Source organism: Budorcas taxicolor, chromosome 2, assembly GCF_023091745.1.
Source record: "Budorcas taxicolor isolate Tak-1 chromosome 2, Takin1.1, whole genome shotgun sequence".
Taxonomy (NCBI): domain Eukaryota; kingdom Metazoa; phylum Chordata; class Mammalia; order Artiodactyla; family Bovidae; genus Budorcas; species Budorcas taxicolor.
Genome location: NC_068911.1, coordinates 16,436,266 through 16,558,161, shown reverse-complemented (window position 1 = coordinate 16,558,161; position 121,896 = coordinate 16,436,266). Strand labels below are relative to the sequence as shown.

Genomic DNA, 121,896 nt, shown 5'->3' with positions numbered 1-121,896 from the left:
GATGGGGTCCCACAAAAACACTTCTCACCAGGCTTTATCAGCATGTTTCCAGCTTACTTTTTCCCCTCAGGGGTTGGGAGTCTTATGACATCGGCTGGGATTCTAAGACCTTTGCTCCAGCCACCCCTGACCTTTTCTGCTTCTCAACTATGTCCAGGGAGTTCACTCCTGAGGGTCTCTGTATTTGCCTGTGGCTCTTTCTGGAACTGTCCCCCCTCACACCTGCTCATGGCCGCTTCTTCTGAGTTTCAGCTCAGTATCACCTCCTCAGAGAAGCCCTCCATGACGACTTACCTCCTCACACCCTGCCTGCTCTAGCAGTACTGCCACCACCTCTGTGAGGCCACCCCCTCTATCTCCTTTAAGAGCTTCTATGGCGCTTTGCTCGAAGCTCTTCTCTTGTCAAATGCACGGGGCCGGGAGGCGGCGAACTGTTTCCAATCCCCTGCCTCTCTGGGCCAGTGTTCCCTTTATGCCCACGAAGCGCTCTGAGAGCAGAAACACGCGGCAGGGACGACGCTTTCCTCAACAGGCAGGTGGCCAAGAGCCTCTTACTTCGTGACCCCAAAGTGGCGACCAAAGGGCACGTTGCGTGGCACCCGACTCAGCCACAGCCTAACCCAACGGTCCCAGGCTACTACGCATGCTCCGCACTCCAGGCCACGCGAAGTCGGGGGCGGGGCCGTGACGCGCCTGCGCAGGTGCTCGCCCGGCTTCCGGGAGGTACCGGCGCGATGGGACAGAAGGCCAGTGTCGCTGAGTAGCGGCGGCGTAGGGGCGTGCGGGCCAGCGGTCCGGTCCGAGGGCTCAGGTCTCGGTCTCTGGAGCAGCCAGGGGGCGCGAAGAGAACCTAGGGTCGCTGCCCGCCGCCACCACCAGGCATGTCCGCCGAGGCCTCGGGCCCGGCGGCGGCCGAGGCGCCGTCCCTGGAGGTCGCTAAGCCCTCGGGTCTCGAGCCTGGCTCCGCCGCCTACGGTCTCAAGCCACTAACCACGAATAGCAAGTACGTGAAGCTGAACGTGGGCGGCTCGTTGCACTACACCACGCTGCGCACCCTCACCGGACAGGACACCAAGCTCAAGGCCATGTTCAGCGGCCGCGCGGAGGTGCTCACTGACGCCGGAGGTACGCGGGCTGCCCTTGCTTACTCTCCTGCATCCCTCCAGATCCCGCCTCCCTTTTCCCTAGTCTGTCGTCGCCTAGTCTTCTCATGCCCCTTTGCTCCTACCGTCCAATCAGCTCGTTCTTACCTCCTCCGCGCCCACATCCGATCTCATCTCCCCTTTCTCATTCATTATCTCCCTCCTCCCCCGGTCTTTACCCCCAGCAGTAGTAACCAACATACATGGACCACCCGCCACCCCCCGCCCTTCCAGCTACTCTGCCGGGCGCAGTGGTAAGTGATTAAACATGTCAGCTGAGAATGTTCATTACTGCGTCCCACCGACACTCCCACCCTTCACCCCTCAGCTCAAAAGACTTGGGAACCCGCCATACTGGCAACAGCATCCTTCCAGGCAATTTTCATCAGTTTCTTCCACTTGCCGAGCCTTTTGTTCCGCTCTCTTCCTCAGCGCTGCCAACAACCATCCCGGAGTGTTAGAGGATTTTGTCTGTCTCTGTTCCTCTAACGCAGGTCCCTGTACACTCTAGGAATCTATCTATACAGACTGTAGAAGGAGGGGGCTGCTTTTGCTTTGCCAGGGACGCCAGAATGGAGAGTGGACAGTTCTCCTCACCAGGTGAACCTTACCCTCTGGAAGTGTTGCATTCAGCTCCGTCCCCCATATGCCCAAGTGGAACTTTAAAGTTTGATGGGGGGAGGGGGAGGTGATTCAGAAGGGGTTAAGAATTATGAAAGCCGGCAAATAAAAATTGGGGAGGTATCGCTCAGCCTTCATATGCCTGAAGGTGAATAATTTTTTTTTTATTGAACAAGTATTTGTAAAATGCCAGTTAGTGTTAGAAATAGTTTGGTAAACAAATCTGGTAAGATATGTTTTCCAGAGTTTTGCTTTTTTTCTCTGTGTGTGTGGGGTGGGGCGGGTAGGGGGACAATAAACAAACACAAAAAATGAGAGCAAAGCATGTGATTTCAGATAGTAATAAGTTCTGTGAAATTTATAAAGTAGTGAACTGGTGGGTGCGGTAGACATTCTTAATAGGGTGGTCAGAGTTAGCACAAGAGGTTAGGAGTTTATTGATAAGGTTATCTGTAGGTACTTTCTCATGATGAAAACCTTCACAGTGTAGACCAGACTTGGGAGGGAATTAATTCTCTGTGGCTGGATGTGTTTTAAAAATAAATAAATAAAAGGCCCATGGGAGAACTCACTGGAGATGTTTTAAAGGGATTTTCTTGGATATGGCAGAGGCCTGAGACAGATTGGTATTCAGATTTGTGGCTTTGGAATCCTTTTTTCATAAATATAGTAGTTCTGTGGCCTTCAGCAAAGCCATCCTTTTCTCCTGCCTCTCCCCACCCCACCAGGTTGGGTGCTGATTGACCGGAGTGGCCGCCATTTTGGTACAATCCTCAACTACCTGCGGGACGGGTCTGTGCCACTGCCTGAGAGCACCAGAGAACTGGGGGAGCTGCTGGGCGAAGCCCGCTACTACCTGGTGCAGGGACTGATTGAGGACTGCCAGCTGGCACTGCAGGTGAGCATCCCTTCCCCACCTCCTGAGTCCCACCCTGATGCCCATGTCCCTGGGAGAGCTGCCCAAGCAGTTAGCTGTTAAGATACTAAAGAAAAACAAAAGGAAATATGGCGCAGTGACTGGAATGTTGCCTCTGGCCTGACTCTGACTGGCTGTGACCCCAGCAATTTCGGGGGTCCTCTGCATTTCTGCTATCCCACCACCACCTCATGCCAAGACTGCTGCTTTGTTTGAATGACTTCTTTTCTCTGCATCTTGCTGTTTCTACCCAGCCAGTCGAACTGTTACACTGCCACCGCAATAATGATCCTTAAACACAATCCCAATTTATTCTCTCCTTTGCTCAGCAATCCCAAGTAATGCCCTTGTCTCACTAAGTTAAAAAAAAAAATTCTAAATCTAAATTATGATATAATGACCTCCATGATCTGGTCCTAACCTGGGAGGCAGCATTCCATCACTCCCATGGCTTTAAGTAACTTTTTTTTCTAGCAATGAAATACTGTAGAAGCAGCCCCTCCTGATAAAACAGGGTTGGCGGTTCCAGAGCCCCATCTGCTGGGCTTCTCTTCTGGGGATCTCTTAGAATTCTAAGGAAAAGAGGTTGGAAAGGACAGCCAGGAGATATGGGTTAATGTCACCTCCCCTACTGCTGACTGAGTGACCTTGAGTGAGTCAATTCCTACCTCTGGCATTCTGTTCTCATGTTCCAGAAGATAAGGAAATGAGAAAAATATGTGCGATGTAGTGAGTTTCACAGAATCTTTTATTCTGTTCTATTTTTACAATGTTAAAAGTGTCCTTTCTTTTATGATATGATATTAGTAGCTTATAAGAGTTTCTTTTTTGATGCCCTTTATATATTAAAAAGTGGCAACTATGAACAACTTTTTGTTGTCTTGGGGAATACTTATTAGTCCTTGAAATCCAAAAATATAAAATTCCTTTGGGCAATAGCTGTGTTTGTTTTTCAAGTTTTTTGACTGCACCTCATAGAGAAAAATGCATTTTTATATTCATCTTTATATAACCAAGGGCTTCCCAGGTGGCTCAGCTGGTAAAGAATCCACCTGCAATGCAGGAGACCTGGGTTCAATCCCTGGGTTGGGAAGATCCCTGGAGAAGGGAAAGGCTACCCACTCCAGCATTCTGGCCTGGAGAATCCCATGGACTATATAGTCCATGGGGTCGCAAAGAGTCGGACATGACTGAGTGACTTTCACTCACTTAAGTAACTGAAGTAAGAGTTCTATAAAATGATACTTTTAGTGAAATAGACTCTGATAAGTTTTCTTTCTTTCTAATGCTATTTGCGACCCATTAAATTTATTTCATGGCCATTATGGGTTACCACTTGCAGTTGAAAAAACATTAAACTAGATGACTTTGGAAGTGCATTCCTGTTTGGTAGCTTTACATGTATCTAATGTTATCTCATATCCACTGTGGTTAGGATCTGTTACCTCCTTGTACATTTGTTTGACAAAAGGAAACATGAGGGAACCTGGGGATATATCCAGGGTCAAAGAACTGTTTAACCAACAGAGCTCCAAGACAACCCCAGTTTATCTGACTCCCAAGTACAGTACTTTTTCTTCTGTGCTCCAGCTGCCTTCTTTCAAAGTTTTCTCAAGGCTGTTCCATCCCCAGCCCACTCAGCTAGAATATGTGTGTGTGTTTAGAGGTTTGGGGTTTTGTTTTTAAGATTCAGGTTCAGAGTATTGAGTTCATCATACTTCTCAGTGTGCACTTAAACATCTTTAGTCTCTGCAGATCTTTTCACTTTTCATTTTCCCTTCATTACTGATCCCCTGCCCACTTCCCTTGTCCTCATAAGTACCCCTCCAGTTCTAACGTTTCAATATGTTTGCTTGGATTATGTTTGTACCCTTGAAAACCTATAAAGTGTTGCTTTGTATACATAAGCATTTAAGATTTCCGTAAATGGCTTTGAGCTGTGGATTGTGTGTTCTGTTTCTGAATTCAGCACTTTTTCCAAGTTCCGTTCATGCTGCTGTACATACATTTAGTTCTTTGCTTCTAACTGCTGCACAGGAATCTGATGTGCATTCGTAATATTTTGTTTATACATTGCTCTGAGGTTGGAGACCTAGATTGCCTCCTGCTTCCTGCCCCCACAGACGATGCCACAATGAGCATCTTTGTACCTGTGCCCTCGTGGGTCCTGGACCAATGTTTCGCATGATTGTAGCTGGGATTGGAATTGCTGGGCCACAGGACACATACAGATGAATTTCAGCAAGTATCATCTGATTACTCTCCCGAATGGCTGTAGCACATTATATTGTTGATGAGCAGTGCATAAGGAATCCCATTTCTACATATCTTCAACAGCTCATGGCATCACCCAGCATTCTAATTTTGTCCATCTGATTGGTATAGAGTGATCTAATTTTAATATGCATGCTTCTGATTAAGTAGATTAAGCATCTTTTCATGTAGTCACACTAGCGTTTTTGGTTTCCCCTTCTGTGAGTTGCCAAGTCTTATTCTTTACCAAATTTTCTATTGAGTTTCCTTTTTCTTGTTACTTTGCTGGAGATTCTTACATAGTTTAGTTCCTAGAGAGAATTAAGCCCTATTATTCTAGGGCATATACTTTACATAATAAATTAACTTCTCCTGTGCATATAGAATGGTACTATTTATCTGACATTTTCAGAAGAGTTGAGAAAATAGTTACTCAGATTATTTGCTGGGTTTTGATATTCAATAAGGAACCCCAGTTGAGAAAGTCTGTTTCAGATAATAATTTCTGGTCAGTTTTCTATGTTGCCAATCATTTCACTTAGAATGTCATCTATCTGTGATGTCTGTTGTCGAACAGAAATTGTTGATTTTTTAAAAAATTATACATAACCATTTATTATTTTTAAAGCATATATAAGTATTGTAGAAATTCAGAAAACACAGATGAAAAAAAAAATAAAAGCAGCAAATACTCTTCCAGGTCTTTTCCTGTGTGAGTGTGTTTGTCAAAATATGATTATGGTGTATGTACTGCTTTGTAATCTGCTTTTTTTGTTTGTTAATAATTGCCATCTTTCCATGTCAGTGAAATTTTATCTAACATCAAGGGCATGTACAAATTTCTCCATTTGTTCCAGAAATGTCTGTCATAGCTGGTTCACATCTAAACCAATCCAGTCTAGATCCTTGCATTACATCTGGTTATTATGTTATTTTTCCAACCCAAAGCAGTTCTTTTCTCATAATACTGACCACCAGTTGTCCTGCACAATGACCTACTTTCCAGATTTGCCTGATTTGGTTTGTTAACCCTTATCCTATCTTGAGTTTCTCTAAACTAGATGGTAGATTGAAAGGCTTGATATGAAAAATTTTGATTAGAAAACATTTTAAGTAATGTTGTATATTTCATACTGTGTTACATAAAGACGTATAGTATTGTTAGTATAACCCATCATTACTGATGCTCAGAATTGGCCACTAGATTCAGGTGGTGATGGTTTGATCCTTCATTGTAGTTCCATTCCTTTGTTGCGAACTATAAAGTAATGCAGGTACTTTATGAATGGCAGTTATCTATCAACCACACAATTGTTAATTCTCACCAGAATCAATAATTTCATTAGTGTTGTAGAATAATTATAATTCATTCAACATTACATGGGATTATTTATAAAATGCTTTTCATTGTCAACTGGAGAGACTCTTGAGTTTAATATATTCAAATTCCTCTTTTTTTTTTTTCCCCACAAGATCCTTGTAGGATCTTAAGTTTATTCTGTATTTTTTATTAGCTTTATAGTTTTATCTTTTGTATATGGAATTCACTGTAGTAATGTGAATTATGAAGGGATTTAACTTTTTTGTCCTCCGTGGACCGGACAGTGCCATCTACTACACAATCTGTGGTAGCCAGTGTCCGAGAGAGCCACCAGCAATTTTTTTTGCCTATTGCTTTTATTCAGGTTCTTGTTCAGTCCCTTCCCACACTGGATAGGGCTGACCTGTGTAACCAGTTGGAGATTGCAGAGGTGATAGTGTGTGACTTCTAAAGCTAGGTCTTAAAAGACATATCAGCTTCTGCCTCTCTCAGATCACTCACTGTGGGGAAGCCAGATGCCTTGTGAGCATATTCAAGCAGCCCTAGGCAGACATCCACTTGGTGAGGAATTGAAGCCTCCTGCTCATGGCCAGCATGAACTCTCAGCCAAATGGGTGAACTATCCCAGAATTGGATCCTCTAAGCCCATTCAAGTTTTTAGATAACTACAACCCTGGTCAACAGTGGACTCAAACTTTACGAGAGACCCTGGGCCAGGACCACCTAACTAAGCCGAGCTCAAGTTCCCAACCCACAGAAACTGTGAGATAGATAATAAATGTTTATTGTTTTAAGCCGCTAAATTTGTACTAATTTATTACCTAGTAACAGATAACAGATTGTGGTATCTGGAATGCAATTCTGCCAAAACAAAACCTAAAATGTGGGAGTGGCTTTAGAACTGCAGAGTGGGCAGAAATTGGAAGGACTTTGAGAAAACTATTAAGAAAAGCCTAAAAAGCTTTAGAGTATTCATAGAAGTCTGATGACCTTTGAGGAGGCTGCAGTGTGGAATGTGTTTCCTGGAAAGTGGTGGAAAGGGGATCCTTGTTATGTAGTGGCAGAAGTAGCAACACTGTCTCTGATGGTAATATATTAATAGAAAGTAGAAAACATTCCTAATGAACTGGGTGATCTAACAAAGAAATTTCCAGACAATGTTAGGTGCCACAGGTTTCTTATTGCTTATACTAAAACAAAAGAAAAGAGGGTAAGCAAAAGGAAATTGAACACAAAGGAGCCAGTAATTTGGCACAGGGGGTGGGGAGTGGTGCTTGAACATTCCCAGCCTTTCAAATAACAACTGATGTTAAAATTAACAAATGGCTTCCTGGCAAAGAAAAAATACAGGGCATTCTCAATATGATATTGTCTTAAGATGAAGCCATCACTTCATGGGAAATAAATGGGGAAACAGTGTCAGACTTTATTTTTGGGGGCTCCAAAATCATGCAGATGGTGATTGCAGCCATGAAATTAAAAGACGCTTACTCCTTGGAAGAAAAGTTACGACCTACCTAGATAGCATATTCAAAAGCAGAGACATTACTTTGCCAACAAAGGTCCATCTAGTCAAGGCCATGGTTTTTCCAGTAGTCATGTATGGATTTAAGAGTTGGACTGTGAAGAAAGCTGAGCACCGAAGAATTGATGCTTTTGAACTGTGGTGTTGGAGAAGACTCTTGAGAGTCCCTTGGACTGCAAGGAGATCCAACCAGTCCATTCTGAAGGAGATTAGCCCTGGGATTTCTTTGGAAGGAATGATGCTAAAGCTGAAACTCCAGTACTTTGGCCACCTCATGCAAAGAGTTGACTCATTGGAAAAGACTCTGATGCTGGGAGGTATTGGGGGCAGGAGGAGAAGGGGACTACAGAGGATGAGATGGCTGGATGGCATCACCAACTTGATGGATTTAAGTTTGAGCGAACTCTGGGAGTTGATGATGGACAGGGAGGCCTGGTGTGCTGTGATTCATGGGGTCGCAAAGAGTCAGACATGACTGAGCGACTGAACTGAACTGAACTGAACTGAAAGATGAAGCTAAGGATGCGATTGTAAAATTCTTTGTTAAAAGACCTCAGAATATCCAAGAAGATGCCTCAGAATCATTCATTCAAATGATAGCTCTTCTAAGAAGCTTAAAGCTATTGTCAGGCAGCAGTCTCAGCATAAGCTCAAAGTAGAGAAGAGCTCATCTCACAAAGCTGTTGTGGGTGTGGTTTTTGTCTAATGAACTGAACCCTGGACTCACAGTTCAGTTCAGTCACTCAGTCGTGTCCGACTCTTTGTGACCCCATGGACTGCAGCACACCAGGCTGTCCTGTCCATCACCAACTCCAGGAGCTTGCTCAAACTCAAGTCCATCGAGTTGGTGATGTCATCAGGTCATCTCATCCTCTGTTGTCCCCTTCTCCTCCTGCCTTCAATCTTTCCCAGCATCAGGGTCTTTTCCAATGAGTCATAAGACATCCATTAAGTTTTTAAGGGAATTATATTGGCAGAAACACTGCCAGCTTAGACTTAAAGGGACAGAGACAATACAAGAGGAAAAGAAACCTTTGGACTTCCAAAAGTTGTATGGGCAAAAAGCAGGCTAAAGAAACTATAGAGCTGCACTGAAATGATCACAACATTGTTAATTGCCTATACTCCAATATACAAGAAAAAGTTAAAAAAAAATTAACTATGGAGCTGCAAGCATGGATTATCTTTCATGGAAAAGGAAGGATGATTCAGGTCAGAGCCAAGAGCTGTAACGAAGAATCACCAACTTCTGTGCATCAGCACTGTAATGGAATGGGACTTTGGGGCAATCTTAGGAAGAGGTGGTGAGTATGTTTTGCATATGGGAGGGATTTGAATCTATGGGGGCCAAAAGATGGATTGTGGAGTCATCCTCCAAGGCAATCCTCAGTGATTCTTATTCCCTAGCATTCATTCCCTTGTGTTGTTCCCTTCCACATTGAATAGGGCTAACAAAACTATATCATAAAAGACTGTGAGGGGACTTCTCTGGTGACCCAGTGGTTAAGAATCCGCCTTGGATTGCAGGGAACACAGTTTCAATCCCTGGTCAGGGAACTAAGATCCCACATGCTCCAGGGCAACTCCTGAACCCGAGTGTCACAGCTCCTGAGCCTGTGTGCCAGAATGAAAGATCCCACGTGCTGCAACTAAGACCAATGCAGCCAGATAAATAAATATTAAAAAAAAAAAAAAAGGCCTCTACTTTGCTCTCTTTTGGATTATTTGCTCTGGAGAAGCCAGCAGCCATATTGTGAGGACACTCAAGTAACCCATCACAGAGGTCCGAATGACAGGGATCAAATATTTCCTGCCAGTAGCCAGCAGGAACTTGCCAGCCATATGAATAAGCTTTGTGAAAAACAAATCCTCCAGATGAAGACAGCCTCAGATTACTGCAACCCCAGCTGACTTGACAGTAACCTCATGAGAGACCCCGTGCCAAAAGCATTCAGCTAAGCCATTCCTGAATTCCTGACCCACAGAAATGGATAATAAGTATTTGTTGTTGTTTTAAGCTGTTTGGTTTTGGAGCAATGTTACACAGCAATAACTAATACACACTTGCCCTCACTGATTTGTGATGTGCTCTCTGTAAATGTCAGTTTTCATTTTATATATATATAGATATATCAGTCTGTTTCCAAGTTCTCTATTGTATTTCATTTTTTGTTTGTTTCCACACAAGACCTACACTGTTTTCATTATTGTGGCTTTGTAAGATATTTTAATATCTGGGAGGGTCAATCTCCTCTTTCTTGATTGTTCTTCCATGTTAATTTTAGTAGAAGTCTTAGGTGTTTCTAAAAAAAAAAAAATTCTGGAATTTGTATTAGAATCGCACACCTAGTTTTTAGGTTGGGGGAGGTGAGAGGGGTTTTGGCATGAAGATTCTCAAAGGCAGAGAAGAGAAAAGAAACCTCTGTGTCTGGCTCTAATTCTCCCTCCAACCTCCCACCCAGCCCAGTTCATTCATTCAACAGATATTTATTGAGCATCTACTGTGTACTAGGTATTTATTCTCTAGACAGAGACTATGAGCAAATATACCAAAAAATGAGAAAATGTGAGGACCTGAGTGCCATGAAGAAAGTGAATGGAGAGTGTGAAAAGGAAGAAGTAGAGGGGGCTAATTAGCCAGGGAGCCCAGGGAGGAGGACTGGTACCCTCCTAGGGGCACTAGTCGCATTGATACCTGAATGGCATGAAGGGGCCAGCCACGCAGACAGCTGCGTGCTGGCCATTGCTGGAAGTGGCAGCAGCAAAGGGGGGTACAAACTGGATGCAGAAAGGAGCAAGCGGGGCTCAGCCCGGCAGGCGGGGGAGAGTGGCAGAGCCGAGGTCAGAGGGCTCACACGTGGACCCTGAGGAGTCTGGATTTCTTCCCCAGTAGCAACAAGCAGTGTTGGAAGGCTCTTAGGGGAGCGAGTGACCTTTGGTTGTGCTGTTAATCACCTTCCGCTTCTTCTCCAGCAAAAAAGGGAGAACGTGTCCCCGCTGTGCCTCATCCCCACGGTGACATCTCCCCGGGAGGAGCAGCAGCTCCTGGCCAGCACCTCCAAGGTGAGGCCCCTGAGCCCTGTAGGGTGGAGGCTGGGCGCCTGTCCTGGCCGCCTGACCCCCACCCTTCTCCACCCTCTTTTCCCCAACAGCCCGTGGTGAAGCTCCTGCACAACCGCAGTAACAACAAGTACTCCTACACCAGGTGACCCCCTCGGAGGTGGGGAAGTGCAGTGGGTGGAACCCTGGGCTCCAGCATAACCCACGGGGAGGGTTATGGCCACACAGGGTATGGAAAGAATCCTGCCTGGATGCAAATTCCAGCTCTGCCACTTATCCCCTGGGGACTTTGGAGAGGTCATTTTCACTTGTGAGCTTCAGGTTTTGGGTTGGTTGTGGTTTTTTTTTTTTTGAGCTTCAGTTTTATCAGTGAACTAGGGTCCCAGTGAGGATTAGATGATAATGAGTAGCATTTCCTAAGTGCTTGCTTTGTAAGAGGCATGGCTCTAAGCGCTTTATATACATTTACTCACAGGAACCTCAAAGTCGTTGGAAGTAGTTATTGTTGTGATCTCCATTTTACAGATGAGGCCATTGAGGGAGCAAGAGGTGAAGTAATTTGCTCAGTGTCAGTTAAAAGGGGGTGGAGCGAGAATGTCTGGTGAGGCCGCTTGCCTCCGGAACCTGCACGGGCAGATCCCACTGCTGTGCTGGAACTTGCTGAACAAATGCTGCTTCCTTCCCAAGGCCTGCTGGGCACCAACCTCCTAGGCAGGACCAGAGTGCTGGCTCTCAGGGCCCCTAAAGCTGAGGTAAGGGGGGTGGGTTGCAGAACAGAGGGAAGGAAGCCCGTCGTGCTGAGGCCTCCTGGCCCCCCTGGTCCTCAGCACTTCAGATGACAACCTACTTAAGAACATCGAGCTGTTTGACAAACTGGCCCTGCGCTTCCACGGGCGGCTGCTTTTCCTCAAGGATGTTCTGGGGGACGAGATCTGCTGCTGGTCTTTCTACGGGCAGGGCCGCAAAATCGCCGAGGTGTGCTGCACCTCCATTGTCTATGCCACGGAGAAGAAGCAGACCAAGGTCAGATGGGATTCGGGGCCTGGTCAGGGAGGGCTGTGGTGGTGGGCAGGATCAGCACCCTGGACAGAGGCAACTCATCCAGTCAGGCCTGGGAATTCCAACAGTGGGAGTCAGGAGCTGGAGTTTCAAGTTTTGGGGGTCATATTTCTGTAACCTTGGGTAAGTCATCTTAACTTTCTGTGGGTCTCTGCTTCTCTATCTGTGAAAGGAGGGTGTTGGATTAGAATGGGATTCTTAATGTAGGCCAGTTGAGTTTCAAGGCTATCTTGAAAGAATATGTGGTTTGGGGTTTTGTGTGTGCATTCTTCTGTATAGAAGGACCGTACCTGTCATTAGACTTTCAGAAGGATCTAATGACCCAGAGTAGGTTCTTAAAACTTCAAGTATTTGGAACACACTGAGATTGTAGGCCTTGAGTTATTTCCATGGCAACCATCATCAGAGACTTTCTAAGCACTGCAAGAGGCTTGAAACCAAGGTAAATGAGATGCTGAGTGAAAAACAAGCCCTCTGTCATGACATCTGTCCCTGAAGATCTTATCACCCTGGTCCCTCTGACCTTGACAAGAAGGGTGTGCCTCAGATACACAGATCTTGGAAGTCTCTAAGCACCCAGTGCTATTTCACACCTCACGGCCTTTGCACACACCATTCCCTCTTAGGATTATATTTCCTCATTCCTGTCTGCTTGTGAACTTGTGCTTAATCTTTAAGACCTAAGCCAAGCATCACTTTCTTTGGGACAACTTAGCCCAAGAATTTTCAAGACAACCACCCCAGAAAAGTTGGTCCTACCCGCCTCGCAGCTAAAGACAGCATTGATTGTAGTCTGCTGGGGATGGGACTGTGGAGGGTGTTTACTTCAACAGCAAGGGGTTAGCTTCTTGAGAACAGAGCTATATCTTTTTTTCCCCTATCTCTCTAGCACTAGCCAGGCTTTTATCACACTACAGAAGCTAGGAAACATTTATTGAATGCATGAATGAATGAATAACCCAGTTTCCAAGTAGCTTCCTCTGTAGTTGGGAAGACAGGAAGATAAACCAGTAATGAGAATGCAGCTCATTAAAGTTTTGTTGTTTATATCTCTCCAAGTCACACAAAGGGAACCCTTAACTACCTCTTCTTCCCTTTCTACTCTTCTTCACTCTGCCTCATTGCTTGGCCTTGCTGCTGATCTAAAGATACACTAAGCACACTCCTGCCCCAGAATTCTTATACTTGCTGTTCTCTTCTCAGACTGATCTCTAGTTCTCCGTCTGGTTCCTTCCCTCCCTTCCTTTGGCTGTTGGTCAAATGTCACTTCAGTGAGGCCTTCTCTGAGCTCTGTCTTTAAAGTGGTAACATTCCTCCCCTTTTCCTGCTATAACTTTTCCAAAGCATTTATCATCATCTGACATTTTATATCTTATTACATGCATGTCTGGGTCCTCATCCTAGAATGTAAACTTCCTGCGGACAGGAAGTTTGCCTGTTTTATTCACAGCTATATTCCCCAGTGCCTCGAATAATGCCTGGTACTGTGCAGTCACTCAGTAAATATTTGTCAAATGAAAAAAAAAAACAACCAAGAGACCTAGCAACAAAGGACAAAGCAAATAACTCTGCCTGACTTCAGAGCTGGACTTCACAGCATAAGCATGACTTTGCTGAGTAAAGACATTGCAAAGAGGACAGTCCAGGCTCGAGGAACCTGTGACTGTAGAGGCTAGGCGACTGCACAGGCTAGGAGGCCTGCCAATGCAAGAGCAGCCTGGGGGAGGGGATGGCTGTATAGTCGGGCCAGAAGGAGGGACCTGGGGGTTGCTGGCCTTTGCAGGTGGAATTCCCAGAAGCCCGGATCTTTGAGGAGACCCTGAACATCCTGATCTACGAGACTCCCCGAGGCCCAGACCCAGCCCTCCTGGAGGCCACAGGGGGTGCAGCTGGAGGTGGTGGGGCCAGCCGAGGGGAGGAGGAGGAGAACCGAGAGCACCGTGTCCGCAGGATCCACGTCCGGCGCCACATCACCCACGATGAGCGTCCTCACGGCCAACAGATTGTCTTCAAGGACTGAATTTTGCCCTGAATTTTCCTCTAGCCACTGGGACCCAAGTCCCTCTCTCTTTTCCTCCTCCCCTTCCCAGATCTTTGCCCCGGCTTTGCTGGCCAAGTCGTGGGTCTCCCTTCCGTCCCTTCATCACATGGTACAGTTCACTTTGGCCCTTTTCCATCTATTCCCGCCTCATTGCTAACCACACGGTACATTCCAGCCCCTCCCCTCAGAGGCCTTCAGAAGGCCTACGTTCCATCCTTCATCCCCATCCTTGTCCTGCCCTCTCCCCTCACCAGCTGGTTTAGAAGGATTTAGAATTACCTTTCTCTTTTTTTAGTACATCTTAACACGCCAAAGTGTCAAGCCAGCCCGTAATAACACCCACCGCGTTCTGAGCCACCTCCTCACCATTGCGCAGGCTTGTTTGCTCCCTCCTCCTTCCCACCACTCTCCCTACTTCCTTAATACTAGGCTGACCTGGGCCTGCACCAGCTCAGCATCTTCCCAATTTGTTTCATATTATTTATTATTTTAATTTTCTATTAAATTATTGGAATAAAGTCGAGTTGAGGGTCTGGTGCTGGCTCCCGGGGAAATGGCTTGTTTAGGGAGAGACCTGGATAACAGACCTTTGCCCCCAGCCTTTCCCTGGGCTGGTAGCTGGGAAGAAAGTAGTCAGGAGAGGATTTAAAATCTATATTTCAGCCAGTTCCCACCCTCAGCCCCACCCCACCCCCTGCAGTGGAGAGGCCGTCTTGGCTAGCACTCAAGCCATCCCTGAGTGCAGCCTCTCTCCAGCCCGGATGTCTGAAAGGAACATCTTCCTTCAAGGGTCTGGTGCGAAGACAAAGTCGAGAGCCTGGCGTTCGGCCCCAGCCACATTGGGATGCCAGAGGTCCACGATGAAGACCACTCGAGGCCCATCTTCGGGAGAGCCTAGGGCACGTGGGGTGGAGACAGCAGAGCAGCTGATATTAAGTACTTACAGGCCAGAGCACTTACCAAATACTCTCTAAGTGCCAGTCACTGTTCTAATCCCTTATATGTATTAGCTGTTAATCATCAAAACTAGGAGATAGTACCATAAGCATTCCCGTTTTATGCAAAGTAACTGAGGCACAAAGAGGTTAAGTAACTTGCCTGAGATCATACTTCTAGTAAGTGCCAGAGGGAGGACAGGAAACCAGGTGGTCAGGTCGAGGGTCTGGTGCCACGAACCACTTGGCTGTGCACCTACATTAGCTTATTTAATCCTTACAGTCACTTGACAAAGAAGGGGGTTGCCCTGTTTTCCAGGTGATTGGAGAAATCATGTGACTTGTTTAAGGTCATGCAACTGGGAAATAGTGGTGTAGGACAGGAAGCCAGCTGGGTCCAATTCTGTAGCCTCTATAGTCTAATCCCCTTCACTCTTCAGTCCCTCATCCCTCCTGGCAGAATGGGAGCCCCATTACCATTATGAGCCACTGTGTATAGGAAGGAGTCATCCACCAGAAGACAGTGTCCCTCAGCCCAGCACTGGGGCTCTCCCCCGACCACCAGCTCACAACCAGGGGGAATCTTCAGGCCTGTAGAAAGAGATGCAGACCTCCAAATTCCTGCCTCCGTTGAAGAGGCCCACCCCTCTGAGTCAAAAAACAGAATCTGAGAATTTTACAAGCCAGGTTCTATGGTTTTATGACCACCTGAGGCAAAGAGCTGACTCACTGGAAAAGACCCTGATGCTGGGAAAGATTAAAGGCAAAAGGAGAAGGGGGTAGCAGAGGATGAGATGGATAAATAGCATCACTGGCTCAATGGACATGAATCTGAGCAAACTCTGGGAGATAGTGAGAGACAGGGGAGCCTGGCAGGCTGTAGTCTGGGGTCGCAGGGTCGGACATGACTTAGCAACTGGACAACACAACAACAAATGGTGTTCCCTAGCTCTCTAGAAAGTGACCCATGTAAAATTACAATACAGTAGTGGATGAGAGGAAATGCTAGGAGATGGGAAACACAGTGCAAAGCGCAATCTGTTCTGTTTCAGAGAAAAGGGAAGGGTTTCTAAAGGAACCAGCCTCCCTTCGTTAGCTTCTGTCAGTTTAACTCAAGAACCCTCTCTTGTGTTAGGTCCTCTCTCCCCAAAAAGTATAAAGCAAAGGGCTCCATCCTGCCGAAGACCACACAGTGGGGTGCAGAAAACTGAGGAGCCAACTCAAGTAATGGGGAATAGGAGGACATCCCGGAGGAGGTGTGACATTTGAAAGTGTGAATTGAGAAGGCTAATTAGGAGTTTTCCAGGAGGAGGTAAAGGGGGAAAGACATCCTAGGTTAACAGCATGCGTGTGGCATCTGCCAGGACCAGCCAGAAGGCCTTCATAATTTAGGGCATGGTGGAAAGGAAGGGAAAGAAGGGAACAGGTGGGAGAAGAGAGAAAAGAGCTGAACTTGATCCAGGCTCTTCAAAGCCAGTGTGCTTTAAAGTATAGAACACATTCAACTGGTAGCACAGGAGTAGGCAAAACGAGGTCATAGCATTAAATAACTTATCAATCAGAAAATGAGGGATTGGTTTTTTTTCCTCATTTTCTTTCAACCTTTAAAACACTGAAAAGAAAATCTCAGTTTGATGCTACCATAACTTTAACACCCCTACTAACATTGCTGCTTTTTATTTTTTTTTATTTTGGACTGCACCATGTGGCTTGTAGAATCTTAGTTCCTTGACCAGGGATCAAAACCAGGCCCTCAGCAATGAAAATACAAAGTCCCTGGTGGCTCAGTGGTAAAGATTCTGCCTACCAATGCAGGAGACGTGAGTTTTACCCCTGGGTCAGACGTGGGTTTTACCCCTGGGTTTTATTCCCTGGAGAAGGAAACGGCAACCCACTCCAGTATTCTTGCCTGGGAAACCCCATTGACAGAAGAGCCTGGCAGGCTACAGTCCACGAGGTCGCAAAAGAGTCGGACACAACTTAGCAACATTTACAACCACTAGACTGCTGAGGAATTCCCAACATTGCTCCTTTTTAAAGGAGGAGAATGTAGGCTTCAGTCTCAGACTAGAAGATTTTGCTAGAAGTTTTCAAGCTTTTTTTTTTAAAGTTTAAACTTGTCTTTTGAATAACTTCTATTTAGGGCAAATAATAACTGATCATCATTGTTCTATACAGATGCCTTCTAATAAGTAAAACATGAGGGGGAGTCAATATGAAGAAACAGGACAGGTGGTAAATGACTGTGGGAACCTTGTGAAGATGGCTTTCTGATCATTGAAACTCAAATGCTGCTGTAGGCAATAGGGAGTCATGGAAGATTTCTGAGAAGAAAGGCATGATCAGAATCACAGTGTAGAAAGCTATGATGGCAAAGGAGAGAGTCTGGAGGGGAAATCGTGGAGGCAAGGAGGTGGTCTGTAAGCAGCATCCACTTACCCAGATGACATCTGACGCGGGCATTAGTGGGCCCACAGCGGCCATCAAGCCGGGCGCCAGGCAGGAGGACGGAGAAGCCAGCATTGCCGAAGGTGTTGGCACTCATAAAGCTTCGCAGCCCCCTCAGTGCCCGATAGGCCCCTGGGCACCGGCGGCAGTTGCTGGGTTGGCAGCGGCCTGCTTGGTATAGCAGGAGCTGGTAGCACCCAGGGGCCAGGGGTGGGGACCAGCCCCGAGGCGGAGGAGTCGTCCCTGAGAAGTCCCAGCTCACAGCCCCAAAGTCCCGCAGGATAGCTGGGAAGCTGCTCTCCAGGAGCTCCACATCGTGCCTCTGGGCCTCCCGGGGCACGAAGGGGGAAGAGGGCAAGTCTGGCAGGAAAAGCAGGCCTGGGCGCTGGATGCCCAGGACCCCTGGCCCTCCCCCTGGGCTGGGGGCACCCTGAGCTGCCCGCCTCACCCTACCCATCCCTGCCCAAGAGTAGCGCCTGGCATAGGCCCGAAGGCGACGGCTCATTAGGCCTTCCGTCCTGGGTCCTTCTCTGGACTCTCCAGAGCGGCCTGGACTTGGCCTGCCCGCTTCAGAGCACCCTCCAGGCCTACCACCAACAGCCCCAGCCCGACTTCCAGCCCCCAGGGCCTGCATGTCTTGGGAGCCCAGGCGGTAGCAATACCAGAGGAAAAGGGAAGTGAGGGCTCCAAGGAGCAGGGTAAGGGCAGAAGAGGCCAGAGGCAATGGCCATGCAGGCATGATGGGCAGGGAGGCCCTGGCCAAGAGGCCTGGGCCATCCTTCAGACCCCAGTTCCCCTGTCCCCCCAGTTCTCCACCGGTTCCCTCCATGGCTGCTCCCTGGCTACCCCCTGTGCTGCTTCCTCGCCACATTCCTACTCTTGATTCTCTGTCCTTCTGAGGTCCTGTTGCCACCGTGTACCTTCTCCTTTCTCCCTCCCTTCCTGTACCTCTAACCCTTCTTTCCAACTCTCTTCTTTCTATTTTGCCTCTCTCCTCTTCTTTCTCCTTCCGGCAGTTTCCTCTCTCCCGTCAGTCTCTCCTGTCTCCCCTACTCCTTTCCTCTCCCCTCCTCCACCACCGCCCCCACCCCACCTCTTTTCGCTCTCTCTTTTCCTCCCCCTGCCCGCTGCCCTTCCAGCTTCCCCAGACAGCACTTCCTACCCCCACTTGGACCCGCAGCCCCGGGAAGGGAACGCAGTCAGCCGTCCTCTGCAGCGACTTCTCTCTCTTTCCTTCCCCTTGTCTCCTGCCTGCCCTCGCTTCTCATTCGACCCAACCCACGGCTTCTCTCTCTCTCTCCCGCTACCCCCTCCCCACCTCTCTCCTACTCGTTCCTTTCTTGGCTCCCACTCACCCTGACGTCACCCCTCCCCACAGTCCTCTCAGCTTGGCGACCCCCGCCCTCGCCCAGTGGCAACCGCAACTCAGGCGGGTTGGGGTCGAGGGGCTGGTGGGGGGGGGGGTCCGTCTCCAGATTTGCCTCCCCCGGCCCCTACGGGCCGCCACGTGCGGCGCCGGGGGCACAGCGCCAACCTCCAGCGCCCCGCAATGCGAAAAGAAAGGGCGGGGCCTGAGAGGGGTGTGGCAAGCTAAGGGGCGGGGCGAGGGCGAGGACTGATCGACAAGGCAGGCGCTCGCGGTCTGCGGACAGGGATGCTGCGGCCTGTCGATGGGTCAGCCGATCTCCAGACCAGTCGGCCTGTTACTCCACCTCCCCCTTCGCCTTCACGAGAGCCAGCCCCCGGCGGGAGCCAGATTAATACTGAAGGTGGCCGCAGCCAATCGCCCGCCGCGCCGCGGGCCAGGCCAGCTCGGGCGGGGCCGAGAAGAGCTGTCCTTTCTGGTGGTGCTGAAAAGGGCGTTCCGGAGGCCTAGTGTGAGGAGATCAGGAGAAAAAAGAAAAAAAAATCAAAGTTGAAGCCGCCAGACAGCTGGCTGGGGTGTGTTGTACGTTGGGGGGGGGGGGGGGGTGTCTCCCCTCCCCAGGTCCCAGCCTGTCACCCCTTAGACTTCTCACAAACGTAGGAACCTGTCATTCTTCTGGAGGAAGGGAAAGCCCATTCCACATGAGCTCCTCTGAAAGGGTCTGGAAGTAAGCCGGGGGCATACTGGGAGGCTGAGCAAGCGCGAATCCAGCTACGCTGCCCCACTGGGCACCCCAGGAAGAGAAGATTCAGCTTTCAAATATGCTGGAATGGTTGGGGGAGGAGGTATAATTACTGCTGGGACCAGAGTTTCTTTCGCTTCCCCTAGGGGCCGCGGGAGTGAGGATTACGACCCTGGCTCATGTGGTCCCTCCTTCCTCCATCTGCACTTCCTCCTCCTCCCTCCCCCCACCGCCCCCAAATAAATCCCAGGCCCCTCCCTTCGCCCGTCCCCAGGATCTGACGTGGGCTCGACACCTTTCTCAGCTTCTCCCTCCCGCAGCTTCAGTGCCCGAGCCTCAGCTCTCCAGGTTCTGCAACCCCTTCTCCTCCCCTCCTCACCAAGCCCCACTAGAGCACAGTAGGGACCCTCCCTATTTTCGACCCCACCTTCCTTAGGTCCCCGGGACCTGTTTTGCCTCGACCCACTCCCCCAGCTTAGAATCCAGCCAACCCGGGGGACCCAGGCGCCTGAGCCAGAGGGTAACCCAGGCGACCAGGCTCCTTCGCCCTTCTCGGCCCCACCCCCTGCAGCCGGAGCCGCGCCCCCTCTCCCACACACTCGACAGCAGAGGACAGAAGAGATTGGGCAAAGAGGGGTGGGCTCCAGGCGACCCCACTACCTAGTTCTACCTCTCCATCCCAAAGGGCAGAAAAATTGTCTCCCTTACTAACTGCTAGTAGGGGGTAAAAATTAACAAGAAAGATAAAAGGAGACGGAGGAAAGGTGACAGCTAGATTATTTAGGAGAGTCGCAGAGGAGAGAAATTGGTGTGAGTCGCCATGGGGACTCCCAGGGCCCAGCATCCGCCGCCTCTCCAGCTGCTGTTCCTGTTTCTGCTGAGCTGTCCCTGGATTCAGGGTAAGGACATGGGTGCGTGGCGGTGGGCCCCCGGGAATGTCCCCCTGGGGGGGGGGGGGTTCTATACCTCTCTTTCTCAGAACATCCTGCGTCTTCTGAGCTCCTGGGGGAGGGGAGGGGCACAGCTGACGGACCTAGAAAGCCAGGGCTTTCTGGCTTGCACCTGGAGCCCCTACCCTCATATACTGAGGAGTTGGGAAACGAATGAGGGGAGCTTTTAGCAGCGTCTCAGGTGTTAAATCCAGGAAGAAGGGCTGGGGAAGTTGCGGGTGGGGGGGGGGGGGCAATCTGCGGAGGCGGCAGAAACAGGCAGGGTACCTGGGTGGGAGATGAATGTGATGGGAGAGATGCCAGGCACTGCACACACAAACATTCTTGGACGTATGGACAAAGACAGATGAACAGAGGCAGTGCTCAGAGGCCAGATATTTACTCCCCCACTCTGACCCTCCAGCCAGACTCCAGTGAAGGGGGCAGAGACTGCAGAGAATGAGAGGGAAGGGGAGGGGGGGTAGCGCGGGGAGAGAGAGAACCACACTGCAGACAGAAACCCAGAGAGAAAGCTAAGCACTGCAGAAGCAAGGGCTGGGAGGTGCTGCCAGGCCCTCCGCAGAGCCCTGGGGTTGCGGGGAGCACCTCTGAGGGAAAAATGAAGGTAGCAACCCGCCGCTTCTCTGCCCTGCTGGCGCTGTCCAAGGTGCTTACTGAGGGCCCACACGGCCTAAGCGAAAAGGGAGAAAGAAAGGGCTAGGAGGTATAATGGGCAGCGGGGAGCCCCTCCTCCAGTCGTGGCTCTCAGCCCAGTCTGGGACCCTCCAAGCTCCTGCTGGCCCAGCTGACTGGGGAGGAAGAGCTCTGGAAAAGATCTTTCTGGAGAAGGAAGGCGTGTGGGGCAGTGGAAGAGCTCAGATGATTTCATCTCCTAGGTCTGCCCCTGAAGGAGGAGGAGGCATTGCCGGAACCTGGAAGTGAGACCCCCACAGTAGCCTCTGAGGCCTTGGCGGAGCTGCTCCATGGGGCCCTGCTGAGGAAGGGCCCAGAGATTGGATACCTGCCGGGTGAGGCCCCCAGAGTTGCAGAAGCTGAGAGGCAGAGGGAGGGACATTAACTCAGGGAGATGGGCAACCAGGCCAGTAAAATACAGAGAGAGACAGAGAGATGGTTCGAGAGAATCAAAACTGGACGTAGACAGAGAGCCAGAATGATCAAGAAACAGAGCCAGACGGAAAAGCAGACAATCAAAGAGAAAGACAGATGGAAACTCAGAGAACCAGAATCAGAGATAGAGTGGGGGGGGGGGGGGAGGGACAGAAAGAGAGAGAAAAGCAAGGATTAGTAGATTTAGAATCATGAAATCAGAAAGGGGTAAGAATGTTAAACAGAGATCAAGAGTTCTAGAGAGTGCAAAAGAAAAAGACAGAGGAACAAGAAAGGGGCAACCAGGAGAGGGAGCCAGATCTGAATGCAGAGACAGATGATCGATGAGACTGTCAGAGTGGAAGGGCCGGGACACAGAGAGGAAAAAGGGTGGAGGGCAGGCTGTGGAAAGCTTGAGAGGCGGTGGGAAGCTGGGGTGGGGAAGGGAGAGGTGGGGGATCTGTGCCTTGTGGGAGAAGTCTTTTGGTCTCAGTGGGGAACTCTCAGTTTCCCTGAGCCCTGCTCCCCAACCAAGGCCCACCAATTTGCTCCTCCTTTTCCCTGATTTCCCTTGCCCTGTCCCAGGATCTGATCCAGACCCCACACTAGCAACCCCTCCAGTCGGCCAGACTATTATTGCAGCACCCTTTCTGCCTCGGGCCACTGAGCCGGGCACAGGGCCTCTGACAACCGCCGTAACCCCTAAAGGGGGTAGGGGGGCAGGCCCCACCGCGCCAGAGCTGCTGACCCCGCCCCCAGGAACCACAGCCCCGCCCCTTCCCGGTCCCGCCTCTCCAGGCCCACCCTTGGGGCCCGAGGGAGGAGAAGAGGAGACCACGACCACCATTATCACCACGACAACTGTCACCACAACAGTGACCAGCCCAGGTGAGACGATTGACGGGGGATATGGGAGAGGAGCAGGGCGTGGATGGGGGAGAGGCTGCTGCATATGTGTGGAAGAAGGGATCCAGATAGGAGAGAGTCTTCTGCTTAAGAGTAATCATAAAGGCTAGCATTGATCTATGCTTACTATGTACCAGCGCCGTTCTAGGTTTTTATCTATTATGACAGTTGCGGAAGGGAGTTCTGGGCGCCAGTGGGAGAGTAAGCATTGGATTAAGTTATGAAGGCTGCTGGGGAGATGATGGATGGGGACCCCCGGAGTTGCTTGGCTGGGAGGGCACGAATGCAGAGATTCTCTCAGTCCCATCGCTTCTGCCTCTTTAGTTCTGTGTAATAACAACATCTCCGAAGGCGAAGGGCACGTTGAATCCCCAGATTTAGGGAGCGCAGCCAGCCGCACCTTGGGGCTCCTGGACTGCACGTACAGTATACATGTCTACCCTGGCTACGGCATTGAGATCCAGGTAACTGCATTAAGCATCTTATTGTGAAACCTCCTAACCCTTTCCTCTGGGCCCAAGGGTGTGCGCAGGTTTGGTCTAAGAACCAGAGAACTTGTTTTCTCCGATGAGCCTGGTTTCTGAGGCTCTCACAAACTCCCCTAGAGTTCTACAACTTGGCCAGTGTCACTGTGCTGTTACATACAGGGAAAAGGGTGGGGGGCTTAGGGGGTTACCACCCTGGCTGACTTGCCCTGGCGGGTCTGAATCTGGCTTCTTTAGGTGCAGATGCTGAACCTGTCTCGGGAGGAGGAACTTCTGGTGCTGGCTGGTGGGGGGTCTCCAGGTCTGGCCCCCCGACTCCTGGCTAACTCCTCTATGCTGGGTGAAGGACAGGTCCTTCGGAGTCCCACCAACCGGCTGCTCCTGCACTTTCAGAGCCCACGGGTCCCCAGGGGTACTGGCTTCAGGATCCACTATCAGGGTGAGGAGTTCGGGGTCCTGGTGGAAAGGCAGGGGCCACACTGGGCTCAGGGGACATCTCATAGGCCTGCTAACCTCAGGGTGATGTCAAAGCCTTTTCCTCTTGACTAGGATGGTGAGGGGCAGAATCCTAAGAGGAGACCTTCTTATTGTTTAGTTGCTAAATCATGTCTGACTCTTTTGTGATTCCATGGACTATAGCTTGCCAGGCTCCTCTGTCCATGGGACTTTCCGGGCAAGAATACTGAAGTGGGTTGCCATTTCCTCCTCCAGAGGATCTTCCTGATGCTGAGATCAAACCCACATCTCCTGCATTGACAGGAGCATTCTTTACCAGGAGCCACCAGGGAAGCCCCAGAGGAGACCTATACACACTTATCTCACACGCAGATCTGTGTCTGGGTATGCACCCATCCAAGGGACAGTTCGTCTATTCCCTCAACAAATCTTTATCCAGAGCCCACTTCATACTGGCCCTGGGTTATCCTTGAGGAGAAGACTAAACAAGCCAAATGTAAAGGTAACTCAGAATCTAGGTAGGGAGATGGGCAAATAATCAAGAGGATTATAATCCAGTGAGATATGGACCCCAATCCCTATGATGGAAGGACAATGGGCAAAATGTCAAAGGGACCTACATTTCCTCTGTAAGGAATATAGGAACACCTCCTTGGAGGAGGTGATGACTAAGTTGACACCTGAAATGAGTTAACTAGGGAAAGGGTGGGAGGGACAGAAAGAGAAAGGCAGATGTCTAGATGGATCAAAAAATATATCCCAAGACCCAGAGAGAAGTAAAAAAAGTTGTGACACTCCACCCAGAGGAGTTGAGGTCACTCAGCTTGGAATATAGAATTGTCCTGTGTGACCTGGGGTGAGTTACTTAACCTTTCTGGACTGCATCATCTTAACTGAAAAATGAGGATGATGATGCTTACCTCATCACATTATTAGGAAGGTCAGATGAATCCATACAAGTGGTTAAAACTCTCTGGTGCCCAGCGAGGGCTCAAAAAGTTGATCATTGCTATTACAGGAAAAGCCCAGGAAGTGGTAGGGAAATAGGCGAAAAGACTAGACTGGGAGGTAGGTCAGATTTCGATCACAAAAGGCCTTACTAGCTTCAGTGAGGAGTTCTCAGACTACATTATCCTTACAGGGGAGGAGGAGCCACTTCGAAATGTTTTAAGCAAGATAGTGACAGCCTCAGATTTGTGACCTGAAAAGATCCTGCTGACTTCCGGGGAAGCAGGCAGGAAAGAGGGGATGTGTTTGCGCATGCTTGCATTCTCTAGCGCCCGCCCACAGACAGCCTACACACACGTGTTCATCCATATTTGCCTGTGTGTATGGAAACCTTCCCACGATGCAAGTGCATGTTCTAGCATACATGTGTGCATGAGGCCAGGGGCCCAGCCCATGATCCTTTTCTGGACATTGCTGCCATCTCCAAAGTCCCTTCCTCGGCTCAGAAACAGAGAGGGAATTGTGTCCCTTCATGTCATCTCATGGCTTTGCTGCCCCCTTGTGAGCTCGGCAGACCCTGGATCCCTTGTGACTTAATCCAGGACACAGGGAACCATTATCCCTTCCTCACACCCTCTCCTGCGCTCTTTCTTCTGGACCTGCCCCACGGGGTCAGGTGTGCAAGGTGGAGTTAGCAAACCTACCTGTAGAGAGACCAGTGAGTCGGGGTACATGTAGTTGGTGGTCAGGGGCTGGTTGTTGGGGAGCAAGAGCAGGCCTTGAGGGCCCAGGGCTGAGGGCTAGGCCTCAGATATTGCAAAATGGCTCCCCACTGGCTCCTTTAAGCAGCCACATCCCTAGTGCATTGAAAATAGGACTCGTTAGGCTAAATGGAACATCTGGGGAAGCAGGGCTACTGTGTAAACGGGCCTTCATGACCTGCCTCAGTCTTCCTTGTTCTGCAGCTTCTCCTGGCCCCCTTGGGACTGATGCCTTGTTTAAGCCCTTGCCAGTCTCCACTAACTGGGCCTTCTGATCCACAGAGTCCCCATTAGCTTCTCTGGATGGTAAAAGGCTCCATCACCCCTCACCCCAGGGCCAACCATCCTCCCTTTCTCACAGCAGCCCTGGGGGTGGCCTTTGTCAACTTTGTCTCCGGGAGGAAGACAAAGCCTCAAAGCTTACAAGGATGGTTTGGCCACTAGCAAATGCATTGCAAAGTCAGAAGTCAGATCCCCAAGTCCCTGACCCCCAGCCATTTATTAATTGAGGCTGAGGGGCAAGTGATTAGCATTTTCTGAGGACTTTCTAGTTCCAGGTGTTTATTTTTTGGTGTGTTTATTTTCTTTAAGGCCAATCCTCAATGATAGGAATTGTTATTGTCATCTGCAGACGGAAGGCCCAAGAGGCAAAGTCACGTGTTTGAGACCATACAGCAAATAAGTTGTGCAGCTGGAATTGGAGCTTAGGTGTGCCCATCTCTAAATTCAGTGCTCTTTGCACTGCTCCACATTGACTCTTGGTAGCATCAATTGATCAGCAAGAGTAGGTTTTTAGGAGACAAAATAAAAATGGTTTGGTTCAGTCTCACAGTAGCAATAGGCAGGCATTAATGTGACGATAAAATTATGCATGTGGATTCTGTATAGACCAAAAAAAAAAAAACAAAACTAACTTTATTGAAAAGGGGAGTAAGGGGGTCAGGAAAACTTCCTGGAGGAGGTGGTACTTCAGTTATTCCTTGAGAGATGAGGAAAAGTAAGACGAGAGCCTTGCAGGTAGAGGAAATTATGTGAAAAATACATGGAACTGGGACACAAAACTATATCGTGGGCTAGACCCAGTTGTGGAAGGGGCTTTCAGAAAGCCCCTTCAATCTAAAGTTTTCAAGCTTGAGTCTGTCGGTCATAGGGAGCCATCACAGAAGCTAAAGTTTATTGAAATCACAGTGTTTGGGTTGTTGGTTGTTTTCTTTTTTTTTTTTGCAGGGGGTTGGGGATGTGTTTTGTTTTGGCCACTGTGTGACTTGCAGGATCCCCTACCAAGTACTGAACCCTGGCCCAGCAGTGAAATTGCCAAGCCCTAAGGATGCTGAAAGCTTGGCTTCTCTGTACACCAGTCCTGAATTGAATCTCAGAGACAGAGTTTGGAGTGATGTAGAAAAGAAGAGCTTTGTTACTTTGCTAGGCAAAGGGGTCCAGAGCTGGCCAATGACCTCAAAATAATGTGTCCCAACTTAGAGAAAGTAATGAGAAGTTTTATAGTAATTGTTCAAAGGGGGAGTGATCAGCTCGTGAATATTCTTCTGATGGGTTGGTGGTGAGATCAGTAGAAGTCAGCATCATCAACCTTCAAGTCCAACTGGTCTGGGGTCTATAAACTTGTGGGCAGCACACCATCGTTAATTTTTGTTAGCTTCTCCCACCTGGCAGGGGTTTCAGTATCTACAAAATAGCTCAAAGATATTGTTGTGCATATCTATTGATGGGGAAATAGGACCGTGTCCCAAGGGTGCACTATTGTTTTTCTTTTTTTTAAAGAAAATACTTATTCATTTGGCTGCTCTGGGTTTAAGTAATAGTTCTAGCACTGGGGATCTTTGTTGCCACATATGGGATCTAGTTCCCTGACTAGGGATTGAACCCGGGCCCCCTGCATTGGAAGATCAGAGTCTTGGCCACTGGACCACGAGGGAAGTCCCACTATTGTTTCTCTTGACTCTGGTCTCAGCATCCCCTCCCTTCCCTAATTAATAGCTGCTAGAATCTGCCCATTAGAACTGAGGGAAGGTCATAGAGGCTGAATGAAGGCTGTTTCCTATAACCAAAGAAATGGGGGACACAGAAAGACTTTGTGCTCAGAAGCCCCACAGGGCCCTGCTCAGTGTCACTAACCACTGGACCACCAGGAAATGCTCAGATCCTATGATCTACAAGGTCGTATTTGTGTCGATCTTAGTAGACCATGAACTCCTGAAGGCAAGGCTTTAGTCTGTTTCACCTCTGGCCTTCGGACCCAGCCAAGGAAATGCTTGTTGAATTTTGAAACACAGAGAGACTAGGGTCTCTAACAGAACCACTCGGGACTGGAGAGTCAGAAAAAGCAAATGCCTAGACAAGCTGGACCCTCTGTTAACCACAGCCTGCCCCTCCTACAAGATACAGCTTTGAGGTATTTCCTCCAGGAAGCACCCCTGCCAGCTGTTTAAAATCACTACACTTTATTTTATTTATTTATTTGGCTGTGTCAGGTGTTAATTGCTGCAGCACATGTGATTCTCACTGACTCATACAGGACATTTTGTTGCAGTATACAGGCTCTCTAGCTGCAGTGGCGTGTAGGATCTTAGTTCCCTGACCAGGGATGGAACCAGCTTCCCCTGCATTGCAAGACAGATTCTTAACCACTAGACCACCAGGGAAGTCCCCAGGAAGGCCTTCTTGATGAGCTCTGCTTAACCAGACATACAGAGCTCTGTCAGGATCAAGTTCAGCGTCCATCATTGATTACCAATGCACTTTCTGTTTATTTGTTTTATCTCATATGACTGCAAGAATTTCAGGAGGCTTTCAAAAAAAGACCACAAGCAATAAAATTAAATAGAATAAGTAAGAAAAAATTGGCACCAGGTAATGCTTATTAAATTTGAAAAAAAAAAATGTGGATGGAAATTCCCTGGTGGTCCAGTGGTTAGGACTCTGTGCTGTGTCTGCTGAGGGCCTGGGTTCAATCCCTAGCTGGGGAATTAAGATCCTACAGGCTGAGTAGCACGACTGGAAAAAAAGAACGTGGATGGATAAGCCACTGTTACTGGGAGGAAGTCTCACTCCATCTGGTTCTGAGCTTCCCAGCAGCCAGTGCAAAAAGAGAGATTCCAGAGTTCTCACAACAGGAAAGAAAACAAACCAGTTGCTTAGGGAAAGCAGAGCTTTCCCTAGCACTTTACTTTCTGTGGAAGACTTACTCAGAGGGTGCTGAGTATTAGAGTCTTTAATGGCAAAATACTTTCTAAAGGAGCTCATTGTGACTCCTTTGGATGAGAGCTGAGGATATAATACCACAGAGCACCCCAGTGGAAGGAAGTCTGGGGGTGTGAAGAGGAGAAAATGATATGAGCCACTTAATAACTCGGAGCCTCAATTTCTACATCTGGAAAGTGGGTCACAGCCTGCCTCCTCAAAAGTGCTGCATGAACTCGTTTTGGAAGCTGAGCGGGCTCTGCAAATACCATGTGTTATTATTAGAACTGGATGGGGTTCAGAGTGGTCTACTGATTTGCCTGAGGTCACACAGCCAATGAGTGCTAGCTAGGGTCCAGAACTTCTTTGAGTCTCAGGTTATCATCTCATCTGTAAAATGGGGGCCTGAGGGGGTAGACTACAAAGATTAGGGGACACCAGGGGTGTGGAAATTACCTCCTTGTGAGAAAATGTGTCCATGTAAGGACTCCAGTATGAAGCCAGTGTGTGCCCCTGGAGGTGGGGGGTAGAAAGAGGGGAGGAAGTGCTGGGGGGCCAGTGAGAGAGAGTGGCATGGGAAACTGAGGTCTTCTCCTTCTCTGCCTGATCCAGCCTACCTCTTGAGCTGCGGCTTCCCTCCCCAGCCAGCCCATGGGGACGTGAGTGTGACAGACCTTCACCCTGGAGGCACTGCTGCTTTCCACTGTGATTCGGGCTACCAGCTGCAGGGAGAGGAGACCCTCGTCTGCCTCAATGGCACCCGGCCAGCCTGGAGCAGTGAGCCCCCCAGCTGCGTGGGTGAGTCTCCTGCTCCTCCCCGTCCCAGGAGCCCCGCTGGAGGGGCCTGTCTTTGGGGATCTCTATCTTTGGGGAGCGCCCATCTTGAAGGGGTTTTTTTATCCTGAAGACTCCCTATCCTAGGGTCTCCCTCTGGAGCTCTTCACCCTAAGGGTCTCCATCCTTGGTATCTCCATTCTTGGAGGGTCTCCATCTGGAGAAATCCCATCTGGAGGGTTCCTAGGTCTTAGTTCCCTGACTAGGGATTGAACCCATGCCCCTAGCAGTGGAAGCATGGAGTCCTAACCACTGGGCTGCCAGGGAATTCTTGGAGGGTCCCCACGTGGGGAGTCATCATTCTAGAAGTCCCTGTTTTCGATAACCCTCATCCTAGAGGAAATTGCTTTTGGGGTCTGTATCTTGAGGGTCTCTATACTGGAGAGCCTTCATCCTGGGGGCCTATCCTGAGTATTCGCCATCCGAGAGCTTCAGTTTTGGGGCACGTGCATGTGCGTGTGTACTAAGTTGCTTCAGTCGTGTCCGACTCTTTGCTTCCCTATGGACTGTAGCCTGCCTGGCTCCTCTGTCCATGGGATTCTCCAGGCAAGAATACTGGAGTGGGTTGCTGTGCCCCTCCTCCTTGATGGGGATCGTCCCCACCAAGGGATTGAACCTGCATCTCTTACATCTCCTGCATTGACAGGCGGGTTTTTTTTTTTCTTTACCACTAGTGCCACCGGGAGGGAATCCGTCATAACTCCCCACCCCAGGGTGTCCACATTTGGGGAGTGTCCATCCTGGGGGTGGGGTGTCCATCCTGGGGTCTTTCTATTCCAGAGCTGGTTCCTTACCTGGGTAGTGGCATGGAAAAGGTCCTGGGGTGAGCCTGTAGGGCAGAGGTCATCCCAAGGCCAGGGCCCAGGCAGAGGTGTGGGCGCAACAGCTCTGAAGATGGGACAAGGACAAGTCACCTTAACCTGCTGCCCCTCTGCCCACAGCATCCTGTGGGGGCACCATCCACAATGCTACTCTTGGCCGCATCGTGTCCCCTGAGCCCGGGGGAGCTGCAGGACCCAACCTCACCTGCCGCTGGGTCATTGAAGCAGCCGAGGGACGCCGGCTGCACCTGCACTTCGAGAGAGTCTCGCTGGATGAGGACAATGACCGGTGAGGGTCTGAGCCTTGGGTCAGAGGTTCCCACTTCAAGGAAATAGGAAGGCTACCGCAGGGAGGCCGGCAGACTAGGGGCATCCCAGTTGGGATCTATGTTAAATGGAGGTCAGTCCTTCCCCTATCTTAGGCAGTGTAGCTGTGCAAACTGAGACAATCACTTAACCTCTCTGTGCCTCATTTTCATCATCTGTAGAATGGAGATAATAGTAGCTCCCTCTTAATGTTTCTGTGAGGACAAATGAATTAAAAATACGTAAAATTCTTAGAGTGACCAGCACACTGTAAGCACTCTAAATGTGTTTACCATCATCATCATTATCCTCACTCTTTATCTAATAAACTGGTACCCCAGGTCTGTCACTAGCTGCTATGTGATGCTGGACAGGTTACTTACCCTTTCTGTGCCTCAGTTTTCTCATTGATGAAATGAGGAATAATAATAGTATCTGACTTGAGGGTTCTTGTGCGAATTCAATGAGATAAAATGTGTACAGGCTTAGAGGAGTCCATGGCATATAGTTAATATTTGAAAGCAATAGCTATGAAATTAAGTTAGAGCAGGCAAGAGGTGAAGCAGCTTCCTAGGGGAAGCCAAGCTCCTGACCACCTCTGTCCATCCCAGGCTGATGGTACGCTCAGGGGGCAGTCCCCTCTCACCAGTGATCTATGACTCGGACATGGATGATGTCCCAGAGCGGGGTCTCATCAGTGACGCCCAATCCCTCTATGTGGAGCTGCTTTCAGAGACACCTGCCAATCCCCTGCTGCTAAGCCTCCGATTTGAAGGTAACAGCCTTCCCCCTGGGGCCCCAACTCCCCCACTTTCCCTTCCTCCTGATCCCCGGGCATGGTCACAAGCACATATTCCATCTCTGCTCATCTCCATGTTTGGATTCCTAAAAACTGACTTGCCTCCCGATCCCCAAGTGACAAAGATTCCGTCTAATTTCCTGAGGTGGCCTTTCTGCTTAAGCTTCAGGTATGGCTGGATCCAGGTACAGCTGGTCTCAGGTACACAGCCAAGAGGCCAATTGCTTTCATCTCTCCTTTCTTTCCTCTCGGCTGGGCTTCATTCTTAGGCAGACTCTCAGCCTGTGTACCTAGCAGTTCCAGATTTACAGACCACCAGCTTTAGTAACTCCATCAAAAAGAGAGGAAGCATACCACTTTTCTAAGAGCTTCAGCAAAGATGCCAGGAAAGGCTTTCAATGTCCTGGCTTAGGTCAGATGTCTATGCCTGAGCCAGTCACTGTCAGGTGGTATAATGATTGGCAGATCCACGTCACACGTCCATTCCTAGTTGGGCCCAGCTGAACCTCATGCACTGGAAGTGGGGAGGGCATGAGACCCAAAATGAAAATAGGAGTGCTCTTAACAGAGGAAGGAAGACTGGATGCCAGACAGGTAGAAGCAGGGAGGTCAGTGATCATAGGAGGAGTCATTTGAACTAGGACTTACAGGATAGAGACAACTTTAAAAGACAAAGATTGGAAATGAGCATCTCAGATAAAAGAACAGTGTGAGCAACAGTAGAGAGGTAGAGAAAAGCCTGATTATCTGGGATACAGAGAGTTTCACTGTGTCTCAGGCGGAAGATTTATGCAAACAGTAGCAGGAAAGAGACAAAGAAAGTGAAATGTACAGAGATGAAAGGGGGTCATTTCTGATATGAATCAAAGGAGAAAGGGAATTGGCACTGTGCCCTGATGGGTGCATAGGATTTGGACATCACACCTTACTAGGTTAAGTAACAGTGAAATAGAACAGTGGATCTGATAAATAAATTGCATATTAGATTCTGAGACTGCAAAGAGAGTTTCTAGGTCTGAGGCCTGCCTGCACAATTGTGGGTCACTATTGCTCCATGGGCTTCAGACTGTTTCTGTATCATAGGCACCTGAATCTTACCTGAGTCTTTGCAGCTAAGATATGATCAGATGGGTTAAAAACTAAAATGCTCTGCAAATGTTCATTTTCACTGCCTTAGCCTAAAGTTAAATAAGTAGCTTTTTGTGTTTGCCTCACTTGGGATTGCAGCCTCAGTATGGATTATCAGGGATGATCAGAAGTCAACTGTTATTTTTGCGGAGTGAGCACACCTACATGAGCCAAGTCTCCAAAGGCACCCTTTCCCCCTCAGTCCATTGCAGCTTCCATAGCCAGGCATCTCTGGCTGGGAATCAAGGAGTGGCTTAAGAAGGTCTGGTTCCGCCACTGCCCCAACCTGTGACATGGGACAAATGGCTTTTTGACTATGGACCTGGTGTCTTCATCTATAGAACAGAGGCTGGGACTTGATTGGTCTCAGCTTCTGTCTAGAGGCCAAGGAGCTAACATAAACGTGCCTATGAGGAACGTTAAGGTTTAGGGGAAACTGGAGAGTGAAAGCTAAACCCAAGGGCATTCGATTTTAAATAACACACTGGGGGGCCAAACCACACTGGAATTCAGCCCAGTTCCCCAGTCTGAGATCCCTAGAGGCCTGTCCTATTATGTGTGTGTGTGTGTGTGTGTGTATTTTTAAAAAGTATTTATTTATTGGCTACATGGCATGTGGGATCTTAGTTCCCTAACCAGGGATTGAACCTGCACCCCTTGCATTGGATGCACAGAGTTTTAACCACCAGACTGCCAGGGAAGTCCCTGTCCTAATGTTTACTTCCTGTGACTGACTCCTCTCTAGCCTTTGAGGAAGATCGCTGCTTCGCCCCCTTCCTGGCACATGGCAACGTCACCACCACGGACCCTGAGTACCGCCCAGGGGCACTGGCCACCTTCTCGTGCCTCCCAGGATATGCCCTGGAGCCCCCTGGCCCCCCCAATGTCATCGAATGTGTGGATCCTACAGAACCCCACTGGAATGACACGGAGCCAGCGTGCAAGGGTGAGCCCTCCACCACCCTAGACTTCCTTCAGTCCACAGGCTACCTCCTGAGCTGGGGAACCTAGGAAGGCCATCAGAAAGGAGAACCTAGTAAACTCAGGCCTTGGATCAATCCCTGTCCTTTTCAGAGGCTCAGCTCAGTTTTCTTAGCTAAGTAGTTGGTGGGCTTGTTACAGAATTCAGGGATCATAACACAAATATCTTCAAGAGCTACGGCTGGAGTTGGGCTGGGTCAGAGATTGGGTGGTGATGCATCGGCTGGTGAGTGGGCGGGGTGAGTTAAGAGTGGGGCTGGGGATTGGACACAACAGGACTAAGCATGGCAAGAATCAGACGGGTAATAGATAATAGAAGTCCGGGAGGAGGTATGGTGCACAGAGTTAGGAGTGGTGAGAATGGTGGTGAAATGGAGACTGCATGCCCACCTGATCCTGAATCTGACACCATTTCTCCCTTAGCCATGTGTGGAGGGGAGCTGTCAGAGCCAGCTGGTGTGGTGCTCTCTCCGGATTGGCCCCAGAGCTATAGCCCTGGCCAAGACTGTGTGTGGGGTCTGCATGTCCAGGAAGAGAAACGCATCTTGCTCCAAGTTGAGATGTACGTTTGGGTACCACAGAGGGTGCGATGGGTGTGGGCTCAGCCAAGTGTGGTATGACAATGCACTGCCCTGCTTTCTCAGCCCAGCTGTCTTGAGCTTTTTCACATGAGTCAGTGGATATATGCTCAGATTTAAAAGGTGTATAAGGATTCAGGATGGGGGTGTGGGACATCAAGTAGACCTAGGGACAAATCATGTATTGTTGGAAAACCTTGGAGAAGCAAATGGGGGTAATGCAGCCTTCCTCAGGGGCTACTGTGAAAAGGGGACTCTGGCCTGGAGTCTCACTGTTTGACTGTTTCCAAGGCCACCTGTGGAGTGATTTCAGGGGACCCAGGCCCAACTGTTGCATCAGCAGCAGCACACAAGATGAACATAGGTGTGGGGGAAATCCAGTGAGCTCATTTGATGTGAGGTGGTCATGTGCCTGGACAAAACTAGAGAGGGCATAGCTCAAAAAGCAAGTACTCAGGGGGAGCCTAGACTTGGGCGGGGTGGTAATGAGCATGGCCTGTGGTTGGTCAGAGTTGGAGTTGAGCCTGACCAATCACAGGCTTTTGGAGTAGAGCATCACCTGGTGATAGAGAAGGGACCGGGGAGTAGAAGGCGTTAGCAGTGAGCAGGGTTGGGTACTGGGAAGCAGAAATCGGGAGAAACCAATGGAACCTGGAGCGGCTAGCATGGAGAAGCCCATTATTGAGCCAAACCTGAGGCATAGGATAGGCAACTGGAGAGTAAGTAAGGTTAGTAACGAACCGAGTTAGGATTGGGCAGAACTGGACGGGAGGGGCTGATCATAACCCATCCCCCACTCTGCAGCTTGAATGTGCGCGAAGGGGATATGCTGACGCTGTTCGATGGGGACGGTCCAAGTGCACGAGTCCTGGCCCAGCTGAGAGGGCCTCAACCGCGCCGCCGCCTCCTCTCCTCTGGGTCCGACCTCACGCTGCAGTTCCAGGCACCGCCCGGACCCCCCAACCCGGGCCTGGGCCAGGGTTTCGTGTTGCACTTCAAAGGTACGAAGGCCCAGGGTCCCGAGATGGGCAGGGGTCCCGCAAGTCAGAGAGGCCCCCGAAGCTGGAAGGGCACCCTGAGTCTCAGGACAGCCTCCAAACTCGCTGTCTGTCCCCTGCAGAAGTCCCGAGGAACGACACGTGCCCCGAGCTGCCGCCTCCGGAGTGGGGCTGGAGGACGGCCTCCCACGGGGACCTGATCCGGGGCACTGTGCTTACTTATCAATGCGAGCCTGGTTATGAGCTGCTCGGCTCCGACATTCTCACCTGCCAATGGGACCTGTCCTGGAGCGCAGCGCCGCCCGCCTGCCAAAAAAGTGAGCCCGGGCCCCGCCCCTGCCACTCATGGCCCCGCCCCTGCCCGCCTGTGTTTCGCTGCTCGGCTTGGGCCCCGCCCAACCCCTCTGCTCCCTGCTTCGTCCCATCTTGTCCCCGCCCCTGTTTTGCCTGGGCTTCACCCCTTCGCTCTAGGTCTTGCCCAGATCTTCTTCAGGCCCTGACCATATGTCCCCTGGGTATACCAGTTCTCTGCTCCTCGGTGTCCCAAAACTGTCATCTCTGCTCCCCAGTCTCAACTTCCCACGGCTACATCCCTCCGTCTTGCGCTGTCCTGGGTCACACCCTGGTCCTCTGGGACCTGCCTTATCTTTTCGTGGCCGCGCCCCCACAGTCTCTTAACCCCGTCTCTGCCCCGTCTGAGTTCCACCCCTTACCTGGCCCGCCCTATCATCTCTTTTCTTGTTCTAGGCCCTTCTCCAGTCTCTCAGTCCCCAACCCTTGACATTATGGGGAGCCATCTTGCTGGGGCCTAAGCTCGTCAGAGAACTTGGTTAATTTTAATGCAGTCAATAAAGTGCCGTGCTGGGTTGGGGCTGGGGTTGTACAGAGAGGTCAGGAACCCTACCTACGGAGACAGAGCTTACAGTCTGGGAGAGGGACAGATACTTAACTCAAGATATTACAGTGCTAAGTGCTGGGTGACTTCATGCAAGGTACTTAACATCTCTGAGTTTTTTCATCCGTGAAGTAGGAATAGGATGTTGTGAAAAGCAAATGAAAGGTTTTCACATTAGTACCTGGTGATAGTAAACAGTAAGTACTAGCTGCTATAAGTATGAAGGGCTGTGGGAAGAGGGGGGTTCATTACTCCACAGATAGGGCTGGAGATTTCACAGAGGAGGCGACATTTAAAGGAGCTGGGAGTGTTCATCTTTTAGAATTGAAAAGAGGGGTGGCATCTTGTCACTTTCACCAAATTTTGGGTCACCAGGATATGGGGCTATAGGTCTTTCATCTGGAACCTAGGAGGAACAGTGGGACCAGTGAGGATAAGTTTCAGGAAGCCAGATTTCGACTGGACACTGTCAACTAGGAAAACTTTCTAGTTGACACAGGTCCCCTTTCCTGGAAGGATTCACAGGATGTCTAATCCAGAAACCAGATAGGATGGGGCAGGGACAGGAAGAGATGAGAGCAGGGCCCAGAGGGGATAGGGCCTGGCCCAGCTGCCCAAGTCTAAGGAGAGGACCTGCCCCAGGCCTCACACTGACCCTTCAGCTTCAGGTCTCTGAAACTCAGCCCAATGCTCCATGGCTGTGACCCTGAACAGTTCCAGCTCTGCCACTTTCTGATTGAGTTACCATAGGCCAGTCATTTGACTGCCTTGAACTCTGAGCCCCAAGGGAGATGACAGTGACCTTGATCCCTCATCAGGGTATATGATATTGTGTTTGTAAAACATCTAGCAGGGTGCCTTGCACAGGTCTGTATATAGGAAATGGCTTTGCCTGGGACTCTTTCATAGCATGTCTGTGAACAGATGCCCACAGGGGCCAGGCAGGCAACATAAGTGAGCAGACTGGGCTGAGAATGAGGGAAGCAGGAAGGCTGGGCCCCTCTTCTGCTGAAGATTTGCCAGGCAGAGCTGACACAGCAGGTATTTAGCTGGTTTGCTCTGGCTAAGTGGTTCACTATTTCAAATTTCACCCTGGGATGGGGGCCCAGGTTGCCCCACACAGTCGGTCTTCTGGAAGAAAAGTGTCAGCCCCGCTCAGTCATGTCTGACTCTTTGCGATCCCATGGACATTAGCCCACCAGGCTCCTCTGACCATGGAATTCTCCAGGCAATACTGGGAAACCTGATATGTAAAATGCATTGAATTTTTAAAGTTTTCCCAATTCCTGCTCTCTTCATTCTGAGGAAGGAGTGGGAGGTGGTGGGGGGTGGGGGGTCTGCCCCAAGGAGATGGCCTATGGCTCAGGGCTTCCCCAGCTCTCAGCTTCTGGGAGATCTTTTAAGGCCGCGGTTCCCCTTGACTTTGCCCTCTTGTCAACAGTCATGACTTGTGCAGACCCGGGTGAGATCACCAATGGGCACCGCACCACCTCTGATGCTGGCTTCCCGGTTGGCTCCCATGTCCAGTACCGCTGTCTGCCCGGGTACAGCCTGGAGGGGGCGGCCGTGCTCACCTGCTACAGCCGGGACACGGGCACGCCCAAGTGGAGCGACCGGGTCCCCAAGTGCGCCTGTGAGTCTGGGGACACCCTGGGACAGGTGGCTGGGTGGCCTGCTCACAGTGCAGCTGGTCCATGGCTGACCTCTTCCCCGCAGTGAAGTACGAGCCGTGCCTGAACCCTGGGGTGCCAGAGAATGGCTACCAGACACTATACAAGCATCACTACCAGGCTGGCGAGTCTCTGCGCTTCTTCTGCTATGAGGGCTTTGAGCTCATCGGCGAGGTCACCATCACCTGTGTGCCCGGCCACCCCTCCCAGTGGACCAGCCAGCCTCCACTCTGCAAAGGTGCCTGGGCATGCAGGGCAGGAAGGGGCTTAGCGGTGTCTGGGATGTGACAGGGCAGGGAAAGTCAGGTAGCACACTTGAGACTGCTGAGTTTTTCCTGTTCACCTCCCATGGGCTCTCATCCTCAGAGGTAGATCCACAAGCCCTGGCGAAGTTCAAGGTCATGGACTCATCCTAAGGGAAGTAGGACAGGGGGCTTTGGTTTGGCAGTCCCTTGCCCTCTGGACTGGTCTCAGTTTCCTTATTTTTGACAAATTCTACAGACCTGGTGGGTTTAGACTCCCCAGGGGTCTGGACAAGGAGGACCAAGGCCCTGCCCCCGAGGGAAGGATCAAGCTTAGGTTGAGCAGAGGGCAGAGAAACCAGGCTGTCCAACCCAGCCCCACCGGGCTCCCGGCCCTCTCCGCAGCCTCCTTCCCTCCCTGGCTCAGACCCCGTCCCCTCCCCCTCCTCTCCCTGCAGTGGCCTTTGAGGAGCTCCTGGACAACCGAAAACTGGAAGGTCAGTGAGGGCACAGTGGAGACCCAGGCCTGGCTGAGCTGGGAGGGCAAGGCAGAGGCCGGGGGCAGGAGGCCAGATCCCCGGCGGGGTGAGGGCCCAGGGGTTCAAGGCCCAGGGCAGGAGGCTGGGAGAGCCCAGGGTGGGCTGAGCGCCAGCTCACTGGCCTCTCCTCCTCTCTCCAGTGACCCAGACCACTGACCCGTCACGGCAGCTAGAGGGTGGGAACCTCGCCTTGGCCATTCTGCTGCCCCTGGGCTTGGTCATCGTCCTCGGGAGTGGTGTTTACATATACTACACCAAGTAAGTACCCGACTCGGGGAGCTGCTGGCCAGGGCAGACGTCCTGCCTGCCTGGCACAGAAGCCTGGGTGAGGGGGGGTTGGGGGCTCACTTCTCGATAAGCCCCTCTATCTCCTTCCTTTCCCAGGCTACAGGGAAAATCCCTCTTCGGCTTCTCGGGCTCCCATTCCTACAGCCCCATCACGGTGGAGTCAGACTTCAGCAATCCACTGTATGAAGCTGGGGTGAGCCTGTCTGCTATCCTAGAGTGCCCCATCCCTCTGCTCCCCCAGGACCCTATAAGCTTCTCTCAAGGTCTCTGTAATATCAGTCTTGGGAACTGCAAACTCAGCTGCCTACAAAGGCCACATCAGTGAACAAAGCAAGTCAGTGGATCAATAGGGAGTGGTGGGGACTGTGGCTAATCGGAAAACTTGTACTCCATCCAGTTTGTGGTGGAATTGTTGTTCAGTTGCCAAGTCGTGTCTGACTCTGTGACCCCACAGTCTGCAGCTCACCAGGCTTCCCTGTCCTTCACCATCTCCTGGAGTTTGCCCAAGTTCATGTCCATTGAATCAGTGATGCCACCCAGCCATCTCATCCTCTGGTGGAAACCTAAGCTCAATTGCCAGATCTTCCAATTGTCCAAGAAGATCTAAAAATTTCCAATTTTTATGTGATTTTAAGATACTGTAGAGTGAACCAAACATATCCATTGGCCAGATTCGGCCCCATTCACATCCCATGGCTGCCAAACTCCCAGTGATCAATGTTATTTGAAAAACACAGTCTTGGATGTCCCTGGAAGTCCAGTAGTAAAGACTCTATCATTTGATAGACAATGTCTTTTGCTACTTAAAGGCAAATTTTTCTTATACAAGGGGTATTTAAATCAGTTAATTTATTTGGTATTCGACCAAAGAAAAGCCATTTGCTCCTGTGCTGGAAGAAAACAGGCTGTGTTGATCTACATCTGAGACCACACCATTCTATATTTAACAGGCAATTTAAGGGAATTTCAAGGGTAAATTTAGTACCAAGGGACTGAGAATTTGGCTCCAGCGTGAACTGGAACTCCACACTTCTAATGCAGGGGCCATGGTTCAATCCCTGGTCGGGGAACTAAGACCCTGCACTCTATGGCCAAAAAACAACAAACAAACACACATACACACAGAGTCTTTCCCCTTCCTTGTGGATACCTATTTTGCTGTCTCATCCACCTCCATCCCACTCCAGCAGCTGATACATCTCTCTGTTTCCAGGATACACGCGAGTATGAAGTATCCATCTGAACACCAAGACAAAGGCTGCAGGACGCCCTTCCTCTCCTCATTCTGGGCAGGAAGGAGCACAGGACCTGGTCTCTGGCTTCCTTCCTCCCTGCTGTGTAAATAGTCTCCTGGTCCCACAAGGGGGCTTTGATGGCCCTGGGGACCCTACAGTAAATAAACCAGCATCCTGTGCCCAAAGCCTCCTCTTCTCAGTTGCCAAACAAGGGGCCTGCCCCACCAACTCTACCTGCTTTTGGACCCTGGGAAGGGAACTCTGTCCTGGCTGCAACTGCTGGGGTGCCTCCAGCCCAGGGCACCCCACAGGGACTATACCCAAGAGCTCTGCTATTCCCTTGCCCAGGAAGACTCTGTCCTTCCCAGTTGCTCTGGCCCTGGCCTAACCTCTAACCCTAGAGGGTCAGAAGAAGAGGGATGAAGCGGAGAGCTAGGACAAGACCCCTACCCCTTTCCTGCCATGTCCCCTCCCCATGGTGTCCCCGCCTTTGCTTCTGGATTTTTGGTTTTGAGCAATAAACAGAAAATCACCATTTGTAACTGGGCTGGTGGGGTGTGGGAAGGTGGGTCACAGAGCACTGGAGATGGCAATACTGGTCTCTCTGGAGAGAGGGCTGGGGAGAGAGGAGCAATTTGCGGAAAAGATGGCAGTTTCAGTTTGCAAACAGGGCAGTGTTGAGGCTGGCCTGGCTTTAGGCTCAGCCTCTGGAGGATCAGCTGGGTCCCCTCCTGGCCTCAGCTATCTCTCTACTGGGCGTGGCATTTCCAGGCTCTTCAGGATGGGCCATAGCTGGCAGTAGGTGCTTCTCATCTCTCACTGTTTGCATGCATGCATGCTTGCTAAATTGTTTCAGTTGTGTCCGATTCTTTGCGACCCTATGGATGGTAGTCCGCCAGGCTCCTCTGTCCATGGGATTCTCCAGGTAAGAATACTGGAGTGGCTTGCCGTGCCCTCCTCCAGAGGATCTTCCCTACCCAGGGATTGAACCTGTGTCCCTTACCTCTCCTGCGTTGGCAGGTGGGTTCTTTACCACTAGCGCCACCTGGGAAGCCCACCTCTTACTGTCTGACAGGTGGAAAACAGTGCTCAATTTGTTTCACAGCCAGTTGCCCTAAAAGTCAGCCCCTTCTTGAGAATTCTTGTAATAAACCCCAGTGTACCGTTCTTTTTTCCCCCAATCGTCTTGGCATTTTAAGCATATCTGCTGTTACGTGTATACCAAGTATTAGATTTGCTGCCTTTCCTAAACAATGAGCTTGTTTTGTATCCCATGGGTGTCCTTTTCTTTACTATTGGGCATTATAGGGAATTTATAACCAGTTTGTCTTAAAGTCTTTCTCCAAATCAACTGAATTTTCCTTAATTAAAATTTTATAACTAAATATAATGAAACATTTTTAGAACACTCAAAAGAGGACTGAATTTTAGGAGAACCTGAAGCAAACTGACCTTGATAAATGCTTAAGTTTGGGGCATTTATTCTGGGCCAGGCATTGTGACGAGCACTATGCATACAATTATGTTTTTAACTCTCACAAGGTCCTTGTGAGGCAGGGACAATTATTTCCATTTTTCAGACAAGGAAACAGGGGCTTGGAGATGTGAACTGACAGGAAATTCCTCAGGAGGCACCAAAAAGTGGCCAGACTGAGATTTAAATGCAAATTTCACAAAGCCTCCAGCACTGCCTTCCACCATGATGTGTTCCAAAGCCAGGAGGCTCCAAAGCGCAGAGGAGAGACCTCAACACTGACGCTGGTGGCAGGGACAGAGTCTCTCAGACGTCACAGGCCTAGCTAGACCTTACGATGCTGGAGTCTGGCTGGAAGGATGGATCTGAACATTTGAACTCATCTCTGCCAACAGGCTGATGGATATTAATAGGTGGATAACTGCCTGAATTAAAGCCATTCCCATAATATGGAATATGCCATTCCAATAATATGCCCACACATCTGGCAAAAGGGGGCAGGGGTGCTCCTTTCACATCACCCCACAGAAGTCACACGAGAGCACTGCCCAGGTTGAGAGGAGGGGAGGATCTCTGTCTCTTTATTAAAGCTTTTCATTGCTGGGGGTGTCCTTGCCAGTTGAGGGTGGCAAGGTGTGTGATGGTTCCGGAACACTTTGGAGGCTTCAGGGGTGATGTTGCTAACGACCAGGAATGCCCCCCGAACCGAACTGTTGAATGAGCAGTGAAAGAGGAGCTTTGACATGTTGCAGAGAGACAGAGTGAGGGGAGGGCAAGAGAGGCCAAGAGCAGCACCAAAGTTGGGATCATTCTCCAGACGTCAAGTTGCTAGGGAGAGCTCCCTAGAAAAGAATACGAGTCTTGATTTTGGATCCAAGGCTCATGTCTTTTTATTCTTCCATCCTTCCCCTATCCACCCAATCCCTACCCTCAATCATTTATCAACCCACCATTTCCCACCTACCCATTTATCATCCACCCACCATTCTCTTTCCATCCATCCACCCATCCATCCACTGATCCATCCATTCCATCCATCCATCCACCCACAGATCTATCCATCATTCCCCATTCATAATAGACACTCAATAAACATTTGCTTAGTTCCTTCTCTGCCTTCTTCATTAACCCCTCTCTTCTCCGCCAACCTCTTGTAGAGATTCTCCAGGGCTCCATCCTCAGTGCCCTTGTCTTTCTCACTTTGCACAAACCCTTCCACCCCCACTTCCAGGGCAACTGCACACTCTTCAATTGCCAACCCTCTCCTACATCAGATCTCTAGCACCAGCCCAGACCTCACGAGTGAGCTTTGAAGCTGCATTTCCAACTGTCTACAGGGTATTTCCACCTAGAGTTCCCAGGGGCCCCTCAAACACAATCTGTCCAAAGGTGGCAACATGCCTGCCATGCCCAGGAAGAATGAGAAGGCTGGCAAGACTGGGAAAAGGCGAGCAGTCATGGGCAATGAGGTCAGACAGACAGTAGGGTTGGGGAAGAGAGAGATCACGTAGGCCTTTGTAAGCCATTGAAGGCCTTTGGCTTTGACTCTGAAATGGAGACCTACTGTAGAGTTTTGGGCAGGAGCATAGCATCATCAGACTTAGGTTTCCCAAGTCAGAAAACCAGGAGCCCTCTGATTCCTTCCTTTTTCCCCTACCATTTTTAATCAATTACCAAACTCATTCTTCCTGGTCTTTATTACTCATATTTACCCTTTCTCTCATCTCTGTTATTACTGTGAATATTCAGGACCTACTCATCTCTAGTTTGGTCTCCAATTCCTAATTGGCCTTCCAGCCTCTCATCTTGCCCTTTCCAGCCAGTTCACTCTCTCCACTGACCACCAGTGTGATGGATATAAAATTCCAACTTCCCTGCTCAACACTCTTCAATGACTCCTCACCTGTAGAAAACATCCCTGGATCTTAATAAAACACACATAAAGTCCCTTGATGAGTCCCTGGGTACCATGCTGGCACAGTCCAGCAGGAAAACTGCTTCCGGTCCTATTGCCTCCTCTGCCCTAAAGGACCCACACAGAGGGACTTCCCTGGTGGTCCAGTGGCTAAGACTCTGTGCTCCCAATTCAGGGGGCCCTGACCAGGTTCAATACCTGATCAGCAAACTAGATCTCACATGCCGCAACTAAGACTTGGTGCAGCCAAAAAATAAATTAATTTCAACAAAAAGGAATACACACTTATACCCATGGTCATCCTCCTGAGACTCACCTCTGTGCCTTTATTCATACAAGTCCTACCACTTGGAATACCCCGACCACCTCATTTTTCCCTAGAAATTTCTTTCTTTCAGTGTCACCTCCTCCAGGAAGCTCCATGATTCTTTTCCTTCCTGTCCCAACTGCAGCTGTGAGCAAGTTCTCTTCTCTCTGTTTCCATTTCTGTCATGGGCACTTAACCATATTTGTTGTAATTGGCCATTTACTTGCCTGGCCCCACACTAAACTATGAACTTTTCAAGGGCAGAGACTATGTCATTCATTTGAGTCCCAAGTTCCTAAAACAGGGACTGTATATCATGTGAACTCTAACTGTATGGTTATTCTGAATGGCCTTGGACCCAGCGCATACCTTCTTGCGAGGGGATGGCAGGAGATGTGCCTTTGTGCAGGTACGGTTTCTGTCGGAGCTACAGATGGCGGAAGGGAAAGGAGAGAGGTGAGAACTCAAGCCAAGGATTGGAGCAGAACAGAACAGGACTATGTGGTGTAAAATCCCCCTACCCTGCTGGGATGTTGTCAAACCCTGGCTCTCTCCTCTACAGGCTCCTCATCTTTCTCCCAGGACAAAGGGGCATCTCCTGTGAAGCCTCACTCACCGGGTATCAGTGCCTCGGGTCTTGGTGAAGAACACTGGAAATAGAGGCCCCAGTCAGAGAAAGTACTGTCCCCATAGCCAGAAAGAGATGTGGCTAGTGAGGAAGGGGCTAAGGAGATTCATGGTCAGGGGTGGGGTATGGGGACTGGGTTAGGGGTTGGGGAGGCGCTGTGTGGTCCCAGGGCTGCTGTGAGATGGGGGAGCTGGGGAAAGACTCCTGGAGAGGTCAGCTGCGGGTGGGTTGGGGGGCTCAGGGACTGGAACTGGGGGTATGAGTGGGTCTCTGGACACAGGGATCCTCAGGTGGGGAGTCACCATGTTTGGATATCTGAGTCCCTCGGTCTTGTGTCTGTTTTTCCTTGATGGGCACAGGATTCATGTGGTAGGCAGCAACAAACAAGGCCTCGTCAGTGAGTTCCGTGCTGATCTGTGTCAGGAATTCCTCAGAGCGAGAAACCTTCTGGAAAAGGCAAAGTTGGGGTGGGGGTGGGGGGTTCAGCCTCAGAGTTCCCACATGGAAGTGCAAGGTCTGGAGGTTTCCAGGCTGGGGGCTCTGGGCTCAGGGTTGAGGCCAGAGTCTGAAGGCTGGCAGTCTCAGTGTCCTCAGCCTGAGCACGCTCCAGCTCACTTCACCCCGACCCCAAAAAGCCCTCTCCAGTGCTCACCAGATTGCAGCCCAGTGAGGTTGCAGGGGTTGTGGGTTGGGATGGCCGGCTGCCCTTTTTCTCCTCATTCCTGGCAAGAGTGGATGACATTCCCCTGGGGACAGTGGGAGCCCGAGTTAGGCTGCAAAACCAGCTCACTTCTCCCAACCCCAACCCACCACCATTCCCCGGGGCCTTGGAGAACTGTGTCAGCTCTCTCTCTGAAATAAAAAGAAAAGGGGCGGGGGGAGAGAAAAAGTTGCTTTAAATCTTCCTAGGGGAGGGAGGAGGTGGGACGCTCATAACATCCACCTCTCCTACCCCACCCCTTCCTTCTCCCAGAAGGGGCCCTCTCTTTCCTGCTTCCCACCCAAGGCCCTTCCCAAGACAAGGCAGCCCACTTGCCGCCGCCAACCTGGCAGATGTGTCGAAATCTTGGGCTACTCGGCAGGAGGGGAGACGGAGAGGTCTAACGAGCCCTTTTACGGGCCGTGGGGACGGGGGATTTGGGAGTTGGGGAGGAAGGCTGGAAAGAGGGGAACCCGGGAAGGCGCCGTTGCTATAAAAACCTTGGCGTCTGAGGACGTTCCGCAGCCCCGTTGCCAGGAAATTAAGGATTCTAGAACCAAATGGGGGAGGGCATTTTCCCAGCTGGTCGCATTCGCTTCCCCGGCTTCTCCACCCTCTCTGGGTTCCTCCTTGCGGGCACCGACCCCAGTGCCAGTGGCTTGAGAAACTTGGGAAGATCACGGACGGTGGACCTTGGCACCTAATCCTCCCACCACTAGGGGCAGGCGAGAAACAACCCCTCCCCAGGCCGCCTTCCAGCCTCTCTGGCCGTCATCTCTTTGCTTGGAGCTTTCGACAGCAAATGAGGGCCGAGAGAGGGGGCGGGGAAGGGAAAATGTGGGCTGTACCAAATAACTATGCCTTTTGGGGGTGCAAAGACTCTGGATGGCGGGATCTTTTTGCCATTATGTCCAGGAGTAATATCCTCCGCAGAAAAGAAAGTAGAGACATTTACCTAGACCTCGTTCTCTTTTGATCTCTCCTTTTAAGTTCCTTCCTTATCTCAGCGTCGATGATTCTTTGCCCCCTCTCCTCCCTCTGTACTTTGGTACGAATCGATGGAAAGGGGCGGAGGGAAGAAAAGGAAAAGGAAGCGGCAGATCTTAAAGGGGACGCAGCCATTTCTTAAGTCTCGTTCCTTTCTCTAATTTTGCAAGGACAAACGCAGAAAAGTAGGTTCCGGAAGCTGAGCGCAGCTGAAGCAGCAGGGGCCGCAACTGTAGGCGGGAGCTCCCGCGAGGCAGGCGGAGGCCAGCGTCTGCCCATAGGAAGGGCGGGGTGTGCGCGCCCCCTGCTCCCGGCGCACCGCTGGGTCGGCCCATGCTCCGGCCGGCAGCGAGCTTGAACATCTGGGACCCGGCAGGGACCTGCACGCAGTGGGCGTGGCTGATGCGCCGGGCTGGAGAGTGAATCTGCACCTGGGCTGGGACAGAGTTGGCACCTCCAGTTAAGGCCCAGAGCGGCCAGGGGACCTCCGCGATGGCAAGCGAAAATATCTTCCTGTTTGTGCCTAACCTCATCGGTGAGTGCTACCCGCGGCTCCGGGCGGAACGGGAGGGTCAGCGGCCTTGGGCAGGCTCCCAGATCTGCCCTGTCTCACCCTGTCTCAATTCCAAGGTTATGCTCGGATTCTCTTCGCCATCATTTCTTTCTACTTCATGCCCTGCTGCCCCCTCACGGCCTCCTCCTTTTACCTGCTCAGCGGACTTCTGGACGCTTTGGATGGACACGCTGCTCGAGTCCTTAATCAAGGTGACAGTCATCTCTTCCAGCCAGCCCCACAACCCTCGGCCCCTTTTTCCTGCTGCCTCAGGACCTCGGGGTGGGCGGGTACTCGGGAATCCCAGGGCTCTGTTATTCCCGTCTCTGTAGAAGGCAGTCTAGAATGACCTGGTTTTGGAGCAGAAGGGATTGAAGCTCCCTGTTGAAAACGAGCGCGACTGGGCATGGCAGTGGCAGTGCTAGAGGCTTTTCTGAATAAAAAGCCATTCAACAGGTTATTGGGCATCTGCTGTGTGCCAGACACAAGCGATCAGCATTCCAGAAGGCATGTTTAGAGGGAGGATGGAGAAGGAAGGGAGATAGTTTCTGGAGGGTTGACCTCATTTTTTATAATCCGTTCTTTAGACCCACCTCTAAGACTTGCCTAAGACTTCAGAGCTTCTTGTCTTGAGACCTGGACCTTTGATTATGGATTGATGAGTTATAGAGCTAGCTAGCTTTCTCACGCCTTTCTACAATGTTGTCTCCAGGCTACCAGGCTTCCCCATTTTATGGTATGGTGACCTTTGCCCTTTGGCCTTTAAACTCCAGCCAGAGCAGTCTGCTTACCTCTCCCCCCAGTGGATGGTGGGCATTTTCACTCTTAGACTCTGCATCAGAGTGATACACCAAATATGGCCCCTGTCACAGCTCCACTGTCCCCTGACAGCCCCTTCCCACCATTTTTCTCAGGGACCCGGTTTGGGGCCATGCTGGACATGCTGACAGACCGGTGCTCCACGATGTGTCTGCTGGTCAACCTGGCCCTGCTGTACCCTCGCGCCACCCTTCTGTTCCAGCTCAGCATGAGCTTGGATGTGGCCAGCCACTGGCTGCACCTCCACAGGTCTGCAATTCTGGGGATATGGACTGGTGGAAGAAGACGCTACATGGGGAGGGATGAGACCTTCTCGGGGTATCTTCAGGCTTCTAGGGAGGTCTCCTTTTTAGCTGTGCTTTGTTAAGGGAGTCTGGCGAATCTTCTCTGACTCAGCATCCTATTTTACAGTTGGCTCAGTAATCTTTAAAACTCTTTTGAGGATTCCAAAGAGATAACATCCCTTTGGAAAGGGGATGGGGCTTTTGAGTCCTGATTTTGCTTCCTCTAGCTACCCAGCTAGACTGTGACTTCTGGCCCAATGGTCCTCAGCTGTGCCCCAGCCCCCACTCTGTTCAGCAGAGGCAATCCCAGTACTTATGTAATGGGGGTTGCATTGAGGATTCGGTGGGCATTCCTGGTGACGCACGCTCATGGATTCCCCCTCTACTTTCTCCCTAAGTTCTGTGGTCCGAGGCAGTGAAAGTCACAAGATGATCGACCTGTCTGGAAACCCCGTGCTTCGCATCTACTACACCTCCAGAGTGAGCCTTTGCCGCCCCTCCCTATTCGCTTAGGGCAAGTCCTGGCCCCAGCCCTGGGCCCAGGGCAGGATTGGTAGGGAGGGTGTGTGTGAACTGCTCAGGCAGCAGGTGTGCACAGGAGGGAGGAACTGAGTGGCTTGAGGGGTGAGGGAAGGAGGAAGAAGCCAGAGAGGTCTGCAGAACCAACTCTCTAAAGGCCTTAGGCCGTAAGCAGGAGTGTAGTCTTCCTCCTGGGTGGGCTGGACCATGTTAGTACCTCCAGGTAGGACAAGGAGAGTGAGAATGGCGGCATTGCCGGGTAAGACTATCTTCCTGTTTGTGCGTATCCTTATGGTGAGTGCTGCCCGTGGCTCCAAGCTGAAGGGGAGGGTGAGGAGCCTTGGGCAGACTGATCTGCCCTGTTCCCCACATCTTCTCCACACCACCCTGCACCCCTCTTTCCCAGTTCCTGGTCCCCTGGCCCTTAGTTGGAGGATGGGAGCCACTGCCCTGCCCTCCTGCTCAAGCAGCCTTTTTGCCGTTTGTTTAGCCTGCTCTGTTCACCCTGTGTGCTGGAAACGAGCTCTTCTATTGCCTCCTCTACCTGTTTAATTTCTCCGAGGGACCTTCAGGTAGGAGACGAGGGACTGGGCAGGAGGAGGGGAGGGGGTCTGGCCTGCCCGGGGAGACAAGACCCCTGCCTCACCTGCATCCTATTTTCTCTGGATCACCCTTGATCCCTTCCCACAGTTGGCTCGGTGGGTCTTTTCCGAATGGGCCTCTGGATCACTGCCCCTATCGCCCTGCTCAAGTCTCTCATCAGCGTTATCCACCTGATCACAGCTGCCCGCAACATGGCTGCCCTGGACGCGGCAGATCGGGCCAAGAGGAAGTGACCCTGGAACCTCCAGCCCCTGGCTGCCCACCTGCCCTGGGAGTCTCACTGTGCCACGCGGCTCCCCAGTCTCTTCCTAGGAGGAGGGCCCAGGCTCACATCTTTCCAATTGTGTCATCCAAACTGCTGGGAACGGGGGGTGGGCATCCTCTTTGGTGATATGACGTTCTCCGTAATCCTGGGGACCTTCCACCCCCATAATTGCCAAGGGCCTGGACTTCAAATCAGGAAGGATGCTCAGGAGGCCCCACCCACATGGGCAGTGCTTCAGGAGCCCCAAGAGAGCTGGCTGAGGACTGGGCATTGTCACACCTGTTGGCTCAGCCCTGGGATCTGGCTTGGCTTGAGATCTTAGGGATATGAGTAAGGGAGGTGGGATAGGGGCCAGGGTTCCCAAGAGGAAGGGATTCAGACCTCTGCCCCTGGCTGGAGGAAGCCTGTGGGTACCGTGGCTAGGAGAAAAGGGCCGTCAAGATTCCCATTCCAATCTCCTCTGTCCTGGCTCTGAAGGCCTTGATAATAAAGGAGGGGATGTCACTGTTCTGGAGTTGGTTTCCTTGGAGATACTCTTGGAGCAGGGCCTGGGTTGAGGGGAGAGGTTGGGGGAAAAATGATCCATCTGGATACTAGTTTACTAGCTGGCTCCTTCCTGTCGCTCCTCAGTGACCTCAGAGCCCCTCCCTGCCACCCAAGCTCACTCCGTGCCCCCTGCCTGCTTGCTTTATTTTCTTCACAGCACCTGTCACTGGCTGTCTACAGTTACTTGTGTACCTGATATTTTCTACACTCACTAAAAAGTAAACTCCGCAAGGGCACAGACTTTTCTTATTCTTTCTCTGTCCCAACAAAGAAGATTATTCTTGACCTGGCATATCATAGCCGCTTAGTAAAGACTCATGAATAGATGGGTTGGTTTCTGAGAGCGTGGTTCTTGGACCACTTATGGGGTATTTCTGGAAAATTCAGCTTCTTGGACTCTGCACCAGACCTCCAGAGTTGGGAATTAAGGGATAGGCCAAGAAGTCTGGGATTGTAATAAACCCCAGCTGATTGATTCTTTTCTCCAATTACATTGAGAATCACTGACCCTTCTTAAACATTTTGTGGGTACCTACCAATAGGAGATATTGTTCTGGGCATCTATCCCTAACAGCTTACCCCGTCATCTGAACAGAAAGCTGCCTGGCATCAGCTTTGAAAAGAAAGACTATATTGAGCCAGATACCATATGCCAGATCCTGTACTGGGGATTCTTTGCAGATATAACTTATTTTACCCTTATAAGAGCTTAACCAAGAGGGGCTCATGTCTGTTATTGTTGCTCAGTCGTGTCTGACTCTGTGACCCCATGGACTGCAGCACACCAGGCTTCCCTGTCCATTAGCAACTCCCGGAGATTGGTCAAACTCATGTCCATTGAGTTGCTGATGCCGTCCGACCATTCTCATCCTTTGTTGCCCCCTTCTCATGCCTTCAATCTTTCCTAGCGTCAGGGTCTTTTCCAATGAATCAGCTCTTCACATCAGGTGGCCAAAGGATTGGAGCTTCAGCATCCGTCCTTCCAGTGAATATTCAGGGTTGGTTTTCTTTAGGATTGACTGGTTGGATCTCCTTGCTCTTCAAGGGATTCTCAAATGTCTTTTCCAGCACCACAGTTCAAAAGCATCAATTCTCTGGCACTCAGCCTTCTTTGTGATCCAACACTCACATCCATACGTGACTACTGGAGAAACAATACCTTTGACTATATGGACCTTTGTCAGCAAAGAGGCCCTCATGTCTGAGGGCTAACATTTATCAGATGTGTATTGAGCCTCAACTCCTGCTCTAGGCTCAGGGGATTCAGTGAGAAGGCCACTGACTACCCAGGGAAGAGATGATGCCATTCGGAGGGTGCTTATTGAAGGGTGGGGGTAGAATGTGGTGTGGCGCTTTGGGTATCTTAAGAAGAATGCTGGTAATAGTAATTGGGGACGGAAGGGTTAATGCAGAGGTGGATTGAGTCTCAACTGACTGAGTTGGGAGGCGACCTGAGAGCACCCTGGGCAGTTGCCAAAGGGAAATGGAAGCAGGTCGATGTGGCTGGAACACTGAATGCTGGCTGGGCGTTGGAGGCTGGACAGCTGATGAAAGGTAGGGCAGAAGCCAGCATCAGCCTGATGAACCCAAGGGAGCTTTTGGACTTCACCGTGAGGGCCACATGGAGGTGCTGTAGGAATCTTTCAAAATATAGGTACATTATTCATAGGCAAAAATAGTAAGTTTGCACACATTACCAAAGGATGACGAAGTCTTCCTGCCACTTGAAGCTCCCAGTTCTCCCCGGAGGCAACCACTGGTATTCATTGCTCATGTATCTAAATGAATTCTTCACATGTACCCGTTTTCTGTATTTTAAAATTCAGTTTGTATATTTGCTGGTCTGCTAATGAAAGCCAGCGGGACCTTGTGGGGCTCCTGGGTAAAAATCCTCTCTGTGTGCCCCATTTCTTGTTTGTAGGAAATAGGCTTCCTTCAGCCTCCTTGACCTTCCCTGAATTCCAAAGGGCAGGTTCAAACAGTTGCTAATCAGAGAAAAGAAGGGGTTGCAGAAATAAGGGAGGAGCAGTTTTGGATCTGACTGTGACTCAGATCATAAGTGCCTTACTGCAAAATTCAGGCTTAAATTGAAGAAGGTACGGAAAACCACTAGGCCATTCAGGTATGACCTAAATCAAATCTCATGATTATACAGTGGCGGTGACAAATAGATTCAAGGGGTTAGATCTGGTAGACAAGAGTACCTGAAGAACTATGGGCAGGGGTATATAACACTACAGGAAGTGGTGGTCAAAACCATCCCCAAGAAAAAGAAATGTAAGAAGGCAAAATAGTCTGAGGAGGCCTGACAAATAGCTGAGAAAAGAAGGGAAGCTAAAGGCAAAGGAGAAAGGGAAAGATACACCTAACTGAACGCAGAGTTCCAGAGAATAGCAAGGAGAAATGAGAAAGCCTTCATAAGTGAACAATGGAAAGAAACAGAGGAAAATAGAATGGGAAAGACTAGAGCTCTCTTCAGGAAAATTAGAAAACAAAAGAAAATTAGAGATACCAAGGGAACATTTCATGCAAAGATGGGCATAATAAAGGACAGAAAAGGCAAGTACCTAACAGAAGCAGAAGAGATTAAGAAGAGATGGCAAGAGTACACGGAAGAACTGTACAAGAAAGGTCTTAATGACCCGGATAGTCACAATGGTGTGATCACTCATCTAGAGCCAGACATTCTGGAGTGCGAAGTCAAATGGGCCTTAGGAAGCATTACTACGAACAAAGCTAGTGGAGGTGATGAAATTCCAGCTGAGCTATTTCAAATCTTAAAAGATAATTCTGTTAAAGTACTGCACTCAATATGCCAGCAAATTTGGAAAACTCAGCAGCGGCCACTGGACTGGAAAATTTCAGTTTTCATATCAATCCCAAAGAAGGGCAATGCCAAAAAATGTTCAAACTATTTGAACAATGGCACAATTGCACTCATCTCACACTCTAGCAAAGTAATGCTCAAAATTCTCCAAGCTAGGCTTCAACAGTACATGAATTGAGAACTTCCAGATGTACAAGCTGGATTTAGAAAAGGCAGAGGAAACCCAGATCAAATTACCAACATCCATTGGATCATAGAAAAAACAAGGGAATTCCAGAAAAACATCTGCTTCATTGACTACGCTAAAGTCTTTGACTGTGTGGATCACAACAAACTGGAAAATTCTTAAAGAGATGGGAATACCAGACCACCTTACCTGCTTCCTGAGACACCTGTATGCTGGAGAAGAAGCAATAGTTAGAACCAGACATGGAACAATGGATGGTTCTAAATTGAGAAAGGATTATGTCAATGCTGTATATTGTCAGCCTGCTTATTTAATTTATATGCAGGGTACATCATGTGAAATGCCGGGCTGGATGAATCAAGAGGGAATCACGATTGCTGGGAGAAATATCAGCAACCTCAGACATGCAGATGATACCACTCTAATGGCAGAAAGCAAAGAGGACCTAAAGAGCCTTTTGAGGGTGAAAGAAGAGAGTAAAAAAGCTGGCTTAAAACTCAGCATTCAAAAAATCAAGATCATGACATCCAGTCCTATCAGGGCAAATAGATTTGGAAAAAGTGGAACAGTGACAGATTTCATTTTCTTGGGCTCCAAAATCACTGCAGATGGTGACTGCAGCCACAAAACTAAAAGATGCTTGCTCCTTGGAAGAAAAGCTATGACAAACCTAGACAGAGTATTAAAAAGCAGAGACATCACTTTGCTGATGAAGGTCTACATAGTCAAAGCTATGGTATTTCCAGTAGTCATGTACAGATGTTAGAGTTGGACTGTAAAGAAAGCTGAGCACCAAAGAATTGATACTTGTGAACTTTGGTGCTAGAGAAGACTCGTAAGAGTCCCTTGGACAGCAAGGAGGTCCAACCAGTCAATCCTAAAGGGAATCAACCCTGAATATTCACTGGAAGGACTGATGCTGAAGCTGAAGCTCCAGTACTTTGGCCACCTGATGTGAAGAGCTGATTTATTGGAAAAGATCCTGAAGCTGGGAAAGATTGAGGGCAGGAGGAAAAGGGAGCGACAGAGGATGAGATGGTTGGATGGCATCATTGACTCAATGAACATGCATTTGCACAAACTCCAGGAGATAGTGAAGGACAGGGAAGCCTGGTGTGCTGCAGTCCATGGGGTTGCAGAGTTGGTCATGACTAAGCAACTGAACAACAAGTACAGCTTTGGGGCTTGGTCCTGGTTCCTTCTCAAGGAATATACATAACAATATCTTTGAGGTCTTCTGCAGAACCAAGGCCCCCACTCAGGTGGAGGATGGTGACTTCCGGCTGGAGCTCAGCCCTGTTACCTCACTACCAACCAATCAGAAGGAAGTCACACACCTTGCAGTCCTCACCCCACATTTTGCCTGTTAAAACCTCCCCTCAAACCGCTGGGGAGTTTTGAGCAGGAGCCACCAAACGTTCTCCTCGCATGACTTCTTAATAAACCTTTTCATGCTCCAAACTACAACGTTTCAGTTTATTTGACCTCACTATGCATCAGGTACACACATTACCATTTCACCTCACATCTGCACTCTTCTGTGTACTAAACGATACAATAAGCCCATTTTCCATAGAGGAAATCTAGGTCCTGAGAGGAGTCCATCCTAGTTGGCTTGGTTCCAGAGCTGGCGCCGTTAACCTTTACCACACTGCAGTCCACGTCAGCAGTCTTCTTTTTTTTTTTTTTCAGCAGTCTTCTCAACGGTGGCAAGGAATTCCATGGTTTATTTAAGTAGTTCCTGCCACCTCAAACAGTGTTTGACTCACCTGAGCCCTCTAATTGGGGTCACCTGTAGGATGAACATTGAAGGACTTTAAGCTGGTTGATGGCAGGGACTGATTTGTACTTGAGGAAGAGAGTGGTTCACAAGCTGAGCAGCCCCTCCAACTGCAGGCGTTCCCCTGTTAGCCTGCTCCCAGGCAGGTGGGAGGCTGAGCAGTGGTCCTTCATCCTTTATCCTTCATGAGTCAGCTTGATGCCGAAAGCTCAGCTGCTCTGTACACCAGTCTGGAATCGAATCTCAGAGACAGAGTACGGGGTGAAGTAGAAAAGGAGAGCATTATTGCTTTGCCAGACAAAGGGGGCCAGAGCAGGCTGATGCCCTCAAAACCATGTGTCTCCCCTTGGGGAAGAAAGAAGTGTTATAGAAATTATTCAAAGGGGGCGTGATCAGCTCCTGGGCATTCTTGGGATGGGTTGGTGGTGAGATTAGTAGGAGTCAGCATCATCACCCTTCAGGTCCAACTGGTCTGGGGTCTACATACTTGTGGGCCGCATACCGTTGTTAATTGCTCTTTACTTCTTCCTCCTGGAGGGGTTTTCAGTATCTGCAAAATAGCTTAAAGATATTGTTGTGTGTATCTGTCGATGGGGAAACAGGAGCCTACCCCAAGGCTGCTCTCTCTTTCTTTTTATGCAATATTATGTATCTGTTTTTGGCTGTGCTGGGTCTTCGTTGCTGCACTGGTATTTCTCTAGTTGCAGTGAGCAGGGGCTACTCTCTGGCTGCGTGCGTGGGCTTCTCATTGCATTGGCTCCTCCTGTGGGCCATGGGCTCTAGAGCACAGGCTCAGTAGTTGCGGCGCATGGGATTAGTTGCTCCGAGGCATGTCGCATCCTCCAGAATCAGGGATCAAACCTGTGTCTTCTGCACTGGCAGGAAGATTCTTTACCACTGAGCCACCAGGGAAGTCCCCCAAGTCTGCTCCTGACTCTTTCTTTCTGATCTCACATCCTCTCTTGAACCTGCCCACTGGAACTCAGGGAAGGTTATGGAGGCTGCTTCCTATAGTCAAAGAAATGGGGGATATGAAAAGGCTTTGTGTCCAGGAGCCCCACAGAGCCCTGCATGGTATTAGGATCTCCCTTCCGACCAGATGGAGTCCTCCAACCACTCACTCCGGCCCCACAGCTCTGACTGGTTCCTTGGCTCTTTGGCCCTAACCATTTATACAGACATCAGACATCTCTATTCATGTAAACTAAGCAAGTGTACTACGGTGTTTGTTGCTCAGTATGTCCAACTCTTTGCCACCCCCATGGGACTGTAGTCCACCAGACTCCTCTGTCCATGGAATTCTCCAGGCAAGAATACTGGAGTGGGTTGCCATTTCCTCCTCCAGGGGATCTTCCCAATCTGGGGATCAAACCCAGGTCTCTTGCATTGCAGGCAGATTCTTTTCCATCTGAGCCACCAGGAAATTCAGCAAAGTGGGATCTAAAAAAGAAAGGTGGGCACGAGAGTGTGGGTATCTTTCTGTCAAGTAGAATGTGTCCATGAGGAAGCAGCACAGAAGACTCTGAATCCCTTCCCCTGTTGGGGCTGGGAGCAGCTTGCTGCCTTTGGTCCCATATCCAGTGACTGGACAGGGCCCAGGAGGAAACTTCAGGATCGTCCTGTGTCCTGGAGGATGAGGGTAGGGAACGTCAAGGCTGAATTTGACCAGTGGAGTCACATCATATGTTGTTATGGTCAACTGAAGAATTTACGTTGAGACCTAATGACTGATGTGATGGCGTTTGAAGGTGGGGCCTTCAGGAAGAGATGAGGTTATGAGTCCTCACATGCTGGCTCTGAATCAAAAAGAGGTTTTTGTTTTTGTTTTTGTTTTTTTACCAGATCAGTGCTGGTGACTTGATTTTGGACTTCCAACCTCTGGAACTCTGAGAAAGAAATTTCTATTGTTTCTAAGCCACCTAGTCTGTGATATTTTGTTATAGCAGTATAAACGGGCTAAGAAGTATGTGCAGTAGTAACTTTCCAGAATTCAACTCTGTGTTCTCAGATTATATAAATAATCACCATGTAGGACATGCCATGTGTTCTGCAGAGATGGGCACAATAAATACAGTTCCCTCAGGTGGTCCTGAGTCTTCTACACCCCTGATACTGTGATTAAAGATAACCCTAACTGCTGTGGAAAACCTCAAGATGCACAGTGGCTCAAACAAGACAGGTTATTTTTGTTGTTCTCATTGTTTAGTCGCTAAGTTGTGTCCGACTCTTTGAGACCCCATGGACAATAGCCCACAAGTCTCCTCTGTCCATGGGATTTTCCAGGCAAGAATATTGGAGTGGGTAGCCATTCCCTTCTCCAGGGGATCTTCCCAACCCAGGGGTCGAACCTGTGTCTCCTGCCCTTGCAGGTGGATTCTTTAACACTGAACTACCAGGTTAAATCCTAATTCCAGAAATTAGGGACTCAGGTGCCTGCTGATTCTCAACGCAGATCTTCCAAGTACACCTTGCTTGCTTGCATCTCACGTAGGCAGAGGTGCAGTGGGAGGACTGCTCGAGGCTGGTTTATTGGATGTCAGGGAGCTGGCACCAGCTATCTCCACTCCCATCGACAGGCTGCCAGTCGGTCATGTGGCCACTTCTACATGCAGAGGAGGTTTGGAAAGAGATTGGTTGTGGGCCTAAGAGGAAGAGAAAATAGATCTGGTAGACAAAGTCTTTTGCTGTTTAAAGACCATTTTTTCTTCTACAAGGGATACGTCAGTCAATTTATTTGGTATTTAACCAAAGAAAAGCTATATGCTCCAGAGCTAGAGGAAAACAGGCTGTGTTGATCTACATCTGAGATCACACCATTCTGTATTTAACGGGCAATTTAAGGGACCTTCAAGAGTAAATTTCGGACCAAGGGACTGAAAATTTGGCTCCAGTGTGAACTGGAACTCCATTATATTTCCAGCAAGGCCTGCTTTCCTATCATAGAGATGTATCTTGTCTTCCCACTATATAATCAGTGCTTGGGAGACAGTGAAAACCCATCTGCATGCGTACAGTTTAAAGAGCAACTTCGATTACCTTATTGGATTTTACAAACTTGTGAGGTATATGTAGCCAGGACAGGCTAGATTATACTGCAGTAGAAAGCTCCCCCGCAAACTGCAGTGAGTTGACACAGGAAATGTTTCTCACTTCTGTTGCATGTCTCCTGTGGGTTGGGTGTGGCTCTGCTTCACGCCATTTTTCTCTGGAACCCAGGTCGATTTTTGAATATTGCTGGTTAACACAGAAAAGGAAACAGTGTGGTGATATCATTCCCTCCTGCGTTTCATTGCCCAGAAGTCATAGGCCAAGCCCAGTGGCCATTGGAGATCTGTGTGGAGGCATCAAGTCATCAACTGGAAATGAGCTTAGAGCTCAGGGGTGAGGTCAGCAGTGGAGAAATGGATTTTTGAATCTAAAGCCAGGAGACTGGCCAAGAATGTAGCCTTGTAAAGGAACAAGGTTCTGGGAATTCCCTGGTAGTCTGGTGGTTAGGACTCCAAGCTTTCACTGCAAAGGGCGCTGGCCAGGGAACTAAGATCCAGTAAACCACACGGAGTGGCCAAAAAAAGAAAAGAGAGCGAGAAAGAGAACAAGGCTCAGGGCGACTCACGACTTAGCAGCTGAGCAGAGGAAGTGGGGTTGGCCGAGGAAACTGAGGCACAACCAGGGAGGTGGAAAGAAAAGCGGAGCGGACTAGGCAATGGGAGCCTGTGGCAGGAGGCGGGCAGCTGCTGTGCTGAATGATGGGAGGGGTTGACGGAGAGGACCTGACTTCTGGGTTTAGCAATGGTCGTGTCATACCGAATAGAGCTGTTTCCATTAAGCAAGGGGTGGAGACAGAAGTTAATTGGTGTGGTTTGAGGAGATAATGAGAGATAAGCCAAACTGAGAACTTTGTCTAGGAAGGAGGAGATAGGGGAGCTGGAGGGAAGGAAGGGCAGAGAGTTGGTTCTCCATGGGAAGGAGCAAAGCACATTTCTAGAAACAGATGGTGCAGGAGATAAAGGCGGTGGGATGGGGGAGTGGACTCCCAGGAGGACTTGGGGGAAGGGGGCGAGCCCGGCTCAGTGGGAAGAGGAAGAAGGACAGAGTCCAGATGGGGTCGTTTGTTAGATCTGATGCTGGAAAGGGCCTTCCTGCCCAATGAGTTTCTATTTTCTCAAAGAGGTGAGAGAAAGTGGGCTGGGGTGTGGGAGGTGGAGAGGAGAGGGGGTGTGAAGAGCTGCTCTGAAGGGGCCCTCACGCAAGCGAGCGAGAGGAGCAGAGTCAGAGGCCGTGAGGTCTCTCGAGATTCGTGGCGTGAGTTTCAAATGAGATCAGTCCGTAGGTGGGGTGTTCCTCCTCCAGGAACAAGCAGCTGGTCAGGGCGGGTGGAGGGGGCGGTATCTGGTTTAAGTCAGAATGGAGCGTTTTCCACTGAGTATCACGGGAGAAGGGGAGAGGCGAGGAGGGAGGGTGGTAATTTTTTTTTCATTGAAGTATAACTGATTTACAATGTTAAGTTTCTGCTGTACAGCAAAGTGATTGGGTTATACATTTATATACATTCTTCTTAAAAATTCTTTTCCATTATGATTTATCATAGGATAGTGAATGCAGTTCTCTGTGCTATACAGTAGGACCTTGTTGTTTATCCATCTTCCGTTTAATAGCTTACATCTGCTGATCCCCTCGCCCTTGGTAACTACAAGGCCATTCTATGTCCATGAGTCTCTTTCTGGTTCATAGACAGGTTTATTTGTGTCATATTTTAGATTCCACATATCCAATATTGTATAGTATTTTGTCTTTCTCTGACTTCAGTTAGTATGGTAATCTCTAGCTCCATGCATGTTATTGCCAATGGCATTATTTCATTCTTTTTTTATGACTGAGTAGTGTTCCGTTGTATAATATATACCACATATTCTTTACCAATTCATCTGTCAGTGGACATTTAGGTTGCTTCCAGGTCTTGGATATTGTGAATAATGCTGCTATAGACATAGGGGTGTGTGTATCTTTTCAAATTAAGAGTTTTGTCCAGATATATGCCCAGGAATGGGATTCCTGGATCATGTTAATTGTTTTTTTTAGTTTGCTGAGGAACTTCCACACTGTTTTCCATACTGTCTGCACCAACTTATATTCCCACCAGCAATGTAGGAGGGTTCCCTTTTCTGAAGGAAGTTTTGAGTGAGAATGAGTGAATTACAGAATAGACAACAAAAATCTAGGCTGGGCAAGATTGAAATGAAAAGGCTGTGGGGTTCCCCATTGAGAAAGTGGTTGAGATCAAGGTCGCTGAACCCTGGAGTAGAGGAATGGTTGGTGGAAGGTGAGGAGTTGATTTCAGAGGTGGTGTGGTTATTAGTAACAACAATGTCAAGGGGTGGCCACGGGTGCCATGGCCAAGACAGGAAGGAACTTACCCTTCTTGGGTAACCTTCTCTGCTGTTACTTCTCCCCAGAGGCCCTTGGCTATAAACATTGTTAACACAGCACGTACCAGGTACTGGATGAAGAGCTTTGAGTTAGTTGCCTCTCCTCAGGGAGGATGCGGAGAAGGCAACAGCAACCCACTCCAGTACTCTTGCCTGGAAAATCCCATGGACGGAGCAGCCTGGTAGGCTGCAGTCCATGGGGTCGAGAAGAGTCGGATATGAATGAGCGACTTCACTTTCACTTTTATGCATTGGAGAAGGAAATGGCAACCCACTCCAGTGTTCTTGCCTGGAGAATCCCAGGGACGGCAGAGCCTGGTGGGCTGCCATCTATGGGGTCGCACAGAGTTGGACATGACTGAAGCAACTTAGCAGCAGCAGCAGGGAAGATGTAGGGAGTTTGTAGGAAGGAGGGGTGGATGAGCTGATTCGCTTGCCTGTTCTACCAAGACCGAGACAGCACCACCAAATGCTATGGGCTAAACAGACAGCCCCAGCCCCAACCAGCTCAGACCAATACAACTCAAGGCAGGAGACAAGAGCTCATGGGACAGGGCCCAGTGAGGGGAAAGGAATAAGACCCTTAAAAAAAAAAAAAGCATCATAAAGAATCTCCTTGCAATGCAGGGACTCCAGTTCGATCCCTGGTCTGGGAAGATGCCCTGGAGAAGGGAATGGTTACCCACTCCAGTATTCTTGCCTGGAGAATTCCATGGATGGAGGAACCTGGTGGGCTACAGTCCATGGGGTCTCAAAGAGTCAGACACAACTGAGTGACTAACTGCTCAGTAGGGGAAATGCTGGCTTATTTCACAAATGAAGAAAAGATCAGGGAAGTTGGGTTCTCTTGTTGCACAGCTAGACACCCAAGCTTCTCTACCTAGGCATCTTTTTGCTTCCTCAGCAGAGACCAGGCAGGCCTGGCACCTACAGACCTACCTGTGCAGGAGGGCTGGTATACCTTGCAGCCTCTACCTGTGTGCCCAGATTGATTGTACCTGGATCCTTCCCCCAAATAAGAGCTCATAAACGGTCGTTGGGGAGGGTGAGCAGGGGACACCCCCTCCTTGATGCTCCAAAGAACCCAAATCAGAAGCCCAGGGAGGTGGCTCCAGTTTCTAAGGCCCACTGCACCATCTTCCTCTCAGATCTGACGCCCCTATTTGAGAAAGGATGGGTGCACAGCGCCATGCGCAGGTGCATAGTTTGACCAGCAGGTGGCGCCAGATAAAGCCTCCCAAGTGCAGGAGGTGGGGAAGCTACGATGGATACACCCACAGACGGAGGGTTAATATTCCAGAACGCCCTGGCCAAACTGGGCTCCTGGAGGAAATGGTAGTTAGAAGAGATGGCGCAGAAGCCACCCCAAGAGGTACAGCCTTCATGCTCTCACCTGTGCATCATCTTCCCCCACGGGCATCTAGGTGAGCTGACTGCTGTAGGGACAGTCTGGCTGCTGAGAGGGACTTTAGGGTTGATTTTGGGTTAGTCTCCCTGTCTTAAATTTCCTCTCCATTTCCAGATGAGGGTGGCCTGTAGTAACCATCGATTTCAGAGGCTCTCTTCCCCACCACCATTAATCTCCCTTGTGATAACAGACTGAAGGTAACAGAAGAGGGTTTTAAATGCCCAGAAGTGTCCATTTTATTTGTCAGCGCAGTACAGAGCTAAGGTACAACCTGGCTGTTTCCAAGAGTTAGGGGGGCAGCAGTGGAGATGGGAAGCAAGCCTTCTTGGACGCTGGGGCCCCCGGTGGCTTTCTTGGCTGGGGGCTGGGCCTCAGCCCCGAGCCCCAGCAAACCCAAGGCTGTGTTGAAGAGGTTGATGGGCGTGGAACCATCGGTGATGAGGGTGGATTTTAGGCCCAGGCTCTGCAGCAGCTTTACCTGGAAGGAGCAAGAGGAGGGTGAAAACGCAGTCAAACCCTAGTCCCTTCTCTCATCCCCTCGGCTGCCTCTCTGGGAGGGGGCTACCCTGTTCTTGGCCCTCACATTGCAGCTGCTGCCCAAGCCATCCTCAGAGGACTATTCAGTGACAAGTGAGGGCCATTAAGGGGAGTCTGAAGGTTTCGTCCTCTCCCAGGCCTCAGGAACCTTGAAGCTCTGGCCACTGCCTCCGGGAGCTCAGCACTCCCCGCCCTTCACCTGCCAGGTGGCAGCCATCAAGACCTTTCTGTTCCTTAAATGCACCTTGGAGCCTCTGCTGGGAAGCCCCCATCGACTGTGCAGAACTTGAGTATCCCCTCTTCAGAGGGGCGCCCCCTTACCCAGCTAACCTGCAGCCTCTCCTCTTCCTTCTCCGTATCACCCTGTTTGACTTCTTTTGAAGCAACTTGTCATGGATTGACATCTCATCAGTTTACAGCCCTCCCAGGAGCTCACTGAATCCAGTTCAGTGCCTAATATGACCCCATGCTCGAATGACATGGATCAGAACACGGGATACATAGAGAGTCCAAGCCACCACCTCCTCTGTCTGTCCCCGACATCTCTCTAGAAGTACTTGCATTCCTGGCTCTGTCTTCCTGGTTCCAAACATGGTGCCAAGACACACCTGCACACGCACAGACATCCACACACGCCCACACCTGTACCCCCTCCCCCACTCTCACCTGCATCTCTGGCCCTGCCACAGCCAGGTCCCTGATGGTGCTGGGCCCCAGGGCCTCTGTCATCTGCTTGAACTTCTTCACCTCCACCTCAGCCAGCTGCTGGGCCTTCCTCACTTCCAGCTCCAGCTGGGCCCGGGCGTAGACCAGCTCCAGCTCTCGCACTTTCTTTACTCGCTCAAGTTCGGCTTCCTGGAAAGGGAAAACCCAGCATTCTTTTGATCGGGTGGCCCCTGGATGAACCCTGGCTATGCCACTTTTTAACTAGTGACCCCTTTGTGTATGTTCAGTCGCAAAGTGGTGTCTGACTCTGTGTGTGGTGCCATGGACTGCAGCATGCCAGGCTTCCCTGTCCTTCACTATCTCCCGGAGCTTGCTCCAATTCATGTCCACTTAGCCTCTGCTGCCCTCTTCTTTTGACCCCTGGGACTCAGTTCCCTCTGTAAAATGGAGAGAATTCCTAACCACAATGGAATTTCAAGATCTTGCCTGTAAAAACACAACATACCTAGCAGAAAGCTGGCCAGTATGGGAACATGCATCTGTAAGATGGGCAATTCTTATCCTTACCTTCAAAGCAGGTATAAGGTGAATGGAAACAGGAAAAGGACTTCACAAACCACAACACACTTGGATGGGGCTTTCTGTTAGGGCACTTGGTGTCCCACATGGCTGCAGAGACCGGGCCTCTTCCAGACCCCAAGGCCACACCCTTTCACAGGCATCTCCCCCACGCACCGTCTCAATGGCCAAGGCCTCTGCCTTGAGCTTGGCCTGGAGCACAGCGCCTTCTCCCTCGATGCGCGCTGCCTCAGCTCGGGACTCGGCCTCCGCCTTGGCGGTCCCGGTGCTCTCCACCGCGGTGCTGAGGGCAGTGCAGAGAAGTCAGGGAGGCCCTGGAGGAAGCCCAGCCACACCCTCCTCTACCCTTGACTTGTGCTATCGCAGCATGAATGAACACACACGCACACATACACTCCCCCCCATCAGCTGCTCTTCCAAGACCCTCTGCCATCTTTTCTGCCAGTTCTCCACCCCACCTCAGAGCCTCCAGCTCCAAGAGTTCTCTGCGGGCTTTCTCAGCTTCCGATTGGTCTAAGATCTTCTGTCTCTCAAGCCGGCCGCGGGCTTCTTGTTCTAGTCTCTGAGCCTCGTGCCTGGGTGGGAGAGGGGACAGGTAAGACGCCGGGAGTGGGGCCTCCCAGGGCCGGGAGCACTGGCCTAGGAGAGGCCCTCAACATGCAAATGAAAAAGCAGCATGGATGTTACGTGAACCAGGGGCGGTTCTAGCAATGGCACATAGCCACGACCCTGCTTTCGCACGACGTACCTTCCAGTGGGGGGAAAAAACAAGTGAACCAAGATGATTTCAGATAGTGACAAGCTCTTTGAAAAATGGGTGCTACAATAACATGACTGGGCAAAGAGGGTGCTGCTTCAGCTGGGGTAGGTGAGCTCTGAGGCCAGAGGAGGAACCTGCCCTCAAGTGCAGAACAACTCTGAGCAGAGGAAGCATTGCTGCCAGTGCAGAAGGCCTTAAATGCACAGCCGAGTTCCCACCTTGAGGAGCAGAAAGGAGCTATGGGCCTGGAGCCCATGAGCCCTGGGAGAAGGCAGAAGGCGAGGATGGGGGAAGCAGGGCTGGACCCCAGAGTGCCTGGAAGGCTGCGGAAACGAATCTGGGTTCCAGCACCAGCAAGGTGAGAAGGCACAGAAGCAGAGATAGCGTCTATTCCACTTTCAGTGGCCCAGGCTATCTGCTGGTAAGGGGGACAGCAGGCTGACCACCAGGGGCGCCATGTCACTGGGGTCCTGGCAGTGGGCAAGAGGCAGGGACTTGTGAGGAGTGGGGCCCACTGTGGGCATCATGGTCAGCCAGGCCCTAGGCCTCACTCACTTGGCAGCTGCCTCCTGGGAGTTGGTGGTGATCTCGATGGCCAGCTGGACACTGCGCTGCAGGGCATCCCGGGTCCTCTGGTCCACGGGCTCCACCGACTGCACATCCACACTGCTGACCACCAGCCCGTTCTGGGGAAAGACGGCCCGGTCCCGGGGCTGGGGCAGAGCCATGCTGTCAGGCCCCTTGGTTTCCTGGGTCTCAAAGCCAAAGACAGCAGTGCGAATGATGCGGGCCGAGTTCTTATGGAAGTCGTCAAAGGTGACGGAGGCCACGGCCCCCCGCACCCGAGATGCGATGGCCTTGCAGGCGTCACCCACGAAGTCAGGCACTGAGAAAAGCTTGGCCGTCTCTTGGGGGTCCTTCCGGTCCCTCAGCTCGAAGTGCCTGTGAGCAAAGACAACTCTCTCATCTTCAAAAAAGGACATTGACACCCACCTTCTATGGTTTAGGCAGGGTCTCACGACAGAGAATGCTAATTAGCATCTGCTGTGTATCAGGTAAAGTCCTAAGATACTTACACGTTCCCATTTCATTCGCTCAACCACCCTATTCGGTGGGAATTTTTATTTTTTAGACAAGGAAACTGAGGTCCAGAGAGGTTAAGTGACAGACTCTAAGTCATACAGCAGGTCCTCCCAAGCCAGAAAGTTGAACCCAGGTGGTATGGCTCCCAGGACCAGGCACCCTCAGTTTGTCATATTGCAGTGCCCCCAAAGATGCCAGTGTCCAGCTAGCTGCCCTTGTCATGCCCCAGGCACTCAGCCAAGAGGTGAGGGTGTGCATGGGAGTTGTCAAGCACTCCTTCTGGGTCTGACTTTTCTCTCCCCTAACTCTCATCACTGCCATTTGAGCTTTAACTACAGATGGGTCCCTGTTCTAGTTCTCATAGCATCCTGTCCACAGCCCCATGAGATTGATGGTTATGCTGTTATTTTACAGACTGGGAACCTGTGGAAAGCACCCAGTGCTTGCCCAGCCCGTGGCTAGCAAGTGGTATACCTGTTGGCTTCAGAGCACTTGCTCTTGACCACCTGATTGTCCCAGCACACACAGAGACATACACACAGTCTTTTTAAAACCCTGTTTGGCTGAATTCCCACTGGGAGTTTAGCTGGTGAGTGTCTTCCACCCACGTCCCTCCAAATCATGCTCCAGGCAAGCCCACATCTTCCCTGTCATTCCCCTCTGGCATCAGACTGCATTTGCATGAACCCCTGGGTTTGCCCCTTGACCACAGCATAGAGCCGGGTGCTCCACCCCGATTGTGGGCTCAGCACTTGAGAAGGCATCTCTCCTCCTCAGGGTGCCCCCCGGGGGCCCCTTACCAGTTGTAGGCAAGCTGCAGCTGGAGCCTGGCGTGGTCTGCTGTCTCGATGGTGATGACGTCGGTGAAGAAGTCGGGCCCCAGAAGCAGGCAGAGCGTGCGGCGGGCATGGGGACGCTTGGGCCGCCCAGCCGAGAGGGACAACACTGTAAACTGCTCTTCGGGACCCAGCAACACCAGCTCTGGCCCGAAGACCACACTGCAGAGAGAGCAGGGTCAGAAGCCTGGAGAAACCTTCCCGCCACAGCCCCCTAATGGCACAGCCACCCAGGTGACTGCTCACCGGGCTTTCTTCTCTCGGTAGTCATACACCTGCACCGCAGCATTGTGTGGCACGCGGTAGCTGACCACGCGGGTCTTATTCCGGGGAGTGGAGAGCTTAGGGGTCTTGGATGTCTCCTTCTCACCCCTGTCAGCCAGAGGGTCCTGCCCCTTGTTCAGCAGCTCCTCCACCCCTGGAGGCAGCTCCTTCTCCCACAGGACTTCGTCCTGGGTCAGCATGTAGGTGCTCCCAATCACAGCTCGCACCTGGAAGATGAGGAGGGATGTCACCAGCAAAGGGAAGATGGAAAGAGACCCACACGGCAGCCCTAAAGCGTAAGTGATCCAGGAGGCAGGGCAGCATCCTGGTTAAACATGGCCTCTGGAAGGAGGCTGAATTCAAGTTCACGCTCTGCGAGCTTGGTCATCTTGGGCAGCTATCTGCCCCGACTCCCCTCGCCACCCCATGTCTCTCAGCTCCTTATCTGCAAAATGGAGGGTAGGGTTGAGGAATGAATGATATCTTACAGGTCTAGTGCCAAGAATTTGGTATATGGTATGTTCCGATATTGTTCTCGAATTTTCCTTCATAGGGCAGCTTGGAGGGCACCCCAGGGACAGATGCAACCCGAGGAAATAGTTCACACACACTAACATTTCCTGGGATTCTGAACTCTACTTGTAGGTTGGAGTTCTAAAAGAGGCTGGAGATGTGGTCCTCGGTCAAACCAAGGTCAAGGTTTAGGTGACAGGCAAAGAGGAGGGATTCCACCAGGAAAAGGGTATGTGAGGCAGGTGGGGTCTTACTGGTCCTCTGCATCCCAGTCAGACCTTCATGCCCGAGGCCAGGTCTAGATGCCTTAGGGATTGAGTCCCCATCCTCAAATCTGGTTCATCTTCTTGCTCAGGAATGCTAATATTTAAAGTTAACTAAGACAGGGACTTCCCTGGCGACTCAGTGGTAACGAATCCACCTGCCATGCAGGAGATGTGGGTTCGATCCCTGGGTCGGGACCATCCCCTGCTCCAGTCTTCTTGCCTGGGAAATCCCAGGGCCAGAGGAGCCATGGTGGGCGACAGTCCATGGAGTCTCAAGAGTCGGACATGACTGAACGACTCAACAACCATTTAAGGCAAAGGGAAGGCAAGAACTCCAGAAAACACGCTGGTATTTTGCAGCCGGCTGGCTCAGATGCTGCCAGCAACGCCGTGGAGCTCTTCTGTCCCCTCCACTGCACACCTCCCCATCCGCATCATCCACTCGCCCAGACCAGCCGCCACCACACCCACCCGGCAGTGACAGCGCCCACCCCTCCACAGTTACCCTTCCGGTCTTGACATCCTGCACGTAGATGCCCTCGTTCTCATCCAGTGGGATGGCCTGACGTTCTTCCACCACCTCCACCTTGGCGGGCGGCACATACTCCAGGGGTCCACGGATGAGCCAGCGGTCCCCAGCCTGGTGGGAGACTTTCTCCTTGCCCTCCCCCTCCTCCAGGGGCTGCAGGGCCCTCAGCAGCAGCCCCTGCTGCTCCGACAGCACGTATACATTCTGGATGCCTCGTTCCAGCTTCTCCCCGGGCTGGAGGAAGAAAGACTGCTCTCCCTGGTAGGGAGAAGTGGAGTCAGGAGCCGTCACCTCCCAGGACTGTGGAGCCCTCTGATGGTTCCTCCCTCAGCCCTGGGTGATCGTGGGCTTCTGCTGAGGACAGAAGCCCCAGCAGCCCCCACCGCCAAAGTTCCTACCCACCCCCTCTTCATACAGAAAATCATTTATTTAGACTGAGACTCTTCACAAATGCCTGTAGATGTGGTCAAACCTGCCCTGGAAAGATTCTGTGAAGTGTCAAGGTCTGGGTTCTCACAAGCTCAATAGTTAAGAATTAACCTATTATTGCCTTATTTCTCTCACACTTTATTCCCTTAGGGTGGTATAGCACAGAGTTTCCGATCTCTGACCTTTGGACCAAATCTGGCCTGCTATTTTTTAATACAATATAAATATATATTTGAGATAAACCCCACATATTATAAAACATGTGCCCATGTGCTAAGTGTCTTCAGTCATGGCTGACTCTGCAACTGTATAGACTGTAGCCTGCCAGGCTCCTCTGTCCATGGAATTCTCTAGGCAAGAATATTGGAGTGGGTTGCCATGCCCTTCTCCAAGGGATCTTCCCAGCCCAGGGACTGAACCCATTTCTCCTATATCTCCTGCACTGACACGTGGATTATTTACCACTAGCGCCACCTGGGAAGCCCATATTATAAAATACAGATATTTAAAGTATACAATTCAGTTGCTTTGGGATATCCAGAGTTGCCCAACAACACGACTCCCTGATCCCGGAACATTATCATCCTGAAAAGAAACCCTGGATCCAGTAGTAGTTACTGCCCATCCCCACCCCAACCACTATACGTGGGTCTACCTACTCGGGACATTTCATATAAATGGAATCATACAATAAGTGGTCTTTTTATGCCTGGCTTCTGTTGCCTAGCATAATGCTTTCAAGTTTATCCACATTGTAGGACATATTAGAACCTCAGTTTTGATTTTTACCTTTTTGAATTCTCTCAAGAACATGAATGTCCACCACTCCAGAAAGATTATCTTATCCTTTTGATTGACATGCCACTGAATAGATATACCATATTTTTCAGTTATGCATCAACCGATGGACATTTGAATTGTTTCTATTCTTTCTGCCTGTTTTTGCAAATAAAATGTTACAGGAACACAGCAGCACTGGTTCACTTACAGGATGTCTACACCACACAATACTGTAAAGCAATTATCCTCTGATTAAAAAAAAAAAAAAAAAAAGACAATCTACACTGCTTTCATGGCACAACAGCAGAACTGAGCACAACAGAGACCATGCCCCTCACAAAGCCCCAAATATCTGTGATTGTCATAGGAGAGGCTGGCCCAGCTCTGGTAGTCCCACATAGTTCAGAGAAGGGCTGAGGCAGAGGATGGGGAGAAGGGTAAACCAAGAGATTTGTCTGACGCAGGATGACAAAGCTTCCAGAAGAGAGAGACATGAAATATGAGAGAGTTTCTGGGTCTGCATTCACCAGGGTCAGGGAGGTGCTCCCAGGAGAGACTGTGGGTAACCTGAGGTCAGGGATTGCCAGGAAGATCAGTGACACTGTATTCTCAAGAGAGAGACAAATGTGCACAGAGGGAGCCGAAACCAGCTTGATGTTTCTAGAATGTCTACCTGGGGTGGGAGGAGGGAAGGGACAAGGGTCCAGGGCCTCAAGGCCATTCCCCTCTGGGTGAGGGGCAGGCACTTACCTTGAACACAAGCTTTTGCCCCAGCTGGTTCTTGCCGTCTGGTCCGACTGGGTCGAGAATCACACAGTAGTTGTGGGGGCCCAAGGTGGTGACGGACACAACCCCCATCACCTCCTCGTAGACATCTGGCACGTGGGCCTCCGTGTCCTGCACGGTCACCAGCCACTCCTCCCCAGTGCGGCGGCTCACCCCTCTCACGTCTCGGAAGTTCTGCCGAGCTCGAAGGTGCAGGGCTGTCTGGAGAGCAAGATGTCAAGGGGTAGGGGGGTTTCAGTAAACCTACCTCCGACTAACTTCCTTGGGGGATCTGGGAACCCCACTGGTCACTAAATGCTCCAGGTCTGAGTCACAGTGTCTACCAACCCAGGAGGATTTCTTAAACCCTTTCCAGTGACCCAGGATACTCCTCAGGTGATCTTATTTTTTCCCACAGTTCTTTGCCCCTCCGAGAATCTCCCACCCAGGGTCCCCCAGAACACAGACCTTTTCCGTAAGGATCACAGCATCCACCACATCCAGAACCTCCTCAAACACTGCTGGGAGATACGCACCCACGGAGCGGACCAGCCATTCCTCTCCTGGGCCGGGGAGGAGAGGCAAAGGTCAAAAGTCACCCAGCCTGCTCCCCAGCTGCCCCTTCCCACAGCCTAGATAAAGGGTACCTGCAGGGCTTCACACACTACTTTGAGGTCATTGCTCCCAGGCTCAAGGGCCTGACAGAGTCCTTCTTTTCCTTTTTTGAGGCCAGAGGAAAAGCAACCCCTACCTCAGAGAGATTAGAAAAAAAAAAAAGGCCTTCCAAGCATCCAAATTGTTGCTATGGCAGTACCCTCTAGGCCTCCTCTAAGCTCCAGAGACCAGCCTTTTTTTCTTCCCCTAAAATGGGCAGAAGGGCTTCCCTGGTGGCTCAGAGAGTAAAGAATCCACCTGCAATACAGGAGACCCAGGTTCCATCCCTGGATCAGGAAGGTCCCCAGGAGAAGGGAATGGCTACCCACTCCAGTGTTCTTGCCTAGAGTATTCCATGGACAGAGGAGCCTGGCAGGCTATAGTCCAAGGGGTTACAAAGAGTTGGGCACAACTGGGTGACAAACACAAAATGGGCAGAACTGCCACATTACAGCTTAGAGGTCGTTCAGCCTACTGGAGAAGCAAGAGTGCTGGGCACAAGTTCCAGCCTGGCTCTTTCTGGCCATAAACCCAAGCCTCAGTTTTGTCATCTGGAAAATGGGAGCTGTGGTGCCTCAGGGTTGCAGGAAGACCTAAGGGAATTGCGGTCTGTAAAACATTTGAACCACACCTGGCTCAGTAAGCATAGCCTTTGTTAAGACTTTGTTTTGTTTAATACAACAGGTCTGTCAAACAATTGCTAGTTGCATATAAACATGGGAAGTCCCAATGGCTCAAGAGGTAAAGAATCTGCCTGCAGTGCAGGAGACCTGGGTTCAATCCCTGGGTCGGGCAGATCCCCTGGAGGAGGAAATGGCAACCCACTCCAGTATTCTTGCCTGGAAAAATCCCACGGACTGAGGTGCCTGTCGGGCTACAGTCCGTGGGGTCGCAGAGAGTCAGGACTGAGCACGCACAGGCACAGCAACAATATAAACACCTGCTTTGTTGGTCTAGAGACAGACCCAGCTCACGACAGAGTCGGAGGAAGGGAAAGCCATGTCAACAGGATCCGGGCCAGGTTAGTGGGGGAAGTAGCATGTGGCAGCCCCCAACAGCTGACAAGAGATACCAGGGAAGCACTTCCTCCAGGCTACAGGTGGCCAGCCCCCAACCTCCCCCACTTACCCCCGCAGTCAAGGATCAGCCCGCCCTTAGCCCTGTGAACACTTCAAGACTCCACCTGTCACCCGCTCCTTGCCATCCCTGTCTAAGCATTCCTTGCGAGCCCTCAGCCTCAGGGCCTGGTTCTGCTTGATGACCGTGGCCTGAATGATCTCGATGACTTCCACCTCCTTCTGGGGGATATATGTGCCTGGGAAGGGAAGATGGGGGAGGTGGGGTTTGAAGGTCAGAAGATATCAGGGCCCTAATGAGAAGGGAGGAAGCCTCTGACCCCAAACCCGGCTGGACGGGAAAACACTCACCAGGTCCTTCAAATAGCCACTCATCCCCTGCTACCACCTTCTGTCCATTCTTATCCTCAAAATCCAGTAGCGCCTTAAGATGGAGGGCAGTGTTGGGTAGAACCACCTGCAGCGGGGTGATGTCCTAACAGGGCAAGCAGGGAGGAGTCATTGGGTACTCAGAGCTGTGACCCCTGGAGGCCAACTGGGACCCTCAAGGTCAGAGTCCACAGCATCAATCTCTCCACATCCCCAAAGACGACTCCAAGTGGAATATACAAGATAGCGGTGGTCCCAGAGCCATCTGGCCTGAAGAGCTGAGACGGGGTTGACAGAGCCAAGAGTTAAGATGGAGTTGATGCCATGGCTGAGGGCCAAGGACATGCTTTCCTCTGCAGAAGTGCTCAGATCCTGTTTAGAACTAGAAATCCAGGTGGGAGATTGGGTAGAGGGCTTGCTGGGCATTGTGGGAGAAACATCAGGGAAGCTGAGTAGGTGAATATCTCATGGCCCAGTGTGCACTGGGGCGCTCAGGAATAGGAGGTGGGAAGGTCTACACCGCTCTGACGGGCATATATGAAGCATGAGGCTTTGTTTTCAAGGTTGCCTCATGGTCACCAGACCCAGTGCAGAAGAGAAGCCGCAGCACTGTTTAGTAGAGGGGACTCCTGAGGGAAGTGAAGGTCAAGAAATGTCGCAGAAATGAAGGTGTCCTCACTCTCAGACCCAGGGCCAAAGGGCAACACGGACGAGGGCCTAGCTGGTACTTCAGGTCTGCGATGTCTTCCCAGGGAGCGACCACAGGCGCCTGGGCCTCACCTGGTCCAACACTGCTGTCCCAGCCCACTGGCGCTGAGACTCTGAGGGAATAAAATGCTTACTCTCGGCACAAGTCACTGAGTGCCAGACTGGCCAGGAGCTTCGGGCAGGCTCCGGAGCCTGGAAGGTTAGGTGGCGAGATAGGCCGAGCTCTCAAAGGTCTGACATGGGCGTGTGGAGAGGAAGAGGGTATTTGGGGAAGGTGAGGGAGGGGGCATCCAGTCAATTCTGTCCCGGTGAGAACCAGCAAGTGTCCCCTACCATCCCCACCCCCTCCCACCACCCCAATTTGTTTTCCCTCCAGAAAGCAGCACTGAGCCCCAGGTCAAGGTGGCAGGACACAAGAGAGTGGGTACGGGGAAGGTGAGCCAGGTACCTTCTCCAGCACCTCCCCTGGGAACAGGGGGAAGGGCTCCTGGGCCAGCCGGATCTCTAGGTCTGCGTGGCGGAGCCGCACTTGTCCTGTGATGTCAAACAGCACGGTGCCCTGGGCGTCCCGGGCCACTGGGTTGGCCACCATGCAGTAGTGCCGTGGGGGGACCGTCACCATGCGCACGGGAGTGAACAGGATCCTGTTGGAGGTGAGAAGCAGCGTGAGGACTCAGACCCCCATCCCTAGTCCCAAAGGAGGCAGCAAAAGGGAGAGACAGCTTCCTGTGACCCGAGCCCATGCCAGTCTTGCTCGGGAATGGGAAGGAGGAGACGGATCATCATGCTAGCCAGACTCCCAGGCCCTCCTTGGCCCCAGGTGTCCCCAAGGCCCAGTGCTGGCCACCCACCTCTCATTGTCCTGCCGGATGTAAGTCTTCGGCCCGACCTCCACGCGCGACACATTGCTGTTCTGGTCTAGCACGTGGATGTAGTGGTATGGCGGGATGCGGATGATGGACTCTTCCATCGCCATGGTGACTCCTGAGCCCAGGGCAGCAGAGTGACACAGGTGGGCAGAAGACCAAAGGTGAGTCCGGGGGGCTTGGGATGAGGCTGACGTAAAGACTGCCTGGGGTGATAGGGGAATGGGCCCTTCTTCCTTCAACTCAGGTTATTCCATCCTTTACCAACCCCCACCCACTTATTCCTTTCTTCCCACCCAGGGCAGCCCATCCAGACCTCATCTCTGGTGAGAGATGCTTGATGCAGTTAACCACAGAAGCCTACGGCTTTCTACCAACTCTTTCCCCTCATTCCCATCAACTTTACCTCCCTCAAGCTTCCTACGCGGCGCAGCTTGTGGGATCTTAATTCCCCCACCAGAGATAGAACGCGGGTTCATGACAGTGAAAGCACGAAGTCCAAACCACTGGACCACCAGGGAACTCCCCTGGAGGCAGCTTCGGATCAAAACTTTCCCAGTGTACAACCCCCCAGTGTGGAGGAGGCAAAGTACTGAGCTGGGAAACGTGGTCAGCCTCTGGTGGAGCTGTGGGGATTTCCCCCCAACAGGGGCAGGGGGCAGAGGCTCTCAGGAGCTCCCTGGATCCTCCAGGGGGCAGGCTCCTTTATTTCAGGGGATCCTGAGGGCCCCAGCTGTATGCAAACATTAGCCCACACCCTGAGAATATTTGCATGGTAGGCAAGCCTGATGAACTGTTCAGATATGAGCCACCTCTCAAGGAAGGGACCCCTGATGGAACTGATGCCGGATTAGCAACACCAAAGTATTCTAGTCCCTTCCTCCCCACTTCTCTCCGGTCTGCTGCCACCCATGACTCCCTGCCATCGCAGGTAGGGGTGGGTGGGAAGGAGAAAGGGAGTAAAGGAATACTCCGTCCACCCCCACCCTACCTGCTTCTGAATCCTGGGTGGTTACATCCAGTGCTCAACCTGTTCAGGAATGTCACACCGCCTACCTAAACCCCAGTCCTGTCTCCAGCATGCCTTGAACTTTGGACATGTCCCCTGGAATCACACAAAAGGAATCAAATTTACTAGGGAATTCAAAGCCTTGCCCTCTGAGACTTTGGTCCAACTTAAAAAAAATTTTGGCCACATTGTGCAGCATGCAAGATCTTAGTTCCCCGACCAAGGATCGAACTTGCGCCCCTTGCATTGGAAGTGACGAGTCTTAACTACTGGACCACCAGGGAAGTCCCAGTCCAACATTTTTGAAGCCACAACCAAAAAAGGAGTGGAACCCATCTACTCCACCATGCATATAGCTTTCAACCTGGGTGAGAAAGAAATGGGAAGTGAGGAGGAGGAAGGGAAAGTGGCTTGACACAGGAAACAGAGGCAGGAGCCACAAAATTATGAGATGAAGGTGAGGCCCAAGGGTTTTACTTGATCCACACAATCTGCAAAATTTCTTCAGTTCAGAAAATTGTAAGTTTTTATAAATTCCCGATTCCTGCTTCTCTTGATGAATCAGGAGCCAGGCCCTACATTCCCATGTGACAAACTGGTGAGCACCAAGTAGCTGCTGAGCTCTTTAGATGGGTCACAAGCTGTCCTGCTTAACCACAACCCCCACCACTCCCTGTTGTCTTATACCTGTGCCAATGCACTCACATCACCTGCGTGGCTCCTGTTTAAAACCTTTCAGGACTTGCCTGGTGGTCCAGTGGTAAAGAATTCGCCTGCCAATTCGGGGCACATGGATTCAATCCCTGGTCAGGGAAGATCCCACATGCTGTGGAGCAACTGAGCCACAACTGAGCCGGTGCGCAGCAGCTACTGAAGCCTGTGTGCCTAGAGCCTGTGCTCCCCAACAGTGAGTAGCCCCCACTCACCACAACTAGAGGAAGCCCAGGTGCAGCAGTGAAGACCCAGTACAGCCAAAAAAAAAAAAAATTCCAACTCAGCATCATCTAATAGAACCTTCTACAATGATAGAAATAATCAGTGCGGTCTTTGGACTGACTGCTCGTGGCTACCAAACTCTTGAAATGTGGCAGCGTGACTAAGAAACTAATTTTTTTTTAAAGAAGTGATTTGGAGAGAAACACACTCCAAAGACAGAATATGGGTCATCTCAGAAGGTGAGAGTGTCCTAAAGTTTTAATCAATCATATGTGGCTAGTTGATCCCCATATTAGATAGACAGTGTAGTTCTAAGTAACAGAATCCTAGGTAGGGAGGATGAGTCGTTCAAGGCCACACAAGTCACTGGCACCATTAGATTCTCATCCTGATGGAATACCTGGTCCTATGTCTCTCCAGGGCACGCAGTGCAGTGCTAGGGGCATGGATTCAGCCAGACTGCCACTTACAATTCTGACTTGCCACTTTCTTGCCTGGTGAAGTGAAAGTGAAAGTCGCTCAGTCGTGTCCTACTCTTTGCGACCCCATGGACTATACAGTCCATGGAATTCTCCAGGCCGGTATACTAGAGTGGGGAGTCGTTCCCTTCTCCAGGGTATCTTTCCAACCCAGGGATCAAACCCAGGTCTCCTGCATTGCAGGCAGATTCTTTACCAGCTGAGCCACCAGGGAAGCCCAATGTTCTAATGTCTTACTTCATTTTCAAAGGTTACAGTTTTCATCTGTTTTCTTGGTACACTTTCTATATCGGGAGGGCTATGATTCTCTGCTCCTCATTCTTTTTCTTGCAACTTTGTATGGGATTTGATCTTGATAGTTTTCTGTTGGCTGTTGGCCAGGTTGATTACCCTTAACTTTTCTAACATCAGAGCTCCCTCTTCTGTTGATTTCAGGTAGTGTGTGAAAAACCCAGTGTGGGCTTTCTGCTCTCCCTACTCTTACCTGGGCCTTTGCTTCCCTCCTCTACTGCCCATCCTGCTCAGCTGCGCTTCCATTCCCTGAGACAGGGCCCCACAAAAGCATCCCCCCTCCCCTGGCTAGGACTGCCTGGATCTTGGTTCTAAGCCTTACTGTGGATGGGTGATCTTCGACAAGTCATTTGCCCGCCCTATTCCCATGTCCTGGACTTTGAATTCGGGATGGATAGGGCATCAGCCCAAGTCTACGAGAATGGAGTTTATTATCAAGCACCTGGAATACAGCCTGGCTCTGAGAAGCACTGTGCCTGGCTTGCAGCTGAGGCCCAGCCTCCCTATCCAGTTGGAGGATGTGACCTAGCACCATAGGTCCCTTATCCCACTTGTTTACTGATCAGGAGGGTGACAGGTTTTTGTGGGCCACACCCCAGCTGTGGGCCTAGAATAGCCAAGGGGCATCTGACAGCCTAGTGAAGCCTCTTCCTGGTTTTCTGCACAGTGGAAGCCTGGTCAGAAAGCCAGATGGGGGAGAGGGAGGGCTAGGGTTACAAGCGGAGGGGAGCACAGGGCTCTGGGAGGCCCCACAAGACTTGAATTCTAGAAGGCCACACAAGGCTGGGAAGCAGGCTCTAGGAACAGCCTCCCTAGGCTCCTTTGGACGATCCCTCACCCCCTGCAGCTGAGGCCTCTCCACCATCTGTTACCCCAGTTGGGCCCAGTTAGGGGGGCCGAGAGCCTCGCCCAGCTCAGTGACTCAGCTGAGAATCATCCTTGAAGCTAATCAGGCTGGGTTCCTGTCTTGTTTCAAGGCCAAGCCCTTGTCAACTACTCTTGTTTCAGTACCAGGACCTCCCTGGTACTGTCTCACCTCCTTGGTCAACCACCTCCTCAGCCCCAAAGCTGTGCCTTCCACCTAAGTTCACCCAAGAACAGGCTTTGAGGACTTCCCTGGCAGTCCAGTGCTTAAGCCTCTGTGCTCCCAATGCAGGGGGCACGGGTGGATCCCTGGTTGGGGAACTAAGATCCTGCATGCTGCAAACGGCCACCAATGCAGAAACTAAAACACTCCACCCCCTACAAAACAGGCTTTGCCTTTTCCATCTTGCCATCCCCGGAAGTCGATGTGAGCCTCAGAGGGTCTCTCAGGAATCCAGAGAAACCACCTAAGTCAGCATGTTTGTGTATCAAATACAGGCTTTTGTGGTTTGCCAGATGACGTGTACAGTCAGAGCATTTTACTTTCAATATACCAGGGCCCTCAGAAGACAATTTTATGTTGAACTTTAGAAAGTCCTGCCCAGCCCCGAGTTTGGTCCCAACTTCCTAAATTCACTGAGACTTCCTTTCAGTGTCTGCTTCCGAAATCTGTGCCCTAGGCTGCTCTCTGGGTACATGTCCAGACTGGCCTGATCACACTGACCCTCATGTCTCATGAGGCTCCCGCCAGAACCAGTCACTTTCACCCAAAGTCTCAGAGACCAGTCTCCCCAAGCTGCATTCCATAGACAAAGGGAGGAGAGGCAAGTGTTGCCCTAGCATAACATGAAACAGCCTGTGAGAAGCTGGCTTTATCCTCCAGTTAAGAGGTAATTTCTTGACCCCTTTCGGCTCGAGTAAACATGCTAAAGCAAAATTTAATAAATGAGTCATTACAGGTCCGATTTCAGGGTCAATTGTGAATAGCTGTGAATCTTATATAGCAGATGCCTGGTCGACTAGCCACATGAGGTATGGGGCTGCAGCGAACAGGAGCAACAGCATCACCTGGAAGCTTGTTAATAATGCGGCATCTTGGTTTCTCCTGACCTGTCAGTTGCTGAATCAGTCAGCTCTTGAATTAGATCCACAAAGATTTGGGCATAAAGTATGAGCAGCTCTGCTCTATAACAGCCTCTCAACCCTGCCTGCCTGTACATTAGAATCACCTGGGTATTTCTTAAAACCACCCATCTCTGGAGATCGATTTAACTGGTCAGGGGTGGGGTCCAAGCATTGCTATACAGAAAAGCTCTTCCATTGACTCTAATATACAGAATGGACTGAGGTCTGTCTCTGCCAATAGGATCTTGGGCCACTTGCTAGCCTCTGAGCCTTACTGTCCTAGACTGAAGTGGGAATAAAACTGACTGCTTCCTGGGGTTAAAGGGGTTAATGACTGGATTATGTCTAATGGACGAAGCGTGGCTAGGAGGAGGAAGGTGAATCCAGATGGCAAACTGTTCCTCAAATACAGAAAGTTTCATGTATTTTCCCAGCCCCTCACCCCCAGGTCCAAGTAGCCCCCCAGCCAGCGCTCCAAGTACCAAGCCTGAGGTTGGAGGAAAGGGTGGAGACAGCCTTGGTACCCACCGCCCCCACCTCTATCAGGTTTTGTTTGGAATGGATTTGTTGTTTAGTTGCTATGTCGTGCCCAACTCTTTTTGCGACCTAATGGACTGTACCCTGTGAGACTCCTCTGTCCATGAGATTCTCCTGGCAAGAATATGGAGCAGGTAGCCATTTCCTTCTCCAAGGGATCTTCCAGACCCAGGTATCAAACCTGCGTCTCCTGCTTTGAAGGTAGATTCTTTACCACTGAGCCACCACGGAAGCCCTCTATCAAGCTTAGGTTTAGGAAAAAACACAGAACTCAAGCACAAACAGAACTCATCTTTGCAGCTTCCCTTCACTGACTTTAAACATTCTAGTCTTTGTTTAGATAATTCAAGAATCGCATTACTCAGGGACTGCAGAGAGGCTGTTTTTACCAAACAGCTTCCCTATTTAGGGAGATTATTTCCTGTTTTAGGGGACTAGAGTGGAAATTCTTGAGGATTTGTCTCACGTAAGCCACTTCTTTAGTAGCAGCAAAGTTTTTAGGAAATTTTTCTTCCGAGGAAAGTCTTCTCTGAGCTCCAGCCCCGCTGGGCCACTTTAGGGGAGCAGCAGCTTGTTCCGGGGTCAGAACAGCTCTGCCAGCTCAGGCTGATGCTGATCCTGTTTCTATCCTGCCTCCCAGATGCGGGCTTCCCTGGTGGCTCAGGGGTAAGGAATCCGCCTGCAATGCTGGAGACCCGGGTTCCATCCCTGGGTCGGGATGATCCCCTGGAGAAGGAAATGGCAACCCACTCTAGTATTCCTGCCTGGGAAATCCCGTGAACAGAGGAGCCTGATGGGCTCCATTGAACTGCAGAGAGTCAGATACGACTCAGTGACTAAAAGAACAACTCCCAGATGTCACCAATTAATGCCAATCATTGACAGCAAAGATCAGCTAGATTGGAAGTGAGCCAGGAACCAGGCTTCAGAACCCCTGATCCAGATCAACGTTTGCTAAAATTGCCCAATCATAGGACTCAGCTGGTCATCTTGATTCCCAGGCCTCACCCCATACCCACGGACTACGGTTTCTAGGAAATCCCACGGACAGGGAAGCCTGGCTACAATCCAAGGGGTCACAAAGAGTCGGACACGAGTGAATGACCAACACTTTCACAAGGTTTCCTGGAACGAGGTTCTGGAATTTCTATCTGTGGGAAGTGCCTCTCACCTCCCCCTGTAACAGCTCCTACTCATTAATAACTTAATTTGGGCCTGGTATTGTGCTAAATGCTTTTAATTAACTCATTTAATCCTAAGAACCTAGAAGTTAAAGAATTTGCTCAGAATCACACAGTGATCAAGAGATGGTGGCTCAGACGGTAAAGCATCTGTCTGCAATGCAGAAGACCTGGGTTCGATCCCTGGGTCAGCAAGATTTCCCTGGAGAAGGAAATGGCAACCCACTCCGGTGCTCTTGCCTGGAAAATTCCATGGGCGGAGGAGCCTGGTAGGCTACAGTCCACAGACTCACAAAGAGTTGGACATAACTGAGCAACTTCCCCCCACCTCAAAAAAAAAAAAAAAAGAACCACCCTAGAATTTAAAGAATTTGCTCAGAATTGCACAGTGATCAAGGGATGGAGCCAGAATTCCACCCCAGGTACTATGTCTGCTGCTGCTGCTAAGTCACTTTAGTCGTGTCCGACTCTGTGCGACCCCACAGACAGCAGCCCACTAGGCTCCGCCATCCCTGGGATTCTCCAGACAAGAACACGAGTGGGTTGCCATTTCCTTCTCCAATGCATGAAAGTGAAAAGTGAAAGTGAAGTCACTGAGTTGTGTCCAACTCTCAGAGACCCCATGGACTGCAGCCCACTATGTCTGTAGAGCCGCCAAACCAGGAAGTAGTGTGGCTTCTCATGCAAAAATGACAGAAAGATTCTAGAGTCAGGACTTCGGGACCCGGGTGGGGCTGGGTACTCTTCAGGAGATAGTGCCAGTGCAGTTCAAAGGTATTCTCTGCAACCTAGGAAGGCATCACCCAACAAGGAGGCCCGAGTAGCCATTCAAGGTGGCTGCCCTACATACTCATGGCTTTAAAGAGCTGCCCTGCCCAGAAAGCCTCGCCCCCAGGGCAGGTCGGGTGTCCTGTGTGCCAAGGGTGGCAACATGCAGAAGCTTCTGGGAGTCAGTTGGCACCCTGACTGCCAGCCCTCCTCCCCATAAAATATAGGGGCCTACCCGGAAATGGAGCAAAGAGGGCACAACCTGCTTCTACTACCCGCCCCCCGCCCAACCCTCTGTGCTTCTAAGATCCCCAGAATTACAGGCCAGTGGGTCCAAAATAGAGCTTCCTTTCACTTTGGTCACCCTGTCCCCCGCCCCGTCGAAAACAAAAACCAAACAGAGCCTTGCTCAGCAAACTCCGTGTCTTCCGGAAATCAAGCCTTCCTTAAGATTACTCTGCCAATGATTTCTCAAGTGATCTGCAAGGCCCACAGCTGACACAGCCCTGAGCAGGGCAGAGGGGAACACACTGATGTCTGCAGAGCTGAGGAATCTCAATGGAGGAAAAAAAAAAAAAACATTCTAAGAGCTTAAGGGGACAGGCAAGATAAATCTAGCAGGGACCAATCTCACTGGAGGAGGGATTCTACATGGATCCCTTAGGTTTCCTCTGCCCCTACTGCTGATGGGGGAGCTGGAGGTCTGAAAGGCCTGAGATTTCGGGTCTGGGGGCGTTGGCAAGGTGACAAGTTGATCTACCTTTACTTCAGAAGCCAGAAAAAAAAAAAAGAAAGCAAACCCTCCCGAGGCTAAGCCGCCATCCATCTTCTCCTAGTTCTGGTTCAGGGACCACTTGCCCCAGCTGAAGCCTCAAGAAGGCACAACAGAGCTGGAGAGGGACTTGAGGGCCACAAGGTCCCACTCACTGGTTTGGGGATTTGGGGCCTTTATGAAGTACTTACATCCAGAAGTGTGGCTTGGCTGCAACAGACTCCTCAGTTCGGGGAAACTCCAGCACCCAGCCCTGGGGAACACTTCCCGACAGAGCAGGCTCAGGGGTGGGGCTTGGGATTTAAAGGGCCCTCGCAGCTGGTTCTCATTTCTTTTTTTTCTCCACCTCTAGGCGGCTTCCCAGGTGATTCAGTGGTAAAGAAACTTGCCTACCAAATCAGGAGATATGGGTTTGATCCCTGGGTCAGGAAGATCCCCTGGAGAAGGAAATGGCACCCACTCCAGTATTCTTGCCTGGGAAATCTCATGGACAAAGGAGCCTGTCCACGGGGCTACAGTCCATGGGGTCGCAAAAGAGTCGGACACGATTGAACAGCTAATGAAGAAAAACAAGGTGGCTCCTACTACAGCTGAAGGCACTGACCTCATTCAGTGGTGGGGAATGCCCACCCCACAGCCAGCTGGCAGCCCTGGACGCACACTGGGAAGGGTCCACAGCCCGAGGCAGGGGGCAGGTGCTGACTGAGCTCACTTCTAAAGGCAGGGGGCAGGTGCTGACTGAGCTCACTTCTACCCCATCTGCCTTCAATTGCAGTCGGGGTGAGTACAGTCCTGCTTCTCCACAAGGGTCTTGGCTTCAGCGGCAGCCTCTCCTCTAAGAGAAGGTAACTTGCTTTTAAAATTTTTTTTTATTTTAGATTCAGAAAATTTGGCTCAGGTCTCCCAACAGATGTTCAAGAGAAAACATAAACACACACACACACACACATACACACACGTCAGTCCTCCTTTTGGCAAGGTGTTGTGGTGGGAGTCTGGGAGCATCTCTCCTCTTGCCCAAGGCCCTGGGTGAGGGAAGGTGGGCCAAGGCTCCAGCAGGCAGACTCGGCACCCTCAGTATTTCCGCTGCCGGGGGAAGAGACTACTCCCTGAGGACCGGAGTGGGGGGCTGGCGGGGCTGGCGTCCTCTGAGTCCAGGCTGAAGAGGTCCCTGCCGGTACGAAGGATCTGCTCCTCTAGCTTCTTGTGTCGCTTCATGTCTGAAAGGACCTTGTCCAGGCGGGCCTCCCGTTTCTGGCTCCGGGCTGAGCTTCCTGAAGAAGGGGAAGATGAGAAAAGTGGAAGGGAGTGAGGCAGTATGTGCCAGACCTGCCTGGGTCTTATTAATCACTTGGGGAGCTTATTAAACAAAGAGATTTCCAGGTCTGTTGTGAAGGCACTTTTTTTTTGGATATTGTCACATTTTAATTTTTTGGTTTCATTTTGCACATTCAACTCACACTCAAATTTTTAGAATTAGAAGCACATTATCTTTTTACATGCAGGGTAGAAGACTACTTGTAAACCATATAAAATTTTCAATTCATTCAGACATAATTGCCATAGACGTCATGGAGGTTCTGAGGTTTAGGGTTGGGGTTTCAGATGGGGTGGGAAGTGAAGGTTTGAATTATAAGAAGAGGCCAGAAATGAGAAGATCAGGGAGGTGTGCCCCAAGCAGGGGACAAGCAAGTGCAAAAGCCCCAGGGAAGGAACTCGGAGATCTGTTTAATGAGAAATGTAAAGCTAGCAGAAACAGGAAAGACGAGGCCAAGTGCCGGGAGCCACCACGGGAGATCCCACCCATGACAAGGTCATGTGGAAGAGAACTGTTAAGCAAGGCTTCAGAACTCAATGGGCTCCCTAGGCTTTCTCGAACATCTACCCCAAAACCAGAATCTGTTTTACTATTTCATGACTTTCACCAACTCCTCTGACATTAACAGGGGGCTATTCCTGACCACCCTTCTCTGGAGAAAATCAACTTAGGGCTATAGCTAATAAGTCTCCTGGACATGAGAAGAATATTTCCAATCAAAACCCCTCTGTTAGCATTTTAGCTTGCTTGGCAGATATATCCAGACTCTTGCAGCTACACATGTGATTATTGACAGCCTCCCAACTGTGAGAGGCACAGAAAGCCTAAAACATAGAGCCTTTCAAAGAGTTAAGTTATTAGAGTAGTGCTAGGCATAGGATTTCATTATTGGGCCAATGCTTGTTGCTAAGTTCCCATATCTCTTATCCACTGTGCACCTGGGAGTGCATTAGTTAACATAGTTGGAAAGTAAGAAAAACAAGTGTAGCCTTGAAATTAACCACAGCAGACTTTTGAGCTAATTGGTTCTTTCTTGTAACTCACTGCACCTTTGCTTCCTGAGAATGTAACTGTTTAATACTTTTTGAGGCTGACATAGATTAGAAATATAAGAAAAAATATTTCAAGGGAAAATAAGTTTTCTGGTTGAGAAGTCTTTATCAAAAGAGGGTCATAAAATGTTCACAGGCCTCCAAGGCCAGAAGATAATGTACACAATATTGTTTATGGGAAAGGTTTGCAGAAAAATCCTGGTTTCGATAAAGACAAAACAGATATAATGTTTGGGCTGACTCTGTATGACTTTGCATCTTTCATTTCCCTCTATGTACAAGTAAAGGTATAAAAGACCCTTTTAAAAATAAAAACAATGGGCCTCGCTTGAAGAAGCTTGGTCACCCCGTGTTTTTCTTTTTTCTCTTTTATTTTCTCTCTTACTTTCTTTTCCAGGCTGATCTCTTAGAGAATAGAGGATCCCTGCATTCACTTATCTGCCCGGGTTTCTAAGACCTGAATAGGAAGACATTTTGCGTCTTCACTCCCTTGGGAGACTGGGAAGGCACCTGTGGCCTCCGTGAACAGGGCAAACTTCTTGTCTCGAAGTTTTATTGGCTTTCTATGTAAACCAAGGACTATCAGCCTCTTTCTCTCCTCTATTTTCTTATCTACAATATTCTTTCCTTCTCTCTCTCTAAATCATCCGCCGACGAAGTTTTTCCTTCAGGTTCCCCTGGCTCCTGCGGGGGCTGGACCCCAGCAGCCAAGGAAATGACTTACAGGCCATGACAAGGGGTTTGGATCTCTTACTGTACATGGAAGCCTTGGGCTGGGGGAGAGGGGGGCTTGGATTCTCAATTGACATGCTCGTCCACCCACCCCAGCCCCCGTGATAGAATCATTTGGAGGACTGAAAACAAGAGAAGTGACACAGCTTACATTTTGAAACATAAACCATCTCTAGTGCTGAGACTGGTGGCAGGAAGACCAGTTAAGAGCTGCCACACCTCTCCAGGTGACAGAGATGGTGGTGGCTTGAATGAGGATATCGTGTTAAAGGTGGAGAGCTGAACATGGGAATGTGGAAGCAGAGCTAACAAGACTTGCTGCTGGCTTGAGTGTTGAGGCGAAAGAAACCGAAATCAGGAATGGCTCCAGGACGTCCCTGCTGGTCCAAGGGTTGTGAGTCTGCCTGACAATGCAGGGATCATGAGGTCAATCCCTGATCCAGGAGGATCCCACATGCCCTGGAGCAGCTAAGCCCGTGTGCCACAACTACGGAGCCCTTGCTCTACAGTCCAGGAGCTGCACCTACTGAAGCCCGTGTGCCCTAGAGCCCACGCTCCGCAACAAGAGAAGCCGCTGCTGTGAGACACCCAAGTATCAAAGAGCGGTACCTGCTCGTTGCAACTAGAGAAAGCCTGTGCACAGCAACAAAGACCACCATAGCCAAAATTTTTTTAAAAAGATAGCTCCAAGGGGACTTTCTTGGTGGCTCAGATGGTAAAGAATCTGTCTGCAATGTGGGAGACCTGGGTTCGATCCCTGGGTTGAGACGATCCCCTGGAGAAGAGCATGGCAACCCACTCCAGTATTCTTGCCTAGAGAATCCCCATGGACAGAGGTGCCTGGCAGGCTGCAGTCCATAGGACTGCAAAGAGTCTGAGCGACTAAGCACAGCACAACAGCAAGGGGACTTCCCTGGTGGTCCAGTGGTTAAGACTGTGCTTCCACTGCAAGGGCACAGGTTCAATCTCAGGGCAGGGAACTAGGATCCCACATGCTGAGCAGCATGGCCCCAAACAAAACAAGAATGGCTCTGAGGGTAAACTCTAGGAAGGCACATAGGATGGGAAACTGGGTAAGATTAGGACATGTACCCAGCAGTGTAGGTATGTGGATCTAGGTAATAGTAGTAATGACTTGGACTTCTAGGATGACTGAGATCAAAGTAATGAGAAGCATGATGAAATTATCTGTGATAATCTTTTAAGGGAAGATAGGGGACCACCGAAGCTGGAAGGATGGCACCACTGGGTGCATGCTCTCTTCTAAAGCTACAAGTTGTGTAGCTACCAAGCACCAAGTCAAGGCCTCTTTTAGGGAGTCACTTTCTGAGTAAGTGGGAGCAGAGGCTCTTCACCCCGCCCCCCTATCCCCCTCTACCCCCGCTGCCCAGTAATCCCCTCTCGTCTGTACCTGGGGTGCGCCTCCGGTCAATCAGGGAGTCCTTTGGTGTCATTGGCTCATCATCAAAGTCAAATTCTGTAGGCATGTGTGGTCTGGGGCAGGGGGACAGACAGTGAAGGGTGAGGGTGGTTCCCCCTCACCCCCAAACAACCACACTTGTCCCCAACCCCCTGGCTCTTCCTCTCCCCCTCTCTTCCCTCCCTTCACTTCCCATGATCCTGGGTCCCACCTCCCCTCCCTATTTCCTCCCGGAATCAGGGGAGGAGCCCCAAGGACAAGGTGTCAGGGTGTGCCCTCACTTTTCCTCTTCCTCCTCTTTGGCCTCTGGCTCCTCATCGGATCTCTCCTCTTCACTCTGGGCCTCAGGCGTGGGTGGCCGGCGGGGCAGGATCTCAGCCTGAAGCTCCAGGGTACCGTGGGCAGCCAGCAGTTCATAGAGCCGTTGGATTTCAGACGGGGGTGGCATCCAGGACTGCCCATCTGCGGGCAGCTCCACTTCTTCATCGCTGCAGGGCACGCACCAGTCTTCGGATTCTCCCTTGGCACGCTCCTCCCCCTCAGGGCTGGGGGCTTCTCCCTGCACCTCCTTGGCCCCGGACCCCTCATGCTCAGCCTCCTCCCGGCCTCCTTCTCCCTCTTCCTCGGCTTGGTCGGCCGAAGCAGAGGGGCCTCCGGTATCCTCCACAGCCAGAGCCTGGAGACCGGAGGTCACTTCCCCTTCTTCAGACAGAGGCGCCGCCGTGGTGGCTGCAATGTCTCCATGGCCCCGGACAAGGGACATATGCCACTAGGGAAGGGGCCCTGCGATGACAGGAGATGGCAGGAGTACTAAGCCAGGGATCCCCCACCCCCGCCTCCGCGGGTAGGGCTTTCCGTGGCTTCGGGGAACGTCTGTCTAACCAATCAGGCTCCAACAGCAGTCCCTGCGAACAGACCCGCCGATTCCCAGAAGGGGGCGCTCAAGTTCCCTCCAAGGACCCCGCCCCTACGGATCCAAATCTGGTATTCCGACGTTCCCAGGGACCCAGAGAAACTACTTTCCAGGCCGGAAAGGGGCGGACCCGCTCTTTTCGCCTTCACGCCGCCCCTCTCTACACCTGGATCCGGCACCCTCTCCCCACACCTCGAAGTTTCGCCACCTCAGCTGCCGTACGCACCTGGAGCTAAGACCCGCCTCCCGGGCTGCGCAGGGTCACAGTACGCAGGCGCACCGAGATGGCGCGGGAGGCTCCGCTTAAGTCTAAACTACTTGGAAGAGGAAAGAGAGGGAAGGCTTGCACATGCGCAGGTAGGCGCTCCGGAATGATAGGCTTCGGCCCACAGTAAAGATGGCCACCGGGGCAGCGCATGCGCAAACCACGCAGTAGGGTCTGCGGAAAAAGGCAGTACCTTCGGCCCCCGCGGCGCACGCATGTAAGGACTAACTGAGGCTAGAGACGAGTCTCATGCAGTCTCCGTTTATTGGTGTCTCAGACCCATGCAGCATCGGCATACAAAAAGGGAGAATCAGTTTGATGTATCCTTTTTTTTTGTTTGTTTTTAGACTTTTAGGGTTTTTTCCCTACACTTTTTTTTAGGGGGAAAAAAAAAAACCCGCCAACTCCGAACCGCGTTGTGGCTCGGTCCCCGCCTCCCCAGCGGACTGTCGCGTGCAACAAGCCTCTCTCGTCCTCTTAGAAAATAATAATACACCTCTCTGCCCTTCCCTTGCTCCCTGCAGCTGGGAGCTTTGGTCCTATTTGGGGGATTCTTTTTCTTAGGAAGTACGTGAATGACCCCAGCTCTGACGAGTTCGCTGACTGGGTTAAAAAGACCAGATGGAGCGGGTCAACTCAGGCTGACCAGGGAGGGTCAACAGCCGTGCCCCTCCGTTCTCCCAGGTGCGTGTTCAGAACACGCCATCCCTGCATGTCTCCAAACGAGGCCTGGCTTGCCAGCTCTGCGACCCCGAGGCACCCTGGGGGTCGTCCGGACCTGGGTGGTCCCAACAGAGAACAGTCGGAGCCCGGGCAAGAGAGCCCTCTCCTGACACCACTCCCCTCCCCCAGCCTGATCTGAGTGCTGGAGTTTTTGTAGAATAAACGGTGGAGGAGGGTGGAGGAGAGGATGCTGGAGGGAGATGAGGAGGCAGGAAGAGGAAGGGGGCGGAGGGTGTGGGGAGGGAAGTGGCCGTGAATAAGGTGGGGAGGAAGAAAGGGATAGGGGGAGGAAGCTGAGACAATGAAAGTTGGGTAAGGGAGACCAGGGTCGAGGTGCAGGAAATTCGGGGAGGTTGTAGTGCAGGAAGGTGGGGAGAGATGCAGGGAGGCAGAGCACAGAGAGATGGGGAGATGTTCAGGGAGGATTCCAAAAGTGCAGGAAGTGCAAGGATAGGGAAGCCGAGAGGCTGGAGGGGGTGCAGGCAGAAGTGCAGGGAGGTTGGAAACAGTGCAGGGAGAAGGGAGGCCTACGGTTGGCAGAGGAGCCTGGCAGGATGCAGGAGCAGGAAAGAAGCTGTAAACAAGGCCGCTCAGGCTCCCTTGGTCCCTATGGGTGCGGGCCTGGGCCAAGGATTGGGCTCCCCCCAAGGGAGGATGGGCCCAAGGCAGCTCCCAACAGGAAAAAAAGTCTTGGAATGCAGGGCAGAGCCCCTCACTTATACACTGTGGGAGAGGAGAGGGAGGGACAGACAGAGACGGTGGGGCAGAGGGGTGGGGGGAGACAAGGAGAGACAAAGAAGTAGGGAGGACAGACAGGAGAGAGCAGGGGCAGGGGTTAGTAAAGCCGCCCTTGCCAACCCTTCCATTCCTCCCAGCCTGTCCCAGACCCCCACTCACCGCCTAAATTGATGACGCAGGAGGCGATAATGATGAGGATCCCCCCTACCAGTGCCACGATGCTTAAGAGCTTGGCCACGCGACCCAGACGCTGGGCCCCATCCACGTCCCCCTGTTGCAAGCTGTTTCGGGACTGGGGTTAGAGTGAGCGGTGGGGGCACCAGCCCAGGTCAGGAAATGCCAGCCAGGCAGAGATCGGGTGTAAGAGTCATCCAGAGGAGACAGGCCAGCCGGTGGACAGTGGTTAAGGGAGGAAGGGGGTTGAGAGGCAGCAGGAGAAGGGCACAGGTCAGTAAGACTGTGTGAAATGTCTCAACTTCCCTCCCACCTGATGGGGTAGGGCTCAGAAGGTGAAGTCCCAGGGAGAGGCGAGCAAAGGCCCTGTAACTGGGACGTGAGATCCATGCAGAAAGGGGAGGGGAGGCGGGGTTACTCCTGGGGCTGTGTCCCAGCACAGGGCAGGAAACTGGGAACCACTGCAGGCCTGGGCCAGGCAGGGTCCCCTGGGGCTCACCATGACAGCATAAGCGAAGGCCACGATGTTGACAGGCCACATGGGGCAGAAGCAGGACAGGATGGCGAGGATGATGTAGTCCCGAGGTTTCTGGGTGCCTTCACCCCCCTCTACCCCAGACCCTGCGAGCTGGGAGCTAGGGTGGCGGCTCAGGCTTCCTCGGGGAGATCCTGAATGCCCACTGTGAGCCTTTCCTAGTCGATCCTCCTCCACCAGCTGCTGCAGCACACGGGGTGGGGCCCCATTGGCTGGGGGGGTCTTTGTGGAGGGTGGTGAGTGAGGCTGGGGGGCTGGACCCTCTTCCCCATCACCGTCACCAGCCTGCAGGGGAACCACTGCCCCATTCTCCTGCTTTTCTCCCATGTTCTCGCTCAGGATCTCAGAGGTGGGCTCCTCCTGGGTAGGGGGTTCTGGCTGAAGGGCTGGTGTGGAGGTGGACTGGGAAGCTGGCTGGGGCTCTGGCTGGGGGTCTAACTGGGGTTCTGGCTGGGGGGCAGGCTCTGAGGCTGGCTCAAGCGGGGCTGCGGATTCCAGGTTGGATTCCGGGTCTGCAGTGGCCTCTTTGCTCACTTCGGGTTTGGATGCTAGCTCTTGGCATGTTTCTTCAGTGCTGGAGTTGGCCTTTGCTTCCCCTCCTGGGCTTGAGCTGAGGTCTCTGGCCTGAGCTGCTTCAGGGGCCCCGGTTGGGGTCTCTGTGGTTTCTGGAGCCAGCCCAACCTTGAGCTCTGAGTCCACAGGGGCCCCCTTGACGTCTGGGCCTGGCTGCAGGGTCTCTGGCTCATCTGAGACCCCAGCTGGGACCTGGGGAGAGCCAGTTCGGCCTTCAGAATGGCCAGGCCCTTCTCCCTGGGCCTGGGGACCCTCCTCTACCGCCTTAATCTCAGAGATCTCAGAGCTGCTAGCTGCCATCTTGAGACAGGAGAGGGGAGAGGACCTCTGAGGGAAGGATGGAACGGCGGTGAAGGCAGCAGCAAATCCTGCAAGAGGAGGAGACAGGCTTGGTGTGAGGAGGGAAGAGGTAGCTTTCAGCGCTGCAGCCCAAGAGAGCGATGCTCCTGTCTCAGGGCCAGCCTTGGACTGCCTCTGGGGAAAAGGAAGAAAAGTTGGGGTTTCCTTTGCTTTGGGGTGGGACATCTCTGGGGAGGAGTGCTCTGCTCAGGCTTCTGGTTGGAGAGCCCTGGGAAGATGAACCCTTTTGTAAACAAGGTTCCCCCACGGTCTCTTCCTGGGTCCACCCAACAAGATCCAAACTCATCCTAGCAGATACCACAGCACCCCAAAATCAACAAGCTGTTCAGACTCAGACGTTCCGAAAGGCAGACTGGGCAGAGGACCCCGAAACTCACATTCCACTCTCTCTGCATCCTCCCTTCCTGCCTGGGCGCCCAGCCGGTGCGGTTTTCGTGCTGCGCTTTTGGGGCGTAGACGCCCGCGCCCCTCCCTCGGGGACCTGGGCATCTCCGCTGAGCCCCTTCCCAGCCCCTCTCCCAGGGATTCCCTCGCCCCCAGGGGACCGGCGCCGTCTCCTCCCATTGGCGTGGCGCGCCCAGCACCACCCGTCAGTCCATCAGGCGCCCGCATTCCGGTACAGCCTTCCCGGCGTCCGCGGTCTGTCCGTCCACTCCTACCCGCAGCTTCAGTCAGTCCATTCCCGTCTCACCTCGACGCCGGCCTCCAGACTGCTCCGGCTGCTGCCGCCGCCGCCGCCGCCACCGCCGCGGTTGCAGCCGCCGCAGCCCGGGAGGGAGCAAGTCAGCTAGCGAGGAAGGGAGGCGGCGGGTCTCCCCTCCTCTCGGCTCATCCCCTGCTCTCAGGTCCCCTCCCCTACGCTTCGCTGGCGCACCGCCCCCGCCCCTTGCACAGCTCCCGCCCCTCCCGGCCAGCCGGAGGGAGCCACGCGTGCCAGGCCCCGCGTTACCTGGGCAACCGGCCGGGGGACCACTCGCGCGGCTCCTGAGCCCTTCCCCCGCGCGCCTCCTGGGGGTGCCCCCTTCCCAAGCCCCGGGCCCCTCCCGCCAACGGTCACTGGGGGTCCTGGCTGAGGCAGGAGGTCAGGGGAAGCGGAGAGGGGCCTCCGAGGAGGCTGGACCAGTGAGACAGGCAGGACCAGGTGGAGGCACCCCTGCCAGCAGGAAAGGAAGGGAGATGAGGCCAAACTTGGGAGAGGCTGCAGAGGATGATCAGGGTGGAGTTTCCAGAAGGGAGCCTGCAGAATGGCAAGTCCCTCTACCGCCAAGGAAGCAGCAGCAGCAGAAATGGGTAATGGAAGGCTCAAGTAAAGGGTCCCTGGAGGGGTCAGAGCAGTGACTGGGAAGGGAATTCCAAGGGGCAGGATGGAGGCTGCAAGAGCAGTCTGGAACAGGAGGGGGCTGGGTAAGAGCAGGGTGGACCACACCAGAATGAAGAGGACGAGTGGGGAGAAGTGCAGTTTTTATTCTCCACGTCTTTGTTCCCAGTCCTAGGGCTGAGTTGCCCAGTCTTTCCACAGCTACATCATCCATCACCTCTCAGGGCCTTAAGAGTGTGCAGGTATTGGCTGGGGTGTGAGCAGCAGGCAGTGGGTCTGGACGGAAAGGGAAAACCAGCATTTATGTCCAGCAACTGTTTGGGTTTCTGACCGAGGCCTCTTCAAGCCTCCAGGGGCTATTCTGAGCCTGGGTGGATTGAGTATTCCCCAGAGACTCCGGAGTCCTAGAACTTGCTCCCCACAGCCTAGCAGCCTCGGCCCCACCCTGAACCTGGACTGCCTGGGCTGGTGCTGCCTCTGGGGAAGGAGGAGCCGGAGCCTCAGAGCTGCACAGGGCTGAGCAAGGCTGCGACTGACTGACCAACTGCAGGCCTAAGAATTCCTTTGGGGGTGGGAACAGGGGGCTTGTTGAGAGCAATTCATTCACTGAGTCTGAGACAGGTTTTTATTTAAAATTTATTGTAATAGGGTCCGCGCAAAAGGAGGGGGTGAAGGGTGGGGAACATGCAGGGGACACCGGAACACGATGACATGGCCAGGGCCACAGCTTCTGTCGTGGGGGAGAGGGATGAAAAGAAAAGGCCAGGGCTGGAGCTGGGGTGGAAGAGGGAAGGGGGAGACACTGTGGCTGCATTCCCCCCACCCCCAGGAAGCACCTCTAGTCCCTGGATACCTCCATTTACCCTGGCCCCTAGGATTCCATCTCTTGTCCTGCCTCTGACCCTAGTGGCTCCTTCTTTTGCTCCCCTTGACTTGTTTTCCCCTGACAGATTCTTAAGCAGGATGATGTTCAGGGCCTGACTCCAAACAACCCCACCTGATGAAGGTACAACCTTTGCCTTCTGCCCCTTCTCAAATCTCACCTTTCCCCATCTCTGGGACAGAATCTTTGATTTCCCTCCTTCCTCTCCTCCCTCCCCCTGGAAAAAAAAAAAAAAGCACCAACTCCCCAGGGAGGGGCAGCAGACAGTAGGTGGGGGCACCGGAAGGAGGAGAGCAAGAAGGACCATCGAAGGAGAAGGCTCACAATCCCTGGAAGGGCAGGGCAGGGGGTCACAGAGAGGAGAGGGGATAAGGGCAGTGGCCACTCCTGTCCTCTGCTCCCCCCTGCCCACTGTCCAGGGGACTTCAACACAACCAAGGGAACAGGTGTGTGTGGGGTCAGGTCTCGTAGGGAGAAGAGAGGAGCAGGAGAAACAAATCGTTAAAACCTAGTGAATTCCCCTAAGAAAACATTTCTTCCTCCTTTCCTTCTGGAGGCTCCTTGGTTGGTGGGGGAAGTAGTGAGGAGTTGGTGGCAAAAGAGAGGGGAAGAGGAGATGGTACCGAGGGACTTTCCTCCATTCTCCCCTCTCCCCCCCACCAACTTGGAGCTCACCAGGGCTGGGAGGGAAGTGGCTGAGAGCTCACAGGCACCCCCTCGGCCCCCGAGAGGGAGCCCACGGCTGTGGGTGGGGCTGCCACTGCTGCTGCTGCCGCCGCCGCCGCTGCCGCTGCCGCTGCCGCCATTGGACAGACCTCACCTGCCATTGGACAGACCTCACCTGTACCTGCAGGGTGAGACACACCACGAGATCACAGCGCGATCTGAATGGCAAGAGCCTTGCCCCAGACGCCCTCCCCTGGGACACAGCCGTTGCTCATTCCCTGTTTAGTTAAGATTTCGGCCTGCATCCTTACCTCATTCTCCTGAAAGGCCCTCCCTGGTCCCAGAAGTCTCCCTAACTTGGGGATAGCTGGGCATCCCTGGCCTTCCTAAGATCCCCTATTGGGTCCTGTGAGCCCCCTCGTCCCACGCACCCCATCCCACCCCCCCAGCCATGCCCCACGCCTTGCCTGGTGGGTGCGGGGTCCCCCTCAGCAGGTGGGCTGTGGCTGGGGGGCATCTCCCGGGACAGGGGGGGCGGCCCCCCCCAGATGGGTCTGCATGTGGCCGGCCAGCTGGGCAGGGGTCTTGCAGTGCACGCTGCACAGCTTGCACAGGATGCGGTCAGCCCGCGGGGCCTGGAGCCCATGGTCCTTCACCGCGTGGATGCGCAGGTATGCTGCCGTGGTGAAGCCTATTAGGGGGGTGGATGGGGATGGGGGGGTGGGGGTCAGCCAGGTGGAGACCCCAGAGACGGGGTTGTTCTCCTCGGCTGGGGACGCCCTCCTCAGATGGCCCTGTCCTCCTCCCACCACATCCTTGGTAGCCTGGGGCCAACTACTCTGCAGGGGCTGGGGGCGGGGAACAGCCCCCCGAGTGTGGGAACTGGTTGAATGGTGTTGGCCTCTGGGCCTTGGTGTCCCCAGAGTCCATTCTCTGTGGCTGGGGGATCTCTCCCGGGGTGACAGGACACTGATTCCTAGCCACTTGAAGAGTTGACCCTCAGCAGAGACGGCTGTGTCCCCTCCCTCCAGTGCCCCATACAGTCTCAGCCCAGTTACTCAGTGGAGTGAATCTGTTTAAAAGCAGCTCTCTCTGCTACTGAGACAGGGCGAGTACTTTGTAAATCTCTGCCAATGTACTCCACTTGCCCCAGGAGCTGAAGACAAGAACTTGTGGCTGCACAGCTGAAACCTTGCCTGCCAACCCGTGGGAACTGGCTCTCTTGACCACTCCTTCCCCAAAACAGTAATGCCCTCTCCCATCTCCCCACACACACCCAGGAGTTGACTCTTTCTGGTAGATCATCTCCTCCAGCCATGACATCTCAGAACTTAGTGATGTTCAGTCGTCCCAACGTTCCTTCGTGTGTTTTCTAAAGGGCTCTAGATGCCACGAGCTCTTGGCTACAGCACCTTTAACCCACATCTGTGGAAGGGCCTCTGGTTTTGTCCCCACCCTCTGTCCCTAGCCCTCCCAACATCTCTCAGCATGTACCTTTGTTGCAGAGCTCACAGACATGGTGAGGACCCTGGCTGTGCACCTTCATGTGGTCCGAAATATAAGCCGAGCTCAACATCTTGCCACACACATGACATGGCACCTTCTCCTCGTGTCGTACTGTGTGGGCTCGCAGACGATCCTTCGTAGCAAAAGCTGCCTCACATTTCTGGGGAGGGGGGAGGGGCGTGGGGGGGTGTCAGGAGAGTTAAAGCTTCGGGGAGTAGGGCGAGGGGGGCAAGAGGTTAAAGGAATCAGAGCCTTGGGGGTCTTTGATCTGTAGGAAATGGGAGTGAGATGATGAGGCCTTGAAGAAGGGATGAGAAAATGGAGTGAAAAAGCAAAAAGAAGAGAGAGAAAAAGGGGCTCTGAGAGGCTGAACTCAGACAACTACAATGAGGATCAAAATCATGAAAATCAGGACAGGAGGAGGCGGGCTTCCTACCTCACATTTGAAGGGCCGTTCTGTTGAGTGCACTTGTCTGACGTGACTGTTGAGGTGATCCGGCCTGGGGACACGTTGGGGTTGGGGTTAGGGCCCTGGGGTGTGGATGGGTCCCCGAGTCTGCCTAACTTGGTCCATCAAGCATTTGCAAGGGGCCCTGCGTCTTCTCCCAAGCCCAGAGATTCAGAGTCCCGGTTAGGCAGGAATCCCTCCTCTCGCTCTAGGCGGCCTCGGCCTCCTCCCACTCAACCTAAGGACCCACCTCCTTCTGCTAAGGACCACCCCCTGCTCCCTGGTAACCGGGAGAGGCTTTCCTCCCGCCTCCCTGGGAGTGGCTCCCAGTCCCCATCCTCAGAAAGCTCCCTCCCTCCCCACCAGCCAAGGCCAGGCCACCTCCACCGCCGGCCTTCCCGCCCTCCCCACCCGTCCAGGGGGCGGCCGAGGCCCGTGCACACCGGGAGAAGCTCTTGCCACAGTGGGAGCAGTTGTAGGGCTTGTGCACAGCGCCGTCATGTGAGCGCACGTGGTAGCTCATGCGGTCCTTGCGCTTGAAGCGCTGCTGGCACACCGGGCACTGGTAGGGCTTCTCGTCCGAGTGCGACAGCTTGTGTCGGTTCAGGTGGTACACGTCGCGGAAGGCCTTGCCGCACATCTCGCAGGCGTGGTTCTTCCGGATGCGCTTTCCCGAGGCGGTCGTGGTCACCACGCCGCCGGCGGCCACTGCGGCCGCTCCGCCGCCGGCACCCGCCTCTCCCCCTCCCCCGCCAGCTCCGCTCAGTTGGGGCACGCTCAAGAGGCTTAGGGGCACCATGGTGGGCATCTTCATAGCACCCGAGGGGACCCGGCCGGCTTTGGCTCCGGTGTGGATGGCCTCGTGCCTTCGGAGGTTGTAGCCGTTCTTGAACTCCTTGGCGCACAAGGCGCAGATGTAGGGCCCCTTGCTCTTTGTCTTCTTCTCCAAGGCAGATGCGACCGGGGCCACGGCGACCGTCGAGGTTGGGGCAACGACGGCGGTGGCCGCGGCTGCGGCGATAGTGGCGGCAGAGACAGGGGGCGCGGCCTCGGCGGCGGGCGCCGACACCGGCGGGGGCGGCGGAGGAGGCGCCGGGGGCTGCTTCAGAGCCGCTGTGTCCACAGTGGAGGCGGCGGCCGGGGCCGGGGGCGCAGCAGCAACGGCGGCGGCGGCGGCGGCAGCGGCAGCGGCAGCCGCGGCCGCGGCGGACTCCTGGGCGGCGGCAAGGACCGGGAGCAAGTCCACCTGGAGGGGCTCGGCCGCCGGGGCCTGGGGCGTGGGTGGGGGCGCCGGCGCGGCCTGCGAAGATAAGGCGCCGTGTGGGCCGCGGCCGCGGGTCGGCGCCCTCCCGGCCCGGCCCGCCACGGCCGGCCCCTACTCACCTGGAATGGACTCTGGGCGCAGCCCTGGGAGGCAAAGAAGCGGGACTGGAGCTCAGCCCCGACCTGCAGGGGGTTCTGGGCGTGACCCTGAGGTGGCGGGAAGGAGTTCATGAGGCCGCCCACCCCCCGGGAGTCCAGGCCCAGCACGGGGAAGGGGGGGGCCAGCAGCGTGCAAGGGAACACGGGGAACATGGCCTCGGCCACGGCGGGGCCCCCGGGGCTCAGCGGGGGCCGGGGGCGCGGGCCGCGCGGGGCCCGGGCTCGGGGCGCCGCCCCCGGCCGGCCGGGCTGGGCCGCGCCGAACGCATGGCCGCGGGCCGCCCCGCCGCCCGCGCACCCCGGCCGGCGGGAGGGAGGGAAGGAGGGCGCCTGGCGGGCCGCGGAGCGCGGCGGCGACGGCGGCGGCGACGCCCCCTGGGTGGGGGCGGGAGGCCCCGCGGGGCCGGGGGCCGGGGGCGGGGGCCCGGGCGGCGGCGGCGGCGGCGGCGGTTGGAGCCTGGCGGGGCGGGGTGGGGGGAGCGAGGGAGCAGCCTCGGCCCCCGCCGCGCGCGCGCCCAGCCGGCGCCTCGGGGAGGGCGGGGGAGGGCGCGAGGGAGGGAGGGGGACAGCTGCGCGCGCACCGGGCGCGCGGAGGGGGGGTGGGACGGGAGGGAGGGCGGACGGGAGGGAGGGCGGGCGGGAGGGGGTGTGGGAAGGGGGGGTGGGGCGGGGGAGGGGGTTGTTACCTGGAAGATGAAGCTGCTCCAGTTGCCGGGATCCATGGCGGAGGGAGGGAGGGAGGTGGCTCGCGCTCACCCTGGGGCGGGAGGAGGAGGAGGCGGCCGTGGGGGAGGGGGGAACCCGGGGAGGAGGCGCGCGGGGCGGGCGGGAGGGGGGAAGGAGGAGGAGGGTGGGGGGAGCGGAGCACACTGCGCGCGGGGAGGGAGGGCGGGCGGGGGGCGCGAGGACACACAAGAGGCTGGAGCGGGCGCGAGCGCGAGCGCGCGCTAGGCCCGCGGGAGGGGGGAGGTACAAGAGGGACTGTGGCGGGAGGAGGGACAGGGGAGCCACCCAGCAGCCGGAGTCGCCCCAAGCGCGAGACCCCTGAGACGGCCGCTGATTGGCTGACGATGGCGCAGGTGGTGGGCGCGCGGGAGACGGGGCGGCTTCTCTCTCCCCCCCCAAAGATTCCACCCCCCGCTTCCCTCCGCCAGCGGCCGTTATTCCGCGCGCACGCGCACAAACTCGCTGTCGTTGTCGAGCGGGAGAATAGGGGAGCGCGCGCCGGGTTACGGATGGGGCGGGGCTAAGCTCTAAGCGCGCGCCCGCCTAACGGTCGTCGTCCTAGGGCTTTCGCGGGAGCTTTTTGTTTCTTCTCGGCCACCGTCCCGTCCCTCTCCCACTCCAGCGGTTTATTTACAATCCTGCGCTGTTTCGTGTTTTCCCAAAGATGGCGCCCAAAGAAGTTTGCAGGCTGAGCTTGTGGCCCATCCCAAGGGCAATTATACCCCGGCCCCGCCCCCGTAGTCCCAAGAATCAGGCTGAAGCAACGGAGTGAAAACTGTATTTACAAGACAAGCAGTTACACAAGGACTTAAAAAAAAAAAAACGGGAGGGTACAGAGGGGAGCCGGCAGTCAGGAGGGGCCACAGCCCTGGCCCGCGGCAAGACCCAGGATGTTTGCCTGCAACACAGGAGGGAAGGGGAAAGCAGGTTTAGAGCCGGGCAGGGTACAAACCAGGGTAACAAGGGGGCCCGAGCCGCGAGCTCACCTTCAGGAACGACTCCATCTGTTTCCCCGACATGCCCTCCACGCGTTCCAGGTCCTCAACCTGGCAGGACAACAGCAATGGGGAAGGGTCTAGGCCAGGTGTCCCCCACCCAACTCCATTCCAGGGCTGTCCTCCCTGGGCCATTACCTGGCTGAAGGGGCCGTGGAGCTCCCTCCAGCCCACGATGAGCTGAGCCTTCTTTTGGCCAATGCGCTGCAGGCTGCGCAGATCACGGGCTGAGCCTTCGTTCAGCAGATCTAATATTTTTTGGCGACCATGGGCCAGTAGCTCTGGGCTGATCTGCAGCTCCCAGCCGTCCTCAGCCTTCTCTGGCTGTGATGCATCCAGGGACTCCAGCTATGAGGCAGGAGGTGAGTGACAGAAACAGCAGAGTTTGCTGTTCGGCCCGCGGCAATGAACCGCTCTGGACTCCTCTGCCAAGGATAGGAGTCTTAACAGCAGCTACCTGCCCGCCCTCCCCAGCCTCTGTTTCCCTCCTGTCTAGTGTCTGTCCTGACACCCTTCCCTCTGGTCACTCTGGCGTGATTCCCAATTTATCTAATCTGTGAAAGAGTAGAATAGAGTTGTTGTGAGGATCAAATTAGTTAATGAATGTAAAACACACAGTAAGCTCTTAAATCTGGTCCCTCATTTCTGAAAAGGAAAGAGTAAGTTCTTTCATCTCCAGGAAGGCACATAAGACGAAGTACTCAACAAATGACTCTCAACTGATGTCATCTCAGTTTAAAAACTGAGGTGTCTTTCAGTGTCATTTCTTGACTGTTTAGTTGTCTGCCTAAGTGGGCTCTGTAGTTTGTAGAGGGCAGGACCCAGGCTATACACTGTGCCTAGTAAGTAGCTACTGACAGAGTGCGAGCCATCAGAAAGAAAGAAAAATAAAAGGTGATGGACACCCATCCTGCTAGGTACATTCATGTGACCACATTTCATCCTAAATGCCCTGTAAGACATTCTGAGGGTAAGCAACATGGAAGGGTTGTGAATAGCTGATAAGTGTATGGACAGGCTATGTAACTCTGGCCAGTCCTCTTCCCACTAGAGGTCTCTGCCTCTTCTCCTGGGCTCTAGGTGTATGTAGCCTAAGCCTGCAGCGACTCTCACCTTTCTCTTCCGGCCTTTCTTCTTCAAGATATGGATCTCGGCATTTGGGGATGCTGCCTGCTCCTGAACTGAAAGTAAGAATTATGAGCTGGAGTCAGAGCAGAGGCCACTTTTCAGCCCCCTGGTAGCCATGTGGTCTTCCATTACTGATTCCTCAGTTCCCCTCCACCCCAAGTTAACCTTCTCTTTTGTTTCCACAGGACCTTTCTTCTACTTGTACATGAAAGTAATCTCAGTTGGTCTTTCATGATAATCAGTCATGCAGTGGTCAGTCTACCCCACTGTACGAAATGAGAGCAGTACACCCAGCTCTTATTTCATATCCACTTTCCCCCTTTCCATCATGGTGGGAGGACATGAGTGACGTAAGGACAGCTGCTCCAAATACCGCCTTCCTTCCAAGATCTCAGTTACCTGGGCCCTTCTGGCCCCTACAGCCAAACTTACTCAGTTGTAGAGGCATCACCACTGCCTTTTTAAGGGGTTTAGCCACTGTGACTGTACGGCGAGCAAGGGGTCTGAGCATTGTGGAAGAGTAGTTCTCTTTCTCCTTGGGGTCAGCAACCTCCTGGGCCAGCACTTTGGCTTCCAGTTCTTTTTGCTTCATCTTAAGCCTCTGTTAGAAAGGATCAGGGAGAGATATGACCCAGAACCAACTTTAAGGCAGTGGATTAGGAAAGTGAGTCTGCAGGGCTCTGAGGCCTTAGAAGAGCAGAGTGAGCACCAACAAGAGAAACTACCAGGAGACAACTGGAGCCCAGGGTAATTAAGGGCTTTCTTGGACGTGAGTTTGAGTGAACTCCGGGAGATGGTGATGGACAGGGAGGCCTGGTGTGCTGTGATTCATGGGGTAGCAAAGAGTCGGACACGACTGAGTGACTGAACTGAACTGAATGATCAGGAAAATAGATGGGGAAACAGTGTCAGACTTTATTTTTGGGGGCTCCAAAATCACTGCAGATGGTGATTGCAGCCATGAAATTAAAAGACGCTTACTCCTTGGAAGGAAAGTTATGATCAACCTAGATTGCATATTAAAAAGCAGAGATATTACTTTGCCAACAAAGGTCCATCTAGTCAAGGCTATGGTTTTTCCAGTGGTCATATATGGATGTGAGAGTTGGACCGTGAAGAAAGCTGAGCGCCGAAGAATTGATGCTTTTGAACTGTGGTGCTGGAGAAGACTCTTGCGAGTCCCTTGGACTGCAAGATCCAACCAGTTCATCCTAAAGGAGACCAGTCCTGGGTGTTCATTGGAAGGACTGATGCTGAGGCTGAAACTCTAATACTTTGGCCACCTCATGCAAAGAGTTGACTCATTATAAAGACCCTGGTGCTGGGAGGGATTGGGGGCAGGAGAAGGGAACGACAAAGGATGAGATGGCTGGATGGCATCACCGACTCGATGCAGAAGAGTTTGGGTGAACTCCGGGAGTTGGTGATGGACAGGGAGCCCTGGTGTGCTGTGATTCATGGAGTTGCAAAGAGTCGGACACGACTGAGCGGCTGAACTGAATGATCAGAGCTGCCCAAAGGTGGAAGGAGCTTCTCTGTGAAATACTGAAGGGAAAGGCTATTCAAGCAGAGTCCTGACTTAATTTTATCTGGGTTTTAGCAAATGGCGATGTCCTACACTTGTACCTGGAATTTTTTTCTCTTGCCCCCTCACATAGGATCTCAGTAATTTTTCAAAGTTCAGCCATGTTAAGGACATTCAAGCAGAGAACTGAGGGATTCCAGTGTTGGGTGAAAACTGGATGCTGGTCCAGCCTTTCCGGTCCTTCCCTATCTGAAGATCCTCTGACTGTTTCTCAAGGTCAGCAGGAATCCCAGCTCCAACCTCCCAACACTTACCTCAATTTCCAAATCCTTCTCTTCCACTGTCTTCATAAGCACCATCCGCTCTCGCTTTGGGGTGCTCAGCAGAGGGGTCCCCTGGCTCCCCTGGGAGCCCAGCAGACGGTCCAAGCTTAGAAGGCGCTCCAGCATTGCCGGATCCATGCTGCTTAGCTTCTGTAGAGGGCTGAGCACACAAAGAGGTTACTCCGCACTTACCTCTTCTCTCATCCTCCTCTCCAGCAGCAGGATTCCTCTCATCCTGCCTTAACTTGGTGTTTCTGTGGTTCTACAACCCTACTATTAACTTGCTGGCAACCCTGTACAAGTTATCCAGACACTCTGGGTGCAGTGTCTTCTTTAGGTGAATGGGGATCAATCACTACTTGCCCAGGTAAAGTTCTCAAGGAGGCCAGGAGATCAAATGAGAAGAAGCATTTCATGACCACTGAATGGCAGGTATTCATGGGATCTAAGACATCCCCCTACCCTAAGGCACTCACTGTCGAACAGTAAGAGATCATAAGGTGACAGCAAGGGCCATCCGTACGCCTGTTCATTTGGAGGAGCAGTGGGTGCAAGATTCACGGAGGAGGTCATCTTCAGCGGGCTCTGAAAACCCCTGAAGACCTCAAATGCCAAGCCTTTCTCCTGTGGGCAGCAGGAAAAGCCTATTCAAAAGGAGACCTGACTTAATCTGAACATGGTAACATTTGTTCCTTCTGTCTGGAATTTCCCCCTCACATCTGATCTCAATTGTCATTCAAAGTCAGTTTGATGCTACCTTTCAGGTGATGCCAGCTTGGCTGTGTATCTTCTTTCCTACATTATGAACTAGCTTCTCGAGGATAGAAACTGCCCTGTTCTTTATGTACAAGGGCCTCAGAGAGCAGGATCAGAAAGTACAGGTGAATACAGTAGTCATTTATCCTTTCCTGGCTGTCGCAGAACAAAAGGATCCTCCTTCCCTATTGTGCTCTTTACTGTCGACCTTTCGTCATATACGATGTTCCCGTCTTGCTTCCTCTACTGAAATGTGAGCCCGCTGAGGTCAGGGTCTATTTAGGTCTGATGTGCCCCACATCTAATGGCAACCCACTCCAGTACGCTTGCCTGGAAAATCCCATGGACGGAGGACCTGGGTGGCTGCAGTCCATGGGGTCGCACAGAGTCGGACACGACTGAAATGACTTAGCAGCAGCAGCCCCACATTTGAGGTTACCCAAGGTCCCTATCTGGCAGAGACCTTGCCTGTTCACGTGTTTTACACATGTGTATGTTTCTCTTGAGTCTGTACACATATGAGAGGGGACTGCTGACAAACAGTTTAAGAAGGACAAGATCGAGAGATGGGGTTCCGAGTGAACACAAGTACCTAAGCGCTTTTTGCTATCCTTTCTAAAATAGTGAGTTGGTCAAAAAGTTCAGGTTTTCCTGTAAGATGCTATGAAAAAACCTGAATGAATCTTTTGGCCAACCTGATACAACTGTCCCCTGGGGCAGAATGTGCACTAATCCTTGGCCTCCTCAGGTCACCTCTGTTCAGTTCTTAGGACTTAAGAGAGTTGAGAAGCTTTATTGGAGCTAGGGGTAGAAAAAGGACAAAGATCAAGATGCAAGTGGTTCCTTGGGAGGCTAGGTGGCCAGACACAGAAAGCAAGACCACTGAACAGGGGTGACTTGAACATGAATGCATACTGGGCCATGAGGTGGGGCTATCAGAACAGGAAGGGAGGTCACACACCTCCCTTGTTTGGATTCAGCGTAGAAGCAGGGCAAAGTTAGGACAGCAGCTGACTCCATGGAGAGTTACAGAAAGGCTGGACTCTGGACACACAGACTGAGTCTCAATGAGACATTTTTCTATCTCCTTTGCTATGCTTTATCCTTGGGACCTGAAAGACCTGGTCCTCATTACTCCTTGAATCAAAAGCAAAAGTGCTCATCCTTGAAACATTGGTGCCAAAATGTGAGACTTTGCTGACTGCCTAAAGGAGTTGGAAAATAGAAAAGGCGGGTGGAGGTGGCAGCTAGGAGCTCAAGGAGCCTCCTTATGACCCCTGATAGCAGCATCAAGGCTGGAGGTTGCAATGAATTCAGTAGAGTAGGATTTTGGCTGAATCCAGTGGAAGAACAAGTTCACAACTCAAGAATCCAACAGACTAAACCCACAGCCACTCTGCACCCAACCTGGGCACAACAGGAAAGGGACTATGCCCAAGACTCCTCCCTCTCTGCTCACCTGAGTTTCTGGGAGGCAGAGGCTGGAGCTATTGGGAGTTCGGGACTCCCAGTTTCCTCTTCCTCAGGGCCTCGGGCTCTCTTTGCCTCTGATGGGCCTAGCAGTTCTTTCTGAGACAGTTTTACAGGTGCCAAGACTAGGGGAAGATGGCAGGGTAGGGAAAGAGGGGGGCGTCAATTTCTGTGCTGATCCTTGGTGGATTCAGCAAACTCCCCAGGTGTCCAGCCTTGGCCTGTCCACTCCAGCCCACCCAAGTCCTCACCAGGAAGCTGCAGGCTCTCATTGGTAAAAGGCCGGTTGATCACCTCCTTGGACCTGGCTGCAAAGTTGAGTGCAGAGACTGTGTCCAGGTAGAAGCGTCTCTCAGGGGCAATGTTGGCAATGAGGATGCTGTGGGCTGAGCCACCCAAAGAGTCCTGAGAGATGGGGACAGGGCAGGGTGGGTCAGTCAGTAGCCTCACCTTCCCCTTCCCTGACCGCTGTTCCTCGATACTCCAGCAGGCCCGAGAACCCCTTTCTCCAGCCCCTTTTACCCGAGATGGGAGGCCTGACCTGCAACAGGCGAGTGAGCTTGCTGTCCCGGTAGGGTACCCGAGGGAGGCCCTGGTTCAAAGCATCCACCACCTTGCCCAATACAAACAGGGAGGTGTTGATGGCTCCACTCTCTTTCAGCCTCAGGCCCTTGTTGCCTGTGCGCCGGTTGTCCTCTGAGCCAGCCAAGTCAATCAAGTAGAGTTTCCCTTCCCGCTGGCGAAATGGGGCCAAGCGTTCTCGCTGATCCACCTGGGGGCAAGAGCAAGGGCCCCCATTTAATTCAAATTCTGGGGGCTCCGCAGGTCCTCACCCCTGTCGGGGGTGGAGGAGAGGTCTCACCTTAACCAGGAGCACAGCATGACTGCGGGAAGAGCGCTGGTTGAGCCGGGTGGCTCCCACCGTCCGATTTCGGCTGGCTGGCAGGAAATGCCGCTCAAAATCAGCAAAGCTAGTGATGGGCTTCTGCGTGAGGCCCGGAATCAGGATATTTCCTCGGCAGTCTTCTCGGATCACCAGGTCTCCCGATGAAGGTTCCAAGAGGTCTAATACCTATGTGAGCAGTGAGGGGTAGGGCCAATTCTCCACTTACAGGCTGCCTACTTCCTGCCTGTGGTTCTCATTTTCTTTGCTGGATTCTCAGAGTTGTGCCATCTGCTACCCCAACCTCTGTCTTTCCAGGTGTCCTTGCTAGATCAAAACTTCATGTTCCAGAACCGGGTCTGATTTTTACCCTGTTTCTTCCCTCCCCAATCAGAAAGGGCCCTTGAGGACTTCCTGGTGGTCCAGTGGCTAAGACTCCACACTCCCAGTGCAGGGGGCCTGGGTTCGATCCCTGGTCAGGGAACTAGATCCCACATGGCCACTAATGATCCCACATGTGCCTCAATTAAGACCCTGAGCAGCGAAATGAATATTTAAAAATGGGGCTGGGGGGCTCACCTTTTCCTGGTAGATCTCTAAGTAGGACATAGTAACAGAGAGGGCCCATGGCCGGCCCTCAGCACCCTCCTCCCTCGTGAGCTGTAGGAGGTCCATGAGAGCCCGAGGAATCACCCCAGGCTGCTCTGGGCTGCCCAGCATCGTGTGTGTCTTCCCTGGGGAAAGAGTGGAGAGAGCTGTGAGACTTTCTTCCCCATTCCTGAGTCCCTTCTGGTCCAGGGCTGCTCTGTATCTGGCCTCCTCACCTGCCCCTGTGGGCCCATAGGCGAGCACACTGGCATTCTGCCCTTCTAGCAAGTGCCTCAGGATGGGCTGCACCGATCCTGCATAGATGTCCTGCTGAGAGCTCCTCTCCCCGTAGAAAGCATCAAACCTGCGGGCAGGAAGAAAGGCGGGACTCAGTAGCAGGTTCCATTCTCACCCAGGTCTAGAGGATAAAACTGGTCTCACATTTAAGGGTCCCTATTCTTCTTCTTACACAAAGATCTAAGAAAGTGCCCACTGAACACCCATTCTGTCCCAGTCTCTGTTTTGGTGTAGAAACACAGATGAATTTGGTATCCCTGCTCTTAGGAGTTCTGCAGTCTGGTGGCATAGATAGATACCCACACTTTGCTGTGACTCAGGAAACAAAGATGAGAATGCACTAGGAGGAGTACCATTCTGCCTGGGAAGGAGGATTTTTGCCAGAGAGAGAAGAGCAAGATACTCTAAGTGTCAAAAATAGCACACAAGACATGGTATAAAAGGGCCAGGCTTCCCAATCCTTTTTCATAACACAGAATTTATAGAAAGTGGCATCTGTACACCACATGGAGTAAAGACTAGATGAGACTTGACACACCTGAAGCTTAGTCACTGTACTCTGACGGAGAAGCTTCGGTTGAGGCAGGGATTAGCACTGATATAGTGGAGTGTAGCATGTGCGGGGGGTAATGAGGCTGGAAAGAAACTAAAGCCAAGTTGTCAAGGGCCTAGAACAAGGTTGGCAAACTTTTTCCATAAGAAGCCAGATAGTAAACATTTGGGGCTCTGTGGACTACATGGTTCCTTTCACAATTGCTCACCCGTCACTGTAGTCAGGCAGAAAGCAGCCGCAGATAGTATGTAAATAAATGAGCATGACCATATTCCAATAAAGCCTTATTTACACAAAGTCTGCTGACAGATTTCACCTGCAGATCTTAGTTTGCCACCCTCTGGCCTAGAATGACAGGCCAAGGAGCCTGAACTTTAAATCTCCCAAGGAATTTTAAAACAGCTGTGAGCTCTATCCCCCAAACATGGGTGGTCTTATCTGACACCACCCAGCCACAGCTTGGGTTGGCTGCCTGGTCTATGTTTCCCCAACCCTTCCCACCCCTCCCCAAAGGTCCGAGCTGGACTCCCCAGTTCGCCTTCACTGCTCCTTCCCCACTTTGTGCCTGCTTCCCCTCTAAGACTGTGAATAGCAACGTGCGTCTGACTCAGCCTCCAGCCTTCCCCACACTCTCCTGGACAGGCCCTATCGCAGTGGGCACCCATGAACATTACCCGAAGCAAAGGTGTGGCAAACAAAGCTGCATTAAGGAAGGAAGAAGGATCCTCAGGAGGAGGTCTGAGAAATCGCTTCTGGGCAAGTGATAGTGCGAGCAGGCCTAGGAGAGAGAGAGTGGGAGGGAGTGTGGCCTAAACCTTACTGGTATTTGAGAGTCTCTTGGTGGTTCCTCCAGTTGGCAATCTCCAGAGAACAGCTGTCCAGGCCCCGCACACAGGGGGTGTCGTTTTCTCCAGCTGTCCCATCCACAAACGGGCGCAGTCTCACAGCTACCCTCACTCGAGCTGGAGGTGGGCGCCGGGCAGCTCCCACCTTGCTTAGCCGACAGCGACCGGCTCCTAGAAGATCATTTTTAGGCGTGAAGTATGATGGCAGCTTTGCTGAGAGATAAGGGTATGAGTGGGCTTCCTGGTGGCACTAGTGGTAAAGAACCCACTGCCAATGTGGGAGACCTAAGAGACACAGCTTCGAACCCTGGGTGGGGAAGATGCCCTGGAGAAGGGCATGGCAACCCACTCCAGTGTTCTTGCCTGGGAAATCCCATGGCCAGAGGAGCCTCGCGGGCTACAGTCCATAGGGTTGCAAAGAGTGGGACACGAGTGGCGCAACTGAGCACACATGAATACACAAGGCTAGCAGTCTTGGAGGTGGAGGTAATTGAGCTGACCCCTGAAGAATGAGTAGGGTCACTGCCAAGCATTTCAGGGAGAAGGAAAGGCATGTGCAAAAAATATGGAGGGGTGAAAGCAGGCCCCCGTGTAGAACCACTAAGGCAGGACTGTGTGTGTCCTGTAGGTGAGTCGAACACAGAAGGGCAGGATGGAAGAGAAAGAGGAATCAAATACACGATCTCAGGCAGGGTGCAGTGGGGGGCTGAAGGAGAGAGATTATCTATGGCTGGAACCATAAACCAGATCGTGTACTTAGCAAACATTCACATTTATGAAGCACTGGCTAAGCGCTGCTGCTACTAAGTCACTTCAGTCATGTCCGACTCAGTGCTAGGCACACTTTAACTTCCATGGTGTCCCTGAAAGGTAGCTTCTGTCAGTCCTATTTACCTGTGAAGACGCTCACAGAGGTGCAGCCACTCTCCAAGCACCTCGGTGGTTTAGGCCTGGAGCCCTGTGGCTATTACTGTATTTTGAACCATAACCTACATTGTGTCTTCTTTGCTATTCAGAGGAATAAACAGGGATTATTTAACTTATATGCAGAGTACATCATGAGAAACGCTGGACTGGAAGAAACACAAGCTGCAATCAAGATTGCCGGGAGAAATATCAATAACAGATATGCGGATGACACCACCCTTATGGCAAAAAGTGAAGAGGAACTAAAAAGCCTCTTGATGAAAGTAAAAGAGGAGAGTTAAAAAGTTGGCTTAAAGCTCAACATTCAGAAAACGAAGATCATAGCATCTGGTCCCATCACTTCATGGGAAATAGATGGAGAAACAGTGGAAACAGTGTCAGACTTCATTTTTGGGGGCTCCAAAATCACTGCAGATGGTGACTGCAGCCATGAAATTAAAAGACGCTTACTCCTTGGAAGAAAAGTTACGACCAACCTAGATAGTATATTCAAAAGCAGAGACATTAATTTGCCAACTAAGGTCGGTCTAGTCAAGGCTATGGTTTTTCCAGTAGTCATGTATGGATGTGAGTAGTTGGACTGTGAGGAAGGGCGAGCGCCGAAGAATTGATGCTTTTGAACTGTGGTGTTGGAGAAGACTCTTAGGAGTCCCTTGGACTGCAAAGAGATCCAACCAGTCCATTCTGAAGAAGATCAACCCTGGGATTTATTTGGAGGGAATGATGCTAAAGCTGAAACTCCAGTACTTTGGCCACCTCATGCAGAGAGTTGACTCACTGGAAAAGACTTTGATGCTGGGAGGGATTGGGGGCAGGAGAAGAAGGGGACGACAGAGGATGAGATGGCTGAATGGCATCACTGACTCGATGGATGTGAGTCTGAGTGAACTCCGGGAGTTGGTGATGGACAGGGAGGCCTGGCGTGCTGCGATTCGTGGGGTTGCAAAGAGTCAGACATGACTGAGCGAATGAACTGAACTGAACTGAAAAGCTGAGCAAAACCCCAGCATCTTAGTAGACTAAGAGACGCCCCCCGCCCACCCATAACCTTGACAACAGAGGCAGGGAAGGAAGCCTGAAGACTGTGTCCCAGAGAGCCCCCTGGGAGGGTCAGGGGACCACAGCTCATTTCAAGGGAAGCTCTTTCCACCCTGGCTGTGCTGGGTGTGTCTGCAAGTTTGGCCTCAGTTTCTATCCTGCTCAGCAAGTAGGTAAAAGTGGGTGTAAATTGTAATGTGTATACAGATAACCTAGAGGAGCTCAAGATTCTGCATTTCTAGCAACTTCTAGGTAATGCTTATGCTGCAGTGGGACACTGAATTGTCAAGGTGTGGCAGACCAGGACCTCACGGGATTCTTCTAGGATTAAGGAAGTGGACATTTGCCCCATCTAAAACCCAGTCACTGGACTCCCTGGCCTTTCTGCGCCTCTATTTTTGCCTGGAGTTTCTTATCTATATAAGTTCACACATACACACATATGCCCCCCTGCACAAACTGTTAAGTGATGGTTTTCTCTCCATGGAGGGTCATGTGGGTTTATTTTCTATGTTACCCAGTTCTGTAATGCTGTAACATTTGCAGTAAAAAATAACAGGACTTCCTGGTGGTCCAGTGGTTAAGTGCTTCCATTACAGAAGGTGTGAGTTCAATCCCAGGTCAGGGAACTAAGATCCTGCATGCCAAGCGATGTGGTCAAAAAATTAAAAAAAAAAAAAAAAAAAAACACACAACACTGTGGACAACTTTGGAAAGGATGAAGTTAAGAGGCAGCCGCCAGTCCCTCAGCTTACAAAGGCACTAACATGCAGTGCTTCTCTGCAGTAAGTTTTCTGTTTAGTTTGCTTCTCATAATTAAATCTAAGTCATTTGGCAGTGGGGGGGGGGTAGTTATTTTTATCATTAAAAAACACAATTAAGATAAAACTGGCGGGGGGGGGAGGCCTTTCTTTCCGTGAACTGAAAAAAATCTATGAGGTAGGTATTTCTGTATTTTAGATACCATACTGTAGCTCATAGCTAACAACAGAATTCAAACCTAGATTTCACCTCCAAAAATCTGCTTTTAATGAGGATATCGTATTGCCTCCCTGTCACATACCAATTGGGAAAGTTCTTGATAGCTCTGACTCTCCATTTTTGCTGGTGGTGGCAGTTGGTTGCTGGGACCCACGGACCTCATATTAAGGTACCAGGCTGGTATCTGTGGCCAACATAGAAACAGCAGGACAGGCTACCCCAGGAAGAATCTTTTATGTAAGTAAGGTATACCCACAAGCAGACAGCCTGTTCCAAAAACTGGGCCTCCGTTCCTTCATCTGACAAATGAAGCTAGCAACCCCGTTTCTCACTTTAAAGTTTACGAAGCACTTGGGCATCTAGTTTTCATTTGACCTTCATGGCAGTCCTGAAAGTCAGAAGGAAGTAGAAACATGCAGATGAGAAAACTAAGACTGCAGGGAGGTCAAAGACTTCTCAAAAACGTGTGCAGGAACCTCCCCTTGCCTGTCTTTCCCAGGTTTTTTTCAGCGAGAAGAGAACGGGGATGGTAGATACAGAAGCACTTAAAAAAGCTCAGTGAGCAGTACAAGGGGAAGGGGAAGTCTGTGGTGATGTAGAAAGAGTATAGACTCTGGCTAGACAGAGCTGGATTTCAATTCCGGCTCTAACACTTATCAGCTTGTGACCTTGGGCAAGTGACTTAACATCCATGAGCCCCAGTTTTCTTGTCTATAAAATAGGGAGAGGAGGGCCTTGGAAGGTCTTAATGAGGATTAAAAGTAACATGTAACATGTTAACTGAGTAACTAGTACATAGTAAGTAGGTTGGTAACAATTCTAGTTAAGATGGCCTAGGTTCAAATCCTAGCTCTGCTACTTAACAACTAACTAAATAACCTGGGGAAATGATTTTCCATTCCTATGCCTCAATTTCCACAACCTGTCAAAATGGGAGTAAATAAAAACACTTGTTGGGTTCTTATGGCAGTAAATAAGGTCATTCACATAAAAGTGCTTAGAACAGCAAGAGCATTGGTGTGTGTGTATATGCTCAGTTATGTTGGATTCTTTATGACCCCATGGACTGTATGTAGCCTGCTAGGCTCCTCTGTCCATGGAATTTTCCAGGCAAGAATACTGAGTGGGTTGCCATTTCTTAGTCCAGCGGATCTTCCCGACCCAGGGATCAAACCCGTGTCTCTTGTGTCTCTTGCCAACTGGCAGGCGGATTCTTTACCCCTGCGCCACCTGGGAAGCACAACAGCACTGGTATTTGATAAACACCCAGTAAGCATCTTGTTATATATTCATCCATTTTCCAAATGAGGAAATGGCAGTATAGAGAGGTTAGCTAGCTTGCCCATAGTCAATAGCTAGCTAGTGACAGAGCTTCAGATGAAGGTCCAACTCTAAAGTGCATTGTGTGATTTCTGGGCCTTCTTAGACCCTACATCCCCATGGGCCTCAGAGTCGGAGACAAGTTCCTCTACTAGCTGTGTGACCTTAGGAAGGCTTCTTTCTTAACCTCTTCAAACCGCCGTGTTTTTTTAATAAAAATAACAGTATCTACCTCATAAGATTGCGAGGAGCCAGAGAAATAATGTACATACAATGTTTTAACACAGCGCCAGCATAAGCACTCCACAGATGTCAGCTACTGTTGTAATTACACATTTCTCTTGCTACTCCCTTCAAGGCAACAACTCACCCCTGCCCTCATCATTCAGCAGGGTCACCAGTGACCCCTTTACCACTAGAGCCCACAGCCCGGTTCAGTCCCCACCCTGTTTGACTTCCCTGCAGTATTCAACACCCCAGATCCACTTTCCTTTGGAAAATACACTTCTCCCTGTTTTCCTGCCACCCACCAGTTGTCTAGTCACTCCTCAGTTTCTTCCAGTCTTAGATATCTTCCCTAAGCTCCTTCTATCCTCTTTCTAGATCAGGGTTGCTCAATTCCTGCACTATTGATATTGTGGGCTGGATAATTCTTTGGGGGCGGGGCTCCCCTGTGCATCGTAGGAAGTTTAGCACATACCCCACCACCATGACCACTGCAACAACCAAAAATGTCTCCAGATATCACAATTGCCCCCAGTTGAGAACACCATTACTGACTGACTAATTTCACAGGCATGGTCCTGTGCTCCTGACTTCAATTACCATCTCAAAGCTAATGACTCCTAATTGACACTTGCACACCAGAGTGCTCTCTGCTGCCCTGACACCTCCTCTTACATGGTATTTCAAACTCCACTCGTCTTAAACTGAATCCTTCCCCATCCCTCTGCAACCCCATCTTCCTTCTACGCTCTCTAACGTAAATAAATGGAACCAACCCCAAAGATCGGAGAGGCTTTCTTAACCTCATCTTCTCCCTCATTTCTCACACCAGTTCTTCATTAACATGTTAATTCTACCTTTTAAAAATAAGTCCACTTCTTTCCTACTGTGCCGTCTTTGCCAAGGTTGTCTTCATTTCAACAGCCTCCCCACTGGTCTCCTTGCCTCCAGTCTCATTCCCTTCCAATCATTCTTCCTCTACTTCCTCCCTAGCTTCTCCATCACACTCTATGTAGCTGTACATTTGTCTGTCTTTTTCATCTAACTGTGAATTCAGTGAAAACAAGTCTTACTTGGCTTGCCTTTATATTCCCAACATCCAGCACAGAGTAGGCTCTCGGGGGGTATTTGCTGAACAAATTAAAATCTGTCAAATGAATACCATAAACTGTAGCCACTGCCATTCTTCCTCCAGAGCTCAGAGTCCAGGGGAAGCTGGAAGGAGGCACATTCACACAACTCCCAGTGGTAAAAGAGTCTATTTCACCATAAAAGCCACTTTGAAAAAAATAATATATATTTCTTAAAAGTCACTTTGAGGTTGGGCGAAGTTAGCACTTCTAATTATTTCTAATTTCCCCCTCTCCAATGATTCCCAAGCTTCATTCAACTTAACTCTTCTTTTATTGATGAGGAAATTGAGCCAAAGAGAGCATCTTTGGCCTCTCTTTACAACATAAATAAGAAACAGATCAGTTGGTGGTCTTTTTGATCCAACAAAGTGTAGCAAACTTCTATCCAACCTTTGAAACCCACTTCAAATATCACTTCCTTAATGAAGTCTTCCTAGAATACCCAAGAGTTTACTTCAGATTCTGTGTTCCCTATAGCAGTTTATACATACCTCTCATTGCTTTTTCACGATATTATAGATTTTTATGACTATCTATTGATACAGACTAAAGCTCCTCTAAAGAAGGGACAATATTCATTCAAGCATTTTTATGATATCTACAATGTACCAGACACAGTGGGTCTTGGAAGGCTCAGGGTAGGTTGTGCTCAGACGGCAGGAATATCATGTGCTTGGGCAAAATGGTTAAGAGCAGAGACTCTAGAATCAGATTTGCTGGGTACAAATTCAGACTCCACTATTTACTGGTTGTGTTAACTTTGAGCAAGCTTTTTAACCTATCTATGGTTCTTTGGTTTCTTCATCTATAAAACAGAACAATAGTAAACTACCTCATAGCAGCATGTAGAGATTAAATGATTCATCACCATAAAGTACTTACAACTGTGCCTCACCCCTAGCAAGGGCTCAACATGTGCTTGACATCCTATTAAATAGGTTTGCTTCCAAACAGGGCCCGACAAACAGTAAGGTCTCAGATAAATTCTATGGTGCCCATTATAATCACTGACCAGAATTCAGTGTACAGGAAGGCAGAAGAGCAAGATTCTGAATGTCCTAGTAATCTTTCCAAACAGTTCTGACTTGCAGCGCTATAAGAAACAGTCTCTATTTCCCTTTTCTGTGATAACAGCACATCTTATGCTGTCAACTCACACCCTGCTGCAGCCCGTCTGAACCTCTTACCTCTCTCAGGGATCTCCCTGCACCCAAACAACACGTCATACAGGAACTCTTCCCCCAACCAAACGTGTATCTAGATCCCTTTTGTCCCTATGGTTAGAGTATAAAGTTAGCTACTTTTCGCTCGCTTACTCCTGTAGTCTTCCGAGATAGGTCACTCTCCCCATTTTATTAACAAAGAAAACTGAACTTCACAAGGGAAAAGTGAGCTGGGGTCAAAAATGCGCCGGAACTAGGTCTCAGTGCGGGTCTAAGGACCGACACCGAGAGCAGGAAGCAGAACCGCGACTCCCATCCACACACCCAGCTTTCTCCTCCCCGCCCCCGCGCCATCCGCGGTCTCCGGAACAACTCACGGAGCCCACACTTGACTCCGACCCATCGCCCCGCAAGACTCCAGGCTACAGCAGCCGCCCTGCTCGAGTCGGGCTAACTTACCCGAGATCGCCGCCGCCATCTCGCGTCGCCTCCGAGCCGGGACCCCCGCGTCCATCCCACTCCCTCCCGGGGCCCGCCTCTCTATTCGAATTTCCCGCTGCCCCGCCCTCTCCATTGGGTTTCACCAATCACGGCTACTCGTCGCCGGAAGCTCCTGCATTTGCCTACCACTATCCCGCCCTCTAGGGCTCGCCTCCAGGTCCTTCAAGAGTTTCCCCTGGAGGAGAACGCATGCGCGCACGTCGGATACTTAGCCGTTGACGTCGGGCCGGCGCTCCCGTGCAAACTCCGCCGACCTAGGCTTTCGCGACAGTGGCCGTCTGGGCCACTAGTGAGCGCTGCGGCGTACTGGGCTCCAGATACCTTCTGGGTTTCCAGGGGTAGGTTTGCGCTAAGTGTAGCGTTTTCGCTTCATTAATGCTAAGTCACTTCAGTCATGTCCGACTCTGTGAGACCCCATAGACGGCAGCCCACTAGGCTCTGCTGTCCCTGGGATTCTCTAGGCAAGAACACTGGAGTGGGTTGCCATTTCCTTCTCCAATGCATGAAAATGAAAAGTGAAAGTAAAGTCGCTCAGTCCTGTCTGACCCTTAGCGACCCCATGGACTGAAGCCTACCAGGCTCCTCTGTCCATGGGATTTTCCAGGCAGGAGTACTGGAGTGGGGTGCCATTGCCTTCTCCATCGCTTCATTAGCCCCGCCTCAAATAGCTACGAATCGTGGTATGAATTGAGCAAAGGGTGATGGAAGGCACTTAATTGATTTATCGAAAAATTTCTCTGAACTGAATACAACTTTCTCTATTTTAGTGGCAGAATAAAAGCACGTTACAGGAATAAAGATGTTGCACGGAAGTTGTTTCTCGCCTGTGTGGGGCGGGAATCGTTTTGTTTATTTGGGCACTTTGCCGTCAGGGCCAGTCAGCGGTCTAGTCACTGATTTAGGTCAGGACCACGCTGGCTAGATTGTGGGTAAATCACGCTGCACTCACGTTGCTGAGCCCAAAGCCACTCTGAGGTGTAGAGGCCAGGTGACCTATGTCCTCTTAGGTCTTATGTCTGAGCCGAGGAGACCAACTCGGATGTTCTTTACTTTGTAACTCAGCATGTCCCTGGTCTGTCTCAGGCATGGTCCGTCTCTTACTTAGTGACTTAAATCTTGGTCGACTTCACCCTTGCTCCCATGTCCTGTGGATCTAGTCTGTTAAATAGTTCCCTCGCCCTTGTGGAAGCTTAACCATCTTTGAGCTCCTGGTAGGGCCGTGGTTTAGACATTATGTCCAACATATCAGAAAACAAATACAACACCAGTGATTCTCAAATTTTTTAGCCTTGGAATGCCTTTGAATTCTTAAAAATTAAAGCTCCAAAGATCTTCTGTTTACATGGGGTTTATCTATCCATATTTACTGCATTAGAAATGAATACAAATTTGAAACATGTATTAATACACTTTAAAAATTACAGAAACAAATCTGTTGAGACAGAAAGTTGATTAGTGGTTGGCAGGGGATGGTAAGGAACTGATGAACTGAAACTGTTGCTAACAAATTGAAATTTCTTTCAGGAGTGATGGAAATGTTCTGAAATTAGACTGGTGATAGTTGCACAATACAGTGAATGTACTAAAAACCACCAAAATGTACACTTAGAAATGATAAATTAAAGAAATGATAAATTTTATGTTATATGAATTATGTCTCCATCTAAAAATTGTCCCACATTGCAATAATAACTCTTTACATATGACATAGATAACATTTTAGTTTTTAAAATGACTATTTTCCAAAGCAAAAAAGAAGAGTGACATTGTTTTACCTTTTTACAAACCAACCCGGGCATTTCTTTGGAAGGAATGATGTTAAAGCTGAAGCTCCAGTACTTTGGCCACCTCATGCGAAGAGTTGACTCATTGGAGAAGACTTTGATGCTGGGAGGGATTGAGGGCAGGAGGAGAGGGGGACGACGGAGGATGAGATGGCTGGATGGCATCACTGACTCAATGGACGCGAGTCTGAGTGAACTCCGGGAGTTGGTGATGTACAGGGAGGCCTGGCGTGCTGCGATTCATGGGGTTGCAAAGAGTTGGACACAACTGAGTGACTGAACTGAACTGAACTGAATGTCTGGTTTGAACTTCCCAGGTAATGCAGTGATAAAGAATCCACCTGCCAATGCAGAAGACTCGGGAGCCTCCAGTTCCATCTCTGGGTGGGAAAGATCCCCTGGAGTAGGAGATGGCAACCTTCTCCAGTATTCTTGCCTAGAAAATCCCATGGACAGAGAATTCTGGTCAGTTACAGTCCATGGGGTTGCAAACAGTTGGACACAACTGAGCTTGCACGCACAGTGTCTGATTTAAGATGAAACAGCAGGATTCTTATATGTGTTTCTGTAGTCAGTCTGTTGTAACATCACACATCATATAACCTCTTGAAAACTGGGCAATATACTCAAGAAAGAATTTAAGTAAAAAGTCAAACGGTATCTCAGTTTTTTAATGAAAATAGTTTTGACGTTGCAGACCCCTAACAGTGTCTCAGGAATCTCAAGAACCATTAGATGATTGGCATTTTGGTCTTCCCTGCACTTTACAGAGGACTATTTGGGCTTCCCTAGTAGTGCAGACAGTAAAGAACCTGCCTGCAATGCAGGAGACTTGGGTTGATCCCTGGGTTGCGAAGATCCCAAAGATCCCCTGGAGAAGAGAATGACTACCCACTCCAGTATTCCTGCTTGGAGAATTTCATGGACAGAGGAACCTGAAGGGCTGCAGTCCATGGGGGTCACAAAGAGTCTGTCACGACTGAGCAACTAACACTTTCATTTAGGTTTTCACATCTGTTGTCAGTCCCCAGATATATGGTAAGATACCTGCCAGAAATAGTGAAAAGAGCGTAGCTCAGAGAGTCAGGACTTGTAAGATAAAAAAAAAAAATAGCTTAGGTACAGGGCTTCGTTGCCAGGTGCCTGGAGTCAAGATATTTAACCTCTTTGTGCCTTAATTTCCTTAGCTCTTGAAAGGGAATGATGGTTGGATCTACTTCCTAGGGATCTGCATCTGCCTGCTGGCAATTCCAATTGTTAAACACCTGATATTCCAAGAGAAACAATAATTTAAAAGGAAAAAAAAAAACCCTTCCAAACTACATCCTTAAGTAGCAAAGGAGAGCAAAGTTGGGTATAAGAGCTGACACCAGGGACTTCCCTGGTGGTCCAGTGGCTAAGGCTCTGTGCTCCCACTGCAGGGAGCCCAGGTTCAATCCTTGGTCAGGGAACTAGATCCTACAGGCCACAGCTAAGAGTGTGAATGCTGCAAATAAAGATCCTGCATGCCTCAACAAAGATCGAAGATCTTGTTATTACAACTAAGAGCTGACACACTCAAATAAATAAAGAAAATAAACATTAAAAAAGACTCAATGAGTCCAAAAGCTATTTAGTTTTTCTTTTGTATTCCCCATCTCAGAGAATATCCTTCTTCCCAGTTGCCCAAGCTACTGATGTGGTAGTTCTAAATTCTCTTTCACTCACCCTCTTGCCTTTACTTATCAATTCTTCTGAGCCCATCTTCCCCCTCAAATCTCTCAAATTCTTCCCTTTTCTCTCTTTCTCATGCCTTTGTACAGACATTATCATTTCTGATCTAGAACTAGCCTCTTAACTCTTATCTCATCCTGCTTTATCTTTAGTCCATTTCCCCAATTTACACCAGAAAAATGCTGTACAGCTTATCAATCCAATGGGCAAAATTTGATTCAGTGCCATCGCATAACCCATAAAGTTTAAATAAATAGTTCAGTATTATGTTCATGGTTCCTGCCTGTCTATGAGGCTTCATCTTTGGCCCAGTTGTGCTTTGCATTTTGCCTGTACTGAACCACTTGAACCATTTTGCCTGTACTGAACCACTGAACCATTTTGCCTGTATTGAATCATGCTAATCATCACACATGACTTGGGGGCGCAATCAAAAAGTAGGGTGAATTTTATGTGATTTATATATCAGTAAAAATATAGTTGCATAATATTCCATTCCATGGACTTGAGAGAAGTATTTCTACATAAGCCATACTTAGCACTGTTGCTCCACGGACACACACACACAGACTTCCCTGACCTCCCAGAGAAAGTTAACCCTCCTTTTGGCTCTCTTAGCATATTACAAAAAACGCCTTGGTTATGCCACCAAACCAACAGTTTAACTAGAGGAAAAGAACCAGATCTTCAGTACTCTTTGTATTCCTACCCTTTAGCAGGGACTATTTGGTAAATGATTAGCTTAATTCAGCACTATTAAAACTCAAGTTTTTAAGTAAGGGGACATTTTCCTTAATCATAATCTCCTGCCAAAACCCAATAAGGACTAGATAAAAGCCAGGAGTCCCTCCCCTTAATTCCCTTCTGCCATGGCTGCCCCTTTGGTTCCAGTCCCCTAACTGGGTGAAAAAAAACAGAGGCTTTCCTAAAGTTGACCAAATATCTGATCTGTTAAAAGCCTGTCAGATTCAGCCATAAGATCTAAAGTATTGATATATGCTCTAACATGGGTGAAACTTGAAAATACTATGTTAAATGGCAGAAGCTAGACATAAAAGGCCACGTTGTTGTATAATTTGATCTGTGTGAAATGTCTGGAATAAACAAACCTATAGAGACAGAAAAGAGATGAGGGTTACAGGGGCTGGGGGAGAGGAGAATGGAGAGTGACTGCTTCATGGGGACGGGGTTTCTTTTTGAGGTGGTGAAACTATTCTGGGATTAGAAAGTGGTGATGGTTCCACAATCTGTGAATACACTAAATACTTCTGAATGGCATACTTTAAAAGGGGGAATTTTGGACTTCCCTGGTGGTCCCCTGGCTAAGAATCCACCTGCCAATGCAGAAAGCATGGTTTGATCCCTGTTCGAGGAGGATTTCACATGCCGTGGGGCAGCTAAGCCCACATACCACAACGACTGAAGTCCATGCACTCTAGAGCCAGGGCTCTGTAACAAGAAAAGCTACCACAATGAGAAGTCCAGGAAGAACAAAGAAGACTCCGCCAAAAAATAAAATTTTTTTTTAAAGGGTGAATTTTATGGGTCTTCCCTGGCCAGCCAGTGATTAAGACTTAGTGCTTCCAATGCAGGGGGTGTGGGTTCCAACCCAGGTTGGGGAACCATGCCAACCATCCCACATGACACGGGGGCGCAGTCAAAAAGTGGGGTGAATTTTACGGGATTTATATATCAATAAAAATATAGTTGCATAATATCCATTCCATGGACTTGAGAGAAATAAAGGCATTTTTATAAAAAAAAAGACTAGTCATGAGTTTGTATCATGCTAATATTTCTTTATAAAATTACATATACATGACTGTTATTTTTGTCTAATTGGGAAAAAGTGTGACCGAAATTCCCTGGGATGTGAATAAACCTATTGGGAGCAATGAGTAATCACCACCACGAACACAAATAAACAAACAAAAAACTGTCAAAAATTTGGGACCGAGAACTAGAATTTCCAAAGCAACTATATACCCTTAAATCCTTCCTGAATATGTCCAGTCCCCCTAATGCTTCTCCCGGACTCTAAGTAGCCCCTTCAGTTCACAGAAACATGATGGACAATCTCCACCCCAACCCCACCTCCTGGAATACCCTTTTGTTTTGAGGGTAAAATTGGCAGAGTGGGCTTCCCTGGTGGCTCAGTGGTGAAGACTCCACCTGCCAATGCAGGAGATGCAGGTTCGATCCCTGGGTCAGGAAGATCCTCTGGAGAAGGAAATGGCAACCCACTCCAGTATTCTTGTCTGGGAAATCCCATGAACAGCGGAGCCAGGCGAGCTACAGTCCATGGGGTCATAAACAGTCGGATACAACTGAGTGACTAGACAGCAACAACAGTTGGCAGAGTAGAAGCTGTTGAGCAGGTGGTGGCTTCTGGAGGAAAGAACTGAGGTCTGAGAGAGCTGAGCACGGACCCAGGACTTACGTGTGAAGGCGGGAACTAGGATGGGGTAAATAGCCAGAGTCCTTGGCAGCCACTCGGGCTAAACTTTGGGAGTTGAGTGGGTTCTGGGAAAGAACGAAGGATGGTGACCTCCAGGCACCCACAAACGGTGAGTGGGTTGAGGTCAGGAGAGTGAGGTGACAGCCTGTTGGTGGAGAGGCACTATCTCAAGAAGACAAAGGAAGAAAGGGCTGGAGAGTGAAGCATCTGGAGTCTTGACGATAAGCCACGATTGGCCTTAGCTTCAGCCTCCAGTTTGGGTAGACATTTGAAAAAAAGAATCAGTTCAGGCCAGAATCTTATCTCTTCTATATTTCTAAAAGTTATCTCAGCTGAAAATACTTTTGTAAAGTTAAGTTATTTGGGGCTGTGCTGGGTCTTTGCTGCTGCACTCTGACTTTCTCTAGTCGTGGCAAGCCCTGGCTACTCTCCTGCTGGGGTGCATGGGCTTGTAGGCTTCAGTGGTTGTGGCGAATGGGTTCAGTTGCTCCTCGACATGTGGGATCCTCCCAGACCAGGCATCAAACCAGTGTCTCTTGCATTGGCAGGCAGACTCTTAACCACTGGACCACTAAGGAAGACCTTATCTCCTCTTGATAAATTATGAAGAAAAGCTCAGGATTCTTTCATCTCTCTCCCTCCTCCTCCCACTCTTCCCCAGACTAACACACAACAAGTAGCCAGAATGAGATTCACACATTCCTACCCAGAGTCAAGAGGTGCATCCCACTAGCTGTAGTCATGCCCTTTTATTGTTTGTTGGTTTTTTTTTAATTGAGACATGTGGATGATGGTTAGTGGTGAGTGGGTTCCCAAGTCCCCATTGTAGAGTTGCCGTGCAACTTAGCAGCTCTCGTAATCAGAGGGGTAGAGGTCCCAGTGGAAGCCGATGGCATCAATAAGGGAGCCAGATCGGCCACTGAAGAATCGTAGCACAGTGTTGGGGTACAGAGGAACAGCGTTGAAACTCGTGCCTTTGTCTTTCCCGAAAGACAGGAAGCGGAACTTGTCCGTCACAAAGACCAGCTTTCTCAGGTAGGTCTTGTACTTTCCCGACACCTGAACGATGGATTCCCCCGGGTAGAGAAAGATCTCGTCCAAGTCTCCCGAGGTGCCACCCACATAGTCGCTCCACACCGTGCCATAGCGCACCTGGAGACTAGGGGTGGAGTGAGGAGGGAAAGAAGGGAGACACTGAGTAAGGTGATCAGAATTCAGGAGCTGTTGGCCTACAGGCTGAGACCTTCAGACTGGTGATGGAGATGACAGCCCTGAAGAGTGTGAGGGTTGGATGAGCCCTGGAAGGTCATACATGGAACTTCAGCTCCTCATCTTGCTGATGAACAGGCTCACAGAGGGAAAACAGCTTGCCCGGAATCACCCAGACAGTAAAAATCAGAGCTTGCCTTTGGAGTCTACGTTCCCATTGGGCCCCTACTCCCTACTTGAAAGAAGAAAAGGGATTTTTTTTTTTCCCCAAACATCTGAAAGGCCCCCATGAGGGGAGAGACTTGTTCATGCTGTGCCAGGCTCCAACGTCAGAAAGACACACGTTTGGGGAGAGGCATCCAGTTAGAGACGGAAGATGCCAGGCGGGATTTAAACCTCGGGTGGGGGTAAACTAGACAATGCCCAGGTCCCTCAGAGGTTAGGGTATATGAGTTACTCATGATCACACATGTGAGAGTCTTAGGGGTTTCGGCAGCACAGGTCTCAAATCCAAGTCATCTAATAACTTTTCTGTATCATGTTATCCCTGTGACTTGCTGATGTGACCCAAAGTGACTGCTGCTGCTAAGTCGCTTTAGTCGTGTCCGACTCTGTGCGACCCCATGTCACTGAGACCTTCCTAACTTAGTAAGATCCTAGAAGGTCGCCAAAGCACAGAATCTCGAAGACGCTTACCCTACGATGTAGTAACTGCTAACTCGGATGCGAATGGCGGTGATGGGGCCATCCAGCTGGTTTCCAGACTGGGAGAATCGTTCTCCTCCCCCACCTCCGTATTCTCCACTGTAGGAGGAGGCCCTGGGTTGAACTGGAGGGAAAGGAGGAGTTGTGGGGAGAAATCCCCTGAGAGCTCAGTTTCTCCTCATCACCCCTCTTCCTCCCACAGCTTGGTTCCCACCACGCCAAGTCAGCCTCTGAAAGCCTTGGCTGCCTGCAGCGCGGGCGGCTGTCTTCCCCTGATCTAGTCCTGGGCTTCGAGCTTCTCACTTACTCTCTGTGGCAGAGGCTGAGGCACAAAGTAGGGCGAAAAGAGCAGTGGTCCACATCCTGGGGCTGGAATGAGAAGAAAGGGAGTGAATAGTTGCCCTTATCCCCTCGGAGGCCATTTGCCCAGGCTCCCCTAACCTCCAGCTGAGTCTTGGGGTTCTTGGTCCTTCAGTGCAGACCTCGTCCACTCAGTCTTCAGCTTTGAAAGAACTGCCCATAGTCTCTAGTCCTGTTCATCACAGATACTATCTTACGTGTCCTTAATCCCTCTCCGTCTCCCCTGTCTGGCTACAACCAACCCTCCTTTTCCCTCCTGACTTTCTATCTGGACTAAGCTGTGTCGACCCCTGTTCCCTCCTAGCACAAAGCAGGAAAGGAATTTTCTAAAGAAGTGAGGGACTTCCCTGGTGGTCCAGTGGTTAGTACTCTGCACTTTCACTGCAGGGAGAACAGGTTCCATCCCTGGTTGGGGAACTAAGACCTACAAGCCACATGGCAAAGCCAAAAAAAAAAGGGTGGAGGACATCTCCAAATTATAGAGATGGTTGAGTTCATCAAACCAGGAGTCTGAGAAAAGCTTAAAGGAAGTCGGGCTGGGGTAGATTGGCCCAGCTTGTGGGGCATCTGGGGCATAGTTTAAATTCCTAGGTTGGGCCTTTTCTCAAATTGGAAAGAAAGGAGCATTTTAGAGCATTTATCTGTCACTTGGAGAGTGAATACGGTAATAGAAGAGACAGCCAGCATCACCATCCAAGCACTTCTGGTGGAGATGGGATAGCCCAAGAAGTTTGAGAAGGAGCTGGAATCAGCTCAAGATATTAGATGCCAGGTGCCTGGTCTATTTGTCATACCTCTTTCTCCGCTAACACAAATCTGGCCACGGGTGTATCCCAGGTGT

General features: G+C 51.1%; 11 protein-coding genes and 1 non-coding gene across 15 annotated transcripts; 4 read left to right on the top strand and 8 right to left on the bottom strand.

Moving 5' to 3' along the window:
• Positions 1 to 724: 724 nt before the first annotated feature.
• Positions 725 to 14,386, top strand: KCTD13 (potassium channel tetramerization domain containing 13). The gene is made up of 6 exons (XM_052662635.1): positions 725 to 1,125; positions 2,492 to 2,661; positions 10,752 to 10,841; positions 10,931 to 10,983; positions 11,666 to 11,861; positions 13,681 to 14,386. The coding sequence occupies exons 1-6, from the start codon at positions 882 to 884 to the stop codon at positions 13,915 to 13,917; spliced, it is 990 nt and encodes a 329-aa protein (XP_052518595.1). The 5' UTR covers positions 725 to 881; the 3' UTR covers positions 13,918 to 14,386.
• A 336-nt stretch (positions 14,387 to 14,722) lies between these two features.
• On the bottom strand, positions 14,723 to 18,255 carry ASPHD1 (aspartate beta-hydroxylase domain containing 1). The gene is made up of 3 exons (XM_052636023.1): positions 17,313 to 18,255; positions 15,351 to 15,464; positions 14,723 to 14,832 (listed from the first exon to the last, which is right to left on the bottom strand). The coding sequence occupies exons 1-3, from the start codon at positions 18,190 to 18,192 to the stop codon at positions 14,723 to 14,725; spliced, it is 1,104 nt and encodes a 367-aa protein (XP_052491983.1). The 5' UTR covers positions 18,193 to 18,255.
• Positions 18,256 to 20,249: 1,994 nt separating this feature from the next.
• Positions 20,250 to 39,541, top strand: SEZ6L2 (seizure related 6 homolog like 2). Its single transcript, XM_052663367.1, has 18 exons — positions 20,250 to 20,328; positions 21,255 to 21,386; positions 22,051 to 22,353; positions 22,696 to 22,835; positions 23,094 to 23,295; positions 28,832 to 29,017; positions 29,995 to 30,163; positions 30,792 to 30,955; positions 32,853 to 33,053; positions 33,512 to 33,650; positions 34,471 to 34,667; positions 34,787 to 34,981; positions 37,001 to 37,192; positions 37,276 to 37,467; positions 37,930 to 37,968; positions 38,151 to 38,268; positions 38,395 to 38,491; positions 39,512 to 39,541. Exons 1-18 carry the CDS (start codon positions 20,250 to 20,252, stop codon positions 39,539 to 39,541), a joined length of 2,775 nt encoding a protein of 924 aa, XP_052519327.1.
• TRNAH-GUG (transfer RNA histidin (anticodon GUG)) lies at positions 27,933 to 28,005 on the top strand. The gene has a single exon. It is a non-coding gene; the product is annotated as a tRNA-His (tRNA).
• A 2,037-nt stretch (positions 39,542 to 41,578) lies between the features above and the next one.
• Positions 41,579 to 45,149, bottom strand: LOC128043807 (putative protein T-ENOL). Of its 3 annotated transcripts, none has more exons than XR_008198976.1 (6): positions 45,058 to 45,149; positions 44,510 to 44,603; positions 44,160 to 44,304; positions 43,751 to 43,879; positions 43,599 to 43,656; positions 41,579 to 41,849 (listed from the first exon to the last, which is right to left on the bottom strand). XR_008198976.1 is itself a non-coding variant. In XM_052636213.1 (6 exons), exons 2-6 carry the CDS (start codon positions 44,597 to 44,599, stop codon positions 41,814 to 41,816), a joined length of 363 nt encoding a protein of 120 aa, XP_052492173.1. In that variant the 5' UTR covers positions 44,600 to 44,603; positions 45,058 to 45,149; the 3' UTR covers positions 41,579 to 41,813. The 3 variants fall into 3 exon arrangements, 2 of the variants coding, with proteins under 2 accessions (XP_052492173.1, XP_052492174.1); XM_052636213.1 differs by having other exon boundaries at positions 43,846 to 43,879; XM_052636214.1 differs by lacking the exon at positions 43,751 to 43,879.
• A 531-nt stretch (positions 45,150 to 45,680) lies between these two features.
• CDIPT (CDP-diacylglycerol--inositol 3-phosphatidyltransferase) lies at positions 45,681 to 49,356 on the top strand. Its single transcript, XM_052663954.1, has 6 exons — positions 45,681 to 46,079; positions 46,175 to 46,309; positions 47,012 to 47,165; positions 47,599 to 47,680; positions 48,210 to 48,291; positions 48,410 to 49,356. Exons 1-6 carry the CDS (start codon positions 46,037 to 46,039, stop codon positions 48,553 to 48,555), a joined length of 642 nt encoding a protein of 213 aa, XP_052519914.1. The 5' UTR covers positions 45,681 to 46,036; the 3' UTR covers positions 48,556 to 49,356.
• Positions 49,357 to 60,966: 11,610 nt separating this feature from the next.
• Positions 60,967 to 80,680, bottom strand: MVP (major vault protein). Its single transcript, XM_052658229.1, has 15 exons — positions 80,595 to 80,680; positions 72,427 to 72,559; positions 72,024 to 72,219; positions 70,850 to 70,973; positions 70,606 to 70,737; positions 69,237 to 69,331; positions 68,754 to 68,990; positions 66,771 to 67,052; positions 65,469 to 65,713; positions 65,187 to 65,384; positions 63,859 to 64,245; positions 63,002 to 63,118; positions 62,700 to 62,826; positions 61,965 to 62,153; positions 60,967 to 61,239 (listed from the first exon to the last, which is right to left on the bottom strand). Exons 2-15 carry the CDS (start codon positions 72,549 to 72,551, stop codon positions 61,021 to 61,023), a joined length of 2,673 nt encoding a protein of 890 aa, XP_052514189.1. The 5' UTR covers positions 72,552 to 72,559; positions 80,595 to 80,680; the 3' UTR covers positions 60,967 to 61,020.
• Positions 80,681 to 81,261: 581 nt separating this feature from the next.
• Positions 81,262 to 86,151, bottom strand: PAGR1 (PAXIP1 associated glutamate rich protein 1). 2 transcript variants are annotated; one of them, XM_052635529.1, is made up of 4 exons: positions 86,065 to 86,151; positions 85,207 to 85,708; positions 84,917 to 84,999; positions 81,262 to 81,677 (listed from the first exon to the last, which is right to left on the bottom strand). In XM_052635529.1, the coding sequence occupies exons 2-4, from the start codon at positions 85,686 to 85,688 to the stop codon at positions 81,478 to 81,480; spliced, it is 765 nt and encodes a 254-aa protein (XP_052491489.1). In that variant the 5' UTR covers positions 85,689 to 85,708; positions 86,065 to 86,151; the 3' UTR covers positions 81,262 to 81,477. The 2 variants fall into 2 exon arrangements, with proteins under 2 accessions (XP_052491489.1, XP_052491488.1); XM_052635528.1 differs by lacking the exon at positions 86,065 to 86,151 and having other exon boundaries at positions 85,207 to 86,034.
• Positions 86,152 to 87,538: 1,387 nt separating this feature from the next.
• PRRT2 (proline rich transmembrane protein 2) lies at positions 87,539 to 89,146 on the bottom strand. Its single transcript, XM_052636309.1, is given in 4 exon segments — positions 87,539 to 87,592; positions 87,594 to 87,700; positions 87,703 to 87,856; positions 88,238 to 89,146. Coding segments are annotated over 4 exon segments (1,224 nt in total).
• A 2,978-nt stretch (positions 89,147 to 92,124) lies between these two features.
• MAZ (MYC associated zinc finger protein) lies at positions 92,125 to 95,631 on the bottom strand. Its single transcript, XM_052663546.1, has 6 exons — positions 95,411 to 95,631; positions 94,471 to 95,327; positions 94,016 to 94,079; positions 93,568 to 93,739; positions 92,541 to 92,764; positions 92,125 to 92,254 (listed from the first exon to the last, which is right to left on the bottom strand). The coding sequence occupies exons 1-5, from the start codon at positions 95,600 to 95,602 to the stop codon at positions 92,562 to 92,564; spliced, it is 1,488 nt and encodes a 495-aa protein (XP_052519506.1). The 5' UTR covers positions 95,603 to 95,631; the 3' UTR covers positions 92,125 to 92,254; positions 92,541 to 92,561.
• A 1,307-nt stretch (positions 95,632 to 96,938) lies between these two features.
• KIF22 (kinesin family member 22) lies at positions 96,939 to 112,839 on the bottom strand. Its single transcript, XM_052635622.1, has 14 exons — positions 112,785 to 112,839; positions 105,514 to 105,709; positions 104,080 to 104,207; positions 103,835 to 103,989; positions 103,235 to 103,444; positions 102,914 to 103,144; positions 102,624 to 102,777; positions 102,362 to 102,497; positions 100,138 to 100,306; positions 98,731 to 98,899; positions 98,284 to 98,351; positions 97,309 to 97,518; positions 97,162 to 97,221; positions 96,939 to 97,073 (listed from the first exon to the last, which is right to left on the bottom strand). The coding sequence occupies exons 1-14, from the start codon at positions 112,837 to 112,839 to the stop codon at positions 97,026 to 97,028; spliced, it is 1,989 nt and encodes a 662-aa protein (XP_052491582.1). The 3' UTR covers positions 96,939 to 97,025.
• Positions 112,840 to 119,624: 6,785 nt separating this feature from the next.
• ZG16 (zymogen granule protein 16) lies at positions 119,625 to 121,057 on the bottom strand. Its single transcript, XM_052636233.1, has 3 exons — positions 121,003 to 121,057; positions 120,687 to 120,819; positions 119,625 to 119,940 (listed from the first exon to the last, which is right to left on the bottom strand). Exons 1-3 carry the CDS (start codon positions 121,055 to 121,057, stop codon positions 119,625 to 119,627), a joined length of 504 nt encoding a protein of 167 aa, XP_052492193.1.
• Positions 121,058 to 121,896: the final 839 nt, after the last annotated feature.

Coding starts and splice junctions, on each gene's coding strand:
- KIF22 (XM_052635622.1), bottom strand. CDS start 112,839: ATGGACGCGGGGGTCCCGGCTCGGAGGCGACGCGAGATGGCGGCGGCG. Junction 103,445..103,834: donor TAGAGATCTACCAGGAAAAG/GTGAGCCCCCCA, acceptor CTGCTCACATAG/GTATTAGACCTCTTGGAACC. Junction 97,519..98,283: donor AGAAAGGCCGGAAGAGAAAG/GTGAGAGTCGCT, acceptor CCTGCCTCATAG/CTGGAGTCCCTGGATGCATC.
- CDIPT (XM_052663954.1), top strand. CDS start 46,037: ATGGCAAGCGAAAATATCTTCCTGTTTGTGCCTAACCTCATCG. Junction 46,310..47,011: donor TGCTCGAGTCCTTAATCAAG/GTGACAGTCATC, acceptor CATTTTTCTCAG/GGACCCGGTTTGGGGCCATG. Junction 48,292..48,409: donor TTTCTCCGAGGGACCTTCAG/GTAGGAGACGAG, acceptor CCCTTCCCACAG/TTGGCTCGGTGGGTCTTTTC.
- ZG16 (XM_052636233.1), bottom strand. CDS start 121,057: ATGTGGACCACTGCTCTTTTCGCCCTACTTTGTGCCTCAGCCTCTGCC. Junction 120,820..121,002: donor CTCAGCCTCTGCCACAGAGA/GTAAGTGAGAAG, acceptor CTTTCCCTCCAG/TTCAACCCAGGGCCTCCTCC. Junction 119,941..120,686: donor AGCAGTTACTACATCGTAGG/GTAAGCGTCTTC, acceptor CTCCACCCCTAG/TCTCCAGGTGCGCTATGGCA.
- MAZ (XM_052663546.1), bottom strand. CDS start 95,602: ATGTTCCCCGTGTTCCCTTGCACGCTGCTGGCCCCCCCCTTCCCCGTG. Junction 95,328..95,410: donor GCGCCCAGAGTCCATTCCAG/GTGAGTAGGGGC, acceptor TTATCTTCGCAG/GCCGCGCCGGCGCCCCCACC. Junction 94,080..94,470: donor TGTGGCAAGAGCTTCTCCCG/GTGTGCACGGGC, acceptor ACGTGTCCCCAG/GCCGGATCACCTCAACAGTC.
- PAGR1 (XM_052635529.1), bottom strand. CDS start 85,688: ATGTCCCTTGTCCGGGGCCATGGAGACATTGCAGCCACCACGGCGGCG. Junction 85,000..85,206: donor AAAGAGGAGGAAGAGGAAAA/GTGAGGGCACAC, acceptor CCCCTGCCCCAG/ACCACACATGCCTACAGAAT. Junction 81,678..84,916: donor TGACCGGAGGCGCACCCCAG/GTACAGACGAGA, acceptor CCCCTTCTTCAG/GAAGCTCAGCCCGGAGCCAG.
- MVP (XM_052658229.1), bottom strand. CDS start 72,551: ATGGCGATGGAAGAGTCCATCATCCGCATCCCGCCATACCACTACATC. Junction 68,991..69,236: donor CTGTGATCCTTACGGAAAAG/GTCTGTGTTCTG, acceptor CTTGCTCTCCAG/ACAGCCCTGCACCTTCGAGC. Junction 67,053..68,753: donor GGCAAAAGCTTGTGTTCAAG/GTAAGTGCCTGC, acceptor TCTCCCTACCAG/GGAGAGCAGTCTTTCTTCCT.
- SEZ6L2 (XM_052663367.1), top strand. CDS start 20,250: ATGGGGACTCCCAGGGCCCAGCATCCGCCGCCTCTCCAGCTGCTGTTC. Junction 30,956..32,852: donor GCTAAGCCTCCGATTTGAAG/GTAACAGCCTTC, acceptor ACTCCTCTCTAG/CCTTTGAGGAAGATCGCTGC. Junction 34,668..34,786: donor TTTCGTGTTGCACTTCAAAG/GTACGAAGGCCC, acceptor TGTCCCCTGCAG/AAGTCCCGAGGAACGACACG.
- LOC128043807 (XM_052636213.1), bottom strand. CDS start 44,599: ATGTCATCCACTCTTGCCAGGAATGAGGAGAAAAAGGGCAGCCGGCCA. Junction 43,880..44,159: donor GACTCAGATATCCAAACATG/GTGACTCCCCAC, acceptor CTCTATTTCCAG/TGTTCTTCACCAAGACCCGA. Junction 41,850..43,598: donor TGCCATCCCCTCGCAAGAAG/GTATGCGCTGGG, acceptor ATTCTTTTCTAG/GGAGCTCTCCCTAGCAACTT.
- ASPHD1 (XM_052636023.1), bottom strand. CDS start 18,192: ATGTGGCGAGGAAGCAGCACAGGGGGTAGCCAGGGAGCAGCCATGGAG. Junction 15,465..17,312: donor CCGCGTCAGATGTCATCTGG/GTAAGTGGATGC, acceptor CTCTTTCTACAG/GCCTGAAGATTCCCCCTGGT. Junction 14,833..15,350: donor ATACACAGTGGCTCATAATG/GTAATGGGGCTC, acceptor CACGTGCCCTAG/GCTCTCCCGAAGATGGGCCT.
- KCTD13 (XM_052662635.1), top strand. CDS start 882: ATGTCCGCCGAGGCCTCGGGCCCGGCGGCGGCCGAGGCGCCGTCCCTG. Junction 1,126..2,491: donor GGTGCTCACTGACGCCGGAG/GTACGCGGGCTG, acceptor CCACCCCACCAG/GTTGGGTGCTGATTGACCGG. Junction 10,984..11,665: donor AACAAGTACTCCTACACCAG/GTGACCCCCTCG, acceptor CCTGGTCCTCAG/CACTTCAGATGACAACCTAC.